This window comes from Platalea leucorodia, assembly GCF_965183815.1.
Source record: "Platalea leucorodia genome assembly, chromosome: W".
NCBI lineage: Eukaryota > Metazoa > Chordata > Aves > Pelecaniformes > Threskiornithidae > Platalea > Platalea leucorodia.
The window spans coordinates 15515243-15659421 of NC_138859.1; the positions used below are offsets into that span (position 1 = coordinate 15515243).

At 43.9% G+C, this 144179-nt stretch overlaps 1 protein-coding gene across 1 annotated transcript; it reads left to right on the top strand.

Moving 5' to 3' along the window:
- Positions 1-30533: 30533 nt before the first annotated feature.
- LOC309601778 (uncharacterized protein) lies at positions 30534-118117 on the top strand (the record flags this gene model as incomplete). The annotated part of the gene is made up of 6 exons (XM_082334907.1): positions 30534-30824; positions 35874-35985; positions 39011-39165; positions 112271-112274; positions 115913-116157; positions 117935-118117. 6 exons carry the CDS (start codon positions 30534-30536, stop codon positions 118115-118117), a joined length of 990 nt encoding a protein of 329 aa, XP_082191033.1.
- Between the last annotated feature and the right edge of the window lie 26062 nt (positions 118118-144179).

Below are 144179 nucleotides of genomic sequence, written 5' to 3' on the forward strand. Positions count from 1 at the left end.
TCCAGCATGTGATAGTGAACACAGAAGTTAGTGCCTGGAATCATGATGTCATTGTATGAATTACAGAAAAACATTGGAGTCAAGGGAGACTTTCATGTCCCTTTCCTGGTTTGGAGAATATTTATTTTGCAAACTGTCTGTGGAAATATTTAAGTACAAGTTATGGTCAAACCTTTACATTTCAATGGGAGCTTTGTATTACTCAGGAATAAAGGGTCTAAAAGTTAGACTGACACTTCTGCAGATCTGCTCTACATGTATATTTGACTTGACTATTTGAGTCACTAAATGAGATACTTGGCAACAACAGTGGCTTTTAGAACAATTCTGTTCTTCTTGTGCTCTGTTTTTTGAAGGAATATTATGCTGTCAAGGTTAATTCAAAGTCATGCAGAATTTCCCACCCCCCAGGTGGCTTACATAGAACACGGCCAGTGAGTTCATGTGACTTTGAACTCACATTGCTCTCCTCCCTCAGCTTTAGTTCTTTAATGATGTCTTTTTGTTGATTCATTGCTTGTGAGTGCAGAGATGATGATAACCTCTCCTTTTCCTTGTAGCTCACATCATCCGTGAGTCTGTAAGATTCAGCTCTCTGATTATCAGAGCTCCCTGAGTTTGGAAATGAAGCTTTCCATGTCCACTGAGTTCCAGATAATCAGTGAGGAAAGCAGTTCACAACTTACAAATTACAGCCCTGGTGCATGAAAGAGAAACAAAATTGGTGCTGGTTTACCTTAACATGCTGGGTTATAGTTTATGGAAGTTCAGAAGTGTATAAGGAGACATTTAGCCATGCCTGCAGCTGGGATGGGAACCTCCAAAAGAGGATGGGATAGATAGAGGGGGGCAGGTGGTCAGGTCAGCTCTCCCAGACTTGTCATAAGCCCATTAGTGAGTCAGAGCCCTCACCCCAGCTTTAGTGTGTCTCTGGCAATCAGACACAATGCAAATGTGGGTGTCAACCGCTAGTCTTGCAAACCGCACTTCCTTGAACAGGTGTAGTGAGGGGGACCACATGCACTGATTTTTATGAAGCAACATAAAAAGCTTTCCTTCAGGACCCATATATCAGTTGGGTTTATGTATGTAATTGCCTAATGCTTTGCAATGTGATATTTTATTAGAAAAAATACAATTTTAAACAAACTACAGTCATTTTTGATAGCAAAACTCTGTGTAATACTCCTCTGGGAGTGGGTTCTTTGGAAGGTGAAGGGAATGTTATTGCTGTCTACAATTATCTAATGGGAGGGTATGACTGAGCTGGGCAACTCACCTCGAAGGAGTACAGTGGTAGGACAAGAGGCAAAAGACACAAGCTAGAGCATTTGATAAAAGAAAAAAGTTTCTCATTGTGTGGGTGAACAAATCTTGAAACAGGGGCCAGAGATGTAGGGAAACTCCATACCTGGAGACCTTCAACACTCGTACAGAAAAGTGGCTGAGCAACCTGATCTCACCTGCTTTGAGCAGGGTGTTGGACTGGGCAACCTCCACTTTGGTATCCCTCACAAAATTAATTTTTTTATGATTCTATGAATGTAACTGACCTGGTTTCAGCTGGGATAGAGTTAATTTTCTTCCTAGTAGCTGGTATAGTGCTGTGTTTTGGATTTAGGATGAGAATAATGTTGATAACACACTGATGTTTTGGTTCTTGCTGAGCAGAGTTTACACTAGTCAAGGACTTTTCAGCTTCCCATGCTCTGCCAGGTGCACAAGAAGCTGGGAGGGGGCACAGCCAGGGGGAGTGCTGACCCAGGCTGGCCAAAGGGTTATTCCATACCATATGACATCATGCTCAGTATATAAGCTGGGGGAAGAAGAAAGAAGGGGGGATGTTCAGAGTGATGGTGTTTGTCTTCCCAAGTAACTGTTATGCGTGATGGAGCCCTGCTTTCCTGGGGATGGCTGAACAGCTGCCTGCCCATGGGAAGTAGTGAATGAATTCCTTGCTTTGCTTTGTTTGCGTGCGTGGCTTTTGCTTTACCTGTTAAACTGTCTTTATCTCAACCCACGAGCTTTCTCCTTTTTACCCTTCTGATTCTCTCCCCCATCCCACCGGGGGGGAGTGAACAAGTGGATGTGTGGTGTTTAGTTGCCAACTGGGGTTAAACCATGACAGTAACCAACTGAAAACCACATGTATTCCTCAAAGAAAAGCAGATTCCTAAGGAAAAAGTCTCCAAAGGTGAAGTTGCAAGTAACATCTAACAAGCCAAGCCCCTACACGTATAAAAGAAACCCCTAGAGAGCACTAGCAACCAGGTAGGGCAAACAGGGCATGGTGCATCATCAAGGCCATGCAGTTTGCATGGAAGGATGTGCAGGAAGGGCACTGTAGCTCTGCCAGCTCGACCAGGGAGCAATGGTATCTACCCAGCAGAAAGCCACGTCCTCTCTAAACTTTGTACCCACCATGACTGACGCAGCTTCACAGACAGAGCTGTGATGGGAACATGCTGACACCCAGGTGTCAGGCTGCAGGGTGTGCCCTACTCTTATGCCAGTACCGGATGGCAGTAGTGAGCACACCTGTGAGAGGTGCACCCAGGTAAAAGAACTCCTCAGCTTAGTGGCAGAGCTCCGGGAGGAGGTGAGTAGGTTGATGAGTATCAGGGAGTCTGAGAAGGAGATTGACTACTGGAACTGCACCCTACCATCCCTGGGACAGACCTGTCAGGCAGACAGGACACGTGATACGGAAGATTCCCTATCCTCTCTCCACCTGGCAGAATGTGGTAACTTAAGGGATAGGGGGCAATGGCGACAAGTTCCTGTCTGGTGCAGCAGGCACATCTCCTCTGTGACTACCTTGCCTTCCCAGGTGCCCTTGCATAATAGGTACAAGACTCTGCAAGTGGAACCAAACAATGATGAGGACGATGGTTCATCTAGCTTGGAGGTGTCGCCAAGGTTAAGTTGACCTATGCCCCGCATCAAAACCACTTCCATAAAGAAAAAAAGATGGGTCATTGTCATAGGAGACTCTCTTCTGCAGGGAACAGAAGGCCCAGTATGCTGACCGGACCCACTTCTTAGGGAAGTCTGCTGCCTCCCATGGGGCCTGGGTTAAAGATGTGAAGAGAAAACTTCCTACCCTGGTACAGCCCTCAGATATTATCCATTACTGATTTTTTTCAGGTAGGCAGCGATGAAGTTGCAATAAGAAGTCCAAGGGCAATCAAGAGAGACTTCAGGGCCTTGGGACGACTGGTTAAGGGATCAGGAGAACAAGTAGTGTTTTCCTCTATCCTTCCAGTTGCATGGAATGATGTTGGAAGAAACAGGAAGACCCAGCTGATCAATACCTGGCTCCGTGACTGGCGTCACCAACAGAATTTTGGGTTTTTTGATCACGGGTTGGTCTACACGACGCCAGGGCTGCTGGCGACAGATGGGGTGCACCTTTTTCAAAGGGGAAAAAGGATCTTGGCGCAGGAGTTAGTTAGCAGGGCTCATCATTGAAAGAGCTTTAAACTAGATTTGAAGGGGGGAAGGGATAAAACCAGGCTCGCTAGAGATAAGCCTAGGGGCAGCATGCCAATGTTTGAGGGACAGTGTGCTAGTGAGGTCCTTCAGTCTGCTCCACGATGTGCTGAGTTCACTGGAGCACATCGGAAATGTCTTTATACTAACGCCTGCAGCATGAGGAATAAGCAAGAGGAGCTAGAAGCTTTGGCCCAGTGCCAGAGCTATGACATCATTGGCATAAGCAAAACCTGGTGGGATGAGTGCTGTGACTGGAGTGCTGTGATGGATGGTTATAGGCTCTTCAGGAGGGATAGGCAGGACAGGCAAGGTGGGGGGGTGGTGCTGTATGTAAGGGAGGGGTTGGATTGTATGGCGCTTGCAGTTAGTGATGACGCAGTTGAGAGCCCCTGGGTAAGGATGAAGGGGAAAGCAAATAAAGCGGATGTTGTTGTGGGAGTCTACTATTGATCACCCAGGCAGGACGACAACACCGATGAGTTATTCTACAAGCAATTAGATATCTCTAGATCAGCTGCCCTTGTCCTTATGGGTGATTTTAACTTCCCAGACATTAACTGGGAATATCATACAGCGGACACAAGCAGGTCCAGGAAATTCCTGAAGCACACTGAAGATAACTTCTTGGTGCAGGTACTAAGGGAGCCAACTAAGAAAGGTGCCCTGCTAGATTTGTTGTTTGTAAACAGAGAGGGACTCGTGTGGGCAAAGTGGTGATTGGTGGCTGTCTTGGTCACAGTGACCACGAAGTAGTTGAGTTTCAAATTGTTGGAGATAGATAGGAGAAAAACTGCCAGCAAAACTTTGACCCTGGATATGGGGAGAGCAGACTTCAGGCTGCTGAAGGAGCTAGTTAGTAAGGTCCCCTGGGAATGTGCTTTTGAAGGTATTGGGGTCCATGAATGCTGGTCACTTTTTAAGAGCCATCTCTTAAGAGCATGGGAGCAGGCAATTCCAAAGTGTTGGAAGTCAAGCAAGCGGGGCAGAAGGCCGGCTTGGCTGAGCAGGGATCATCATCTAGAACTTAGGCGGAAAAGGAAAGTGTATGGACATTGGAAGCAAGGACAGGCGACACGGGAGGACTAAAGAGATGCTGTTTGCCACTGTAGGGAGAACATTCGTGCGGCCAAAGCTCGATGACGGTTCAAGCTGGCCAGCACTGTGAAGGACAACAAAAAGGGCTTTTTTAAATATGTCAACAGCAAAAGGAGGATCAGAGGAAGACCCTGGTAATTACAGGCTTGTCAGTCTTGCTTCAGTGCCTGGTAAAATTATGGAGAAGGTTATTCTGGGAGTTACTGAAAAACGCTTGAGAGACAACACAGTCATTGGTCATAGCCAGCACGGGTTCACAAGGGAAAAGTCCTGCTTAACCAACTTGATTTCCTTTTATGACAACGTCACCCATCTAGTTGACCAAGGGAAGCCAGTAGATGTGGTTTCTTTTTAGATTTTAGCAAAGCTTTTGATACTGTCTCTCACAGTATCCTTCTGGACAAAACGTCCAGCACACAGCTAGACAAGTCCATGATACGATGAGTATAAATGATCTGGACGCAGGAGTCGAATGTACATTAAGTTTGCCGATGATACTAAACTAGGAGGAGCTGTGGATGAGGGTAGAGAGGCATTACAGAGAGACCTGGATGGACTAGAGAGCTATTGAACCATATGAAATTTAACAAGAGCAAGTGCCAGATTCTCCACCTGGGACGGGGTAGTCCTGGTTATATGTACAAATTGGGGGATGAGAGGCTGCAGAGCAGCCCTGCGGAAAGAGATCTGGGGGTTTGGGTGGATGGCAAGTTGAACATGAGCCAACAGTGTGCCCTGGCAGCCAGAAGGGCCAACCGGGTCCTGGGGTGCATCAAGCACAGCATAGGGAGCACAGGTCGAGGGAGGTGATTGTCCCACTCTACACTGCACTGGTGCGGCCCCACCTCGAGTACTGTGTGCAGTTTTGGGTGCCTCAATATAAGAAGGACATCAAGCTATTAGAGTGTGTCCAGAGGAGGGCGACCAAGATGGTGAAAGGTCTCGAGGGCAAGACTTATGAGGAGTGGCTGAGGTCACTTGGCTTGTTCAGCTTGGAGAAGAGAAGGCTGAGGGGTGACCTCATCGCAGTCTACAACTTCCTCAAGGGGGGGCAGCAGAGGGGGAGGTGCTGATCTCCTCTCTCTGGTGACCAGCGATAGGACATGAGGAAATGGTACGAAGCTGCGTCAGGGGAAGTTCAGGTTGGACATTAGGAAAAGGTTCTTCACTGAGGGGGTGGTCAGTCACTGGAACAGTCTCCCCGGGGAAGTGGTCACGGCACCAAGCCTGTCAGAGTTCGACGAGCATCTGGACGATGCTCTTTTAGTCATATGGTTTAGTGTTAGGTAGTCCTGCGAGGAACAGGGAGTTGGACTCGATGATCCTTATGGGTCCCTTCCAACTTGAGATATTCTAAATAAATCAGGGCAATGTAGCTTTTTTTTTTTTCTCTCTAAACTTCTCCTGTAGTTCACTGTGTCCAAGGCCTTGTTGATGCAAGCTTTCTCCTAGCTGTCTAGAAATGTTTTTGAAAACACTGTTTAACAAACTGCCGTATCCCCACATCGACAGTCCTACATGGGTTTGTATTGATTGTTTAACATCCACAGAGGCTGGTACTGCTTAAGCTGAATCCTTTAAAAATGATGTTAAACATTTGCAAATTCTGAATATCAAGGGGAAGTGTAAGAGTAGAGAGTTGATGCAAAGCTGCGAAAAAACGGGCAACAAGCGAACGCAGTGACCGCGTTCCAGGTGGAGACTTGGGAGGAGGCAGGAAAAGTGTTATGGGAAGCGGCCACCAGGGGGGACAGTAATGCCACAAGTGTTTTGACGACATGGCGTTTACTGAAAGACTCTTTAGAACAATTAGAGTCAGACCGAAAGGCTGCAGCCTCTGCTACCACTCCGGAGCTAACCCTGCAGGGCACGCCAGAAACACCGACATCGGGTTCGTCCTCCGACATGCCCTTGCTCGCGGGTGCTCAGGCTGCACAACCCTCCACCCCCCCCCCCGCGCCGCCGCTACCCTCTGCGCCGCTTTCTCATTCACCTGCTCCTATGGCTTCAACACCTCTGCTAGACCTTTCGATCCCTGCAATCAGTACCCCTCCACTTCCCCGCCTGCCCCCAGCCCCTGCTGCGTCGGCACTCTTACTGCCTTTCTCTACTGCTTCTAATGCCGATACTCCACAAACCCATAATCAATTCTAATTACAAAAGCATACATCATACGGTGATGCAACTTCACATTTATTGGACAATTACCCCTAATCAACTCACAGGAAATATTAGGAACACTAAATACCAGTGTGCTCACGATACATGCACTAGAATATGTTTTACTCACTTTTCAGAGATCTATACCAGAGGAGCTTTGCAAGGATCTCGGCCATCCTAGACTTAGGATTGCTATCTAGCGGGCTCTGCTTTTCATGCAAACTCAAGCGAGATCAGTGCCTCCTGGAGAAGCTTGCTGGAAATGGCTGCCCTGTGTCCTTTCCTGCCTTTGCTGGATGGTAGATCCTGTCCCATCTCCTGTGTCCCACAGGCATTCGCAGCTGGAGCTGTTGCTGCCATCCCGCTGCCCAGCCCCATGGCCAGTAACTGGCTGAGTCCCATGGTACGGCAGGGCCTGTTCAGAGGAGCCCAGGAGGCCGCATGCTTACCCCTTTGTTGTGGTTTAACCCCAGCCAGCAACTAAGCATCACACAGCCGCTTGCTTGCTCCCCCACAGTGGGATGGGGGAGAGAATCGGAAGAGTAAAAGTGAGAAAACTCATGGGTTGAGATAAAGAAAATTTAATAGGGAAAGCAAAAGCTGCACGCGCAAGCAAAGCAAAACAAGGAATTCATTCACTACTTCCCAGCAGCAGGCAGGTGTTCAGCCATCCCCAGGAAAGCAGGGCTCCATCACACGTAACGGTTACTTGGGAAGACAAACGCCATCACTCCGAACGTCCCCCCCTTCCTTCTTCTTCCCCCAGCTTATATACTGAGCATGACATCATATGGTATGGAATAGCCCTTTGGCCAGTCTGGGTCAGCTGTCCTGGCTGTGCCCCCTCCCAGCTTCTTGTGCACCTGGCAGAGCATGGGAAGCTGAAAAGTCCTTGACTAGTGTAATCCCTACTTACCAACAACTAAAACATCAGGGTGTTATCAACATTATTCTCATCCTAAATCCAAAACACAGTACTATACCAGCTACTAGGAAGAAAATTAACTCTATCCCAGCTGAAACCAGGACACCCTTGTGCCAGGATGCGTGACCAAGGTGTCTTCTCATGGCATGACCCAAGACACCGTATTTATCCCCTGCCACATGACACTATCCAGAGAGAGTGGGTTTGGGAGGTCTCTTGCTCAGGGAAGGTAATCCAGGGTGTTTTCTGAGCAGCGCACAAAGCAGGGCCAATGCCTACAGCAAGGAGTGTAGGAATAAATGAGATAGATTGTGTTTTACTTTGACGAGATGCAGCTGTGCCCTTGAGGCTTTTTACAGGTTCACAGGAATGCAGCTGTGCCCTTGAGGTTTGTTACAAACAGGTTTGTGAAACTCAGAGGCAGAAAAATAAGGATGAGATTGGATACATCCCTGAAAGAGGAATTCGCGTGCACCAACTTGAAGAACCAATAAGTAACGCTGAAGAGACGTGTGGACGAAAGACAGTAGCCAATGAAATGGGTTTTGCTTGCTCGTGAACACTAAATCATATTATAAAAGGGATAGATTGTAAAAATAAAGGGTCTTCGCTTGTCTTCGCCTGAACTCATATGCGGAGTCCGTGTCTCATTCCCTTCAAAGGAGACCAGTTACACTCCCTTGGGGCATGAGACCATTTTGCAAGCTCCTGCTTTCTCGCTTTACAAACTGCCTGCATGGATGGTCATCTCTGGAGATACATGACCATGCTTGTCTGGCAGCAGGAGGACAGTGTGAGCACTAACATGGCCTCTGCTAGATCGGGCTGCCTGACAGACTGGAGCTCATCCATACGATGGCTTCCCACAGTAGTGAATGATGTATTTAGCCTGAACCAGAGCTCTGTCCTGCAGACAGAGACAGGAGCCACTGCTCAGGTATGAACTTGGGCCTCCCACCATGTGCTGGGGGAGGGAAAAGCCTGTCTGGGCATGGACACAGGGACTGGATTCATGTGTATGCTGGTTTTGGCTGGGATAGAGTTAATTTTCTTCATAGTAGCTTGTATGGGGCTATGTTTTGAATTTGTGCTGGAAACAGTGTTGATAATACAGGGATGTTTTAGTTATTTCTGAGCAGTGCTTACACAGCATCAAGGCCTTTTCTGCTTCTCACACCACCCCACCAGCTGTAGGTGCACAAGAAGTTGGGAGGGGACACAGCTGGGACAGCTGACCCAGACTGGCCAAAGGGATGTTCCATACTATATGATATCATTGCTCAGCTGGGGGAAGAAGAAGGAAGGGGGGGACGTTCAGAGTGATGGTCTTTGTCTTCCCAAGTAACCATTACGTGTTATGGAGCCCTGCTTTCCTGGAGATGGCTGAACACCTGCCTGCTGCTGGGAAGTAGTGAATGAATTCCTTGTTTTGCTTTGCTTGCGCGTGCAGCTTTTGCTTTCCCTATTAAATTTTCTTTATCTCAACCCATGAGTTTTCTCCCTTTTACCCTTCTGATTCTCTCCCCTATCCTGCTGGGGGGAAGTCAGCAAGTGGCTGTGTGGTGTTTAGTTGCCAGCTGGGGTTAAACCATGACAATGTGTCACCACATATCCCCTTGTGTGGCACATCTGTGGCATGGCCTGAGGATGAAACTCAGTCTGACCTGTACAATTAATTGGGCCTGCTTGTCCTTCCCGTGGCCTCAACAGCTGAGGTCTTCCCTTCAGGGGAGGACACAGGTAAGATGCTGCTAAGGGAAGCTCTGGAGACGAGTGAGGTCCCCAGAGGGGTGAACAGCCCTCCCAGGGCTCAGCTGTAAGGCATGAGCCGAACTCAAACACCAGCCATGGTCCAACCTGAGCTGTGCCATCCGCCTCCCCGCTCCCAGGCATCACTAGAGGAAGAGACTACTGTCTTGTGGCATTGCCCAGAAGTAGCTCCTTAAGCTCTGTTTTTCCATGCCTTTTCTTTCTGTTTAAGATTATTGCTGGAACTACAGCATTGTGGAGTAGGCCCTTGGCCTCTTCTGCCGGGACCCCGCGGAGCTGCCCCTGCCAACACCAGGGGCACGGAGCCCTGTGATGGCAGCTGGCATCAACATGAACACACCCTGTCTTTAAAACAGCTGAGAGGCAGCACCAATATTAGGGTCTATACTGAATGTGTAAGAGGACATGAGAAAGAAGAGTCAGCTGTGGAGGGCTTGGGCCACTGCAAAGGAAAAGCAGCAAGAGGTTCCTGCTGGTCCCACCGAGCAGGAGCATAAGTGACAATGGGGGGGACACAAGGAGCTGGGAATGGCTGAATTGCAGAAAAAAGGCGGGGTTTGAAGAAAGAAATCGGTTCTTACTGAGCAATGTTTATATAAATACAGCCAGGAACTCTTCCCATACACAACAGATAGCCCAGGCCTTGGGTTAAAGCAGTGGATGACTGGGAGCTGAGTGAAGCCAGAGGAAGAATGGCAGGTGGTGACAGCCACTAATGCCTGTTCACATCAGATCAAAAGGGACCATCAGGCAGAGCTGGGACTCACCTTGCAGAACTTTGTCTGAAATTTAAATGTCTAGATGGAGTTGTCTCACCTCCCAGTCCAAAGAACAGAGAAAGACACACCCAAAAGGCAATTCATCTCCTCCCAGGACTGATGTTTGAGATAAATGGTGTGAGTCATTCCCTTGATTTACTTTCTCTATTGGCTAGAGAAGAAGCCTACACACATCACCTAGAAGAGCTGCCTTGCTGCTGGCTTGTGCTGGACCGACTGAGCATAATTTTTAATTGGATCTGCTGTGCATCTTTGCCCATTCCATGCCATCCTCTTTCTCCTCCATCGAGCATAAACAAACATATCTTCTAGCAGGATGCCTGCCAAGCATATCAAGGACTGGGCAATGGACTACTTGCACAGCTTTTCTAATTTCCAATTTGAATTCGCCTGGTTTTAGGTTCTAGTCACAAGTTCTTGCAATGTGTTTCTCTTTTGGTAAGTATTTTCTCCCCATAAACTTATTTAGACACTATATTCAAATGCCCTCTCAATTTTCATTTTGTAAAGAGATGAAGGAAGAGGTTCTTGAAAGGCATTTTGAATAATTTCATTACTCTCTTCTTCTCTTCTCCAAATTTTTTGAAATCTTTAAAAAACACTGCCAGCGGAACAGTTTGCCTGGTTCCAGAGCTGGGGTCATCAAGGCTATACACAGGATCAAAATTACCTCCCTGATCATGTGCGTTTGTCCTTCAGGTACAAATTCAGTTTCGTCACATCACACTGGGAGATTTTGCTGATCTTTTGAACCACTATGACTGTTGCATTGTTTCACTGCCAGAGGCTCCCGGGAGCTCTATAGCATATGCCTGATATTTTTGTCTATAGCTTTGTAAATTTGCTTTGGTTGTGTTAGAAATACATTTTTACAGGATGCTTCCAAGACCACACTCTTAATTTACTCTGTTTCTGCCTTTTTAAATTTCCACTCTTCCCCTCTTTTTTTAATATCTTCCCACTTTTTCAGTGGGATGACAAGAGAAACCATTCCATAAAAGCAAAAAGCAAACCCCTTTTTTCTTCACATTTTAAAACTTGAAGTGAAAACTGGGACTTGATGTGCAACAAATGTTAGTTTTAGTTTGATATTTTATGTAAAGAAACCACACACCTGAGTGTGGGGAAAGAGGAGGGGAGGGGGAAAAAGTCACATTTTCCATTAGGTACCCTTAAGATATCTCAACCATAATGCCGATGTCCAATTTTCCAAACGCAACATTGAAGTAAAGGAGAACAGCAGCTGCCAGTCTCCTCTGACTCTTTCAGCACCCTCCTTCAATCGCTCAGAACAGAGTAATTTGTTTTCCTCACCTAATTTTCAAAATTCATACAAAGGAAATTATTGGCTCTAGGCCTGTGCAAGGGAATAGGCAAGGGCTGCAGCAGGGGAGTTGCAGCTCTCAGTAGCTCTCCTGTGATCTGCAACGGGGACCTGGAGGCTCTGCGGTCGTTTGTACCACTAAACACTAGAGCTGGGCACTGGGGAGCACAGGACTGATGCAGCACTTTTGCCCTGAGCTGAAGGGAATGAGACACGGACTCCGCATATGAGTTCAGGCGAAGACAAGCGAACACCCTTATTTTTACAATCTATCCCTTTTATAATATGATTTAGTGTTCACGAGCAAGCAAAACCCATTTCATTGGCTACTGTCTTTTGTCCACGTGTCTCTTCAGCGTTACTTATTGGTTCTTCAAGTTGGTGCACACGAATTCCTCCTTCAGGGATGTATCCAATCTCATCCTTATTTTTCTGCCTCTGAGTTTCACAGACTTGTTTGTTTCCTGCAAACCTGTAACAAGCCTCAAGGGCACAGCTGCATCTCGTCAAAGTAAAACACAATCATCTCACTTATTCCTACAAATCCCCCTTTTTGTTTTTCTATCACAAAAGCTTGTTTAATCATATTCTATAGCATTTTCTATACCCAAGACACTAGACAAGAAACTATCATTATTATAGTGCAAAATATTAGTAACAAGAAAAAACCCATTTTGATTAGAGACATTATCCACCTGCCAATTCCCCAACTAGTTAGTAAGTGATTCAGCCAATCAAATCCATCACTGACTTGTAATTTGCTAACTTCAAATCTTTGATTGCTTTACTGATTAATTTGGAGTTATCTAATAAGTCATTCCCCATCAGTCTTCTCGGAGTTCAGTGTCTTCTGCTGTTCGTTCTTGTTATCCGATGCAAGAGCCGGTCTTATGCACCTTGCAGGTACCCACTTAGGTCCTACATCTGTTGAGACACAAGCATACCCTCGACCCCAAGTTAGTAGCCGATATGGCCCTTCCCAACACCCAGTATTTCAATTTTTCATCATTACCATCGCCTTCTCCTGTGATATATGTGCCATTCCCGACTCCATAGCTTTAAAATGTTTGACTATGGGTGTGACATCTTCATGTTGAAAAGGCAGCGATAAATGGTTTAGTACATATATAGCTTTTCCTAATCTGTTTTGGGGAGATTCCTGAGCTTCCCCCTCTTTTTGTTTTTGCAATAGAGTTTTTAAGGTTCTGTTTGCACGTTCTATAATAGCTTGCCCTGTGGGGGAATGGGGTATCCCTGTCTTATGAGTGATACCCCATGTGTGGAAAAATTTTTGTGTCGCATGGCTGACATATGCAGGGCCGTTATCTGTTTTTATTTCTTTTGGAATACCAAGCGCTGCAAAGGCAGCTCGGAAGTGGCTTTGTACATGCCGGCTAGTTTCACCTGTCATTGCAGTGGCCCAGATTGCATGGGAGTAGGTATCTATGGAAACGTGAACATATCTCTGCCGACCAAAGTCGGGTACATGAGTCACGTCAGTTTGCCAGAGCTGAAGGGAGGAGAGTCCCCTAGGGTTTGTCGCAAACAATGGGCGGGATGGTTGTTGTTGACAGTCTGGACATGTTTGCACAACGAGTTTTGCATCCCCCATAGAGATTGCAAATTGTTTCACAAGAGCTTTGGCAGATTGGTGGAAAAATTGATGTGATAATTGAGCTTGAGAAAGTGTGTTGGGTACTGGGGTATGTAATGTAATGTTCATTAGGTAATCGGCTCGTGCATTTCCTTCTGTAAAGAACCCGGGTAAGTTTGTATGGCTTCTAATGTGGATTACACAATAGGGATGTTTTCGTTGTTCTATTAAGAATAATAGCTCCTTAAACTTCAAAAACAAGGCTTCTTTCAGTATATGTTTTAGTTGTGCCCTTTCAATGCGTTGCACAATTCCTACAGCATATAGTGAGTCTGATACAATATTTAGTGGAGTTAGAGGCCATTCTCTAAAAGCCATGGTAATGGCGTGCAACTCGACTAATTGAGGTGAACCCTCAATTTGTTCTATTTTGTGTTGCCATTGACCTTCTTTTTGCCATGTGATGACTGCTTTTCCTGTTTTCCCTGAGCCATCGGTGAACACCGTTTGACCCTTAACCGGTTGCCACTGGTATAGTGGCGCCTCTTCAATTTTCACATTGTTGTAAAAGGTGAACATTTTATGGGGGGGGTGATGAGTATCAATTCTTCCACTAAACCCTGCTAAGGCCATTTGAAGTTCTAGACTATTTTGTAAGCACCAATCTAAGTAGTCCTTTACGACAGGAAGGACAATGAGATGAGGCTCTTCTCCAGCCATTTCTACAATTCGTTCTCTGCCCTTTTTTATCAAGGCGGCGAACATTTCGATATGAGTAGCCAGGGTTTTCGCAGGTTGATGTGGCAAAAACACCCATTCCAACATTATGAGAGGTTCTATTCCTTTGTTCTCCCATTGTCTGATGATTGCTAGAGGCTGTTGGTTTTGGTTGCAGATATATAATGGTATGGGTAAATTTTCAAGTCGTCGGTGACATTGTTGCAGTGAGAGTTTTTCATTTATGATTCTCAGTGTGTTTTTTGCTTCGGTCGTCCATTGGCGTGGTGCGTTAATATCGGTATCTCCTTTAAGTAGCTCAAATAAGGGTGTTAATGTGTAGTTATCAATACCACACTGCACTCTAATCCAATTTATGTTTCCCAAAAGTTTTTGTACATCGTTCAAGGTTTTTATGTCTGCTGAAATGATCACATTTTGAGGTTGGATACTTTGTTGTAAGATTTTCCACCCAAGATATTTCCATGGTGCTTCCATTTGAATTTTTTCTGGTGCGATTTGCAGTCCTTTGCTTTGCAATGCATATTTTAAAACAGGTAGTGCTTCACGCACCATGGTGTTCGTGGGGCCTGCTAGTAAAATGTCATCCATATAGTGATAGATATACATTTCCGGGAATTTTAGTCGTACAGGACGTATGGCTTTAGCCACATATGTTTGACAGATTGTTGGAGAATTCTTCATTCCTTGAGGCAGGACAGTCCAGAGGTATCTATCCATTGGCTCGCCTCGGTTAATTTTTGGTACCGAAAATGCAAAACGCGGTGCATCCGTAGGATGTAGTGGGATAGTAAAGAAGTAAAGAAGCAGTCTTTTAAGTCTACTATGATTATGTCCCAATTTCGGGGTATCATTGTTGGCGAGGGCAAGCCGGGTTGGAGCGCTCCCATTTCTTCCATAGCTTCGTTTATTTGTCTCAAGTCATGTAGCAGTCGCCATTTTCCACTCTTCTTTTTTATAACAAATACAGGAGAATTCCAGGGGCTGGTTGTAGGAGTGATATGTCCTTGTTGAAGTTGTTCTTTGACCAGTTCTTGAAGGGCAGCGACCTTTTCTTTGGGGAGCGGCCATTGATCTATCCAAATGGGTGTTTCTTTTTTCCAAATAAGTTTCATTGTTGGTCGCTCATCAATGGCCGCTACTGAAAATTTTCAGGGCAATTTAAGGTGAAGCCGCATTGGGACATTATATCTCGCCCCAACAGGCTCATGGGCAAATTTGTCATGTATGGCCGTACAGTAAATGTAGACCCTTCTTGGGTATTGATATTGAGCAGGTGGGTACTTTGAAAGGTTTGAGAAAGGCTGCCGACTCCAATCAAACCCTTTGTGGGGGTGGCTATTAAATCTTTTGATTGAAGAGACAGAAAATGAGAGATAATAACAGGAATATTATTTTCAGACATATTCAGGTAGTTTAACACATACACGGCTTTACTTAGTCTGTCTGCTGGAGTGGCTCCTGGCATTCCCCCTTTTTGTTTTTGCAGGTTCAATTGTTTGTTGCAAGATTTTCCAGCCCAGATATTTCCAAGGCTCAGTTTTTTGCACTTTTTCAGGGGCTATTTCAAGTCCATATCTGTTTAGAGCTCGCCGTATCTCTTTTTCTTAGTTGTGGGCAATCTCTTTTAAAATGTCCAGTTTTACCACAGGAGAAACATGATTTCTGTACTTTCATTGCGGTGGCAAAAGCTGTAGCTAATGTTTCCATATTATGGGACATTGACCCCACCTTTTGGGTAGCTTCTATCATATCCATTAAGGAGGGATTTTTTAGAGGCAAAAGCACTTTTTTACAGTCCGTATTCGCATTTTCAAAGGCTAACTTTAAGAGTAGGACCTCTCTTGCTTCTGCATTTTCGACTTGTTTTTCCAAAGGCTCTTTAAGATGATCTAAGAATGAGATATATCCCTCTCCTGCCCCTTGCTTTATTAATATGTAAATGATTTTGTCACTCTTCCGGCATCCGGCACTCTTAGTAATGCCTGTAAAGCAAGGTCTCTGCCTTGTGCTAATATCTCTGGTCGTAATCGTGCCTGTAACGTTGGATGATTTAACGGCGGATCCCCCATAAGTTGTGGGAGTCCTGCCCCTTGTAAAGGGTCGCCTTGTTGTCGCTGCATATTGATAATTGTAGTGTTTTGGCAGGCGGTACGCCAGGTGCTTTCAAAGATCACCTTTTGCGTTGGGGTCAATATAAGATTAGTAAGCATGCATATATCAAATGGTACTATTTCATTTGTAAATATTCCCCATAGCAGGGACTGTGTAAAAGGAGAACCCAGTCCATGCGTGGCAACTGTTTGTCGTAGATCTTTTAAAACATTATAGCCAAAAGGTTCATGCTCATCGGGGACATTTGCATTGCTGCGTATGACGGGACACGCTATCGCTGAACAAAAAGCTGCATCTCCCGCTTGCAATGCTTGGTGTCTAATCTTTTGCCACCTTGCAGCAGGGGCTGACGCCCCCCATTCCTCGGGCGGCAATTGATTATGGGTTTGTGGAGTATCGGTATCAGGAGCGATAGAGAAAGGCGGTAAGAATGCCGACGCAGCAGGGGCCGGGGGCGGGCGGGCGGCCGGGGAAGTGGAGGGGTACTGATTGCAGGGATCGAAAGGTCTAGCAGAGGTGTTGAAGCCATAGGAGCAGGTGAAGGAGAAAACGGCGCGGAGGGTAGCGGCGGCACAGGGTGGGGGGTTGGCTGCTATTATCTTGTACCCACACCGGAAACGCGAACCCCGCGGTTTCTCCATCTTTCACCGCTTCCCTACGGAGCTGCTCCCACCGATCCCGGGGGTCGAAGGCTCGCTCAGGCTGTGGCACAGCCTGCGGCGCGGGCGGCTGCATCGGACACGGGGGACAGGACGGAGTGGATTTCATTGGAATGGAACTTGGGGGAGGCGGTCTGAGTCCTGTTCCCTTGTTTGTTTCACCCAAGTTCTCATTCTTTTCATTTTCCCCCAAGTCTATAAGAGCTTCCTTATCTTGGGGCTTGCTTTCACTCAGTTCATCATTCCTTATCTGCGCCACTTGAGCGACTGCGTTTTGTACCTTTTTTTTTTCTTTTTTTCTTTTTTTCTTTTTTTTTCTTTCTTTTTTCTTTCTTTTTTTTTCTTTTCTTTTTTTTTTTTTTTTCCAGCTTGTCATGAGCGCAAGGTCTCAGTCACTAATCACCAAGTGGTCATGACTTCGGTGGTGGTGGTGTCCCCTCTGGACGCCGCCTCCCAAATCATCTGCCCTGCCTGTTCCCAAGTTTTCACATCAAATACTGCAGAGACTGTAGGAGTCCCTTGCTTTTGTAAGAAAGAACTTCAGTAATAATTTTATTTTATATGCGTCATACTTCACTCCTCGTTTCATAATAGCTGCATTAAAAGTTTAACTATAGCTTCTTCTTCAGCTGATATGTTAGCTCCCATGATTACTGCCCAGCTGCTCACCTGTTTCTTAAGGTGATGTCCTGGGATTAAAGCCACGGTCCTGCCGTCAGCTTGAGTCGTTCAGCTGGGGTTCCCTCCGGACGCTACTTGCAGCGCTGCCTCCTCCGGATCACGTCGGGGTCACCATTTGAAGGGAATGAGACACGGACTCCGCATATGAGTTCAGGTGAAGACAAGCGAAGACCCTTTATTTTTACAATCTATCCCTTTTATAATGTGATCTAGTGTTCACGAGCAAGCAAAACCCATTTCATTGGCTACTGTCTTTCGTCCACGCGTCTCTTCAGCATTACTTATTGGTTCTTCAAGCTGGAGCACGCGAATTCCTCCTTCAGGGATGTATCCAATCCCATCCTTATTTTTCTGCCTCTGAGTTTCACAAACCTGTTTGTAACAAGCCTCAAGGGCACAGCTGCATCTCGTCAAAGTAAAACACAATCTCACTTATTCCTACACTGTCTGATGAACTGTAGTCTGTATTTCATTTATGCTGTGACAGAACATTTTATTCATCTTGTCAATGTGCATGGTTGTGCTCATGGAAATCTACTCACATGGTGCATCTTCCCTCCAGGGCAGCGCACCACAGGCCAGACACACTGCTTCACTGTGCCTGACCTGGTCACTCTAGCAGGAGAAGTGACTTCTCCAGGGTTGAAGGACACCCTTCACATCACCTGGCTAACACTGAAATGATCATAGCTTTCAGAAGCACCCTCAGCTCTGTACAGCACCTATTCCTACCAACACTGTCTCCTGAGGAGACTATACTGATAGATTTGGCAGGTTACAGCATCACTCCCTTGATATGTAGCCATAAATAGGTTGCTCAGATCTTTAATTTTGACCCCCCCTCAGTAATTTGGATCCCCAATTACAAATGCCTGGACAATATACAGTGGTGTCTGCATTCGCAGGGAGCCTGAGATGAGGCAGATGACATATAAACTGCCTCTCTTCTGTCAAGAGCATTTAAAGAAGTCTGTGGCTACTCAAGTCTCAGACATGGAGGCAGAGTGCAGCAAGGAGCCCATGAGCTGGCAGACTGCTATTTTGCCTTTGATACAGTGAAGACTTCAGTTAACACGGACACCTGAAACAGCAGGAGGAGAAGTAAGTATGCCTATGGCACTGCTAGAGACCTGAGGCGTCCAGCCAAAACATTTAGGTATAGCTTGCTTTTATTTCCACTGCACTCACTTGAATCGGCCCAAGGGCTGTCACAAGACTCACCTCATTTAACACGTGGCTCAGAGGCTGGTGCCAGCAGTAGAATTTTGGGTTTTTCAATCATGGGGCAGTTTACATGGCACCAGGCCTGCTGGAGACAGATGGGGTTCACCTGTCCCAAAGGGGGAAAAGGATTCTAGCTCAAGAGTTAGCAGGCCTCATTGAGAGAGCTTTAAACTAGGTTTGAAGGGGGAAGGGGATAAAACCAGGCTTGCTAGGGATGAGCCTAGGGGTGGCATGCCTGTGTTGGAGACGAGATCAATAGCCCAACTGAAGTGCATTTACACCAATGCATGCAGCATGGGCAACAAACAGGAGGAGCTGGAAGCCATTGCACGGCAGGAAAACTATGACATAGTTGCCATCACGGAAACGTGGTGGGATAACTCTCATGACTGCAGTGCCACAATGGATGGCTACAAGCTCTTCAGAAGGGATAGGCTAGGAAGGAGAGGTGGTGGGGTAGCCTTGTACATTAGAGAGTGTTTTGATTGTCTAGAGCTCAATGATGGTAATGATAAGGTTGAGTGTTTATGGGTAAAGATCCAGGGGGAAGGCCAACAAGGCAGACATCCTGGTGGGAGTCTGTTATAGACCACCCAATAAAGATGAAGAGGCAGACGAAGTATTCTATAAGCAGCTGGGAGAAGTCTCACGATCGCTAGCCCTTGTTCTCGTGGGAGACTTCAGCTTACCAGATGCCTGCTGGAAGTACAACACAGCAGAGAGAAAACAGTCTAGGAGGCTCCTGGAGTGTGTGGGAGATAACTTCCTGACACAGCTGGTAAGTGAGCCAACCAGGGGAGGTGCCCCGCTGGACCTGCTGTTTATGAACAGAGAAGGCCTGGTGGGTGATGTGGTGGTCGGAGGCTGTCTTGGGCATAGTGACCATGAAATGATAGAGTTTTCGATTCTTGGAGAAGTAAGGAGGGGGGTCAGCAAAACCACTACCCTGGACTTTAGAAAGGCAGACTTTGTCCTGTTCAGGAGCCTGGTTGACAGAGTGCCTTGGGAGGCAGTCCTGAAGGGCAAAGGAGTCCAGGAAGGCTGGACATTCTTCAAGACGGAAGTCTTAAAGGCACAGGAGCAGGCCGTCCCTATGTGCCGAAAGACGAGCAGAAGACCTGCCTGGCTGAACAGAGAGCTCTTGCTGGGACACAGGAAAAAAAAAGTTTACCATCTTTGGAAGAAGGGGCAGGCAACTCAGGAAGACTACAAGGATATTGTTAGGTTATGCAGGGAGAAGATTAGAAGGGCAAAGGCCCAACTAGAACTTAAATTGGCCACTGCAGTGAAGGATAACAAAAAATGTTTTTACAAATATATCAGCAACAAAAGGAGGGCCAAGGAGAATCTCCATCCTTTATTGGATGCGGAGGGAAACATTGCCACAAAGGATGAGGAGAAGGCTGAGGTACTTAATGCCTTCTTTGCCTCAGTCTTTAATAGTCAGGCTAGTTATCCTCAGGGTATTCAGGCCCCTGAGCTGGGAGATGGAGATGGGAAGCAGAATAAAGCCCCAATAATCCAAGAGGTAACAGTCAGCGATCTGCTACTCCACCTGGATGTTCACAAGTCTATGGGGCCAGATGGGATCCACCCAAGGATACTGAGGGAGCTGGCAGAGGAGCTTGCCAAGCCACTTTCCATCATTTATCAGCAGTCCTGGTTAACCGGGGAGGTCCCAGATGACTGGAAGTTAGCTAATGTGACACCCATCTACAAGAAGGGTAGGAAGGAGGATCCAGGGAACTACAGGCCTGTCAGCCTGACCTCAGTGCCAAGGAAGGTTATGGAGCAGATCATCTTGAGTGCCATCACGTGGCATGTACGGAACAACCAGGGGATCAGGCCCAGCCAGCATGGGTTTATGAAAGGGAGGTCCTGCTTGACCAACCTGGTCTCCTTCAATGACAAGGTGACCCGCTTAGTGGATGAGGGGAAGGCTGTGGATGTTGTCTACTTGGACGTTAGTAAGGCCTTTGACACTGTCTCCCACAGCATTCTCCTGGAGAAGCTGGCTGCTCATGGCTTGGATAAGTGTACTCTGCACTGGGTAGAAAACTGGCTGAATGGCCGAGCCCAGAGAGGGGTGGTGAATGGAGTCAAATCCAGTTGGCGGCCGGTCATGAGTGGTGTTCCCCAGGGCTCAGTGTTGGGGCTGGTCCTGTTCACTGTCTTCATTGATGATCTGGATGAGGGGATTGAGTGCACCCTCAGTAAGTTTGCAGATGACACCAAGCTGGGTGGAAGTGTCGATCTGCTGGAGGGTAGGAAGGCCCTACAGAGGGACCTGGACAGGCTGGATCGTTGGGCCGGGGCCAACTGTATGAGATTCAACAAGGCTAAGTGCCGGGTCCTGCACTTGGGTCACAACAACCCCATGCAACGCTACAGGCTGGGGGAGGAGTGGCTGGAGAGCTGCCTGGCAGAAAAGGACCTGGGGGTGCTGGTCGACAGCCGCCTGAACATGAGCCAGCAGTGTGCCCAGGTGGCCAAGAGGGCCAATGGCATCCTGGCTTGTATCAGGAATAATGTGGCCAGCAGGACCAGGGAGGTGATAGTGCCCCTGTACTCAGCACTGGTGAGGCCGCACCTCGAGTACTGTGTTCAGTTTTGGGCCCCTCACTTCAGGAAGGACATCGAGGTACTAGAGCGCGTCCAAAGAAGGGCAAGGAAGTTAGTGAAGGGTCTAGAGCACAAGTCTTATGAGGAGTGGCTGAGGGAGCTGGGGTTGTTTAGTCTGGAGAAGAGGAGGCTGAGGGGAGACCTTATTGCTCTCTACAACTACCTGAAAGAGGTTGTAGCGAGGTGGGGGTTGGTCTCTTTTCCCGGGTAGCAAGCAACAGGACGAGAGGAAATGGCCTCAAGTTGTGCCAGGGGAGATTTAGATTGGATATTAGGAAAAATTTCTTCACAGAGGGAGTGCTTAGGCATTGGAACAGACTGCCCAGGGAAGTGGTGCAATCACAGTCCCTGGAAGTGTTTAAAAAAATGTGTGGATGTGGTACTTAGGGACACGGTTTAGAGGTGGACCTGGCAGTTAGGTTAAGGGTTGGACTCAATGATCTCAGAGGTCTTTTCCAACCTTAATGATTCTGTGAATCTGTAAGGTGCTGAACATTTGGTAACAGATGTGGCTGCCAAAAACTGGACAACCTCCTGGAAGTCTTGCAAGAGCCCTACCCTCAACCAGAGGGAGTCATTACTGACAGTCTTGAGACCAAAGGCCTGTATGTGGTTGGTAACAGATCTAGAAATGGTTTGTAAAGGTGTGGAACATTGTAGGAACATCCATCCTTTCCTATGGATGAATAAGGAATTCAAGTGTATAAAGCCATAATCTTTTGCAAATGCCATAAAAAAACCCACCATGATAATATAATTTCCTTTTTAAACTATCTTTTTTTTTCCTCCCTGTGAAAGTGAATATTTAGAAACCAAATTAGGAAAACAAACACAGCTTTTGCCTTGCAGGAAGCTCATTCTTTTCTGTGGCGCTAGTTGGCTGGGCTGCCAGCTCTATAAGAGAGGTTACTCTTCTCTCCAGTCAATGTGGCTCTTTCCCAATTATTATCACAGCATATATTTTTAAAAATATTTTTAGCTCAAACAGGCAGGCAATGAATGAAAGTGAATGTGCCAGATGTCCCTCTCAGTTCTGTCCAGTCCCATTTTCTGCCTCTTCTGGGGTAAACAGATGCCTATGGATTGGGTATTTATCAGAAACCTTTTACAAGGGGAAGAAATGAAGCAAAAAGCTAGGCCTGCAGCACACCACAGCTGCTCGCTTTATATGCTAGGCTGGCATCTGGCCTGGGTTGTTCTGATAAGCCCAACCTTTTTCCCTCTTTCTAGGGCTGGCTTTTTAGTTTCTTGCAAGCTGGCCCGTTCAGGGTATGTATTGTTGGTAGGCTATACAGGTAGTTTAGCAAAATCAGATGGCGATGGACACCCCTCCTCTTACCACAATATGATTTATTTTATCTGTTTCATGACCTTTGGATCCGAAGCATGATGACACAGGTTTTCTCATTTTGGCTGGAGCCTGGACACAGTGCGTTCACAAGCATGTGCTTGGACCTTTCTTCTAATGATCTCTGCAGAGCTCACCAGAAGGTTGTAATCCAACACTATAGCACTGCTTTCCTGACATTTTCCTAATAGCCCCGCTCTTGATCTATGGCATCCCAATACATGCATTAAGCAAAGATTTTAATAATCTGATATGAACAGTCAAGAACTAGCCCAGTAACCAGATCTTACCGGGTTAATAGATTATGGATCAGTCACAGTTCATTTTCATCCAGTGCCCAAGTAGGGTGGGGAGAACTCCTGGAAGAGTTTGACCATTTATATAAGTCCTGTTTTTCACTTGGCACACTTTCCCAAAGACATCCTCTCCTGGATACTGGGGCACACTGAGAGCGTTTTGTCTTCATGCCTTTCATTGTGCAGGGCAGAAGAATAGTCTTGGGTTAATGGTGGGCCTGAAACTGTGCCTCGGCTTCCCATCCAAAACCAGCACACCTTATCTGAACTACCCACATCTCCTGCACATGCAAAACCTGAGCTGGGGATACAGTCAGAACAGGATTTCTCACAAGATGTTCTTTATTTCTTGTTGGATGGTTAAAATAATGAGCAGTTGTTTCTGTGGTATTTTAGCCGTTACACTTTTGGTCCTGGCCAGAACAGAGAATTGCAGAGAAGAGCATATTTCAAGTAATAAATTTAAACATTTTGAAACTTGAGAAAAAAGTTGAATTAAGATGAAGCCAAAGATTCAGGTTAGATCTTGTTTAATCCAAACCAGGATATCCATCCCTGACAAAAATGTTGACCATGGCTATTTTTTTGGCACCACGTTTGTTCTCTCCCCACCCTGCTTTCTTGGAAGTCACTGTGCTCTGGCTCTTCGATTAGAGACAGATAATTGATGCATTGCAGACTGGAAAAAGCTTATCACACTGCATTATTTGTTCCACCACCGGAGCTCTACCACCACTGTGAAATCTATTTCTGCAAGTTTGAAAGAGACTTGGATAAACCACCTGGCAATCCTGTCTAGGACTGTTGACAGTCTGATCCGGACAGTTTGTCACAGACCCTTGAAAATGGCATTGACGGAATGAAGGGATCTGTTTCTCCAGTGCATATTTTGGAGTGAGGGTTTGTGCAGACAAGCTAGTGGAGACTGTGATGTGGTTTGGAGGATCACCCAGACTGTAGCTCTGCTGATAGCCAGGAGCTCAGGCCTGAATTTCTGCCCATTGCTGATCCCTTAGTTTATATGGACAAAGGTGTGTGGAGGGGGGAAAGATGCTTTTTAGGATGTAAAAAGCAGAGGGATGAGGTAGCAATGGCAGTCCAGGGCTGCTGGAGAACATCACCCCAGGGTACCTCCCTGGGCAAACCATGGGGGCCCAAGGGGTGGTGGAGGGCAGCGGAGAGCCAGGACCTCAGCCCCAAATACCACCACAAGCTCTCATATTATATTGGAAAGAAAATGCCAGTGTCAAGCAAGGCAAGAGGGTTTCCTGATTGACAGAAAAGTCAAAGTTAGGGAGTGTCGTGGTTTAACCCCAGCCAGCAACTAAGCACCACGCAGCCGCTTGCTCACTCCCCACCAGTGGGATGGGGGAGAGAATCGGAAGGGTAAAAGGGAGAAAACTCGTGGGTTGAGATAAGAACAGTTTAATAATTGAAGTAAAATAAATTAGAACAGTTAAATAGGCAAAGCAAAAACCGTGCACGCAAACAAAACAAAACAAGGAATTCATTCACTACTTCCCATCATCAGGCAGGTGTTCAGCCATCTCCAGGAAAGCAGGGCTCCATCACGCGTAACGGTTACTTGGGAAGACAAATGCCATCACGCCTAATGTCCCCCCCTTCCTTCTTCTTCCCCCAGCTTATATACTGAGCATGACATCATATGGTATGGAATAGCCCTTTGGCCGGTCTGGGTCAGCACCCCCCTGGCTGTGCCCCCTCCCAGCTTCTTGTGCCCCCGGCAGAGCATGGGAAGCTGAAAGAGTCCTTGACCAGTGTGAGCGCCACTTAGCACCTATTTAGAGACAGCTTAGCACTACTTAGCAAGAACCAAAGCATCAGTGTATCATCGACATTGTTCTCATCCTAAACCCAAAACACAGCCCCATACCGGCTACCAAGATGAAAATTAACTGTATCCCAGCTGAAACCAGGACAGGGAGGATCCAGACCCCTCTGGAGACTTGTCTGCTTTGGGTGAGGGCAGAAGCCATGTAATGGAGCTAGATCTGCCCCACTCTCCTCCTCTGACAGCTAGCAATAGCTTCCTCTAACCAGCGAGGAAAATACCTACAAAACACACCTTGCTGCTAGGTACCTCTGGGAACTGGTGTAACTGCAAACTACACACAGCTTGGGTGTCACAAAACAAACTGCCCAAAGCACTCACTGCACCATTGCCATCCACAGAGCTCAGTGGCAATGAGTTGCAGGAGAAGAAAACGTTTAACCATGGAGAAGATGTTGCACAGACTGTGACTGTAAGCCCTTTTTGGGTGCACAACACTTGGAAAGCCCCATGAATCTGCATTCCCCTTGGTAGCCCATCTCTGTGGAGGCTTCCTTGGGGAGGAGGGTGGTGGGTTTTGCCTGAATTCTTGTTACTGACCAAAACTCTCGCAGAAGCAAAGAGCAGATCACAGAAGCCTTCAGTGAAAATACCTCACTTGCTCCTGTGGGTTCACAGTGGTCAGCACAGAGGTGAGAAAAGGCTTCAAAGCCATTTTTTCCCTGCAGCCACGCTGAGGTCTGTGGGCTCTGTCGGTGGCTGTTGCAGCAGTGAGTAAAAGGGCAGCACAGTGCTGGGCATTTTGCATCAGTGCTGGAGAGAGGAGGCTTTGTCCCTATGTTGCTGCAGGAGCAGTAGAAGTGCCAGACAGATTGAGGGAGCGGGTGGCCTGACAAGAGTAGGGATGGGAGCACGCCCGAGAAGGAACAAGCCCAGAGAGTTATGGTGGGCCAGAAATTTGGCGATGGTCGGTGCATTGTGGTGGCATGGTGCTGGGTGGCCTTCATCCCTTCAGCTGTGGCCTGGCTCTCTCAGTATGGCTCAGTGGAGATCACTTGTGAAATAGCAGGTGCAGATTATCTCTGTGTCCGGTATGGAGGAGTTATCACTGCAAACAGGATTATGTCTAAGTGAAGGAACTGTAAATGTTTAATTATGGATACAACCCTGCCTGGGCCACAGTAGGCTTTTTTTTTTTTTAATTTTAATCATTTTGTTTTGTTGCCTCTTGAAACGGTGGCCTGTAGTTTTACATAATAACCTCACTAATAACCCACTTTCCCATTGTCAATATGAATAACATGAGTCACCTTTCTAACAGAGCAGATATTTTGCTTGCAGAGAAGGTGTGAAGCAGCTTTCACCTAGCAGTTATTGTATTTTAGCTGATATCTCATTATCTGACATAAACAGATTCATGTGCTTCACTTCATCTTAAACTGTTGATTACCAGATAGAGGCATATCCTGCTGCCAGAGAACCAACAGGGGAAAGGTAATTATAGCTGTGCTTGAGCTCAGCTAGAAAAGGCTAGAAGGGTGATGCTGGGTGTACAAACACACAGCTGAGAGGTAGGTAGAGGATTAGATTTTATTTTCTCTGTCGGCACTCTTGCAATGCACACTGGCCCCAGAACTAAAAGCAAAATCGAACCTTTTAGGTCAGTCCTTTTCTCATCTCCAGATCAGTAGGACATGTTCTCAGCATGAAGCATTTTCATTGTTTTATTCCAGTACAAAGTGAATTCAAAGCACTGCTATTTTGATGTCCTATTATTTTAGATTTGGTTCACGCATTCGGATAAGTGTATTTGATCATTTGGAGATCAAGAATGGAGAATCAGTTCCTCCATTGCTTTTTACTTCTGAGTCCAAAATTTCTGCCTGTAGATGGTGATTTTGTAGGCCAGCTATTCCTTGCTGAAGGCACAGAGGAGAATGATGGGCAGCAAAGATTTCTGCAGATGGGATTCTGTTCAAAGGATTGGAAATAAAAGAGCAAAGTCTAAACTCTATTATTAATTTGGACCAAAAAATGTGTAGCATCAAACTACCAGAACAGTGATGGGTAGGAACCAGGTGGACTCTATTAGAAAGCAAAGAAGGGAACATTTCTTCTTTCTAAAAGCTGCCAAGCAACATGCTTGTTTCAGCTTTTGCATGAAATGATAGATGGGGGCTTTGAAGCCCAAATCTCTTTGGTTTTATTCCTCCTCCCTTTGGGACATGGGTGCTGTGGATGTTCATTACTCATGTTGGAAACATTTGCCACAGGAAGCTCCTGGAATGGAGTTTGGAAAGCCATGAAAGCCCTAACAGCAGCTGAAAACATCACTTGCTGAATCAAATTATTAAGTGCCAAGATTAATTAATGTTTGTCTCTGAGTTATTCCCAATTTTACAGATTCCAGGGTTTTCAAACTCCTTTCCTACCAAGAAAATCCTCTCTCCTTGAAAAAGAAACCCCATTTTGGTAGCAGCAGCTTCCAAAATCTGGAACTGTGTTTACAGAAGTCTTGTTTCAATCTCCACTGAATTCCTTTCCATCTCTCCTTGCCCATTGAAATAACTGGAATATTTGCTTTTTTTTTTTTTTCAAATCAGGATTTTCAGTAGTCATAAAGCATAGGCTGATGAGCCTCTTCTGCAAGGCTATTTAGTTGATTAATATTTATACACTGAAGCAAGGCTCAAGAGCTAATCTATGATGTGCATTCAATGATCCTGAATATCTGGCTTGAGAATCCAAGATTTCACTGAAATTGAGTTAAGATTCCTGCCATTAGAGCTTCAAAATAAGGGAGATGATAGATAAATACAACAAAAGCATAAAGCAAGGAGACACAGCTCTGTCTGGCAAGCCTGCGGACTGAGCCAACCATGAGCTGCCCCCTGTTCCTGGGGCTGTCACTGAGACAACTGGGGTATTGCAGGCAGCAGGTCAAGTTTATCCTCAGGGGGAAACACTGAGCCCACAGCAGCTGAGGTCTCTGCTCCTATGCTACGGTTGGCTAATAGAGAAGGAGAAAATGGGAATAAGCTGCCCTTGGTGGCCTTCACTCCCAGCAGCCCTGAGCACTGCCCCTGTGCTGGCTCAGCCCAGACCCTGCATGTCCGTGGGTGCTGGCACTGCCTTTCCAGGGGATCGGCACAGCCCCACACTCCTCTCTATGGGCTGTTAAATAGGAAATAACAGAGGAAAGTGGCAGAGTACAAGCCAATGCTGACACCTTTCCCAGCACTTGTGCTGCCAGCAGACATACCCCAACTGAACATTGCTCACCCCTCTCCATCGCATCTCCAGCCAGTGCCTCCTCCCATGATTTGACTTGCCCTGCTGTCTCCCACAGAAAAAATCTGAATATAAAACAGAAAGCACTTTCTCATCATCATTCAGCAACTATCAATTGCACATCCCTTCCAGCATCTGCAAGGGTCTGAACAGCCTTTGCATCACAGATCTCCCTTCTGGGCTCATCTTCCATTTAGACAGGAGAAGCACAGCCCTTGTCAAAATCCTTGCTGCTTGAGCCTTATTCTCCTCACTTGGTGTCAAAAAGAGGGTTTCCTATGATTCCACAAGGATTCAAACTCTCCATACCTCACCCCCATCTCAGTAATATGCCAGGGAGTGAAGACACATGATGGCTGCCCCTTGCAGCTGCAATCAATGAAGTTGGGGAATTTTAGAAGATGTAACTCATTTCCCTTGTTTAGCAGAGCCTGTGGTGTTATGCTTTTTTGCCATAGCATGCTGGTATGCTTAAGGCTTTTTACATTATCAAATAACTTTTAGCACCTCATTTCACCAGTGGGTCTTGGCCTTCTGGTTAGTCAAATCCTGATTTGTTCCCAGGATCTCTTTTGGAGTGCACAATTTCCCCCCTCAAAATTAAGCCTGGGTGATATTTGTGAATTCAGAGACTATCTTCTGGATGGATGAGACCTTTACCACCATCCCAACAGGCCTCTGGTGCTCCCAGTTCCCTCACATCCCTTCTTGAGACATGCAACCTTAGCCTCATGTTCTGAAAACAACCACTGTAGCACTCTGCACCACAACCCTCACATTTCTTCAGGCAACTGAACAGGAAGAAAAAAAAAATAAAAAAAGGGGGATCATTTAGGGCCATAGAGCACCCCAGAGGTCACAGAGGAGCCCCAGCCAAACACTAAGCAGGGTGGTCAGCCTTGAACAACTTGAATATGTCAGTCCATTGCATTACGGGGCCAGGGATCATTCCCTGGGACTGATGCCTTCAGTAATGTTGTTATAGCCATGTACTGGTGAAGTGTTTCTCACAGGCCAGGGAGCTACTTGCTCTTAGGAAGGCTGAGTGTGTGTGTATGGATCTGTATGCATTTGCAGAACTGCATTCTGGCTTTCTAGAGGATACTAGTGGGTGGTTCAAAAAAATATAATAAGGATATTATTATACATATATAATTTGATTCTTTTAGTCTGAAATAAGCCCATGGTAAATTTATATTTACTTGGCAGTGAAGATATAAAATTTGGTTTGGCAGTTGCATTTAGCAAAACACTGGGAACTCAAGGGAAAAAATATTGCCTGGCTGAGTAGGTTGAACTAATGATGAGAAATGAGGCTCTGTGAAACTGAATTCAACCCAGTTTTTCAGAGCTACTTACTCAGTCTCCTTCCACTGTTGGCCAACTGACAGAAATTAAATATTTTTCTTTTAATGAATGAAAAGCATAGTCAGAAACAGCCATTGGGTCAGAATCATATGCAAAAGCTCCTCTTGTGCTCTTGTTTCCTAATTGCTCTTGGAAGGATTTTTTCGGACTGAGCTGATGCAGTTGTTTCGTGGTTTAACCCCAGCTAGCAACTAAGCACCACGCAGCTGCTCGCTCACTCCCCCACTGGTGGGATGGGGGAGAGAATCGGAAGGGCAAAAGGGGAAAACTTGTGGGTTGAGATAAGAACAGTTTAATAACTAAAGTAAAATAAAAACAGAACAGTAGTAATAGTAATAATAACAATAATAATAAAAACAAGTAATAATAGTACAATAGTAATACAAAGCAAGCAATATACTGTGCAATTGCTCACCACCCGCCGATCAATGCCCAGCGTGACTCCCAAGCAGCGATCGTTGCCCCTCCCCCGGCCAACTCCCCCTGCTCATATACTGAGCATGACGTCATGTGGTATGGAATAGCCCTTTGGCCAGTCTGGGTCATCTGTCCTGGCTAGGCCCCCTCCCAGCTTCTTGTGCACCCGGCAGAGCATGGGAAGCTGAAAAGTCCTTGACCAGTGTCAGCACCACTTAGCACTACTTAGCAAGAACCAAAACATCAGTGTATCATTGACATTGTTCTCATCCTAAACCCAAAACACAGCCCCATACCGGCTACCAAGAAGAAAATTAATTCTATCCCAGCTGAAACCAGGACAAGTTGTGTGTGTGAATTTCCTGGCAAATTAGAAAGGTGACTGTGTCCAAAAGACATTTTAGAGTGTCAATTCACAGATTTTCCATGTCTAATCAAGGAACGTAAACCATTAGCCACATGTTCTCCATTTCCATCACATTTTTTCACACTTAAACAAAAACATGCCAAAGAAAAGGTGCTACATTTTTTAATGTCCCCAAATAGGAACCACAGGAGTCTGTTAAATGCTGTGGCCATTTCCAGCATACAAATCAATTTTCCTTGTGGTGGTGAAGTGGTGAATAATGCCTGGTTTGTTTAAAGGAGCATGACTGATTTTGGATTAAGGATCCTGACACTTTGGCATTTTTAGTTTTATTTATTGCACACAACCATATAAAATCTGGTACTGGTCTCAGTGCCAGGAAAGCTGAAAGAACCACATAACTCCTGGTGCGGCAAAGAGGTTCTCCTTCTGCAAGGCATTTGCTGGACTCCTGAGAAATTATTTTGAATAACATGGCAGAGAAGGATTTCATCAGTTGGCATCTACTGGCTTTATTTTTTCTTCCATTTTGCTTGTGTCCAAATGAATACATGGAGGTGAGCAGAAGATCTTATAAACCAGTGGCCAAAATATTGCAAAGTCACCACCAGACTGGTCAAGTGCAAGGTTCAAGAAGCAGGGAAATATTGAAACAGCAGAGCCAACTTATAGAGTGGACTGTTGCTAATGGCACTTCTACAGATCAAAAAGTCCTGAGACCAGAGGTAGATAATGTAGAACTGCCTATCTCAGACAGAGTCCAGGTACTCTGAATTAATCTTCTAAAGATAACTTTAAAGCTAATGAGATCTTTTTTTTTCCCCTAAGTTTATTAGTGATATATTTATGAAATTATTTTTATTAAAGCTGTATATTGGTCTGTATCCTGCTGGGTTTCTTTATAGGATCTTTTAATGAGCTAGTAGAGCCAGCAGTGGTTGGGGACACTAGTATCAACACAGACAGCAGCCCTTTGTTTTGCTGAAACTATGATCCTCTGCAATCATATATTGTGATATACAGTCTCTTAATTATTTCAAGGTATCACTTATTTAATATATTAAAGTTTTAGATTCTGTTAACTCATTTGGATGTGAAGGAAAATTACAGACTTTATAGAGAAATTTGGAAAGATTCAATTAGCAGAGAATAAGTTTACTTGAAAATTATGTATATAAAGTATATTCTTTTGAGCTTGAGACAAACAATGAAATTCTGAGTGCTCAAAAATTTTAAGGAATAGCTTGAAAAAACAGGTACTAATGTATCTGAGATCTGAGTAGATTTAATAATAATATATATCAACTTGACAGTTTCAGTGTAAAAAAGATTTGGAATGAAACTAAATCATCTGTAGTATCTGCTTTTTAAACTGGGGATTTTTTATGCCTTTTACATGGCATTTTAGATATTATAGTCATTAGCTCACAGCAAAGGGAAAGTGGCATAATTTGATTATACATAAAATATTGCAATCCAAATTTAAAAGGAAAAATCTGAAGGGCAGAAGATTAAGCATTTTCTAGCATTAGGCAAAACAAAATTCCATTCAAATGAAGATGTTGTTGACTGATATTTTTTAGAAACAACAAGAACATGAGTGTTTTGTTTCTATTACTGATACAAATGTTTGAGTCCTGTATAGTTCACCTTTTATCATTTGTGTTTTAAAACTCTTTCAGATCAAACTATGATATTTTGAATTCCAAAAATCATGGACATGCAGACAAGTGTTGAATAATAACCTACTTCATGATAAGCAGAGAGGAGATTTGATTTTAATCCTGTCCTAGGCTTAAAGAACTGAAACACATCCATGTATGGGAATAGGTTTAATACACCACTATATTCCTTGTATTTAAATTTTATAGTGCTTTACATTTCATATATATGTTCATCAAGTTCATATATGTTCATCAAGTGCACTCAGCAAAATAGATATTTAACTGTAGGTACGTTGAATTGCACTTGCAGTATATAAACAGCATAAACAATCAGGTATATAGTCCAATGAGCCAGCTAGTGTGTGTGTTTCTCTTTACTGCAGAGAGAATTGTGCAGCTGCATACTATAGACCATATATTATTGGTCCTTAAAGAAGATTCCCCTTTAACTCAACATAATTTCAGATAATGCAGGATTTAATACAAAATTATGACTTTTTTAAGGGTCAAACTCTCCCTCACAGAAAGTGTCACTGTCTTTGGGGTGCATGTGTCTCTCATCAGAGAATTTACTGCAACATGCTTGGAGTTGCCTGCTGGGGGAAGAGGCTGTGACATTAAAACTGAGCCCAGCAAGTCTGAGTATAGCTGATGGCAGTCATTTACCTGCCAGTCTCCTCTCTAGGAAGCAATCTTTGCTGGGGAAATGATGCAATTTTTGTCTTACTGAAATGAAATGGAGCACTAGCAGATGCATGACAGGGATAGTCCATTATAGAGTGGCCGACGCAATAGGTATTTTCCATCTCCAGACTCCAGGGATTTCCACACAGAGGAGGAACAAAGGTGGCATGGACATGTTTTAATTTATGTCGAACCTCTCCCTTCCCCTTGAGCTATCTGAAAGCTGTTTAGCAACTACAACAGCTGAAAACAACCAATCTGTGAATGGAAAGGTTTCACCCCTAAGTCCCTACTTTCTTGGTTATCTTAGCTCTGGCTGGAGAATTTCACCTCTTGCTAAAGTGTTTTAACGATCCCATTCCCTGTTGTAGAATAAAGACAATAGCATTTGTCTTTGCTGAATCAGGTAAAAAGCCAGTTTCCACGCTGCTGGTAACTTATGAAAAATATAATATGCATTTCCCAAGCACAAGAACTCTTAGTGACTGGAGAGAGCCATGCCAGACACATTCTTCCTTTTTAGGTTGCTCCTTGAAAACCTTCAGGTACCCCTCAACCTACTGGTGATTTGCCCTGAATTTTGGTGGTTTGTTTAATTCTTTGCTAGAGAAGGGGCATGGAGGGCCTTGGTGCCCACAGAGACGTGCTATTTCGCATTCAAAACAGGAGCCAAGAATGGTGGATGTACATTACTCATTTTCTGCGTTGTCTTAGACAATATAACAGAAAAAATTAATCAGGAAGTGAAAAAGGACTGGGTCTCCAATTATGATTAGTTCACAACTTTAAGTTAAGGGAATTTTATACACCATTTGCTGCCTAGAACTTCCTCCTACATACTAAATTATAGGAAATTCAGCAAATAGCCTTAGAAACATTCCCAGTTTTCTATCTGTATTAGGATATCAATGCGGCAGATGCATTTCGCAAGCTCCTAAATCATATTCATGTTCTGAGAGCAATGCCAAAGATTCATTGTGCAATAAAATTTATGTGCAAATGGCTGCATAGGACACCTTTGTCAAGTAGGCTGTAATTAATCTCTTTGTCCCATTTGAGTGTAATTTTACATTAGGCACAGGTTTTTTTCTTTAAATATACTCTTCATAAAGTTCTCTGGTTTTAGAGATTAAAAAAGTATCCTGAATATTCATTGTTCTTGGCAGCTGTGAACATTTTTTCCTCCTAGTCAAAGGATCAGTAAAGATAATAAGTTAATACTACTTTATGACTTGCATAAGTAGTTATTTTGAAGTCAGTGGAACTGTTCTCATAAAACTAGGCTGGCAGGACTTGCCCCATTTCATATCCTGCTGAGCTTCTGGAGAGATAATGCCAAATAGCATTTGGTTATGACCAGCACTAGTATCTATTTTATGATATCATTGCTGGTTAGCTAATAATGTCATTCAGGATTTCAGTGCATTGGGTAAAATCCCAAGTCTTACCTGCACAGAGAGAGTCTCACATGCAATCCAGTTTGCTGGACTCATGGTTTCCCTTACCTATAATCCACAGTTCTAAGTCTTTGGATATTTCTAAGCTGATATTACTTATTTGCTCTTGGCAGGTGTATATATAGTTTGCCTTCTCATTTAACATGAATATGAAGCACTATTGAATAAAGAGCTGGAGATTTTAATCTCAATGCAACATTAGCATTTCAGGTGGTGCAAAATGTTCACGCAATTCCAGTCCTCTTGTACTTGGCTCTCCTTCAAGGACTGAAAATGAGCTGAAAGCAGGGCTACTTCTTCTCTCATATTAGGAAAGCTTTAAACAGTGTGTCTGGTGATTGTCAGTTATGTTCTTCTTAACAACTGGGAGAGATAAGACAGCAAGAAAGATACAAACAGGTTCTCCAGGAACAGACAGTCCAACAGACAGAATGATTTTTTCTCATAAAATATAGACCTTATCCAGAATTAAGGCAAAAAGCATAGTATTGACCAAAACCCCATAAATCTGAAGCCCTTCTGCCCATTAGCAAGTCTTAACATTTCCATAACTCTTTGAATATGAAGCATATTTGTTGAGCTGTCAGGTCAGCCATTATTCCCACGGTAGCTCCGTCAGTGATTCCAGCTGGATAGGGCACGTGTCTGTCCCATTGGAGGAGTAGCAATATTTTGGTGGCATGAAAGGTGTTTTCCGTATCCATAAACATAAATTCCCAAGCCTCTTGAAATTAATGAATTCTGGGGGTATACTTGGTATTGTTCAAAACACAGGTAGAAAGATTTAGTGTTTCAGATCAACCCAGCTGATGACCTTGAGGGCAGGAATACAGGTCATCTATATGTTCATTTGGCAGCTCCCATCCCACCAGAGGCTCATTTGCTGCTGTTAAGCAATAGGTTTGCATTAGGCAAGTAATTTGAGGATGATAAAGATGAGTGGAAAGAAAGGGAAGGAAGACAAATAGTAGAATAATTAAAGTAGTAGTTGGAATGGTGTAACTATCCCCCTCCAGAATTTAAGAACTGCAGATTTGCACCTCAGGATAATAGCAAAGTATCGTAGGGAAAAAGCAACAAAGAAGGAAAAATGCGAAGGAGGTAGAGAAATAAAATCAAACCCAGGACCTCTACCTCAGCTGACCCATCGTAAGCTTTGTGACCACTAAATCACCACAAGAGCCTAGTTATAAAATTCAACCAGGATTGACTGAGACCCCATTACAATAATTTGGGAAAGAAAAGCATTGAAATAAAGCTATCATCAAGCTATTATTACAGTAGCTGAGCTGTGTATAATAAACTCATTAGTTTATTTATGTTGCTATATTAATTTCAGCATATAAACAGGTTTTCATAGTTACACACCCACAACTACAAATAATCAAACATCCATAACACCAGGTGTTTTGGTCGGTTCAAATTTTTGCCATGTACTTTTTTAGGTTCTCCCAACTTTAATAGCCTGTAAATATGCAAGTCTGGGGCCATGAACAGGAATATGCTGCACAGACATTTTTTAACATCTCCTTCCAGCAGTCCAACCCAGTTTTCTTTATGTTTAGTGGAGGATAGTTCATTGCTGAAGGTCAAATGAAGTGCCTTGTTTCCTACCACTAATTGCACATATGCTTGTTTGTCAACAAAGGTCAGCTGAAATGTGGGATCAGTGAAAAGCAGGATAGGAACCTAACTGAAATATTCATCTAACTTTCATTACTCGGTATTATTTTATTTTCAAAACCCCCATTATTTGACAGGACAAGGTTTTTTTTTTTAATATTCATATAGCTCTTAGAACATTTGTAGAGCTTTCCCCTTAAATGTTCCAAAAATAACATCTTTAGGGACAATCCAAATATGGGAGATTTCGGCCCAGATAAGAAGTGTTTTGAAAACTTAGCAAATATATAAACAGAGAATATATAACGAAGACCCTGTAACCAACATGCATATGATTGATGCCCTCCATGAATTAACTATTTAAAGCTTATTTTTGTGCACTTAGCCCCCACAAATCGGACCGCAGAATCCAGACTGTAGTTTGTGCTGCTGTGGTGACTTTGGAGTTCAACTCTACCAAGGGCCCCCAGGACCTCCTGGGCCCCCTGGGATGCCAGGTAAAGATGAAGTTTAATTGATTTTTTTATCAGTCTAATTACAAGCTATTCTATGAAATATCAGAGAATGGTCCAAACACTGGTATTTGGGGACAGATTCAGAAACAAGTTTTTCTATAATTTCTGGGGAGACAGATTTTCAGTTAGACTCTCAAGTCTTTTCCAGTGATAACCCATTTGTTAATAAAATTCAGCTTTCACAAATTCATACTGAAAGTAATCTTTTTACAGTTCTAGGGCAAATTGTTCTCTCTTCTTAAAGCAGCATGAAGCTTCCATTAAAGTTGGAAGAACTTGTTCCCTGGAGTTGATTATTGCAATCACCTTTGAATATCCAGTTATGCCATTGTGTACTGTATTCAGGAGCTTTTTTTCATCTAGCATACTGCTAGCCAATATTTTACAGAGACACACATGCTCCTATTCTCTCACAGAAATGTCTTCTTTTCCTTCTTTCTTCTTGTCTTCCATAATAAAAAAAATACTTTTTTTTCATTAAAAATGCACACAGAAGAACAGGATACACAAGGGTATACTTTGACCTAATAATTGGCATGGAAAAAGAAGAGCCTACAGAAGGGAAAAAGAAGAGCCTACAGAAGGGAAAAAGATAGTTGTATGTTGGTGTAAGTTTATTACAGCAGCTACCTTCAGGGATTTGGAAATCACCATTCCTAAAGCAGACGTATAACGTAAATTAACATGTCACTGACTGGCAGATTTGTCTCATCTTCCAAAGCTTTTCTCTTCTGTTATTACAATAAAAATGCAATTTCATAATCCTTCTGTCTCACAAATATACTGACAGTAACAGACATAACAGATAACCATACACAAAAAAACATTTATGATGTGGTGACTTCTGGTAGAAACAGTTTACAGTAACAGTTAAATCTGACTGTTATGAAGTTAAATCTGAGTGAATGAAGTGTTTCAAGAATTAGCTTCAGTTGGCAAAATATTGAAATAAATTGTTACTTTGACATATTTTGGGTATTAGGCATAATTAGGTCATAGGCATACTTGGCATTAGCCTGCTGTGAGCTATTCATCCATCAACCCTTTATAAAAATAGTATTGATCATTACAGATATAAGAGAAATCTAATGGTAAGGCCTCTTGTGCAGAAATATTGCATTACATCTTAATAAATCATTGAGTTCTTAGAAATGAGACAAGATTTTGTATTATGCTCACACTTTCAAGGCTACCAGTTGATACAGGGAGACACAGCCCAGTCCCAGCTTTGCCCTTTCCTTATGCGAGGATGTATCTCAATTACACTCTCATGCCACAACAGGATGCCACAAACACATGGCTCACAGCAACCTTCTGCAGCCTGGAATTTCTCTGTCGTCTCCTTCATCTGCTGCATTTCATATCATTGTGCACATAAGGGGAATGACAACAGCTGCTTTTCCCTTGATTGAATCAAATGTCACTTGCACGTTTCTGTTCTGAACTGGTAGAGAAGTAGTTCTGGCTTTACAAGATGGATCATTCTTGTTATTTTTAAGAGTTATTGATTTCTCCATTCAAATAAAAATTTGCTTAATTTCTTCCACCATTTGGCTTCCTTGTTTGAAGTCAATTTTTTTCTCAATACAAAAACTCTGAAGAATCACTTAATCATTAGATTTGATCTCAGACAACACCATTCTTCTTGTAAATTCATAACCAGAGTGACTAATCAGAGAGCAAGCAGAGTGGCAAAGAATCTAATTTCAGTTCAGGTAGAATTAGAACAATGATGACTCTAATTAATCCCATGAGTAATTAATTGAAAGATCAGGCTTTTGCTTCAGGTAGGCATAATAATTGCTCAGTTATTCTAGCCAACTTTAAAATTTTGTCAGTCACATAGATGTTTGCTTGGTAATTTCCTCAGTAAACATCAGAAAGTAAGTAATACTGCAGATGCAGGAATTTGTTTTTATAATGATCCTTTTTATAAGAAGCCATCTCAGAAAGCTTTATTATAAGACTTCTGTCTTTCTTTAAATCTACGAACAAGCAATCAACCCCTTCAAGCTAACCAGCACCCTGAGAATGCAGATCCTCCCATTTCTGGCACAAATAGGTCATTTAGCTAGTTTAAGGCTACAGCCATTCTCCATTTGTGTAGACATGTTTTAAAGATAGAAAAATGTTCTTCAAATTATCTTATCCTATCCTAATCAAATCAAAAATTAAATTGTCAGGAAATAAGTTTTTACACGAAAGGAAAAGCAAGAGTGCTTATGTAGGCTACCTGGTATGTGTCAGCAGGCAGTGGCCTTTGCTTTCCATGAGCCTCACGTCTGCTGGGGTCTCATCCTTGTACATCTCCCCAACAACGCAATGACCTGAGACATCTGCAGTTTATACAGCAATATGAAGATAGCATGAGGGTTAACTCTTAAACACCGATGTACATCCTTCTGGAAACTTGTTCATCAAAACCTTCACCTTCAGCTTAACCCCACAACTGTTTCGTATTCATCACAGCTCAATATGGGTGTTATGGTACTGAAAAGTGCATGTGTTGCAAACTGGTGGAAAAGGATGCTGTCGCAGATCATAGAATCATAGAATCCTTAAGGTTGGAAAAGACCCTTAAGATCATCGAGTCCAACCGTTAACCTAGCACTGCCAAGTCCACCACTAAACCATGTCCTCGAGCACCACGTCTACCCTTCTTTTAAATACCTCCAGGGATGGAGACTCAACCACTTCCCTGGGCAGCCTGTTCCAATGCTTGACTACCCTTTCAGTGAAGAAGTTTTTCCTAATATCCAACCTAAACTTCCCCGGCGCAGCTTGAGGCCATTTCCTCTTGTCCTATCGCTTGTTACTAGGGAGAAGAGACCGACCCCCACCTCGCTACAACCTCCTTTCAGGTAGTTGTAGAGAGCAATAAGGTCTCCCCTCAGCCTCCTCTTCTCCAGACTAAACAACTCCAGTTCCCTCAGCCGCTCCTCATAAGACTTGTTCTCTAGACCCTTAAAATTATTTAAGTTAAACAGAAAGCTCTGTTTTCTTTAAGGAAATCATGGAAATAATGGAACTAATGGAGCAATTGGCCAGGAAGGAGACAAAGGTGAGAAAGGAGACAAAGGAGAAATGGGACCGAGGGGAGAGCGTGGCCATCACGGACCCAAAGGCGAGAAGGGTTACCTTGGGATTCCCCCCGAGCTACAGGTACAAAGTCTCTGGCTTGTGTTGGCTGCAGCAGTTCTCAGGTTATGGAGTTTTCTTCTCTGAAAGGCAGCACCTAACTACTGTAGGATACTTAAGAAGCAAATCCACCTGTAAATTAATAGAGTGAGAGACATATATAGTACTTGTCTTGATTGACAAATGTGCTCTGCCAGATCTTCCTGGAAAAAAAGACAACAGGGCTTAATCTTTCTTTAGAGTAAGAATCCAGATGAGAAATGGGCAGGAAGAAACATATATGGTTTCCTTTTAGTGCAGAAAGCTAGTATCTGGGTCATTAAAGGAGAATAGTGGGGGCTATAATTTTTATATTAAGCTGTATCACATACTTAACTCTGCACTTCATAGGGCATGTGAACAGAATAAAGGAGTCACTCAGACCCACGCTTCCCAGCTCAATCATGCTTTATGAGATTCTCAGAAGCATATGTATCCAACTCCTCAAAGTATTGGATCAAAACCTCTGAGTGCAGACATGAGTCCTCTGGTTTTGAAAAATACTCCTCAGTATCTATCTGTCTTTTTAAATGTCTCAATACCTTAAATATGTTGAGAAGCATGTAGATTCTGTCTATGAATGAGCTACCCAAAAGCCAGGTAAGCATTAAAACATGGTGTTGTGGTTTAACCCCAGCCAGCAACTAAGCACCACACAGCCGCTCGCTCACCTCCCCCCCCCCCCCCCCCCCCCGGTGGGATGGGGAGAGAATCGGAAGAGTAAAAGTGAGAAAACTCATGGGTTGAGATAAAGACAGTTTAACAGGGAAAGCAAAAGCTGTGCATGCAAGCAAAGCAAAGCAAGGAATTCATTCACTACTTCCCATGGGCAGGCAGGTGTTCAGCCAATAACTTCCTAAAATGAAAGCTAGCAAACAGTTTATGTTTTGGAATTATGAGAAGTATTGGAAAAAAATTCTCCCAGTTTGTTCATTACATTGTTTTAGTTGATCTCAATCTGCAGTTTTGTTGAAGGGGGGGGGTGATGGGAATTGGCAGAAAAAATCCTCAGCTTTATATTTCTGAATGCCAGGTAGTTTAACAACAAATCCCAAACAATTGTTCCCATCCCAAAAATGTTGTTTAATTAGTCCCTGATTAGATGCCTGTTACTTTGGGAATGGGCATGGGGGCAGCTGAACTAGCAGAATTTTCTTTTTGTCTGTATTTCCATCAGTGTTGAATGACAGATGTTATATTGTAGTGCACCCATGCAAATATTTCTAGTGTCTTTGATGTTTTGTATGTTGCATAATTATTGTTTATGATTTGCACAGTGGTGGCAATCAATTAATTGCAAATAATTTTTGCATTCTACAATGGATCAAATTTGTATTTGCAAGATTGGCAGATGAATATTGTGATCTGTGAATGTTTATAGTCAGAAACATCATCTTAAATTGAGAAAAAAACAAGCCTGGCACATAATTTCCTAAATTTATGCTATTTTTTTTTTTCCCTCGGGTCCTTCAAATGAAAGAAAACTGTCTGCAGTTCTCTCTAGAACTGTTACTCTCTGGTAATAATGTATTTTAATAAACCAGAAATCATTGATCTTTCTAGGTCACGAATACCATGGTTTGCCACAGACAAACCATGGTATATCGGTTTTAAAAGGCAGCATTTTCATTGCGCTGTCAGTACTGCCAGGGATTTGGAGGGGCTGTGTCTTGAGATTGTAAATAATAATCGTGTATGGGGGAGTTACAGACTTGAGTGCATTTAGGTTAAAATTCAGTTTGGTGCTGTTGACTCCAAATAATCTCAAGTATGATGAGTGCTCTGACTCCTCACAACTCTGCCCACTTGCAGGTGGTTAAATGAAGAAAGAACTTGAATAAGAGTAAGAGTACTTGGTGAATATAAACTGGGGCTGTTCTTCACTGCTTCTTTGTGTGTAGTTTCATGGCATGGAGCCCTTCCTGCTCAGGGCATAAGTGCCTTACTGGGCTGTAGGTTTTGGAATAATAATGGGGGCTGGAAAGAGCAGGTAAGTAACTTGTATGAAGGCCAGCGGGTTGAGCAAGCGTCTGCAGACATCGCAGGCCTGGTTCTTGCAGCGCACTGATGTATGAGAGGGCTGCATGAAGTGTCTGGATCTGCTTGGGTAGCCGTGTGGAGCAGCAAGGAACCATAATGCGCCCTCGCCCTCACACCAGTGCTTGGCACTGTTGCCGCTTCCAAGGCGTGGGGAGAGTCAGACAGGAGGCAAGTGAGGTTAGGCAGTACGAAGGGGCTTCTATGACTGGCCCTGCGTGCCAGGAAACACAGCATGTTCAGAATGTGCTTCAGCAAGGAGAAGCAAGGAGGCCAAAACATGGGTCGTTCCTTCAGTCTCCATCTGGAGGTAATGTAACATGTGCCCCTTACTCTGGACTGCATTGGAGAGCAACAGTCCAGGTGTTATCATATATACCAGTATGACCATAAAAAGAATATTATTTAGTATGAATAGGTCTGTCTTGCATCTCATGTGGGTGAGAGTCTTTTATTCATAAGGTGTTTTTTTTTTATATATATATACCTTTTCTTTGGCAGAGTTGCCTTAAAAAGACGCTTCTAACAGAGTGCAGTATGCTGGCAGGTGGCTGACAAACTAGCTGGGGTGTGGTATAATAGAGGGCATGGGAGGCAAAAAGCATTTGGAGATCTCTCTGGGGTGAGTGCGTAGTTTTCCAATCTACTATTCCTTCAGGAAAGGGAAAATTAAATGTCATGGAAGAAAGGACTTCCAAACTTGATTCATGAATAATCATAATGAATCCTGCCCACGGATGCCTGGAGTGGATGTCTTGTATGTAGTCCCTGTTTTACCTTGGCAATTAAAGTTGGTGTAGTAGCTTCATTTCTTAGTCAACGGCTGTGTACTCAAGCATCTTACATGGAGCAGGGAAACATGAATGGAATAAAACTGCTCCTTGCAGCATCACTGAGGTGGTGTTGGGTTTTTTTTCCCCCCCTTGCCTGCTATGCAGCATGGCATATAATATACCAGCTGCCAAAGTATAACTACCCTTGTGATTGCTGTATTTCATTTGCACTTTCCTCTAGCTAAGTTTATGGTAATTATAGCTGAGTTGGCTAAAGAACTGTCAGTAAGTACTACTTTCATCTGTGGTCCTATTCTGACAATGAAGATTATTTATATCATTAAATGTTTGTACAAACAGGTATTAAATATGTAGCATTTGCCCTCCCCAGTCTTTCTGCTGTGTTAAGTGTGCAAAACAAATAAGAAAAGGAAACTGCATGTCTTAATGATGCATTGTATTTCATTATTAAAAAAAAAAAAACCACCCAATGTTATGTTTCTCAGTCTTTATCAGCTTATTATCACTTCTTTTTCACACTGGGACTGTCAAGGGTCCTTCTGCGAGGGTGAAAAACATCTTTCAGTTGTGTTAGCACTGTGCTGAATATAATAAGGGACTGGATCTAAGACTAGGACTCTAAAATCTGTTATAATTACAAGCAATAATTTGTAACTATGAACTTGTGCTGGAGCTTGCAGCTGTTTTCTAATTCTGTAGATGTAGTGCGAGTCTGTGTCGTGGTTTAACCCCAGCCGGCAACTAAGCACCACACAGCTGCTTGCTCGCTTCTCCCCGGTGGGATGGGGGAGAGAATCAGAAGGGTAAAAAGGAGAAAGCTCGTGGGTTGAGACAAGAACAGTTTAATAAGTAAAGCAAAAGCTGCACGCACAAGCAAAGCAAAGCAAGGAATTCATTCACTACTTCCCATGGGCAGGCAGGTGTTCAGCCATCTCCAGGAAAGCAGGGCTCCATCACGCGTAACGGTTACTTGGGAAGACAAACGCCATCACTCCAAACGTCCCCCCCTTCCTTCTTCTTCCCCCAGCTTATATACTGAGCATGATGTCATATGGTATGGAATAGCCCTTTGGCCAGTCTGGGTCAGCTGTCCTGGCTGTGCCCCCTCCCAGCTTCTTGTGTACCTGGCAGAGCATGGGAAGCTGAAGAGTCCTTGACTAGTGTAAGCACTGCTCAGCAACAACTAAAACATCAGGGTGTTATTAACATTATTCTCATCCTAAATCCAAAACACAGCACTATACCAGCTACTAGGAAGAAAATTAACTCTATCCCAGCTGAAACCAGCACAGTATCCACCCCTTATTCCATACCATATACGTCATGCTCAGGTCCCACATTATCCAATACATCCTCATTAACCACCCCCCCCTTCCCATCCTTTGATACAATATACAGGTAGCATTCCCTTAGTCTATGGACCACCCCTGTGAAATGTCTTTAAAATGTCCATAAACATCCACAAATATCCACAAAATGTCCATTGAGTTCATTTAGTCCATGACTTTGGGCTCCATCTGTGATGGTGGTCACTCAGGACAGGAGAGGTGGTGTGTTGTGTGGAGTTATTGGGCACCAAAGCCAGCTCAGGTCGGGTCACTGCTGCACTTGCACTGCTTCTTGTAAGGCTTCTCCGTTGGTTCAGGTGGTTCCTGCTATGGCAATTCCCATAACATGCAACTCAAATCCTGGGTTACAACAATTTAAAGGTATTTCCATTGCAGTCTCCGCCCCTGGCCCCTTTGGACCAGACCATTGGGTTTAACACTGCAATGGACTCCTCCCCTTACCCCTGCTCTGGCTTGGACCTAGCCACAGCCTGCAGTCCCTTAGGGGTTTATCTGCTTCAAGTGGAGCCTTATCTATGAGCCACAGTCTCTCCAAGGGTATACCTGCTGCGATATAGACTTATCCACAGCCACAGTCACTTAGAGGTGCACCTGTTCCAGCATGGCCTTCTCCATGGGCCACAATGCCTTCAGAGATATACCTGCTCCAGCATGGCCTTGCCCACAGCCACAGTCTCTTCAAAAGTAAACCTGCCAAGTAAAACATGGCCTTACCCATGGCTGCAGTCCCTCCAGGGGCGTACCTGCTCTGCTGTGGGCTTATCCATGGCCACATGCTTTGAGGTGGTCCAGCATGACCTCATGCACAGCCACTGATGCTTCAAGGTGTACCTTCTCCAGTGTGGACTTATCCTTGGGCCACAATTCCTTCAGAGGTATACCTGCTGCGGTACAGACATAACCATGGCCACAGACACTTCGAGACATACCTGCTCTGGCATGGGCTTATCCATGTCCACAGACGCTTCGGGGTGTCCTGCTCCCACGTGGACTCATCCACAGGTCACAATACCTTCAACTCAAGTTCACACTGGAGTTCCAGCCTGTCCAGTACAGCAGCACAGAAACAGCAGCTATGCCCTGGCCATCTGCCAGCCCAGGCACATGGCCATTGCTGTTATCAAAATGTTCCCAGGCACAGCAGAGTAAGATCATAGAATCGTTAAGGTTGGAAAAGACCCTTAAGATCATCGAGTCCAACCATTAACCCAGCACTGCCAAGTCCACCACTAAACCATGTCCTCGAGCACCACGTCTACCCTTCTTTTAAATACCTCCAGGGATGGGGACTCAACCACTTCCCTGGGCAGCCTGTTCCAGTGCCTGACTACCCTTTCAGTGAAGAAGTTTTTCCTAATATCCAACCTAAACTTCCCCTGGCGCAGCTTGAGGCCATTTCCTCTCGTCCTATCACTTGTTACTAGGGAGAAGAGACCGACCCCCACCTTGCTACAACCTCCTTTGAGGTAGTTGTAGAGAGCAATGAGGTCTCCCCTCAGCCTCCTCTTCTCCAGGCTAAACAACCCCAGCTCCCTCAGCCGCTCCTCATAAGACTTGTGCTCTAGACCCTTCACCAACTTCGTTGCCCTTCTCTGGACACGCTCCAGCACCTTGATGTCCTTCTTGTAGTGAGGGGTCAAAACTGAACACAGTATTCAAGGTGCAGCTGCACCAGTGCTGAGTACAGGTGGCTAGCAGTACAGTAAGCAGCAAAAGCAAAAAGCAGCCACTAACGAGCTCTAGACTCTAACATACAGTAAGGCAAGCAAGCCCCATGGCAAGCACAGGAGCCTGCCAACTAATAGCTAAACAGCACTAACAGCTATAAAGTCAATCTATCTAGCACATTACAGTCAAATCTATCATTATCTCAAACCCTTCAAGCCCCACATTGGGTGCCAAAAAGGATTGTCATGGTTTAACCCCAGCCAACAACTAAGCACCACACAGCCCCAGTGGGATGGGGGAAGAGAATCGGAAGAGTAAAAGGGAAAAAACTCATGGGTTGAGATAAAGACAGCTTAATAGGTAAAGCAAAAGCTGTGCATGCAAGCAAAGCAAGGAATTCATTCACTACTTCCCATTGGCAGGCAGGTGTTCAGCCATCCCCAGGAAAGCAGGGCTCCATCACAAATAACAATTATTTGGGAAGACAAACACCATCACTCCAAACATGTCTCCTTCTCCTTTTCCTTCCCCCAGCTTTATATACTGAGCATGAGGTCATATGGTATGGAATAGCCCTTTGGCCAGTCTGGGTCAGCTGTCCTGGCTGTGCCCCCTCCCAGCTTCTTGTGCACCTGGCAGAGCATGGGAAGCTGAAAAGTCCTTGACTAGTATAAACACTACTTAGCAACAACTAAGACATCAGTGTGTTATCAACATTATTCTCATCCTAAATCCAAAACACAGCACTATACCAGCTACTGAGAAGAAAATTAACTCTATCCCAGCCAAAACCAGGACAGTCTGCTACAGGTGTGTTTAACTTCTAAAAGGGAAACTGCTTAAAAATTATGAAGGCTTAAAAAGAAGCAGCTGGTGGGCTGATATACTTAAGTTGTATGGAACTTGTTTAATGATATCTTCTTGGAAGCTCAAGAGAAGTGATAATTTATAATTATTGTCTTTATTTTTTTTTTTTAAAAAGCACAAAAAAGCTTGTGGGAATAAATAGAGTAAGAAGTAAAAGCCAGTAAAAGGAAAAACAAAATTTTGTTCTTGCAAATGTATTAATTATATTCCGGTAGGGGAGAAATGAAAATTAACATAGAAGCTGATAAGTTTACTGAAAAAACTTGGTTCATAAGCAAAAAATGTCTTGAAGAAAAGCTTCTTAAAGGTGCACAAATTGGGACCTTTTTCAAACACTTCGGAATTAGGTAGCCTTCCTGAGATTCTGTTAACAAGTGTGTGATTGAGAATAAAAGAAGTGGTTGAAGGAGACAAGGCCATAGCAAAGCAGCTATGTTATTTAATGAAAAATATCAAATCACTAAGAGGAGGTGCTATTCAGACAGTGTTTCAAAAGGGATTAATATAAAACCGCTGAATTACTAACTGTGAGACATAATCTATCACTTAAATTGTCCTTAGAAGATGGGTAAACATGAGGGCAATGAGTTATCTTGGATGGCAGAACAGTAAATGGATCAAATGAGCAACTGATGGAGGAAAACTCCAGCGAAGTGATGAGAATGCACCCTTTGACTCGAAGTCCCTAACCAGAAGATTGCCAGAACATCTGGAGGTCAGGGATTGTGTCCTGTCATCCTTGTACTGCTCTTACAGCCTTTATGTAAGAGCTTGTTCTTGTCTGCTGCCAGATGAAGGCTACTGGGCTGAAGGGATCTTTATTTTAATCCAGTCTGGTCATTCTTGTGTTATGGCATAGGGTATGTAACAGGTTTTCACCAACCCAGAGTATCTTTGCAATATCTGGTTATTAATATAGATGCTCTTCTCTTGAAAGTTGTGTTGTGTATGGTATGGAAGATGAATTGGCTGCTATTGCTGCCATGAGATTTGAGGGTTTCTTTTAAAAATAATTTCTTTCTGGCTTTGTTTTCCATATGAAATCTGGATGTCCTTTTTGTTCTTTGTCCTCAAAAGGGCCTCATTAGATCTTAGTCTGCATTAAACAGTCTTGACCATGTCTATAGATGACACCAAAGCATTTGAACTGCATTGCCTACACATTTTACAACAGCTATTGTCTTTTTCCTAATAACTCATAACCAAAGAGAGAAACTGTTTTTCTTCCCCCAACAGATTTTTACATCATGTCATTTCAGAGTGGCTCAGTACTTGCTGACAGCTTTTGATTTATCTTTATATAATCTAGTTAAATTACAGCCTGGTAGCAGATGCTTGTCAAAAAATGGTAGATGCATTTAACCTTTTTTTGCATCAAAATGCACAGAGGAAGCTGCTGCTATTTCTTCAAAGTAGGACCCCAGTCCCAACAGCCAGAAAAAAGGGATAAATTAGAATAGTACAGGTTTTTCCTTACACAAATGCATGTTTCTTATTTTATTGCTAGCTAAGCTACAGGGACAACATGCCACTTGTTTATCCAATTAAGTGTTCTCTTTCAAATGAGGAAATGGATTTCACTTAGCTTTGTAGAAGAGCTCAAGAGTCTGAGAGTAGTAGCAATTCAGGGGAGAGGCCAAGGAGAATTCTAAAGCTAAATGACCATTACCACTCTCATGGGAGGCAATCCAGATCTAAGGACGGAATGAAACTGGAGAGTGTAAATTAGCTACAGCTAGCTGCAAAGCCCCTGCTTGCAGTAATAATCACTGTCTTCCAGGAAAGGGGGTAAGAATGTATTGAGAAAGACTACATATGTAATGCCAGATTATCAGCTACACTGATTTACTCGGGTGAGGTTTTAGGCCATCTAATTTGTTTTGTAGCAGTGCTCTGAATTGCTTTTCTGGTCATTAGAAAGGAATATGATCTCCAAGCCAGTTATGTTATCTTTTTGGCCATTTTTTTGTAATTAGGACATGTCTTCTTCCGTCAAGATAGCAGAGAGCTTTTGGCATAGTCTCTTCATGTTATGGCTGTGAATGTTGCTTTATATGGTACTTTTTCTAGTTAAGTTGATTATCATAATACTTCTTAAGAAATGTGTTCTGTAAAGAGCTTGAATGACAATTGGGTATTTTAAAATATAAACCGGCCAAGTTTGTTTATGTTGTGCTTATTTATGGTGACTGAAGCTAGCCAAACTGAGTTGTGTTTTTCATCCTTTGACAAGTGTTCTATGTTTCCCCATTGCTAAGAATTTCTGTTCTTTCTTTGAACTATGAATTCCCATCTAACGCTTGCATGGGAAGTCATTCTTTATCCAGATACTACAGTGTGAAGACCCAAGATGCAGAACACAGAGACGCAGTGACATACAAAGCCTGTAAATGGATGTCTTGAGGGAGTTAAAAGTCCAAATCAGAAAAACACAAGGCATAATAGCTCAGACTCTCAAAGTGGATAGATTTCTGTGAAGTGTAGGAATTTGTGAATTGTCAGCCTGTCATTGGCATTCCTGACTCAGCCCTCATACAGGCTATTTTTGTGACTGAGCGAGTCACTTGGGTCCCATTTCTGTCCAAGTCAGGAGATCAGACTGATCTGATTTAAAAACAAAACAAAAAATCAAAACAGAAAACCTCCCCAAAACAAACAAAAAAATAACCAACTCCAAACCAGTGTGCTCAGAGCCTCTCTCTCATTTTTTTTAACCTGATTACAAGACAAGGTCTCTTCAGGTGTTTAACCTGACCACAGCAGTAGATTGAGCTGTTTGTTTATCATCTATGTTAATTTGTAGCAGTGTCACAGAGAATTGAGTAGTATTCCTCACCATCGTTTGTCCACTGTAGAATTAAATCAGGGCTCTAATTTATATACTTGTGTGGTACATCTACCATTGGTAAAGCACCACCGTGTTACTGACTGAGAGGACTTGTGTTAGGTGTTTGGGAACTGCCTTTCATCCTTTCTACCCACCCAGCTGCATCCAGCTAAGCAGGCTAATGATATATATGTGGCAAGATGAGTATGTATGTATCTGTGTGTATCATTTACTCTCCAGTATTTGGCACAGGTCAAGCTGAATGATAGCTCTGCATTTCAGAGCACTGTGTTACTTGGGGTTACAGGATATAAGTGCAGGTCAGTGGTACCTGGCTTTCTCCTGTCTGGTGTCAAGATATGAGCTGCACTCAGTTCTGCTTTAGACACTGCAATGCTTCATATCCATTGACTAGAAAGGGAGCTGAGCTTGGCTGACTCAACTCATCAGAGTTGCTCATTGATCTACTGGATGTAATATCTGACTGACTGCAGAATAGTTGGCCAATTTGTCTAATTTGGCAGCAGTAAAGAGGAACCTGAATGCAACCCCTAGGGACAAGGGGATAGTCACTGGTGATTGCAGGGGTTTTCTGTGTGGAAGGGTGTGTAACAGACCCCAGCATAGAACAGATAGCAGAAACCTCTTGGTGTGCTTGAAACTTATTTGCAGGGCTAGTGGCAGTGTGGTGAGACAAATGTACCATAGGTCCTGGACAAGACAAAAACTTCCATTCTGGAGTACTGGAGAAAGAAGCCAATAAAACTGTAAATACCACGGCAAAGATTTTAAGTAGAAGTCTACTGAATTGCATGGCTTCATAAATCTAGAGAATATAAAGTGAGGGGAAATTATTGGGAGAAGCAAGACTGTTCACATAGTCCCTTAAGTCTCTGTTCTGGGGCTCCTTTGATTTAGATTTTTCATTGATACTCATGGGACAAGAATAAGGAATGTGTGATGAACTTTGCTCAAGATGCAAAGCTGGAAAGTATCATCAGTACAGAGAAGGACCGGGATGTTGTATCACTAAAATGATGCGGTGGGTTGACCCTGGCTGGATGCCAGGTGCCCACCAAAGCTACTCTATCACTCCCCCTCTTCAGCTGGACAGGGGAGAAAAAATATAACAAAAGGCTCATGGGTCAAGATAAGGACAGGGAGAGAGCATTCACCAATTACCATCACGGGCAAAACAGACTCAACTTGGGGAAATTAGTTTAATTTATTACCAATCAAATCAGAGTAAGGTAATGAGAAAATAAAAACTAAATCTCAAAACACCTTCCCCCCACCCCTCCCTTCTTCCCAGGCTTAACTTTACTCCCAAATTATCTACCTCCTCCCCCTGAGTGGCACAGGGGGACGGGGAATGGGGGTTGCGGTTAGTTCATTACACGTTGTTTCTGCCGCTCCTTCCTCCTCAGGGGGAAGACTCCTCACATTCTTCCCCTGCTCCAGCGTGGGGTCCCTCCCACAGGAGACAGTCCTCCGCAAACTTCTCCAACATGAGTCCTTCCCATGGGCTGCAGTTCTTCATGAACTGCTCCAGCGTGGGCCCCTTCCACGGGGTGCAGTCCTTCAGGAACAGACTGCTTCAGCATGGGTCCCCCATGGGGTCACAAGTCCTGCCAGCTAACCTGCTCCAGCATGGGCTCCTCTGTCTCCACATGTCCACAGGTCCTGCCAGAAGCCTGCACCAGCATGGGCTTCCCACGGGTTCACAGCCTCCTTCAGGCATCCACCTGCTCCAGCGTGGGGTCCTCTCTAGGCTGCAGGTGGTTATCTGCTCCACCATTAACCTCCATGGGCTGCAGGGGGACAGCCTGCCTCACCATGGTCTTCACCACAGGCTGCAGGGGAATCTGCTCCAGCTCCTGAAGCACCTCCTTCTTCACTGACCTTGGTGTCTGCAGAGTTGTTTCTCTCACATATTCTCACTCCTCTCTTCCGGCTGCTGTTGCAGCAACTTTTTCCCCCTTCTCAAATATGTTATCACAGGGGCACTACCACCGTTGCTGATTGGCTCGGCCTTGGCCAGCGGCGGGTCCGCCTTGGAGCCGGCTGGCATTGGCTCTATTGGACATAGGGGAAGCTTCTAGCATCTTCTCACAGAAGCCACCCCTGTAGCCCCCCATTACCAAAACCTTGCCATGCAAATCCAATACAAATAGATAACGTTAGAGTTAAATTTGCGGGGGGGGGGGGGGGGAATTCAAGTGTCATAGTCCAGAGTGTGAAGTCATAAACTTAGCAAATAATAGGAATTTCTGCTTTTAAAAGCTCATCTGTTGGAAGTATAAGACTTGAATATACTTGTTTTTATAGTTTAGGTTTGGGTTTTTTATAGTTTATTACTAGCAGGATGTTAACTTGGAGGAAAAAAAAAAAGAAAAAAGATCCTAGGACTGAGTAGAGATTAGAAAAATATGGGAAAATATAGCTAAAGGTTCACTTTATAATAGAGAGGGCATTTCTCATCACTCAGTTTGAAAAAGGCAGAGAAAGAACTAGTGGGAAGTATCATATTCTGTTTTGCTATTCTCCAGGTGTCTGCATTTGGCAGTTCTGGGAAATAGGATGAGGGGTGAGAGATGTTGGTCTGAGCCAGTCCTGCTATTCTTACATGAGATTTAGTTTATGCAAAGGAGAACTGGCAACTGGATTTGTTGATTCAGGGTTTCCCTTCAAGTCCTATTTTTAGCTCACTGAGTACTGTTTTGGATGCTCAGACCAGAGTAGCTTGTGAGGATTCACAGACTCTTCTTGGAACAAGCAGGTTAACATTCCTGGGAAGACCTGGAAAACTAAGAAAAAGTAAATAAGCTTTGAAATTGGAGCACAAGAGATTAGGCAACTGTGGGAGATGATTTAGGCATACTTGGACCTATCTGAGGGTAGGATTTCAAGTAGTCAAGATATTCCCTTTTAGCACTACTCTGAAATCTGATTGATAAACATCTTATCTCCTTCACAAGTGGCCTTTGTTCACTTCAACTTTATCTTTCTTTTAAGGATATAAAGGCTAAAGTGAAGGTAATTCTCCAGGGTACAGTGCGCCTTTATTTGTTATGAGTCCAGATAATGGAACTGATATAAATAATTAAAACCAGCACCTTTCCCAAATATAACCCCCAGAATACCCAAAAGACTCCTGAACCAAGTGAGACACCTAACATGAGCTAAATTGACACACTTGTCGATAATACAGGGAGATAGAGGAGAGAAGAGGTAAAGGAGAGACAGAACTTTAAGGGGGGGGGGGGGGAAGTAGAGGATATTGTTCATGTAACTGATTGCAGAGAAAAGATATTGGCAGCCATAAAGTTCAGTTGTCTGGGATCTGTTATATACAGAAGCTGAGGCAGTGCAGTGTGTATATGTCTAAAGGGCAGCAAGGACAGCAATATTCCTGTAGGGTTTGTGTCAGGGAGTGCTTTGCAGCAGTATCCATCAGGAGCATCCACTTGCCAGTGGCTTTATTTGGGAACACAGGTATTTAGGGAGACTGCAGCAGAACTTTAGAAGCTGTTTAAGAGCTTTTGGAAAAACAGTAAAATGTGCCCTGCTTTCAGGGATGTTGTAGCATAATTCTCTGGTCCTTTCAGTCATGGGCAGCAGGGTGTGGATGCCATAGCACTGCAGTTGTGGAGTCTGGCATAGCATTAACCTCTCTCCTTCTGGTTGTGGCAGAAAACATTGTTCTGGGCCAAAAGCATACTTGCAAATGGGTTCTTTCAGGCTGTCCCATCTGCCTTCCCATCTGGTGAATTTTTGTTCCCTAGTATTAAGTGTTTCTCTACTGATGTTGAATGTTTCCAGGGAGGGGGCATCTACCACCTCTCTGGGCAACCTGTTGTGGTATTCTGTATCCATTAGCCATACCTTAGAGTATATGATGTCTAAAGCAAATTAACATCTCTGTCTTCACATAACTTTGTCATGCCCTTTTGTCCCTTCATGGATGACACACTGATGCTGTGCTGCTTTGTGAGTGCAATTCTGCAGTGCAATACCAGCTTTTAGGTGTGGCTGTCATCTGACATACACTGCTCTGTGTGGTGCAGTTCAGCTCTCTTCATTGCTTGCTCTGGCTTTTGCTACTTGCAGCTGGGGCCATCTGCTTGCATGGCCTCTCCAGTCCAAGAGCAAGGAGGGTGATGGGTTTGGAGGCAGGCTGGGCATCCCCTTATCTCCTCGCAGTCGGTGGCATCCTTTTTCTCTCCAGCAAAATGCTGTGGTGCCTTTCTGCAGTATCAGAAATGTTTGGTTGTAGAAGGCTGACTGAGAGCAGAGGTCTCGTACATTGAGGGAGTGACGGGATGAAGGGAGGGGATGAGTTACTCTAAATACAGCCTCCGACTTTTGTAATTAGATAGGCTCCAATTACTGCCTACCATCTTTTGTTCGTGTCTCCCAGGGCCATATCCTTGCTTGTCAGCAAGAGCAGAGTAACCTGGGAGTGACCATAGGTGCCCGGAGTCCCCTGAAGCTCACTAATCCTTTGTCCAAAAGACTCGACAGCACTACAGTTTCTAGTACTATCATGTGTCTTTTTGGTGTTGGTTTCACGAAGGGTTCAAATTCACTGCTTTCTGTTGCTGAAGTAAGATAATGTCTCTTACATTGGTTCATTACCTGATCGCAGTGCACTGGAGTTGCAGATAAGAGAAGCCTGGGCATCCTGTACTTGCATGCTAAATTCTGCAACATAAGAGCCAGATTAACTCTTCAGAGAATTATTTTCTGAAGTTTGCCAGGGCTTGAAAGGCTCTTGGGGTCACCTTTCTCTTTAAGAAGTTACTGGGCAAGTATGTCAGGCAGCAAACTATTTACTTTCTGGCTTGGATTCTTTTCTGTATAGACTTGCATTGGTTTTAGTCAGACAGCAGATGCAATGCTTACTCTGTAGTCTCTGCTTTTTTTATCTTTGAAAGGCTAATTTGTGCTCCAAGGACTGCAGTAAGAAGAAAGGGGTGAACTTGATGCTGATGACAAGAAATTCTAATTCTTTGGCTCTGTGTGAGTGTTGGACAACATCACAGAAAATACTGTTGTAGTGCTTCCAGATCTGTCTCGTACAGAGGCTGAGACAAAGACCATTTCTGGTTTTCTGTATTATTATAACATCAAAGAAGGAAACGTGCTCTCTCTGTCTTCTGCAGCAGCATAAACTTAATGGCTGACTCATAACACAGTTCATGACATTGTATTACGTGTTATTAGAGCAAAGATTTACCCAGACACCTGACTGTGATGTTGAATGTTTTCATGTGCTCAGAACAACTTTAGATCTTTGGCCATATGTTGATACATATTTCCTTGTGTATAATGAAGCAAGAATGTAGTGCTTCTAAACAATTTTTCCATTTTTGTAGGATTATTAGACAACACAGCTGTCACACAAGGGCAGGGTCTACAGCCAGACTAAGTGTTTTACTCAAGAGTATAACTTCAACATTTTCAATGTAGCTCAGGTTACTTGTGTGGTCTTGTCAAGAACTGTATACAGAAGTAGTGTTGGTATCTAGTTGGCCCTATTAAATATAGTTCAGTACCATTTGAAACTGAAGTTGATGCTTAGTAGAAAAATTGAAGTGAACTACTTGTCTGTGTAACTACTAATGATAGAAGTAGGGGTACTGGAAAGTTTTCAAACCTATAAGAGAAATCAGGAAGCGTGTCTGATAAGCTCTGTAAGGAACTAGAAAAGACAGGCAGGAGAAGCCAGGGATGGGATGGAGCAGAAAGTGGGACATTTGGGAGTAGTATCCTGACACTATGAGCAGTAGTGGGGGAGTGCAGGCTACCAGCGAAGGTGGTACCTGTGGGTGCTGGAAGTCTGCTTGCTGCAGTTCAGACTGTTTTGTACTGATGTGGTTCATGAGGCACATGCAGCTGTGGAAACTGGATGTCTGACATGAGGATGCAGGACCAGTACACTCCCCACTTCTGTAATCAGAGCAGTCATTTTGCTGTTTTAATTGCTGCATCCTACCCAGAACAAGGAGTTCACATCCAGAAGGGTTTGGGGGTTTTGTTTTTTTAATCTAATATATATCGTTCAGTTTAAGGTGGAAAACAATATCTCTTTGCATACAGAAGACTATATAGCAGGCCACAGCTGATATTTATTGAAATAACAAGCCTCTAAAAAAAAGGAGCAGGCAGTTGGAAAGAATGCCCTGGGAATCTAATAAAAGTTAATTTTCAAGCAATTTGTTTTATGTGTAGACTGTTCCTGCAAGCATGGTAATGCTTTTAAGCTCACGGGGAAAAATAGCAAGTTCATGTCCTTAGGACTGGGCTGACTTGAGCCTGATCTGAAACTCATAGGATGTTCCCCTGAGCTGCCACACGTGACTTCCTCTTACTCTGCTCACTATACTCTGCCCTAAAAATACTCTGTGCATGTCACTTCAGAAACACATGCCAATGAATAGTAATTGATGGGCTGATACTGGGGACAGGTTTAAACAGTTTGGATCATTGATTTTCAGGAGCTGGTGTGTGCCTCTGCAAAGAAAGATAAATGCTGCATTGGATTTGCCAAAATACAAAGACTGAAGAGAAGGGTAAAGCAATGGCGGTTGCTGCACCACAGAGAAAGAAAATGTATTTTTCCTTGTTTCTGAGGAAACATAAGCTAACCTGCTGATGTGAGCAAATCAGCACTGGCAGATGGAAGAATAACGAGGTGTCCTGGTTTTGGCCAGGATAGAGTTAATTTTCTTCCTAGTAGCTGGTATAGTACTGTGTTTTGGATTTAGGATGAGAATAATGTTGATAGCACACTGATGTTTTGGTTCTTGCTGAGCAGAGTTTACACTAATCAAGGACTTTTCAGCTTCCCATGCTCTGCCAGGTGCACAAGAAGCTGGGAGGGAGCACAGCCAGGACAGCTGACCCAGACTGGCCAAAGGGCTATTCCATACCATATGACATCATGCTCAGTATATAAACTGGGGGGAGTTGGCTGGGGGGCAGCGATCACTGCTCAGGGAATGGCTGGGCATCAGTCAGCAGGTGGTAAGCAGTTGCATCACTTGTTTTTCCAGGGTTTTGTTTCTCTCTCTCTCTCTCTTGTTTTCCTTTTCATTACAATTTTATTCCTACTATTTTTATTATTATATTTCAATTATTAAACTATTCTTATCTCAACCCACGAGTTTTCTGACTTTCACCCTTCCAATTCTTTCCCCCATCCCACTGGGATGGGGGGAGTGAGCGAGCAGCTGCGTGGTGCTTAGTTGCTGGCTGGGGTTAAACCACGACAGTCCTTTTTGGCGCCCAACGTGGGGCACGAAGGGTTTGAGATAATAACAGATTAACCAAAGCTTATTAAGGAATTTATATCTGTTAGCAGTTGCTGGTCATAATATTGATTCATCTGCTCTTGGTATTAGTCTACCTGATCTGCACCATGCTCTTGTTTTTGCAGTACGTGTTAAAGATTGGTGCTGGGTGTTGCAGTTTGCTGTGCTCTGCCGTGATTAGTGGTGTTTTGCCTGGGAGATTTGTTATTAAAACACTGACCTTGAGCGCAATCTGGTATTTGGGTTCTGTAGTGAAGCCATTACTGTACTTTGGGTACCACCTCATGGAGACAATTAGCAATTATACCTCTTCCTCTGAGAGGTTTTTTATGGAGGAAATACAGAATGGCACCTTCACTGCCTTCTTCTATGATGTTTCCTCCTTCATTACAACAACTTTTCAGTATCTTGAACATCCTTGGGTAGTTAAGATATATCTATTGGTAGTTCTTGGGAATATTATTCTGGTTTTGCCTAAGGTTAATAAGCAGTTTAAGAATATGATCCAGAGATCTGCCCCAAGGCTGGATAGTTATGAGTGGCAGGGTGTGTGGGAGAGCATGGGCAAATGCCTAGGACGGTGGGCCCCTCCAGTGTTTTGGAATTTCACCCCTGAACAAGTGCAGAATCCTGAAAAATTAGTAGAATATTTGGAAAAAGTATGATGTCACCCTGTCAATTCTAGGGAGACCGAAAATCAGTACAATGTGCTGGGGCCTGGCCCATGCCTACTGACCCCTATTAAACGCTATTCAGAACCCTCAAGGGGAAGAGAAGGTCTCTGGATGTGACGACAAAATGACAGGCACTGCAGCTACTCCAACCCCCGCGACACACACTGCGGCTACTTTAACCCCAGTGACAGTTACTGCAGCTGAACCAGGGAACCAACCTGTGCCAGTATCTGTCACCCCTACACAGAAGAAGAAATCTTGGAAGCGAAAGTCAGCTTGCTTAGAAAGGGATGGTGAAAAAGCAGTACAATCACAAGGAGAGGAGGAGGAAGAGGAAGAACTCATAAATGAGATGGAAACCACTCAGTCCCTATCCTTGAGTGAGCTGCGAGATATGCGAAAAGATTTCAGCCATCGTCCAGGCGAGCACATCGTCACCTGGCTGCTCCAATGCTGGGATAATGGGGCCAGTAGCCTGGAATTAGAGGGTAAGGAAGCCAAGCAGCTGGGATCCATTTCTAGGGAAGAGGGCATTGACAAAGCGATTGGAAAAGGGGCACAAGCCTGTCAGGCATGAAGGAAAGGTATCCCTTCAAGGAAGATGTTCTATGTCACCCAGGCAAGTGGACCACCATGGAGAGAGGTATCCAGTACCTGAGGGAATTAGCCATGCAGGAGGTGATTTATAATGACCTGGACAACACGCAGTTATCCAAAGATCCAGATGAAGTCCAGTGCACACGTGGAGGAAGGTGGTACGGAGCACACCATCATCGTATGCCAACTCATCGGCAGTAATGACCTGGAAAGATGGAGAGGCACCAACGGTGGATGAAACGGCTGGTCAACTCCGACAATATGAAGAAAGTCTCTCTTCCTCCCTTGTCTCAGCTGTGGAGAAACTGTCCCAGGAGGTCCAGCAACTCAAAGAGGATATATCCTACTCTCCACCTGTACAGACCAGTATCTCAGCTATTAGGAGTCAGTGTTCTTCACACACCATGGGGCACCCTGTGGTTTTTCCTGCATGACCACGGAGAGGACATGAGGAAGTGGGATGGAAAACCTGCCTCGACCCTAGAGGCACGAGTACGTGAGTTGCAAGGAAAAACAGTCACACAAGGGGGTTCTTCCAGGAAAACTGCTGCTCCAATTTCCAGTGAGCAGTTCCCCAGACAGAGTAGAAGGGCTGATCTTACTCCTGACTGTAATGAAGGAACTACTCACTCGTATTTACAAGGAGTAACGGATATTATGACCAGAACTAGAGGGGCCCTGCCTCCAGCCAGGTGGAGGAAAGGGACAACCGGGTGTACTGGACTGTGTGGATTCGATGGCCTGGCACATCAGCCCCACAAGAGTAGAAGGCTCTAGTGGACACCAGCGCACAGTGTACCCTCATGCCATCAAGCTATGAAGGGGCAGAACCCATCTGTATTTCTGGAGTGACAGGGGGATTCCAACAGCTAACTGTATTGGAGGCCGAAGTCAGCCTAACTGGGAATGAGTGGCAGAAGCACCCCATTGTGACTGACCCAGAGGCCCCGTGCATCCTTGGCATAGACTACCTCAGGAGAGGGTATTTCAAGGACCCAAAAGGGTACCGGTGGGCTTTTGGTATAGCTGCCTTGGAGACAGAGGAAATTAAACAGCTGTCTACCCTGCCTGGTCTCTCAAAGGACCCTTCTGTTGTGGGGTTGCTGAGGGTCGAAGGACAACAGGTACCAATCGCCACCACAAAGGTGCACAGGCGGTGATATCTCACCAGCCGAGACTCCCTGGTTCCCACCCATAAGCTGATTCATCAACTGGAGAGCCAAGGAGTGATCAGCAAGACTCGCTCACCTTTTAACAGTCCCATATGGCCAGTGCGAAAGTCTAATGGAGAGTGGAGACTAACAGTAGACTATCGGGGCCTGAATGAAGTCACGCCACTGCCGAGTGCTGCTGTGCCAGACGTGCTAGAACTTCAATATGAATTGGAGTCAAAGGCAGCCAAGTGGTATGCCACAATTGACATCGCGAATGCATTTTTCTCAATCCCTTTGGCAGCAGAGTGCAGGCCACAGTTTGCTTTCACTTGGAGGGGGGTCCAGTACACCTGGAATCGACTGCCCCAGGGGTGGAAACACAGCCCCACCATTTGCCATGGACTGATCCAGACTGCATTGGAACAGGGTGGGGCTCCAGAACACCTGCAATACATTGATGACATCATCATGTGGGGCAACACAGCAGCAGAAGTTTTTGAGAAAGGGAAGAAAATAGTCCAAATCCTTCTGGAGGCTGGCTTTGCCATAAAACCAAGTAAGGTCAAGGGACCTGCACAGGAGATCCAGTTTTTAGGAATAAAATGGCAAGATGGACGTCATCAGATCCCAATGGATGTGATCAACAAAATAACAGCCATGTCTCCACCAACCAGCAAAAAGGAAACACAAGGTTTCTTGGGCGTTGTGGGTTTTTGGAGAATGCGTATTCCAAATTACAGTCTGATGCTAAGCCCTCTCTATCAAGTGACCCGGAAGAAGAATGATTTGAAATGGGGCCCTGAGCAACGACAAGCCTTTGAACAAATTAAACAGGAGATAGTTCATGCAGTAGCCCTTGGGCCAGTCCGGGCAGGACAAGATGTAAAAAATGTGCTCTACACCGCAGCACCTCTTTTTTGGGGGAAGGCACCCACTCTCGCTATGCCTCCCTCTTCATTTCCATAGCCATTTAAACAAACAAACAAACAAAAACCACAACAAAAAGACCCCAACCAAAAGTAGCTGTTGCTGTGCCTGCTGAGGAAAAGCAGTGTGAGACAGTACATTAATAAAACCGAGATGGATGATGTGCAGCTTCTTGTGTTTTTTTATTGACTTAATGCATTAAGCACCTAGTGTGCTAGACCTGAGAAAGATTTTTGACATGCGTGAATGGTAGCAAGAGATCGAAATCCCATTTGAAAACAAACACCTTACAATCCTAACTGATGTTTCTGTCACTGAAAATCTGTCCAGGCTGTTCTGGGGACTTCATGTCATTTAATGCCATGCTGGTGAGCCTGTTATAGATTAGACTTACATATTTGCCTTTTTCTGGTATAGAAAAAAAAGTGCTTTTGTACTATCCAGTTTTGAGTCAATGAAGACTTTGAGTCAAAGTCTTAGTGTTGTATCACTTTGGTAAAGATAACATTGCTGGTGTTGGTATCATACTCGGTAATTTGTGTGTACGATTGAAACAAATCTTATTTGTGAGTATTTTTTCCCCTATCTGAAGCTTTTTAGCAAACCAGCATAGATGCTAGCTTCAGATTTCATTTAAAATTCAGCTGCGTTATGTTTGAATTACGGATTATATTATTAGGCAAGTTACATCTGAGCAGTGCTCCTAAACAAATCCTAAAGTTCAAGTGTGTTAAGCAGATGGACTTGACTATTCTTCTGAGTTCTTTTGTTAATTTGAGTAAATTCTTCCTCTGTTTACAGGAAAATATATCTTGTTAAATACATGGCTATATACTTTATTGGATTTGTGAGCATGCATGTATACAGCTTGCATAGTCATGAAAACAGGATAGTCCCTAGTGTGCCTCTGGCGAGGCAGACAGCTTGGGTACGAAAAATGAAATTGACGAGCTCAAACTGAGTTTAGGCCCTAAACAGATGAATGCAACCTACTACTTCAGGTTTAGCAATTTCACAATTATTATTTTCAAACCCATGCATGCAACATGCTGTGAAATTATTTATTGAAATGATAGTGAAACTGCAGTGGTGGAGAGATTTTTTTTTTTTTTTTTGGCTCAAAGTGATACCAATTAATTTGTGTGGCCTAAAACGATAATACAATGTAGCACCTCTTATCTATTTGAATTGAGACATCAAACTCTCATCTTAAATTTCACCGTTAGCCTTGTTTTGAAAGTGTTTAACATTAGGGGAGAGGAGGGGAGACTAAGGGCACTTTAAATGCCTGAAGTCCCATTAGTGGCGGGAAATTGTTTGGTATATCCAGAGGATTCTGGTAAGTAAGTTGTGCCACATTGCAGAAGGTGGTGCTGGTTCCTTTCTGGTAGTCCCTGACAGTTTGATGTGAGGAAGATCTATCCTTATCACACAGTTGGGGATTAGTTTAATCTTCATGGTTTTAGTCAGACATCTAAAGAAGATGTTTACTGGCACAGATTATATTCACATTCTTTCATTCTTTCTTCAGAGCTGTGTTATTTCTAAATAGATATTCAGATTGCAATCCCAAATATGTGCACACTGAACATTATAAACAGACCTTGGATGCTCTTGACCATAGAACAGGATAGACCAAAGTTTGGGGCTTACAGTTTATAAGATGTGTCATTTCCCTGCTACATCTGGCAAAGCTGGGGTTTCTGAGTGTGTGATAGCTGGGTATAATGATCTGTTGGATGACTATGTTGTTGACTGAAACTTATTCTTTAATTCCCATGGTTAGGTTTGAGAAGGAATCTCCGCTGATGCAAAATGTAACCATTTCTTCTTTAGAAAGACCATTAAAAAATGAATAATGTGTCTTAATGGGCTTTGCAACTTTCTCGTTGCTGTAGGTGCAAGGTGATAGTTCTGTGCAGATATTCCTGCTGCTTCTGCAGCATTTAAATGAGTGACCCAGATGGGTTTTATCCTTCTGAGTTTATATTTTTCTTCGCCAAAGGTAAATTTTGATTGAAGGCTTTTTCCACAATTATGGATCTCTGTCGCTTTTTCCACAACTATGTGCAACTAAAAATTTGATTAGGCAGTTGTTGAAGGATATTAACAGAAACCTTTTTTCCAGTCCTTTAGCCAGGATTCATTTGCATCTCACTCATCATCCCCAATGTCAGCAGACAGTCAGGTGAAGCTGGTTTGAGTTTAGAATTGCATCTGAAATCTGAAGATGCTCAGTCTGTTTCTTTCACTAAGGTCACTTTATCCAGCTCTGCCATTTATTCCTCTTAACTTCCATTTGGTGTGAGACTGAGAAGTGCTATCTGTCTTACAGGTAGTAAATTTGTACAGAAGTGGCTTGCCTGAGCCTCACAGCCAGTCATTAGCATTACTGGGAGAGGATAAAGCTGTCTTGGACCAAGACTTACATGCTGTGCATGCAAGTGCATGATGGTACAGTACATAGTCTGAACACTGGAAAGGTGCACGCAAAGAAAAAGTGTGGGTAATGACAAGATCTGGAAGAATACAACAGTTGATAAATCTGTTTCTTTTAGATCAGCTTTCCTTTGTTTGAAACTCTTATTTATGACTTTCCTGGTTCTGATTGTTTCAGAGTAGTCTAAATTCTAGAACTGTAGGTGAATCTGATAAGAGAACTATTTCATTTTTCTTCTTCAGGAGAGGTTTTATTGAAAGCTATTGATTGCCCTAGGAAAACCTAAGAAAAAAACCTCTCCTCAGGCTCCAGGAATAGATTGCTGATTACATGCAAAATTAATTAAGGGAAGGACAGATACAAAATAGGAACAAAAATATTTTTTCTCACAAAGGATTATTGTAATCTGGAAGTTTGTTGGATACCATGCATGCTTACTTATGTCTGGATGTTCATTCAAAGTAAGGCTCAATCTCTACAAAATAGACTGTGTCTCCTGCATCCTTTTTAGCTTTTAAAAATAAGATTTTGCTGATTTCATGTGTGTGGAAATAGCAGATACTTGGAAGTCATATGGACAGCCTCACTTCCCTACAATCCCATAATTCTATTACTGAGAATTAAAAACACTTGCATTAAAGCACTGTTGTTGGTGGATTGTGTGTGTAGCTTCTTTTCTTTCTTTCTCTCTCTCTTTTTTTTTTAAAAAGTCATCATTCCATGCCATCTGATACAATATATGCTGCTGTATGCTCTTTATTATTGATGGCCATGCTGTGAGGAGATACTTTGGAGCAGTAAACATAGTGCACTTGTCAAATATATCACTCCTGCAAAAGGTGGCCATGTGTGGGAAGAACACACAGCAAATTGAGTTGTTATATGTTTTTTTTTTATTAGAGAGATCTACTATAGCAGTATTAAGGTTGAGAAATGCCTGCTGCAGTGTTACTGTTACAACCTCAAGTATGGAATCAAGGGTGCATGTGGTATGAGATCTTTAAAAGACTCAATCATAAATGCTTTTTGTATTTATTCCTTTCAAGTGTTTCTAATGACACTTAATTGTTGCTATTTCGACTGTTTCTCATTGCTTGCTGTGTGGACCCATGTTTTGTTTAATGAGAACATGCTTTTGGTTTTGAGAACAAACTTATGTAGTTCTTTATGAGTTTTCTGTGCTCATCAGTGTGACTTTAACAAACATTCATGTATTTTTCACAAAACTAAAGCGACTAAGGTGATAGTATTACCCTATTTTACATAAAATAACTCTGAGTATAGAGAGATTAAAATCAGACCCATTCACTGTTTTGAGATATTTGATATAAAGTATCAGAAAGTTCATTTATATTTTCCCTGGGAACGTAAAATCACAAGCTTTTGTATGTTCAATATAAAAAAAAAATGTTATCAGGGGTTGCTTATGAGGTTTTGTGTTAGTGATGTGCCCAACATCAAATAAGAATGTTACAACAGAAGCAGTGGTAGAATTAAATTATCAAAGATTGCTTTAACAGTCTCCAGCAGTGTTCCTCAGGGCTCAATTTTAGGGCCAGTCCTGTTCAATATATTCATCAACGATCTGGATGCAGGAGTCGAATGCACCATTAGCAAGTTTGCTGATGATACCAAACTGGGAGGTTCTGTTGACTCTCTTGAGGGACAAGAGGCCTTGCAGAGGGATCTAGATAGATTGGAGCATTGGGCAATCTTCAGTGGGATGAAATTTAACAAGTCCAAGTGCCGGATTCTGCACCTGGGATGGAGTAACACCAGGCACAAGTCTAAATTGGGAGAGGAGTGGCTGGAGAGCAGCCCTACAGAAAGGGACCTGGGGGTGCTGGTCGACAGCAGGCTCAATATGAGTCAGCAGTGTGCCCTGGCAGCCAAGAGGGCAAACCACATCCTGGGGTGCATCACAGTATAACCAGCTGGTCAAGAGAGGTGGTTATCCCACTGTATTCAGCGTTGGTGCGGCCTCACCTCGAGTACTGTGTGCAGTTCTGGGCCCCACAATTTAAGAAGGACGTGAAGGTCCTTGAATGCATCCAGAGGAGGGCAACAAAGCTGGTGAGAGGGCTGGAAGGCATGTCCTATGAGGAGCAGCTAAGGACTCTGGGTTTGTCTAGTTTGGAGAAAAGGAGGCTGAGGGGCGACCTCATTGCTCTCTACAGCTTCCTGAGGAGGGGAAGTGGAGAGGGAGGCGCTGATCTCTTCTCCCTGGTATCCAGTGACAGGATGCGTGGGAATGGCTCAAAGCTGTGCCAGGGGAGGTTTAGACTGGACATTAGGAAGCATTTCTTTACCGAGAGGGTGGTCAAACACTGGAACAGTCTTCCTAGAGAGGTGGTCGATGCCCCATGCCTGTCAGTGTTTAAGAGGCATTTGGACAATGCCCTTAATAACATGCTTTAACTTTTGGTCAGACCTGAAGTGGTCAGGCAGTTGGACTAGATGATCGTTGTAGGTCCCTTCCAACTGAAATAGTCTAGTCTAGTCTAGTCTACAATAGGTCCTTTATTCTCTTCCAGCATATGCTCGCAGATATAAACAAATGGTGGCCTAATCACGCAACCTTTTTATTTCCCTCCTTCTAAAACATGGTGAGTTGCTATAAAAGGGTAGAGCAGCAGAAGCGGACAGGAGAATCTGGCTTTGCACATTGTCCTATAGCTGCACTGCTAGATATAAGCAGAAGAATCAGACAGCAGTTACCTGTTGTTTGTATTGAGGAGAGTCCTCTTTGGGAGAGCCAAGTCAAAAATTCAGCTTTTGCCAAGAGCTTAACAGCTAGATCATTTGTTACTTATGAGTTGTATATTGATATTTTAAAGATGTTAGTAAAATACTTGCACAGGGCTTGATAAAACATTGATTTTATTGGGGAAAAACAGAGTTATTGCATAAACTGAAGTGGAATGTGCAACTGCTCTTTCTGTTGGTTTTATAACTTGACTGATGAGACAGATTTTATTCAGAAATAGCCCATAGCATAGTGCCATAGTCCAAAATCTGGAACTTAATGCCATATTAGGTATAGCTGCAATCAGTTGCAATTTTGTTGGAGTGATTACACATGAGGACTGGAATTTGGAATATGAACATGGTTATTAGCACATAAATGCCATTCTAATGGTTAGCTAGCATTTAATTGTTTGGGCAAACTACACTCCATTTTAACAGTTTCTAACACTCTGCTAGTATCTTGCAGCATCAGCTTGTGAAGTTGTCGCACTGACTGAGCAAAGCTGATGTAATTTGGATTAAAACTAATGTTATTCTCAGATGAAGGCTCACTGTTTTGACTAATAGTGCTAGTGGAATTAAGGGGAAGAATGTAGGTAGTATCATAAAAAGTCTATTGCATGTAACTGGTAGTGAAGACATCACTATGTCTGTGTACAGTTTTACCCATATCGCTGTTTTAAAAGCAGTCCTGAAATCACATCTTAAGGGTTCCTAAATAGCCAGCAAAGGTCCCATTTGTCTAATTAGCACCTCTGCTCCAGGAGCAGCCAGAAATTCAAGGCAAATACACCAGTATGCAAGGCACTAGGGTAATCCCAGTTTAGCCTCTGCTTGCTAACTCTAGTTTGCAATTACTGGAAACAAGATACGGAGCTGTAGCAAGAGGTGAGGGAGAGGGCTCCAAAAGGATAAATAAACAAGCAGTTCTGGCTGCTGCTGCGGCTGTCTAGGAAGGGATTCTGCAGGACAATAAGGACCTGCAAGCAAGGCTTCGGGGAAATGGTGCTGGGCTCCAAAATATCTTTTTATAGCACTGCAGGAGTGACTACATCAGAGGAGAATGATTTTTATCTGCCACACAGTATATAACAGCATTATTGGCATTATACTTTGGGGGAAGACTGCCCTTGTCTTTTCCACCCACATGAAATTAAGGATTGGCCCCTTTTTTAATGCAACTGTCCTGGTCCCAATTGACAAAAACTTTACTCCTTACACCCTGTTCTGAACGCAGGCTACACTTGCTTTGGAAAACACTGGCAGAGTTCTTTGTGACCGAATTCCTCTTCGTCTATGTGTGCTTTGAGGAAGAACAGGCTTCATGAGGCTATTGTATTCTTCTTGATATCTGAGATAACGCTATTTGAAAACAAAATAGGACGTATCGCAGAGCTCTTGTTTCAGGCTTCCTGCAAACTCAAGCAAATATAAAGGTTCATACATAGACTCTGGTTGCATTTTCACAAGTCTTTCACATCTGTAATGGCAAGAATCTAGCTTTAAAGAACTGAATGGTCTGAAGTGGTAGTGTTTGCTGACTTTATATGCTTTATGGGGTCCTGCCCCTTATTCTTTGGGAACTGGTATAGTATATGTAGCACTCTGTGCTCTAAACTAGCTTTCCCATCGCTGTGCAATATAGAGATCTAAGAGGGATTGTATAATAAGCTTCATCTATATGAGTTAGTAAAAATAATACTGATTAAATGACGCTGGGGTAACATCTTTTAGTGTTTATGGAGTGTCATTTTTACAAAAACTGCTTTGTTTTTGTTTTTTTTTTATTCCATTATTGCTACAATTTGCTAATGATAATGAGCACTGTAATTCAGCTGGATTGGAATGGGATGGAAGAATTGAATCTCTTGCAGGTCTGCTTCATGAGGGTAGGAATAAAGACAGTGGAGGGGTAGTATTTTCTGAGTAATGGCACTCATAGCAGCAAAAAAATTTGCACGGGAGCATAAGAACTGCCCAGTGGATCAACTGACTGGTCTAGTATTTTATTTACTGATATTGCCACTGTAACTTCAATATTTTGAAATGATCATCAAAAAGAAGAATAAAATCATAAAAGCCTAGATTAAAAAAAGAAAATAAGAAAGCTGGAGAAAAAAAATTTCCACAGTTGGAGAGAGTTTCAGTTATTTGTAAATTAATGAGAATATTTAGGCATGTGCTTTTCAATGAAACTCTTGTTATATTTTGCTTCCAGTGCTTTATTCTTTTAAATGCTTTGTTAGTTGGACAGGTGAGGACTTACTGCAAATGATGATAATTCAGAAATTAAAAATATTCCAGAATCTCTATCCTTTCTTTATGCCCTGATTAGAAATACCTCCATGCAATGGAGAATATCCTCAGTGCTGCTTGTTGGGCTGTAGTGTTATTTACACATGCTGAATTTTACATGAGTTAGATGAAGATGTTATGCCCCAGGTGTCTGAACTTCACACAGCAGTACAGACTTAGCAGCAGTCAGTTTTTTACAGTGTGGCAGGGAGAAAACAGTTAAGTGGAACATAGAATAGTCTCATGGTATCCCAGGTCACCGTAAATGAGATAGATGTATCTGACCAAACATGAATGTCTCATGTATAGGTGTCCACTTCTCAGCTTGTACAGACCTTCTTCAGGGCCAATGAAGAGGACACTTCTAGGACACTTTCTCAGGTGCAGTTTAACTCATCCCAGGACTGATGGTTCAGATCAGATGAACTTGCCTATTCTTCACTGATTATGAAAGAGACCCTGAGGGCAGAAGCTTAGAAGTATATATTTACATTTGGTCAGATGAATGCCACATCTGAAGTCTGATTTTTGTCCTTGAAAAATACTAAATTATGGGTGGAGCTCATTGGGTCCAATCTGCCCATCACTGGGAGGGTAACTTTGTTTGTTTGTTTGTTTCAGCTTGTAAGAATAAGTAAGTTTAACATCTAGGATTCATTTTTACCAGCTCTGCCAGTCACACAATGCCAGAGACAAGACATTGGGGGGGAGGGAATCTAAAGGGATAAAAGCAACAATAAAAAGTCTCCCTAAAAAATAAGTCAGTATGTGGCCTGTCCACCAATGTAGGACTAAAGTAAACATTGGTTTACATGATTAAAGTAACAGTTCCATTGGTAGCAGTTCTGTTCTGTAAGCAATTAAAATGTAGCCACAAAATCCATAGATGCTCATTGACTCTGCTGAGTAGGATCTTCTGAGTTACTTCAGAGATGCTTCTGAAGACTCTGTAGTCATCTTGCTGCAATAATGTGAGCTGATGGAAAGCATGAGTTCCTTTCCTTTCACAACCAGCAATCTGGTTTCTCTCTTGCTTTTTAATCTTGTGTGTTGTGTTTCAGCTTGGGATCACTGACCCTCTGAGTCTTGTCAGGAGTCTTCTCAGTCACTGTTCCATTCACCACAGTCAAGTTCCCACTGATGTGAAATTTGCACTCGACTAGATTTACATTAATCTCCCAGGAGGCATAATTTAGACAAGAATCAGAGCGTATAAACAAGATCATTATTGTGCAGTAACTGCATAAGTGTGGTCAGGATTTGAACTGGTAGCCAGCTGGAACTGGGAAATATATTTGCTTCTGCTGTAGTGCTACACGTAGTGACTCTTCATGCTGTTCTTGCTTTTTTGAATTCCCTTCTGTTCCAGGTCACTGCTAGAAGTTTAGTAATGCAGCATATGAGCAATCAATTTTAACTCTGAACTGTTATTCATTACTGCATGTGTTGCAGCAAAATGCAAGTCAGCCCAACTTGTGCAAGTCAGAATAAAGAAAGGCACTTCCAATATTGCATTCTGTATGTTGCCAATTAAAAGAGAAAAGTATTTTTCCCTCAGACAGAGAACAGATGCTTCTGATCATGATGGTAACAAATGATTTATCAGTGAAGAACAGGGATGGGGAAACATGGCTAGTCAATGCCAGGAGATTACAGATCTTTAATTAAACCACCCACAGGCAGATTGGCCTAGCTGTCATTGTCTGGGGAGGAAAGCTGCTCCTTTGTAGTTCAAGCAGACAAAGACAGTCCTTGAACCTTCATGATTTAGTACTCCACATAGGTGCAAGTGACTGGGTACTGGTGCATCGAGCTACCATGAAAGGGTTTGAAACTATTTTTCCTCCTGACTATTGGCTGAAGCCAGTATTTCAAAGAAAAAAAAAAATCATTTTCAGAGAACTTTTTCTAGCAAGCTAAATTGTATTTCTGTCTTGAGTCATCATTGGATCTCAATATGTCAAGTGTCTCTTAAATCATGCTCCCAAACTCAGAAGGCTTGAGAAAGTTACGCTTGTGAGGCTCAATAGTTTCTCAAAAGATCAGAGAAAAACCTTTGGTCTTTACTGTCAAATCCTGCCTGCTTAAATCCCCTGCTTATGTTACCAGTTGTGCCCCTCCATATTCACAGGGGACTGCAGGACAGTAGTGCTACATGGGACTTGGTTATTCTATCCCATTGGCCTTGCTGAAAGAGCTCAGCTCAGGTTAGTTACAAATATAGAATAAATTAAGTAATGCTAACAGTTCAGTGTCAGTTTTGATTTCTGCTGCCTACCTTTGCTAATTCCTGTTCCTTTTACCACCCAATGTTACCCTGAATACCTTGCTCTAGGGTCTTCCCACCTACTTAACCGAGATTTTTAAATTAGACACCTCCTTAATCTGTGGTCCTTCTGTAGCCCATGGTTTTAGTCATCCTCTGGAGATGCCTGTCTCTTTCCATAGACAAAGTTGTAAAAGACAGCACAACTCAAGAGTTGTTTGTGTGATGATTTAAACATGAGATCAAAGACTGATGATGTTGTCAAAGTGGTAGTGTTAATTCCAGTCAATAGTCACTGCTGTGCTGTGACATTAAGCCGGGAGATTGTAGCCTGTGGCAAGCAAAAGACCTTCCCATCAAAACATCCTGCTGCTCTCCAGTGCTACACATTGATATGCAAACCATGGGCTTGTCTGTTCACCACAGATTGCAATACTCTCACTGGGTTTGCTTCTGGGAACAAGCAGCAGAACTTCACATGAGCTTGAGGTCTCTGTGTAGCCCTTTCTGCTCCCCAGCCCTCTGTGTGGGCTTGACCATTCCCATCCCCATTTTTTTCCCTCGAATGAGATTTAGCCCAGCAGATGTTTTAAAGTTGATTCTTGGGTGGCAAACTCAGAGATAAAATTGTGGTACCTTCAAAGCTAGTTGAGCACAATCACAAACTTAATTACTTAATTCCTGCCTATACCCTGTGGAAACACAACATGTGATAGCAATAGCATTGACTTTGCCTGCACCTTTTCACTTGTTTAGTCATGTCCAAATGGACAACTAACTGAGACAGTCAGTGCAGGTGGAAGGGCTGCCAGGAGGGTAACTGAACCACGAGGAATCCAATTTTTATCAAGAAGCAGTGAAAGCAGGACTCATCTGAACAGAGGAATGAAAATTGTGGGCTTTTTTTGCAGCAAGATCTTTGAACATCGTAAGAAGTTTTCCATGGGCTCCTCCAAACATTGTAAAACATATGATATTATTCTTTGATTGCACATTATATTATGTGCCATTCACAAAATGAATGTAATTTTCCGAATTGCAGATGTTGGCAGGAGCATGCCGTGGTCTAAATGGACAGGTCTGAATTTGGATAGAGATCTGATGGAAATTATTCCAAATGCACTTCTCATGTGCATTTCACACTTGTGCTTGGAGATTTCTGTTTCCATTTGGGCTTTCCTATTAGAAATCAGTCCATGGCAGCAGGGGACTTCAATGAAATCCTTGTTCTTCACTCTTTGCAGAGATGCCTGATGTTAATTACCCAGGAAAACATCATATTCAACTTGCAACATAGGGATTATGAAGCTTTTCTGGGAATGTGAAAATACAGTGTTTGAAAAGTAGTAAATGTTGCAAAATAAAGCAATATAAATGAAGAAGTTTACCTTCCAGGCCTTGTTACAGTTCAAAAGAAGACAGACTAATACACTGCTAATCTTGGAGGACCAGAGGTGGCCTGGGTCAGTGTGTCTGTAGAAGTATAGTTACACAGACAAACTTCAGACAATTGTCTCCGTTATATATTGGCTTTCTGATATGCTTCTGATTCCTCTGTATATAGTGTATGTTTAACAGATTCTGGAGTCTGCCAGGCATTAAAAAAAAAAAAAAAATCACTTAACTGGTAGCTAGTCATAGAGATTCATAGGAAGCATGCCTTTATGATGAACAGTGTCTTGGCTACTACCACAGAAAAGATTTGCTGGGTACTTCAAGAGAGAAAGCAGGACCCATGACATCTTGCAGCTTTGGCTGTAACACGGATGTTTTGTGTAGCTGAGACTCAGAGGGAGGTTTGTAAACACACACATGCACCCCATTGCGGCAAATGGGTGTACATGGTATTGTTTGTCAGATGTTTTTTCAAGCCATATCTCTATAGGGAGCCCAAGCAGTAAAATAAATTTTACTCCTGTTGGGTATTACTCATTTTTATTGTTATTGATATCAATTAATAGACACTGTATTGTCCAAAAATCCTTGTGGATCCCTTGTGTCTGAAGGATCCATGGCAGGTGATAAATAAAAATGGGCTTATAAGCTCTGAACTTCTCTCTCTGTCTCTCTTTCTCATATACAGGCACACATGGTTACAGCAAGCCAGAGTATGATATTTCTAAAGGATTTATGGCTGTAGGGAAAAATATTTATCTACAGTTCAAAAAAGGCTGACATCAGATATATGTATTTTTTTTAACAAATGTCCTATCTGGAGGACTGCAAATTTAGTTAAATTCACTTATTTTTGTTTATGCATTGCCAATAGAATGAGACATAGGTCAGCTGGTTTGTTGCAAGTCAAGGATTAATTAAAAATTCCTGCGCTAAGAGTTCTCTACTCAGTTCTAGTCTAGCTGTAGTGCATAATTACTCAACCCTTCTCTCTAATTGCAGGGATCTTTGTTATAGTTTCTATGTTTCATGTGTGCTTGATTTTACTCTGTGTGTGCGTGTAACTGCATCCTTCGCTTATCCTTCATTTGCTTGCTTTCTGTACTTTACACTGCTGTGGCTGAGAGCTGGACATGATTTCAAATGCTGGAGCTAGAGCTGATCTCTCATTTCTGCAGCTGTGTTACAATCTTCCTGAATTAGCAGAATTATTGTTTAAATTATTGTTTAAGGACAGAAGACAAGAAAATCCCAACAGCTTCCCTGGAGCCTCACAAAATAATTGCTGAGACTTGAACTATGGAAAAAAACGTTCTGAAAACTAAGACGACTGAGGATAAAAACAGCTTGTTCGGTAACTGGGCACAGCTCTTATCTTTAAATATTCTCAAATGCTTCTCAGTGAAAGGTAGTCAAAGGCAGTGCCAAATTAATCAAATCAGATTATATAGGGAAACTAAATATGGAGCTTCGGACAGTTTAGGCAGTAACTTCATGGGGAAATCTAGAGCCTAATGAGGAGGATAACTGGACACTGGATGGGCAGTCGCAGTGGAAGGGCAGCTGTTGTCCTGATGCCATCTCAGCAGCATTGGGCAGACCTGTTGAAGCTGTAAAAAGGCACGTGCAAGTCTTGACATCTTGAAGAAAATCATGCAGAATCCAGAGATGTGCTGCCAAATAACCACCATTTTTGGGAGGATGAGCCAGGCTGTGGAAGGGGAGGAGAACCTGTATCCTGGGCTAGGAGTAGGTGGTGTGGCTCTTGGAAAACAGCCAGCAGCGATGGGGAAAGAAGCCTGCTGAAAATGATTTTTAATAGCCAGTTCCTCTAAACCACCTCTGTGTTTCCAGCTCAGCTCTGGCAGAACCTACCTTGAAAGTCTCCTCACACAAAATGCCTTTTGGGGATCTGTAAGTGCTGCCATGAGTTAAGGACTGAGCATAGAGTAAGGTCAAGCATATTTTAAAGTAGCAAAAGAAGGGAGGGGAACAATGCATGTGTTTTGCATCTGAGCCTAGAGGGGATTATTCATTGCCTTTGGAATCCACACAGTTTGTAGCGATGTTGTCCTGGTTTCACCTGGGATAGAGTTAATTTTCTTCTTGGTAGCCGGTATGGGGCTGTGTTTTGGGTTTAGAATGAGAACAATGTCGATGATACACTGATGTTTTGGTTCTTGCTAAGTAGTGCTAAGCAGTTGCTAAGTGGCGCTCACATTGGTCAAGGACTTTTCAGCTTCCCATGCTCTGCCAGGTGCACAAGAAGCTGGGAGGGGGCACAGCCAGGACAGCTGACCCAGACTGGCCAAGGGGCTATTCCATACCACATGATGTCATGCTCAGTATATGAGCGGGGGGGAGTTGACCGGGAGAGGGGCAACGATCGCTGCTTGGGAGTCATGCTGGGCATTGGTCCGGTGGGTGGTGAGCAATTTGTACAGTGTATTGAAAGGGTTAAAGCCACGATAGACAAAGCCACTGCATCAAAATGCCTCCTGAAAGAATTAAAGCCTAGGGGCAAGGAGGACATTTTAAATATCTTAGTCACTTAACTAAACAAAAGAAAGGCCTTTGTGATTTAGGGAGTAGTTAGAATGGTTGTAAGATAAGGGGGCTCCGGGATAATCCCATCTCAGACAACTGGGCCTTGGGAAAACAAATGCATGGAAGATAGGAGGTCACAAAAGAATGACAACAACAGCCTTGAAGGACACCGTTTAGGTGATCCTAGGACTGAGTTTGCGCAGAAGCAAAGGTCAATCAGCGAACACAGTGAAGAAGATCACGAGCCTTCATCCGAAGACCCCCAAAGACCACCTGAAGACCACCACGGGAGACGACTGTGCTTGTGGATCGGACATTTGCATATGTTAATAAGTTCCAGGAAACCTCATGTTTATGTAAATGATTTCTCGGAAATCCTGTGAATATGTAGGATTTTATAGTATACAATCTCTGAAAGTCCACCAAATCGGTGGAGCACTTATGGTGGAGAATCCCCAGTGCTGCCCAGTGCTGCAATAAAGGATACCTGCTTAATAGTAACTTCGTTGCTATTGAGTTTCATTTCAGGGACTCTCTGAATACTCCGTTTCTCCCTTGGGGAGATTCAGACTGTGAGGAGAAGCATCTGTGAATTATTGTATCAGTATCGCTTGCTTTGTATTACTATTGTACTATTATTACTTGTTTTTATTATTATTGTTATTATTACTATTACTACTATTCTATTTTATTTTACTTTAGTTATTAAACTGTTCTTATGTCAACCCACGAGTTTTCCCCTTTTGCCCTTCCAATTCTCTCCCCCATCCCACCGGTGGGGGAGTGAGCGAGCAACTGCGTGGTGCTTAGTTGCTAGCTGGGGTTAAACCACGACAGTCCCTTTTGGCGCCCAATGTGGGGCACGAAGGGTTTGAGATTATAACAGATTAACCAGAGTGTATTAAGGAATTTGTATCTGTTAACAGTTATCGATCGTAATATTGATTCATCCATTCTCGTTACTAGTCTACCTGATCTGCACCATGCTCTTGTTTTTGCTGTGCATGTTGAAGATTGCTGTGGGTTTTTTCAGTTTGCTGTGCTTTGCCATAATGAGTGATGTTTTGCCTGGAAGACTGGTTATTAAAACACTGACCTTTAGTGCTGTCTGGTATTTGGGTTCTGTAGTGAAGCCTTTTTTGTACTTCGGGTACCACCTCATGGAGACAATTAGCAATTATACCTCTTCTTCTGAGAGTATTTTTATGGAGGAAATACAGAATGGCACCTTTGTTGCTTTCTTCTGTGATGTTTCCTCCTTCATTACAACAACTTTTTTGTATCTTGAGCACCCTTGGGTAGTTAAGATATATCCATTGGTAGTTCTTGGGAATTTTGTTTCAGTTTTATCTAAGGTTAATAAGCAGCTTAAGAATATCATCCAGAGATCTCCTCCGAGGCTGGATAGTTATGAGTGGCAGGGTGTGTGGGAGAGTATGGGCAAGTACCTAGGACAATGGGCACCTCCAATGTTTTGGAATTTCACCCCCGAACAAGTGCAGAAACCTGAAAAACTAGTAAAGTATTTGGAAAAAGTATGTTGTCACCCTGGCAACTCCAGAGAGACACAAATCACTGCAATGTGCTGGGGCCTGGCCCATGCCTACCGAGCCCTATTCAACACTATTCAGTACCCACAAGGGAAAGAGAAGGTCTCTGGATCGGATGACAAAATGACGGCCCCCGTGGCTGCGCCGGCCCCCGTTGCTGCACCAGCCCCCGTGATAGGTGCTGCGGCTGAACCAGAGAACCAACCCGTGCCAGTATCACTTGCCCCTATACAGAAGAAAAAATACATGAGAAAATCATGTTCAGTAAGGGCTGATGATGAGCCAGGGCCATCAAGGGAACAGGAGGAAGAGGCAGAACCCATAAATGAGATGGTAACCACCCGATCCCCGTCCCTGAGTGAGCTGAGAGATATGTGAAAAGATTTCGGTGGTTGTCCACGTGAGCACATCATCACCTGGCTGCTCCGATGCTGGGATAATGGGGCCAGTAGCCTAGAATTAGAGGGTAAGGAAGCCAAGCAGCTGGGATCCATTTCTAGGGAAGGAGGCATTGACAAAGTGATTGGAAAAGGGGCAAGAGCCCTCAGCCTCTGGAGGCAACTCTGTCAGGTATGAAGGAAAGGTATCCCTTCAAGGAAGATGTTCTATGTCACCCAGGCAAGTGGACCACCATGGAGAGAGGTATCCAGTACCTGAGGGAATTAGCTGTGCTGGAGGTGATTCATAATGACCTGGACAACGAGCAGTTACCCAAAGATCCAGATGAAGAGGGACCAATGGTGGATGAAATGGCTAGCCAGCTCCGATAATACAAAGAAAGTCTCTCTTCCTCCCTTGTCTCAGCTGTGGAGAAACTGTCCCGTGAGGTCCAGCAACTCAAAGAGGATATGTCCTACTCCTCACCTGTACGGACCAGTATCTCAGCCATTAGGAGAAAGTGTCCCTCTGCTCAAGAGAGAAGATATAGTGGATACACGCCACGGGCCACCTTGTGGTTTTTCCTGCGTGACCACGGAGAGGACATGAGGAAGTGGGATGGAAAACCTGCCTCGACCCTAGAGGCACGAGTACATGAGTTGCAAGGAAAAACAACTACAAAAGGTGGTTCTCCCAGGAGAGTTGTGGCTCCAGTTTCCAGTGAGCAGTTCCCCAGACAGAGTAGAAAGGCTGATTTTGTTTCCAATCTTAATAAAGGGATTTTTGATTCGCATTTACAAGAAGTGAGTAACGAATGCTATGACCAGGACTAGAGGGGCCCTGCCTCCAGCCAGGTGGAGGAAAGGGACAACCGGGTGTACTGGACTGTGGATTTGATGGCCTGGCACATCAGACCCACAGGAGTAGAAGGCTTTAGTAGACACCGGTGCACAATGTACCATAATGCCATCAAGCTACGAAGGGGCAGAACCCATCTGTATTTCTGGAGTGACAGGGGGATCCCAAGAGCTGACTGTATTGGAGGCTGAAGTGAGCTTAACCGGGAAGGAGTGGCAGAAGCACCCCATTGTGACTGGCCCAGAGGCCCCGTGCATCCTTGGCATAGACTACCTCAGGAGAGGGTATTTCAAGGACCCAAAAGGGTACCGGTGGGCTTTTGGTATAGCTGCCTTGGAGACAGAGGAAATTAAACAGCTGTCTACCCTGCCTGGTCTCTCAAAGGACCCTTCTGTTGTGGGGTTGCTGAGGGTCAAAGAACAACAGGTGCCAATCGCTACCACAACAGTGCACCGGCGGCAATATCGCACCAACAGAGACTCCCTGAGTCCCATCCATAAGTTGATTCATTGACTGGAGAGCCAAGGAGTGATCAGCAAGACTCGCTCACCTTTTAACAGTCCCATATAGCCAGTGCGAAAGTCTAATGGAGAGTGGAGACTAACAGTAGACTATCGGGGCCTGAATGAAGTCACGCTGCTGATGAGCGCTGCTGTGCCGGACATGCTAGAACTTCAATATGAACTGGAGCCAAAGGCAGCCAAGTGGTATGCCACAATTGACATCGCGAATGCGTTTTTCTCAGTCCCTTTGTCAGCAGAGTGCAGGCCACAGTTTGCTTTCACTTGGAGGGGGGTCCAGTACACCTGGAATCGACTGCCCCAGGGGTGGAAACACAGCCCCACCATTTGCCATGGACTGATCCAGACTGCACTGGAACAGGGTGGGGCTCCAGAACACCTGCAATACATTGATGACATCATTGTGTGGGGCAATACAGCAGAAGAGGTTTTTGAGAAAGGGAAGAAAATAGTCCAAATCCTTCTGGAGGAAGGATATGCCAGACAGACTATACTGTTCAGAGTTCCTTTCCTTGCCAGTGCAGCTACCCACAAAACACAGGCCTTCCAGTAAAAGCAAAACAAGATAATACCAATTAATTTTCTGACATATGTCTAGCTGTAAAATTGGTTAATCAGGAGATGTTGAATGTAAAGGCCTACTAGGTTCAAACATATTCTGTCTCTACAGAATAAACCAATACTGCAAAATCACACTTTAATTTTCTATCTCTACCAACAGACAAATTACAGTAGCTGAGGAAACTGGAACAGCAGGTAATAAAGCAATCTTTCGATACCTGCTTCAGATTCAGCAGTTGCAGTTCAACATTGGTGTTCTGGTTTTGGCTGGGATAGAGTTAGTTTTCTTCATAGTAGCTAGTATGGGGCTATGTTTTGGATTTGAGCTGAAAACAGTGTTGATAATTCAGGGATGTTTTCGTTATTGCTGAGCAGTGCTTACACAGAGTCATGGTCTTTTCTGCTTCTCACACCACCCCACCAGCAAGTAGGCTGGGGGTGCACAAGAAGTTGGGAGGGGACACAGCTGGGACAGCTGACCCCAGCTGACCAAAGGGATATTCCACACCATATGATGTCATGCTCAGCATATAAAGCTGGGGGAAGAAGAAGGAAAGGGGGGACATTTGGAGTAATGGTGTTTGTCTTCCCAAGTAACCATTACATGTTATGGAGCCCTGCTTTCCTGGAGATGGCTGAACACCTGCCTGCCAATGGGAAGTAGTGAATGAATTCCTTGTTTTGCTTTGCTTGCGTGCGTGGCTTTTGCTTTACCTATTAAGCTGTCTTTATCTCAACCCATGAGTTTTCTCACTTTTACTCTTCTGATTCTCCCCCCCCATCCCACCAGGGGGGAGTGAGCAAGTGGCTGTGTGGTGCTTAGTTGCCAGCTGGGGTTAAACCACGACAATTGGTAATGGTGTTATCTATTAAGGCTGAGAAGATTAATCAGAAATAATGTCCCTAATAGAAGGGTAAATGAGGATACACATAATTATCCAAATGGAATAAACAGTCAACATCGGCAGTCCCCAATCCACAGCTGTGCACAATACCTTGCCTAAAAAACACTCCAGTGCTGCTGATGGCTATAATGCCACTTCTGCTACAGCCCTGTTTAACAGGGGGAGCAAGCTGGATGCTGTCTGCAGTGTTTGCTGCACATTGCTGTCCAAAACTCAGCAAAAATTAGTGATTGCTTAGCTAGACTAGCACTTGAAACCACTGTTTCTGAACTGTTCTATGTAGAAAATGCTGCACAGAGCCAAATAGCTGTGAACAACCTAGGTACAGTTACAATAGCATAGCACTGCACCTTAGCTAATATAACCTGTTACTCTGCAGTGGTTCCTAGCTCTTGTAGAGAGTTGTGCTGCTGTGACTATACTGCTCCCATGCATCTCTGTGACGAGTGGTGTCCCTCAGGGGTCCGTTCTGGGGCCAGTGCTGTTCAATACCTTCATCAATGACATAGTGGGATCGAGTGCACCCTCAGCAAGTTTGCAGATGACACCAAGCTGAGCGGTGCAGTCGACACGCCTGAGGGACGGGATGCCATCCAGAGGGATCTGGACAGGCTGGAGAAATGGGCCTGTGTGAACTTCATGAGGTTCAACAAGAACAAGTGCAAGGTCCTGCACTTGGGTCGGGGTAATCCCTGGTATCAATACAGGCTGGGGAAGGGATTGTGTGCAGCCCTGCTGAGAAGGACTTGGGGGTACTGATAGACGAAAAGCTGGACATGAGCCAGCAATGTGCTGTCGCAGCCCAGAAAGCCAACCGTATCCTGGGCTGCATCAAAAGAAGCATGGCCAGCAGGTCGAGGGAGGTGATTCTGCCCCTCTACTCTGCTCTGGTGAGACCCCACCTGGAGTACTGCGTCCAGCTCTGGGGTCCTCAGCACAGGAAGGACATGGACCTGTTGGAGAGGGTCCAGAGGAGAGCCACAAAAATGATCAGAGGGCTGGAACACCTCTGCTATGAGGAAAGGCTGAGAGAGCTGGGGCTGTTCAGCCTGGAGAAGACAAGGCTGCGGGGAGACCTTATTGCAGGCTTTCAATACTTAAAGGGGGCCTACAAGAAAGATGGGGACAGACTTTTTAGCAGGGCCAGTAGCGATAAGACAAGGGGTAATGGTTTTAAACTAAAAGAGGATAGATTCAGACTGGATATAAGGAAGAAATTTTTTACAATGAGGGTAGTGAAGCACTGGAACAGGTTGCCCAGAGAGGTGGTAGATGCCCCATCCTTGGAAACATTCAAGGACAGGCTGGATGGGGCTCTGAGCAACCTGATCTAGTTGAAGATGTCCCTGCTAATTGCAGGGGGGATGGACTAGATGACCTTTAAAGGTCCCTTCCAACCCAAAGCATTCTATGATCTCTACACAACGCTTTTGCTGTGCTGCCAGACAAACCCCAGGGTACTTTGTAAATTACCCATTTCCACCTAAAAATCTCATGTTTGACAGGAAAATAAAGATTCTTCACAGTACATGGTCTGAAATTTCCTTTAATTAGTTAGATCATCAAGAATGTGAAAAATCAGGACATATGGGAAAAGAGCACAACCCCAATTTTTTCAGAAAACTCTTCCTGGAAGTGAAAATTTGTTCCCAGAGTGATTTGGTCAGTTGAAAGCTATAAGCTTGAAGCATATTTATTTTTAAAATGGGAATTAAGCTCCATTGATAATTTACCTAATATCAGTATTATAAGTTTTAAACCAAAATGACTCCACCACTGAAGGACAAGCATTTAACAGTAGATATGGGGCCAGATCCAGTAAATGTCTTGGAATATACAAGGCAAACAGTGCAACAACTCACTTCCAGAATCTGAAGAGCAAAATTAAAACAGTGTTAGGCAATGCCTGCACCGCACATCTAGCCTACGAGACTCTGAACATTGCATTTGTAGTTAGGAACTGAGGTTCACTGACTCCACTTCCACACTATTCAAGAAGCTTAAGTTCTCATTAGGAGAATGAAGAAAAACACTTATACCGACATCTTCACAGAAAGTAGCATTGGAACCGTACTGAAGCTGGCACTGGTGATGCACATCATAAATCACTCCAGGAGCGATGATTGGGGACTTTAAAACTCCTTTTTGGGGGATATCATCTAGACAGAATCCCCATCCTCAGCTAAAAGATAAAAATTGCATGTTTACACCCACACCCACACACACTTTTTTTTGACACTTCTGTACAGACTTTCAGTATCTAATTGTTTAATGGTATTTTTCTATATGGCCTTTGGAAACAATACTTCCAGATTCTAGCTAAGATATGCTGAAATGCTGCTAACAAACAACACTCATTTCTGGTAGTTTATGGAACCTTAGAGGAGAGAAAAAAAACTGAAAATACAGAAGAAACTGCCTGCTCAAGAGCAGCCCCAGTATCAATAACAATTCAGCCCTTATCCCAGTTTCACACTTTGGAGAAGGATCACTGAAGTCTGCAAAAGCAAAGGACTATATGTGGTTCTTATGCTGATTTTCTTGAGGCAGGGCAGCTCTCAGCTATCATCACCTCCTCCTATACCTGACAGAGGAAATCCCTCTAACAGCTCTCCATCTATCAAGGGGGGCGGTTTACAAAGGCGAAATATAGCTTGTCAAAGTGGAAATATCATGAGGTCATTATGGTTTGCAGAGTGGCTTCAGAACACACCACAGCCTCTAGTTAAAGTTATACCATATTGTTGCTCTTAAAAGGAACATGATGAATTTGAACAAGTCATTGAAGTCACACACATGTCATTGTGGCCAAAGGCAAGGTCTATGATGTTCCATCAGAGTCCTTGATGGAAAAGCTTCTTTCTTCCTGATAACTGCAAAAAGCTGCAGATTGTACCAAACCTGAGCCAATATGACAAGACTCGAGTTCACTCCCAGAAAACAAGAATATAATGGAGGCTTTTCCCAAATACTAAGTGAGCAATAAGCTTGGGGTATGCTCTCCATGGGAATTAACTCAAGCACACTAAAAAACCCTATATCTAGTAATGTAATAATACAGGATTTACTTTAAACTCCACATAAACATCTCATACACAGTTGTACTCATTTCAGGGAAATTCTACAACCTGATCACTCACTCTAGGAAATGTGTGATGTATTCATTGCTGCACTGCAACCAGGTGAGTGGAGTAGGATCATACTGCAACTGCTGGGACATAATATATGGGCACTTTCCAACAGGCTCACAGTCATTTTCTTTTCCATCATGTTGGATACCAAAACTGGAGATAAAAACCAACACCTAATAATTCCAGCTGATTGGTTGTATCACAACACCTACCTATGGGTTTCACACTGTGCTTAAAAAGACAGAGTTTGCTGCTTCTACTGGTGAGCTGTAGATGATACCTCTTTGCTAAAAAAAACCCACCATATAGAAGATCTGACCCAAAGCCTACAAAAAAATCTACACTCCAACAGGCTTTCAAAACATGTCTGTTATGTACATCAATATTATCTGGCACAAAATAAAGAACAGACTGTCAGAAACTATATTCAGGGGTATTTTTAAAGGAGTCATAACACTATTGCACAGTTGGGCCAGGAGTCACAGTTTAAACCTCAAAGTTATGTTAAAGCTGCTAAAACTAAGAGCGCTTCCTAGCTCTTGGACCCTGGTTATTTCAGACTTGTACCACTTTAACTAAGATCAGGCTTTGCTACACTCTGTCTTACACTGTCGTATAATCACGTCTCTATTGCTTGTTTCTTTTTAAATCTCTTTTGATAGATTGAGACAGAGACACTCTTTTCCACATTACTGAACATTCAGTGAATTAGCCTCCAACCTCCACGCCTTCTTCCTATTTAGCTTTCTCAAACTGTGCCTTACAAACAGACTTCCATAGCAGGTCTTCCCAACATGGTTCTCTCCAGCTTCTCTGACTTATTAAAATGTAATTGTACCATGACTCAAATGTTCCAAAAGCAGGGCACAATTTCAGTCAGAATCAACTCCAGTAATCAGTCTGAGGTATAAAAGCAAGTGTGTCCCCTTGCTGACAGGCTCTTTTCCATGAACAGGGCCTGTTGACACAGAAGGCTGTGAACGTCTAGAGGGACAGTATGGGGATGAGTTGACTTTTGGAATCCATCTAAAGAATGGGTGCATGGCTTTCTTCTCATATTTTGTTCACCTGTTCTTACAGACTTTTATTGTCCATATTTGAACTTTTTAACATACGTACTCTAACCTGGCTTGAGGATGGTTTCATGTTAACGACAAAGCCTACAGTATTCCATTTTCTTTGTGGGGACAATTCAAATTTCTCTTGAAAGCAAGTTTTCCTCTTGCTATAAAGAAGATAAAGATTAATTAGTGTGGGACTTCATGCTCACGTTTGCCACTCAATGTTATGTGAACAATCATCTATCATCTCATGCGTAGGGAACAAATATGCTTCTAAGGGTGTATTATTTCTTTCATGATATTTTTCAATTCCAAAGAGAGACATAGATGTTTCTTCCTCATCTTATGATTATATAGTATACACACAAGTTACTGCAATTTCTTCTGAAATACAAAATATGCAAAATAAATTCATTCAAAAGCATATTTTCTCATTTCTGGTCTTGGGGCATCCACTGTATCTTGCCTCAGTTTACTCTATTTAAGTAAAGTGAACTTTTTACAAAGCATCTAAACAACATTGTTACCAGATAGATAGTCATTTTGATGTAACTTAAAACCAAATTCTGAAAGATGCCCACCATCGTTGCTTCCAACATTGCAATGCTTAACTGAATAGGAATCCATGGTTTGTTTTCAAAACAGCCATAGAAATTTAGCAAGTAAACTTAATTGGAGGTCACCATGGACTTCAGGTCCTAATTGTCCTGTTAAGATGCAAACTACAGTTTTTGGCCTGCATATTCTTACACTGAGGACTATTAGGATAGACTCTATCCTAATAATTATTTCAGAAGACATAGCCTGGCCCCATGGCTTGGTTCACTGCCTTCAATAGCATTGGGACCATCTAGCTTGTGGTCATAAACCATAAGCCACTGAGAAAATCCCCTTAATGTGTTCCTGCAGTCAGAGCAGGCTATGTCATGCAGAGTGTTTTAAAAATAACTATAAAATGATGACAATCAGCATGTATTTAAGCATGTAGCAACATATTTGTGAATGAGAAACATTGGAGACTAACAATATATAGCTAGTTCACAGCAATTAGCATCTACTTAGTCCTCATTTTTGAGTTTTGAGAGAGACCTAAAAAGAAAAATGTGTGTTGGAGCTGCACAATAATACATTTACTTCTTCAGAGACCTGCAAATACTCTAGCATTACACTTTATAATACACTTCAGGTAATGCTAGATAATTAGATTCTGAGTGATGACGCATACATTAATTTCTGTTTCTCATCTAGTCTTCCTTGACATCCCATGTTCTTTTGACACTGGGGAGATTCCATTTCCCCATTCCGAATTTGCCTATTTTAATTACATTTTCCGTGGCGATTTTATGCAGAAATACCTGAAGTCACAAGATAAATACTTTGCTATCCAGGGCAGCATTTATTCTAAAACCAGGCATACCAAAGTCAACAGATTAAGAGAAGAGTAAAATAAACACATTATTTTAAGCAAATAAACCCTCCTCTCCATAATTATGCCTCAATGCATTGAACTCCCAAGTTTCATAAGTGACATTTTGAGGAAAATAAAAACCTTACCTCCTCTTCCTCACAGGTTTTCAAGCTGTGCAGATTGCAGCCAGCCACTACAGGGACTCAAGAAGGCAGCTGAAAAGGGCCTCCACTTCCTGGGCTTTAATAAGCCTGTGTACTCAGCAGTGGGCTGGGTGCTGTACTACAGGGACTGGGGAGAGCCATTCCTCTTGGGCAAAAGCCATTAAGGCAGCTTATGTACCCACATTTACATATTTAAATTCACAATACTAACTAAATCTAAAACTGGTGAACATTAGCAGTCTTTTCTTCAAGAAAGAATCGCTGAACATAATCACAGTTGATTCAAGGATTATAAGTAAACTGGTGCATTTCCCTGTGCAAACATTTTATTTCAGAAATGTTGTGCAACTCCTCTTTTATCAGACACTGAATTCTGCATGGTACAGGTATCTATCAAATTCCTAAAGTGAAGAAACATTCTGTTCCCCAACAGAACCACGAGCTGAAGTACAGCAAAGGAGGCAGATGATAGGTCAGCATAACGCTCTTCTCCAGTCCCTAACATGTGCTTCCTTCCACACTGGTCCATCCTCCAGCCAAGGTATAAGAAGTTTCCTGTGGTTTGACCAGGGATAAACAGCTGCAGAACAGAAGGGGAGGGTTTGGGATTCCCCTTGAGGGAAAACAGGAGGTCTCTCTTCCCACTTGCAGTCTTGCTCAGCTCTCTGCAAACACCTTGAGATTTCCCTGCCCTTCCCCGGAGAGGACTGACTGCTTCTCTTTACACCCAGGATGCTCATATTAGTTTTTTTCAGACTTCTAACAACTGAGGAAGGACTCCTTCCACACAGATACTCTTCACAAAATCCTCCATGTACTGTCACCATCACCACAAAACCAATGTGCCCAACACTATTTTGTCTGTTTATGCTCCCCCATGCAGAAGAACCAGAAATGTCAAGTGAGTTTGAGAGCCTAGGTCTCCGAGAGCCTAGGTCTCCAAGAGCCTACCTGTGTGCCACAGGAACTCCTCTCTGGCTCATCATCATTTCCCTTCAGCAAATAAAGCAAAAGCAGCCACTTGCGTCTCTCTATGCTTGCAAATAATCGGTACAGAACCAGCTGGGACCAGCTGCTCCTGCCTCCTCTCATGGAGGAGGTGAGAGGCAAACACACACAGGCAGCGCAGAGCAGCTGTGAGATGCCACCACTCCTGTGTTTACCCAGCCTGTTGGGTGGCCCCAAAACAGGATGCAGCCCCTTTGCAGGCTGCAACCCTGCTCATAGTTTCACCCTCACAAAGAAACTTCCAAGTTAACAAGAAATGAATCTCAGCAGTTTGGTTTGCAACTGTCTGTGAAAAGTATGGTTGCTGAACTGTCGTGGTTTAACCCCAGCCAGCAACTAAGCACCACACAGCCACTCACTCACTCCCCCCTGGTGGGATGGGGGAGAGAATCGGAAGAGTAAAAGCGAGAAAACTCATGGGTTGAGATAAAGACAGTTTAATAGGGAAAGCAAAAGCTGCGCGCACAAGCAAAGCAAAGCAAGGAATTCATTCACTACTTCCCATGGGCAGGCAGGTGTTCAGCCATCTCCAGGAAAGCAGGGCTCCATCACGCATAATGGTTACTTGGGAAGACAAACACCATCGTGCCGAACGTCCCCCCCTTCCTTCTTCTTCCCCCAGCTTATATACTGAGCATGACGTCATATGGTATGGAATAGCCCTTTGGCCAGCTTGGATCAGCTGTCCTGTCCTCCCAGCTTCTTGTGCACCTGGCAGAGCATGGGAAGCTGACTGGTGTGAGCCCTACTTAGCAAGAACTAAAACATCAGTGCGTTATCAACATTATTCTCATCCTAAATCCAAAACACAGCACTATACCAGCTACTAGGAAGAAAATTAACTCTATCCCAGCTGAAACCAGCACAGTATCCACCCCTTATTCCATACCATTTACGTCATGCTCAGGTCCCACATTATCCAATACATCCTCATTAACCACCCCCCCCTTCCCATCCTTTGATACAATATACAGGTAGCATTCCCTTAGTCTATGGACCACCCCTGTGAAATGTCTTTAAAATGTCCATAAACATCCACAAATGTCCACATAATGTCCATTGAGTTCATTTAGTCCATGACTTTGGGCTCCATTGTGATGGTGGTCACTCAGGACAGGAGAGGTGGTGTGTTGCGTGGAGTTATTGGGCACCAAAGCCAGCTCAGGTCGGGTCACTGCTGCACTTGCACTGCTTCTTGTAAGGCTTCTCCTCCATTGGTTCAGGTGGTTCCTGCTATGGCAATTCCCATAACATGCAACTCAAATCCTGGGTTACAACAATTTAAAGGTATTTCCATTGCAGTCTCCACCCCTGGCCCCTTTGGACCAGACCATTGGGTTTAACACTGCAATGGACTCCTCCCCTTGCCCCTGCTCTGGCTTGGGGTCCCTCCCACGGGAGACAGTCCTCCACGACTTTCTCCAACGTGAGTCCTTCACAAACTGCTCCAGCGTGGGTCCCCCACAGGGTCACAAGTCCTGCCAGCAAACCTGCTCCAGCATGGGCTCCTCTCTCCACAGGTCCTGCCAGGAGCCTGCTCCAGTGCGGGCTTCACACGGGGTCACAGCCTCCTTCGGGCATCCACCTGCTCCGGCATGGGGTCCTCCACGGGCTGCAGGTGGATATCTGCTCCACCCTTAACTTCCATGGGCTGCTCTGGCATGGGATTATCCACATCCACAGACGCTTTGGGGTGTCCTGCTCCCACATGGACTCATCCACAGGTCACAGTCCCTTCGACTCCAGTTCACACTGGAGTTCCAGCCTGTCCAGTACAGCAGCACAGAAACAGCAGCGATGCCCTGGCCCTCTGCCAGCCCAGGCACATGGCCATTACTGTTATCAAAATGTTCCCAGGCACAGCAGAGTAAGATAAGCAGTTCAGCAGTACAGCAAGCAGCAAAAGCAAAAAGCAGCCACTAACGAGCACTAGACTCTAAAATACAGTAAGGCAAGCAAGCCCCATGGCAAGCACAGAAGCCTGCCGATTAATAGCTAAACAGCACTAACAGCTATAAATTCGATCTAGCACATTCCAATTAAATCTGTCGTTATCTCAAACCCTTCAAGCCCCACGTTGGGCACCAAAAGGACTGTTGTGGTTTAACCCCAGCTAGCAACTAAGCACTACACAGCCACTCACTCACTCCCCCCCGGTGGGATGGAGGAGAGAATTGGAAGGGTAAAAGGGGAAAACTCATGGGTTGAGATAAAGACAGTTTAATAGGGAAAGCAAAAGCCGCATGCACAAGCAAAGCAAAGCAAGGAATTCATTCACTACTTCCCATCAGCAGGCAGGTGTTCAGCCATCCCCAGGAAAGCAGGGCTCCATCACGCATAACGGTTACTTGGGAAGACAAATGCTGTAACTCTGAATGTCCCCCCCTTCCTTCTTCTTCTCCCAGCTTTATATGCTGACCATGATGTCATATGGCATCTGTCGTGGTTTAACCCCAGCCAGCAACTATGCACCACACAGCCGCTCGCTCACTCCCCCCCCAGTGGGGTGGGGGAGAGAATTGGAAGGGTGAAAGTCAGAAAACTTGTGGGGTGAGATAAGAACAGTTTAATAACTGAAGTAAAATGGAATAGAATGGTAGTAGTAGTAGTAATAATAATAATAATAGTATAATACAATAATAATATACAAAGCAAGTGATATACAACACAATTGCTCACCACCCACTGACTGATGCCCAGCCCGTTCCTGAGCAGTGATCGCTTCCCCCTGGCCAACTCCCCCAGTTTATATACTGAGCATGACGTCATATGGTATGGAATAGCCCTTTGGCCAGTCTGGGTCAGCTGCCCTGGCTGTGCCCCCTCCCAGCTTCTTGTGCGCCGGACAGAGCAGGGGAAGCTGAAAAGTCCTTGACTGGTGTAAGCGCTACTTAGCAACAATTAAAACATCAGGGTGTTATCAACATTATTCTCATCCTAAATCCAAAACACAGCACTATACCAGCTACTAAGAAGAAAATTAACTCTATCCCAGCTGAAACCAGGACAGCATCACATGACCCTTTGGTCAGTTGGGGTCAGCTGTCCCAGCTGTGTCCCCTCCCAACTTCTTGTGCACCCCCAGCCTACTTGCTGGTGGGGTGGTGTGAGAAGCAGAAAAAGCCTTGACTCTGTGTAAGCACTGCTCAGCAGTAATGAAAACATCCCTGAATTATCAACGCTGTTTTCAGCACAAATCCAAAACATAGTCCCATACTAGCTACTATGAAGAAAATTAACTCTATCCCAGCCAAAACCAGCACATCCTGCAACTAAAAAAAAGGCTGAGAAACGCTATTCTGTAACAGCAGTTAGTAATGACTAGCATTGTTGACTTGCTATGAGTTAGCATAGAGAGTATTCATCAAAATACTATTACAGCATTCATTTCTGACATTACTACACTGTTTAACTGGTTGTCTCTATGGTTGTAGATTCAAGTGACTGAGAAAGTGCTATTCTGACATATGAATACCATCCAGAGCTGCAGGAAAACTTTCAGTCTGCTACTTTTGTCACCAAAAATGTAGATTCAGGTCAACTGAAACTATTCACAAATTAATGTTGGTACCTTAAAATTAATTCAGTCAAAGAAACACCATAAAAGTCAAATTCTTCACTTCAATATTTTCAAAATGAGACTTTTTTTTTAAATTATGAAAATATTTTCAGCCTGAATACAGTTCTGTTTACTTAAAACAGTCTGAAGAACATGAAAGCTAAAAATGTTTCATTTCACCCTAGAAATTAAAAATGCTTTATTTGTGCCTGAGCAAAATGCTTTTAAACCTGAAATAACTTTCCAATTTTCTTTTTGTTTTTCATCACATCAAAATCACGTTTCAGAGCACACCCTAACATATGTTTCATTTCCCTCTTACACTCAAATCCCTCTTATTTTCCAGCTTGACCAATGAACTAAAACTTTTTGTACAAAAACCAACGCCCTGGTCAGACCTCAGCAGCTGCAAGCAGAAATCACTCCTGAAAACTTGCTTCCATATTTCCATATGGAGAAGCAATCCTCATACACTCCTGTTTGACTTTTATACTTTGGAGTGACAAGGAACTCCACTACTCTAACTGGCTTATTCCTACTTGACCCTCAGCTATGAAACAGTGACACCTTTGGCTTTCTGTGAATGGCATCCTTACATTTCTAAGCCATCCTTGCCAGCAGAGCTCAGCAGCCTCATTGTCCTAAGAGAGATGCTCTGCCAGGGCATAGAGCACCCACCACTAACTTGGTTCCTCTCCAGGTGACATGCTCTTTGTGTACCACGGATACATAATGCCACTCCTGAAGCTTCATGGCCCAAAATGGCACTCCATCCTCTTAAGTCCTCTCCTTCTCACCAAAAGAATTAAACAAGAACTTGCCCCATCAGGCTGTAAACTGTAAGGCTTTGTCTACCCAAATAAGTTAAATATGGTCAGGGAACAAACACACTCAGGCACTCGAACTTGTTTGCCTGCTCTATTAAAGTGGATGGTTCCCAGCATGGCTACAGTAAGTCACTGCTTTTAAAATATAACAATCCCATTAGCATGCTCAAAGAAAAAACACATGCTAGCACTTGAAGGCCCTCCTTGCTCTTGGCTGAGGCCAAATATCTTGTATTTCAGATGATGTTACTAGAGCAATACAACCTTCAAAGCCTCAGCCCCAACCCTGCTGTGCTTCTGCAGCAAACATGAGCAGTGCAAGAGCAGCTCTCACAGGTGAGGACTCCCTTCTGAGCCCAGGTCTGAGAAGGGGTTGGTCATTCTGGGAGTTACTGAAATGAATTATGCTAATACAACATTTGAAAATCTCAGACACATACTGCTTTTAATGTTTTTCTATTCTTAGAAGCAGGTTCTGATAACATTTTTCAACTTACTTAATGACATTTTGAAAGATGACCATGGAGGTTCTCCTGCTCCAACTCAGCACACAAGATTTCATTTTGCCTGATTAAGCCCCTGAAGTAGAGGCACCCATGCACAGACAACAGCTGTTGAAACAACAGAGCAGGGACAGCCGATCACCCAACTACTCCATCTTGCAACTGGGGAAAGCTGACAGGCATTTGTAAACTGCTAGAAGGAGCAAGGGGAGAAACAGCGTGAATGAAATTGAGATGTGTCAGGGGAGGCAGCTGGCAGTGTCTGCACATCAGAGGTTAAGGACTCTTGCCACTGGGTACCCCGCATGAGTAGTCCTGTTAGGATAATACCATCTTGGGGTGACCGGTGCCATTCTCAACTCTTCATGAGTACTACTGCATGAGCTAAAGGATGTTTCTGGTTTTAGCCAGAGTTTTGAGAGTGACTTTTTCCTTTGATTCTGGTTTCCTATCAGAGACTGGTTGTCAGGGGCATTATAGAATCGTTAAGGTTGGAAAGGACCTCTGAGATCATCGAGTCCAACCTGTTAACCTAACTGCCTGGTCCACCTCTAAACCATGTCCCTAAGCACTACATAACCTGTTCAATGTCACAATCCTGTTAATTCGCCTCCATTTTTGTCATGCATAGGGTGGAGGTTCACCAGTAACACTAGCTATAATTAACTGGACTCCCTGTGATTTGCTGCCTACAGAAAACTATGCCAGAATCCTTCACAGACAGGAGCTTTCCACAGTAAAATGCCAAGAAGTTTGAAAGTGTTTGCTTAGAACTGGGTTTGAGTTTTGAAATTTGTACTCCAGTGGAAAGAGAATCAAGCAAAGACTCAGCCTCTGTTATTTTCTAAATGACAATCTCAGTTTTCATTTGCAGAAAGTCCCTGGCTCCTCTCCCAGTAGCCTTGAAATTATAAAGGTATGTAAACACATGGGACCAGAAAGAGAGAAAAATGCAGGTGGGGTTGCCTGAAAGAAACATCCAGTTCAAACACATCATAAAATAGTATGATTACAGCTTAAGGAGAGAAAAATATCCCAAAAATGGAAAATGATGGATAAAACCAGGCTGCATTCACCAGCTGAGGAAGGGGCTGTTCAGTAATCCATTCCCCAATGTTAAGGCTATCTCTGCTTGAACAACTTTCAGCTGCCTGCCAATGTTACCAGTCCAGGCTTTGCAGGAAACTCCTTTTACTGCCCTTCTTCCCCATTACCTCCCCTGCAGATGAAATTTCATTCCTCTTATCTCCTTCCATCTTCTCTGAGGAAGACATGACTGACAGAAGTACCTCACGATGGGCAATGGATGCAACTGGGACACTGAAAAGAAAATACCATAAAGCAGAGAGCAGTTTGGTGAATATTTTACCTGGAGAATGTCAGGCAAATAATACAGGATGTCAGGAATGATCCTTTGTTAAAACTGCAGTACCTGAAAGAAGACTTTGATCCAAATCCAAATCTCTACAGACCTGAGGGGAATCCAGACTTGGGGCTCAACTGACAACAGTGCAGATCGGAGGGGAAAGAACTTGATTCAGCTTGTTTTAGAGCTCAGGCAGGCAAGAAACTTTCTCCCTTACCTCCTGCACAATACAAGTACTTATGGAAAGCACCTTGTTTCAGTTGGTAGGAGCTACCAAAATACTGAAGGTTAAATTCCAGTGGAAAAGAGAAGATGATGAGAAAACAATCAGGGACTGGGAAAGCAGGTGCCAGCACTCTGCCAGCATTGAGCTTTCTCTGGCCCCTGTTCAGCGCAGACTTTGGATCCACTTGGAGAAAGTTCTGGTTTTGACTCTGCACTCATTTAACTGGAGAGGAATAACTGCATAAAATACAGTATTTTATTCCTTTCTCCTTTTTATTGCCTGTAACTTCAGCCTAAGCAGCTCCCAAGGACAATTCGTCCCAAATGTCAAAGAAGACATCTTACAATAGGTTGAATCAGCCTTTGACAATGACTGTTCTTCTCCATTAACTATAAAAGGAGCTAGCTTTTAACACTAGCTTAACCTCAAGTATTCAACTGCTAGGCTACTCAAGTTAAGAGAAAACAACCTTATCCTGTGTCCTTAAAAACTGAAGTTCAAGTAATATTTTAAACATATCCATTGAACATGAATATGCTAATGAAACCTAGAATCCTTTTTATTGCTTAGTGTCCTGGTTTCAGCTGGGATAGAGTTAATTTTCTTCTTGGTAGCCGGTATGGGGCTGTGTTTTGGGTTTAGAATGAGAACAATGTCGATGATGATACACTGATGTTTTGGTTCTTGCTAAGTAGTGCTAAGCAGTTGCTAAGTGGCGCTCACATTGGTCAAGGACTTTTCAGCTTCCCATGCTCTGCCAGGTGCACAAGAAGCTGGGAGGGGGCACAGCCAGGACAGCTGACCCAGACTGGCCAAGGGGCTATTCCATACCACATGATGTCATGCTCAGTATATGAGCGGGGGAAGTTGGCCGGGGGAGGGGCAACGATCGCTGCTTGGGAGTCATGCTGGGCATTGGTCGGTGGGTGGTGAGCAATTGCACAGTGTATCGCTTGCTTTGTATTACTATTGTACTCTTATTACTTGTTTTTATTATTATTGTTATTATTACTATTACTACTGTTCTATTTTTATTTTACTTCAATTATTAAACTGTTCTTATCTCAACCCATGATTTTTCCCCTTTTGCCCTTCTGATTCTCTCCCCCATCCCACCAGTGGGGGAGTGAGCGAGCGGCTGCATGGTGCTTAGTTGCTAGCTGGGGTTAAACCACGACAGATGTAGGCAGTCAGATCCATTCCTGCTGCAAATAAATCAGTGAGGTTGAGCCACAGATGGATTTGGTTCAGTGTTTGTTTTCTGGTTTTCATTGTTGTAGGGAAGAAGGAAAGAAAACATAGCGCTGACAAAGAAACAGATCAACTTGAGGAAATCTTGCCTGAATTGTTTTGGGGAGGAACAAAAATAACTTTTGCTTGGCTAGTGCAAAACATCATTGTTTTTCAGTGATAACATTTCCATTGCTGATGCTTCAGTGCCTCTGTCATGGTATGGCATCATCCTGTACAAAAATCCTGGTTTTGAAAATATCTCTCTCAAAAAGCCACAGTCTCATCTCTCAATTGTAAAGATTTCTGCAGGAAAATTCTGGTATTTAGCTATGCAACTCTGGTTAATAGTGAGAGTGAAAAGGGGCTTTAGAGTGTAACTACGCTTATCTAACTATTGTACAAGGTGATTAAAGCGAGGATCCTGGTAGTCTCACAACAAAGGACAGCTCCTGATAAGAACAGAAACTTGTCTCAAGAACCAGCTGAAACCGACCCTGCGATTTGGACAAGAGCCAAGGAGCAACTGAGTCTGCGCAAGAACAAGGGGTTACTAGCGGTGACGAAGAGGAGTCATCAGCCTTCATCCCCATGATCCCCGCGACCACCACCAGGAAGCACTGCGCAAGCGCAGTTGGGAGGAGTTTATGGAAACGACCTCTTGGGGCTAATTTTAATACAAAGCGGGGACAGGTCATGCGTATGTATAGGCGTATTGGGAAATCTTATGTGTATGTAACACTTTGTCGTATAAATCCAGGACGAGCTACCACGTGGGCGTGCACGACTTTGGCGGGATGACCCCTCGTGCTGCCCAGCGCTGAATAAACATACCTACTTTACAACCTTACGGGTTGTGGAGTCTGTTTCCACACGTCAAGAGCAGAATGAATTGCTTATTGTACATACTATTTTTGTAAGTAAGTTCACCTTTGTGAGGGGTGAATTGTGAATTATCAATGATTCAGTCCTGACTTCCTTCCTAAATTTGTTTCTAAACAGTCTTCTGACCACACAAATAGCTTCTTAGAGGTTTATGGGTCAAATATACCTCTCCTAAAGAACTCTGAAGTCCATTGGAGTTCTGTCAGGACTGCATATGATCTAGTCTTTATGCTACAAGCATGTCTTCAGAAAGGCGTTTCATCTGCAGGCACCATCTGTCTGATCTGTACAAAAGTATTTGCTTATTCTTTTGCATATTTTCCTACATATCATTGTATCAGTATCAGTTTCTCATAAAAAGTATGCATCCTAAAGAAAAAAACTGCTGAATTCTTAGAAATGCTGAACATCTGTGCCTTTTTTTAAGTTCAAAGGGATTTTCATTATTTCTGAACTCCTGAAAGATACATTATGAGGATTTCAAAACATGTCAGTTTTGAAGACAAAACTTTAGCATACCTTGAGCAAAACAAGAGGAGACAGCAGAGCTTTAACAGAAAGAAAGAAAATTATTCCTTTTACTATAGCAAAATACTTTTCCTCACTTGCCTGGTTCCAAAGAAGGTTTTACTTCAAATTTTTTTTTCCAGATAAAAATAGCCCAATTCTTCTCTATATTGTCTTTTTTTGTACTATGGATACCACATGTCGCGGATGAGTGGTTAGGTCACTTAAAGAATTACCATCAAAGATATTTGCAAAAAATTATTTTAATAGAAATTTATAAAAGTGTGATTTAACAGAGTTCAATGGCAAGGTTCACTCTATTACTTATTAAATGAATGGAATATATATAAAGAAAAAATTGAGGTAGAAGCAAATTAGAACAATTTATACAGAGACTGAAAATACAAGGGGGTAAAGGAGACCCTCCTGTTGAGTCACAAGGTTCAGAATGGAGCCCCTTGCTTTCTAAACTCCTTCTCAGAGAGGAGCCTAGGTGCAGCTGCATCCAGACTTCACCTTAGACTTTATCAACGGTTTATGTCTAAGGATTATATATGCCTAGCAGCAGTTTAAGGTTTATTCACAGTTAAAGAGAGAATCACAGGAATTTAGCAGCAATTAATCATTGGTTAATTTAGCATTTATGAAGTGATTAAATAGGATTTACTACAATATTTGAATCAATTCACACACACACACACACACACAATATGCATATAAAGGTACCTGTTAAAAATTCCCCTTGGGTTTAGTGGTAATTACTGGAGTTCTCAAATTTTAGGGTTTTAGGGTAATTACTGGAGTTCTCAAAATTTAGGGTTTTAGGGTAATTACTGGAGTTCTCAAAAATTCCAGTAATGCTGGTACCGATCCTCCTGTACTGATGCGCCCGAGTTATGATCCACAATTATATGTTCCAAGGCTGTCAAGGGATGACTGATTATTCCCACTCTCATTCCCCACCTTGGCCAGGCAACTGGAGTTCCTGGTATGGTCAGTGGTGCTCCCCACCTTAGCCATGCAAGAGTTCCTGGGTACGGTCAAGGGACGCTTAAATGCCAAACTCATTGCACAAAGGCCAAGTCTTGATGGGAATTCCTGAGATCGTAAAGCGGTCGGGGCGGGGGGGGGGGGGAGGAAATGCACCACCACACCACATTCAAACCTAAAAAGCTCACTGCTGTTTTTAAGCAAGGCAAAATGAAACACTTCTTCTATTCCAAACACCTCTGCTTGCTTTTGGGCTGGACAGAATGAAGAAAGGAGAAGAGTTTCAGCAGATGGGTCAGTGTAGTCCAGTCTGATGTTGCTTTTCCCCACAGGCTTCTGTTTCTTCTTCTGTGGAGTGGAAGAATTTGGGCTGTGACCTTCCCTTGCTCTGTTCTTGAGGAGAATAAAGCTCCTGCTAGGCTTTCATCCACTGGAAAATGGGATAACTGTGCTTTCTTCCATCTATCTGCACATGTTGTGGCAGCTGTCATCATTTGTATCTCTGCTTTTCTGGCTGTTGACTAGGGTTACTGTGGGTCACAGTAATACAAACAATACTTGTCAGTAGAAATAATGCCACTTGTCATTTGATCAAATATTTGCATTTAGTTATTCTCTAATAAAGTTTGAGCTCTGCAGTATTAACAATGTCATGCTCACTAGCATGAAATTAGTATTAGAATACAAGTGAGCAGGAAGCCAAAACAGCCATGGTGCTTTCTGTCTCTAGGATGAGAGATCATGTTTGCTCTGTGGATCCCCTTGCTTGTGTTTGCATTGTTATTAGAAAGCACAGTTTAGGCAAAGAACCCCTTACCAATCCAGTGTTTAAATCTTTACTCTTCAGTGTTACATAAGCTTTAAATCTTCAAACTTGATCTGCTTTGAAAACTGTAAAAGTTTACCGTCTTCCAAATCAAAGCTTTAGATCTTCTCATCCTGCTATTGAAAGTCTCAAAGGGGTTTTTAAATGCTGGGTAGTACAAACCATTTTTATAATGTTCATTTTCATGAGAGGTTTTTCTGATATTAATGATATGAAAAAAAACCTTTTTGTACAATATAAGCCCTCTGGATACTGTGCTTTCTGAACAAGTTTAATTAGAAAGATATGAATTAGATGTTCCAAGAGTATTTTTCAGGAATAAAACAAGCTGTTGCTCTTTCCTACTCTTCCAAATTGAAGGTTGTTTTTGGAGGAATTGGGCAAACTTTTTGTTTTGTCTCAGAACAGTGGCACTTGCCAAGCTGTCTTTGGATCCCAAATGAAGTCAAAACTTGCAAGAGTCTCACCCTCTTAAAGGCTCAGAAAAATATTGTGCTATTGTTCACCAAAGTGTGTCCTTCAAGCTGGATAATAAAACATATTGATTTTTAATTTAGATTTAACTTGCTATTAGATTCACCCTGAGGTAGAGCTTGAGGCTATGCTGACTACTTTTTCATACCCCTTGACTGATGGAGTGCCCCGTGTGACCTAGCTGATTTTTGCAGGAGGAAAAACTTCTGAGTGCACTTTATCCTCAGGAGTGATGTAACTTGCTGTGTGGAGGAGCCTGGAGCACAGACTAGGCACCATCCAGTCAGCCTCTCTTGGTGGGGTTGTCACCTCACCGGCTTTGGGCAGACTAGGCAGCCCAAAGGACTGCAACATTGTCTTCTCCAAAGACACGACAGACTTGTCAGCAATTGAGTGACAAAGGAAATGTTGATAAAAGGTGCCCCAGATCTCTGGAGTGCTCTGGGCTTCAGAGAGCCCTTGGTAGTCCATGTCTCAGCTGCAATGTGGAAATCACACTGGTAAATAGACTAAGGGTTCAAACTGTGTTTGAGTTAATGAATTAAGAGTCATCTGTGTCACACAGTCTCCCTGCTGGATGCTCAGCCTGTGGCAAACACAGGCTTGCTTCAACTTAATATAACCAGCATTGGAAGTTGTGTAAGATTTATTAAATACAATCTTTGCTGTATTTTAAGGCCATAAAAATGGCTAGTTACTAAATCTCCTCTAATGGACAATACATTTTTACCCTGTTGGAATTTAATGGTGTGTCCGAGCTTTAGATGCAGCAAAGGAGGACAGTTCTGGCTTAAGCAGATCAAACGGGATATATTTCAAAAAGTAGAAAATGAGAATGTGGAAGGAAGCTGAAAGGCTCTCTGGGAGTTGGACAACATGAAGTGACTGATGCTGGGGCACTGTGATGCAGTTAGAGATGCAGAAGCTGTGGGAACACAGCTTCATGTTCCTCATGAACCGCTGGAGATCTCAAAGCAGAAGCTTGTGCAGAGACTAACAAGGCTTTAAGCAGCTTCACGGCCACGCAGTTATCATCTTTCATTTGTTGATCTTCTATCATAAGAAAAGAAGATGGGATATTTCTACGATGCAAATATAGCCATGGCCAACAGGGCACCCACAAGTGAATGTATGAATAAGATACCTGGACTGTTTCTTCTAAGGATAGTCAGCAAATAGTTGGAAGAAGTAATAAATGTTTTTAGGATGGACAAAAAAAATTGATAGTGGAGGATGCCATGACCTGAAATATGAACAAAGATGTCTTTTAAAATTATGTGTTCCAAGTTGTATTTTTTTCATGCAAGCATGCTCACATCCCCACAGAAGAATAATTTCACAGAGAATTTCCTCTAGTATAAATGAACGTAGCCAGTGTACTTCAGATTCTGTAAGAGATGCAAAGCTCGCAGTGAGTTAGAGGTCCATGGAAATTATTCCTGGCTATGAGTATTACTTAGCAAACTGTTTCTGGGACACTGCAGAAGCACAGATGAACACAGGATTTGGACTGTTTGCTTCTCTTTTACCCATTTTTATAAAGGGTGGATTTTTAATGTGGAGCTGCCTTAGCTTCTTAAAACGTATCCTAGATAATCTTCATCCAAGTCCCCATCTCTGCTAAACTGTGGTAAGAGGAATGAATGTGTCCTGCTCAAGTGCAGTGAAAAGAAGAAATGAAGTTGAGTGTGGTCACCAGCAAGCTGATGCCATAACCTGGCGCAATGATTCTCTGCCAAGTCTCTCAGCTGAGTGATCATGTATTGTTAGTGGTTGTGTGGTAGCTGATCGACACAACCATAGAAACTTGACTTTTCTCCTTTGCTCAGATTATGTCCCCAGCCAGGAAGACCATTCTCTCTGAAGTATCCAGGACTGAAGTCTGACCATTAAGAACCTAAGAACTGGAGGATATCAGACACTTCTTCCTCCTCTAATGCTGTATTTTCTGCCGCAAAAGTCCACCTTGCTGTAAATTTGGGTTTTCATTGATATTTTTCCCCTCCTTTGTGTCTAATTGAACTTTCTGAGCCCGCAGTGTGCAGGGCCTAACTCTGCACATTTTTGACACCTCTGAACAGTTTTCTGGCAGCTTCTAAAATATGCAAGGTAGCAAGCGTGACAAAGGAGTATAAAATCTTGTGATATGATAGTATCCTGTTCTTTCACTCACCTTGTCATCTTAAAAATAAGCTATTTTAATTTTGGACCAAAGCTATGTTAAACTATAAGGCTGTGTTCCAGTGTTGTACCACCTTTTTCACCAAATCATGCTGAAAGCATTGTTTTTTTTCTGTAGAACTCTATAAGAGCTGGTGTTGTCCTTTTCTGTGGGCGATGTTCATAAAAGTCTCTTGTCAAGCTTCTTAGGACCTAAAAGACAATAAACCTCCTGCTTTCTGCCTGAGTAATGGCATGGCAGGTCCTTTTTTTTGTAGGTCTAGCTGAGGACATAGGTGAAAATGTCACCTGGACCCTCATGTCACTGGGTTTGTGTTTTAGCTGAGATAAGAAAAGATGACAACTCAAAGAGAAAGATCCTTGGGGAAAAAAAAATGACATACAGGAAGCAATTAATTCATAAGCTGAAAAAGGAAAATAAACTCAGCATATGTAATGTTTACAGATAATTGACTTCAGTTAGGGTAGTGAAACACTGGAACAGGTTGCCCAGAGAGGTGGTAGATGCCCTATCCTTGGAAATATTCAAGGACAGGCTGGATGGGGCTCTGAGCAACCTGATCTAGTTGTAGATGTCCCTGCCAATTGCAGGGGGGGTGGACTAGATGACCTTTAAAGGTCCCTTCCATCCCAAAGCATTCTATGATTCTATGATTTTATGATCAGCTCAGTTTTGATTATTTGTGGCTGAAGTTCTCTGGTGTGTGTTTCCTATGGCACAATTTTTTCTTTAATTAGAAAATTCTTTTATTCAAACTTAATTTCTTACCATGCATTACAGTTGTAATAAGCAGCTGGAGCGAAGTACTTAAGGGTATGTATTGGGTTTGCATGAAAAGGTTTTGGTAGTGGGGGGGCTACAGGGGTGGCTTCTGTGAGAAGATGCCAGAAGCCTCCCGCATGTCCAATAGAGCCAGTGCCAGCCAGCTCCAAGACAAACCCGCCACTGGCCAAGGCTGAGCCAATCAATCAGAGATGGTGGTAGTGCCTCTGTGATAACATATTTGAGAAGGGGGAAAAAGTTGCTGCAACAGCAGTCGGAAGAGAAGAATGAGAATATGCGAGAGAAACAACTCTGCAGACACCAAGGTCAGTGAAGAAGGAGGGGGAGGAGGTGCTCCAGGCGCCGGAGCAGAGATTCCCCTGCAGCACATGGTGAAGACCATGGTGAGGCAGGCTGTCTCCCTGCAGCCCATGGAGGTTAACAGTGGAGCAGATATCCACCCTGTAGCTTGTGGAAGACCCCACGCTGGAGCAGGTGGATGTGCCTGAAGAAGGCTGTGACCCCATGGAGAGCCTGCGCTGGAGCAGGTCTTCTAGCAGGACCTGTGAACCCGTGGAGAGGAGCCATGCTGGCAGGACTTGTGACCCCATGGGGGACCCATGCTGGAGCAGTTCGTGAAGAACTGCAGCCCCTGGGAAGGACCCACATTGGAGAAGGTCGTGGGGGACTGTCTCCCGTGGGAGAGACCCCATGCTGGAGCAGGGGAAGAGTGTGAGAAGGAAGGAGCAGCAGAGACAATGTGTGATGAACTGACTGCAACCCCCATTCCCCATCCCCCTGCACCACTGGAGGGGAGGAGGTAGAGAAGCTGGGAGTGAAGTTGAGCCTGGGAAGAAGGGAGGGGAAGAGGGGTAGGGGGAAGGTGTTTTAAGATTTGTTTTTATTTCTCGTTATCCTACTCTGATTTGATTGGCAATAAATTAAATTAATTTCCCTGAGTCGAGTCTGGTTTGCCCATGATGGTAATTGCTGAGTGATCTCCCTGTCCTTATCTTGACCCACGAGCCTTTCGTTATATTTTCTCTCCTCTGTCTAGTTGAGGAAGGGAGTGATATAGCAGCTTGGTGGGCACCTGGCAGCCAGCCAAGGTCAAGTCCACCACAGGGTTAAACCAGCATCTTGTCTTCTTAATTTTGTTTCACTTCGCTTCTAAAAACTCGCCATGTTTTCAGAGTCCATTGCTGCCCTATTGTCAGAAATATTGCTGTTTGCTTTCAGAGAGTTACACACTGTTCTCACTACAGATGTTATTTTTTTAACGTTATTTTCAATGTATTCAGTAATATAGCTTTGGACTGTAAGTTGTTAGTTTTTTCCCTCCCTTTTTTTCCTGACATGCACCCACTAATTCCAGCTCCTCCTGTCTGGAGTAATGTTGCAATTGCAAAACCTAGCCAAGGCTAAAGCTGCTCTTTTCCCTTCGCAGAGGACTCTGCTTCAGCTTCCCACATGGAATTGACTGAAAAAGTTCTGCCAGAAAATATATTTTGACAAAAACCCCAAACTTTTGGCTGAAAGAAATATGTGAAATATGCAGATTTCTACTGAAAATCAAAAAAGTTGGTTGAAAAACTTTGTCAGAAGTGTCCCAGGATCACCACGTCCTCCTGCTGAGTGACACGCAGTGTGCAAGATACAACATATCCAGGGAGCCATGTGTGTCAAAATAATGAGGCACTTGAACTAAAAATCCCATTAAGTAATTGTCCTGGTTTCAGCTGGGATAGAGTTAATTTTCTTCTTGATAGCCGGTATGGTGCTGTGTTTTGGGTTTAGGATGAGAACAATGTTGATAACACACTGATGCTTTCCTTCTTGCTAAGTAGTTGCTAAGTAGTGCTCACACTGGCCAAGGACTTTTCAGCTTCCCATGCTCTGCCAGGTGCACAAGAACCTGGGAGGGGACCCAGCCAGGACAGCTGACCCAGACTGGCCAAAGGGCTATTCCATACTGTATGACGTCATGCTCCGTATATAAGCTGGGGGAGTTGGCTGGGGGGCAGTGATCACTGCTCGGGGACGAGCTGGGCATCGGTCGGCGGGTATTGTATCGTGTATCACTTGCTTTGTATTACTATTGTATTATTATTATTTTTTATTATTATTGTTATTATTACTATTACTACTGTTCTATTTTTATTTTACTTTAGTTATTAAACTGTTCTTATCTCAACCCAAGAGTTTTCCCCTTTTACCCTTCCGATTCTCTCCCCCATCCCACCAGTGGGGGAATGAGCGAGCGGCTGTGTGGTGCTTAGTTGCTGGCTGGGGTTAAACCACGACAGTAATGTAGCAGCACTTCTAAATACAGTCTGGGAAACATTTTTGGCCAAAATATGTCAGAATTTGGGGGGAAAGGGGAAGATTTGAAGGAGGGGAGAACAACAATTTAAAAAAAAAAAGAAAAATTCTGTGGTAGATCTTTAGTTTTTCCCCTGTAGGCATTGAGAGAGCCCCCCCCCCCCTTTTCTGGCCATTTCTTTTACCATTTTATACGGTAGCTTTTCAAAAAGAAGTTTATATGAGCAAAAGTTGGCTGCACTTTTTTTTTTTGTGGTAAAAAATAAACTTTGTAATCTGTATTTTGTGCATAATAAGCATGAATAAGGCTGGCTTTTTTCTGATGAGGCTTTCATAACGATGCTCCTTTGTGTATCCTGAGGCGGTGTGAATGCACTCAGGAACTGCAGTTTGTGGCATCATCAAATGTGGATGATGCTACTAACTGCTAAAAAAAAGCATATATTGTATGTATACACAGCTTGAAATCTGATGGACTTTAAAGGAAAAATGCTTGCTATTATATTTGTAAGTCAGAAAAGAACAGATATAAAGAGCAAAGCTAAAGAAGTACTTAATCAGCGAAGGGAATTTTGCCAGTTCTGAGTGCGAAGATTGGTTGTGTTTCTTCCAGTTGGTCTCATCATTTCATTTCTCGGTGTATAGCCTGTGCAAGATGAAAGTGCAAGTGCAAAGTGTGAATTCAGTACTAGAAGTCTCTGGAAGCTGTTTGAAAGCACATCTGCATGCCGGACATGGACTTTTACAATTGCTTCATCCCAAGCAGCGCTGGCGGGCACAGTGTGTTTCCCACTCTGATTTCCTTATTTGGCTTTACCGATAAATTTACACAGGTATCTCTGTAACACATTTCTTTATAAGACAGAGCAGAAAGTTGAATTCATAAAAAATATTATTTCCCTGAGTAGATTCGCATTTGAAATATGAAATATTAGTCTTTTTTTAAAATAATGGACAATTTCTGAGAGAACCACTTTTCTCAGGGTTAAAACCATGATAGTTTTATTCACTAGTGCTAATGTATAGGGTCTTTATACTTCCAACTGATAGATTGCGTAATTGATGGATTTTCTTAATGTATGGCTTAGAGTATAACTTATGTGTGTTCTTCTATATGATTCTGGACAGGAATGAAAATCACAGTTTCTACCTGACAGCCAATCAGTCAAAAATAAAATAGTTTCAGGATTAACAAAGCAAGGATAAATGATCTTGCTTTAGAAGATATACAAATGCCTCTTTGGGTTAGGGAAAGCATTTCTTGCTACAGAAAGCCTTTATGGAAGAAAAACAATTTAAGAAGCATTCTGATGGAACTGCACTGCAATTGTTCATAAAAGTGAACTTGTGACTTTGAGACAGGAGAAATCTCGAAGAACTTGTAAATTACAAACCAGTGCCATTTTGTGAGTGCCAGCTGAGTTACTATGGAGTAAAGTTCACTTCTTAATTGCAAAAAGCAAACTTGGCCTCTTCACTGTTAGGCAAGAAATGGCATACAAGTGACTTCTCTTCCATACTTATCTTCCAGTTACTTCTGGGAATAACTGTGAGAAGAACATTTCTCCTGGATGGAATCAGTTCCTGTTCTTGTTGTAGTGCAAAAGTGGAACTGGCAGATGTTTTTAGACATTCAAAAATTACATGGTACTAGAATTAGGGGAAAGTTTTGAGGCAGGTTCCAGAACTGATCTTTTACATGAGCTAAACATTGTGTCTTCTCATCTCTGGTAAGCTTAGGCACACAGTGCAGCCATTTGCAGATAATAAAAGTGGAGCATGTCATAATGTTTTACAGATTTTTAGAAGATATGGAGTAATGCACGTTTTTGGTATCACTCTTCAGTTACTTTTGCAGTCATGAGCATAATACCAATGAATACATCTGTGCAGAAAGGTCTACAATTCCTGAGAATGCTTTCAGTCTTGAAATATGCTAAATTTTACCTACAGAATACTTCTTATTGTCCATGTTTCTACATCACTGGCAGTTTTAAGCCAACAACAATTTTATATTTAGCTGACATGCACTGTTACAGCCAGCCCAGGCAATCAGTGTTGTGCAATAAAAATGAAACAATTTTCTATAGCTTTCCTAAGTCACTTTAAGCAATTGTACATTAAGACATTTTAAGTAAATGGATATAAAATGCAGCCTTCCTTCCTATCAGATGTTAATTACTTGTCATGAACCTTTAGAGATTGCTGGCAGTGCACAGACCCCAGAGAGCATGTTGAGTCTCCAGTAGCTCTCAGGATGTGTGTGGGGTCAGCATGCTCCAAACTTTTTTGGTTACTCTTGCCAGGGTGATGTGCCTGGCTAATGAAAATGAAAGAGAAGCTGGTTCATCCTTTGAGAGTTTATGGTCTGTTTGCAGAGAGGTTTTAGTAAGAGCGACCTTAGTCGCTGAGAGTCGCTGAAGTCCTGCTGAGAGCATGAGTCCTAGCTGCTTTATTGTGTCCATGCTGAATTAACGGGCATGCCAAAACTTGGCATTGGACACAAGTTGTGAGATGATAGGTGTGTAGGGTGCAAGGCATGGTCACCTTTACATGGTTTCAGGTCCTTTTCTGGGGAATGAAAGTTAAATGATTTTTGTAGAATTACCTGTGGGTAGAATCTGCAACCATGATGAGGCTTTTGTTGTGGGGTTTTTTTTGACACAATATTGAGCTGTCAGTAGGAAAACAAAGGCTTTTAGGGATTTAGTTTGGTCATAGCCATATAGTGTCCTCAGGTTCAGTCCCAAATGGCTAGTCCATTTTCCCACCATCCTACTGAACTGATGTTAAAAGCAAGGACATACAGTTATGATGGCAACAAAATATATGTATTATATGTGGAAGGCAGCATGGTATATTCCAACGCACTCCGCTATTGAATTGCAGTTCCTGTTCTGACAGTTTGTGAGTGCTTTGGCAGTGACACAGAGTTGGTGTAGAGAGAAGTATTTGAAAATATATTTGAGGTGTATTTAGCATCAGTGAATGTTTGTTGAAAAGGGAGGGAGCCTCCCTAAGTTTGCTTTGGCTTATGGTACTTCAGGTAACACAGGAAAGAAAACATTTCTGTATCACATTTACAGAGCTGTATTTAAGACACTGGTCCCAAGAACCCTTATGTCCTCTTGGACTGGTGGCTGGGGGTAGTATACAGACCAGAGAATTTAGTTCAGATCATTTTCCTTTCTCTGTTTTCATCTTCTCTTCCAGCTTACTTTCCCCATATGCTGTAGCACTGTGTGAACTGCAGTTGCAAGAGAAATTAAGGCAATGCATGCACAGATTTCAGGCTAGCAACATGGATAGGAAATATCCATATGTTGAAACTGTTGGGGAAGAGGGAGTACTCAGGGATGTTTGGTAACACACTGACTGACACCTTTAGAGAGAGATGATCTGGCCTGGTTACAATATCCTGTCTCTGTCCTGTAACAGGGAACTTGATGACCTGGAAAGATGAAGAGACCAGACAACTCCTAGTTTCACCTCTGATCTAGAGGAACACTGGCAGGATTTCTACTTCAGGTGGATGGGACAGTATAGTCGTACTGCTGAATTTAACAAACGATGTCCACAATGCCAGCTGGTTGGGGCTGTTGTGGCTGTATTGGAACAGAGATGACTTGGGATAGAGTTGTTATAGCAAAAAGCTCTATGGCTGAGAAAACAGGTGTTCCATACAGAAAACCAATAATGTTAAAAAAAAAATAATAAAAAAAAAATCAGTGGGAATGTCTGAAGCTAGGTTCTGTAGCAGTCAGTATTTGCTGGCTCATTGAACAATCTTTACTGTCATCTGTGTGTGTGTGTGTGCAATATGAAATATGATAAATTTTTGTTTATTCTCCTGCTCCATAAAGCTTGGATGGAGAGCTGAATTTTAACACGCAGGCATTGCTGGGGGAGCTTGGGAAATGAGGCCACTACTAATATACACTATTTTTTATATGATTGCCTGGCCTTTCTTCATGCAGATGCGACTTTGACATAATAGCCCAGTGACTAATCAGCCTGCCCTATAAAATCAGGGTCTGCAGTGAAGATCGCTAGTTCTTCCTGGTTCCAACTGGGTTAAAAAAACACAACAGGAAAAGAAGGTCAAATAACCCAGACTTTCAGAATATTCAGGGAAGATCAAATCCTGTGGAATGAAAAAGAATGGTCAAAGATTTGTGTCGGTGCTTTGATTCCTTGAGCAGCAAGAGGAAAAACCACATCTACTGATTTCCTACTCTAGCCTCCATATAGGCATTCCTGCTCTATAGATTCATGCTTGCCTGACATCTTCATCCATTCTGAACATGGAATTTATTGCTTTTGTAGTGCGACTCAGACTCCTGTGTCTAAAGTAACCTTGATTTATAATTTAAAAAGAAACCTGAGCATTTGGAAGCCCTTAGGGAGCACGAGTGACCAGGAGCACCGCAAACAGGGTGGGCAGTAAGGGCGTGGCATGTCAGCAAGAGCGTGGTGTGGCAGTTTGCGCGGAAGGGCGTGCAGGAAGGGCGCTGAAGATCGACCAGGGAGCAATGGTCTCCACCTGGCAAAAAGCCATGGCCTCACTAAGCTCTGCACCCACCATGACTAACTCAGCTTCCCAGACAGAGCTCTGGTGGGAACACGCTGCCACCCAGATGTCAGGCTGCAGGGTATGCCCTACTCTTATGACAGTATCATATGGCAGCTGTGAGCACACCTGTGGGAGGTGTGCCAGGTAGAGGAGCTCCTCCGCTTAGTGACAGAGCTCCGAGAGGAGGTGAGTAGGCTGAGGAGTATCAGGGAGTGCAAGAGAAAGATAAACTACTGGAATTGCACCCTACCTTCCCTCAGATGGGCCCAGCAGGTAGACAATGCAATGGGGCAATGGTGACAAGTCCCTGCCCGGTGCAGTAGGCACATCATCTCCTCTGTGACTGCCCCACCTTCCCAGGTGCCCTTGCATAACAGGTATGAGGCTCTGCAAGTGGAACCAAACAATGACAGGGACGATGGCACATCCAGCTCGGAGGTGTCGCCAAGGTTAAGTCGGCCTATGGCCTGCATCAAAACAGCTTCCACAAAGAAAAAAAGACAGGTCATTGTCATAGGAGACTCTCTTCTGAGGGGAACAGAAGGCCCAATATGCAGACTGGACCCACTTCTTAGGGAAGTCTGCTGCCTCCCTGGGGCGCAGGTTAAAGACGTGAAGAGAAAGCTTACTAACCTGGTATGGCCCTCAGATTACTACCCATTATTGGTTTTTCAGGTAGGCAGTGAGGAAGTTGCAACTAGAAGTCCAAGGGCAATCAAGAGAGACTTCAGGGTCTTGGGATGACTGGTTAAGGGATCAGGAGCACAAGTAGTGTTCTTTTCTGTCCTTCCAGTTGCAGGGAATGATGAGGAAATACGCAGGAAGAGGCAGCAGATCAATACCTGGCTTCGAACCTGGTGTCTCCGGCAAGATTTCGAGTTTTTTGATCGTGGGTCAGTTTACACGACACCAAGCCTGCTGTCAACAGACGAGGTACATCTGTCTCAAAGGGGGAAAAGGATCCTTGGACAGGACTTAGCAGGGCTCATTGAAAGAGCTTTAAACTAGATTTGAAGGGGGAAAGGGATAAAACCAGGCTCACTAGAGATAAGCCTGGGGGCGGCACACCAATATTTGAGGGACAGTGTGCTAGCGAGGTCCTTCAGTCTACCATCTCAGTGGAGGTAGAGGATGGAGAGCCATGCAGCAGCAAAGATGCAAGGGCTATGGATGTGTTGGAAACCATGGAAGCGCCTGAGAATGGTCACGTAGGAACTAGGGCTTCTCCCCAAAAAAAGGTGACAGGAGCAATAGCCCAACTGAAGTGCATCTACGCCAATGCACGCAGCATGGGCAACAAACAGGAGGAGCTGGAAGCCATTGTGCATCAGGAAAACTATGGCATAGTTGCCATCATGGAAACACGGTGGGATAACTCTCATGACTGGAGTGCCACAATGGATGGCTATAAACTTTTCAGAAGGGATAGGCAAGGAAGGAGAGGTGGTGGGGTAGCCCTGTATGTTAGGAAATGTTTTGACTGTCTAGAGCTTAATGATGGTGATTAAAGGGTCTGGTGTTTATGGGTAAGAATCAGGGGGAAGGCCAACAAGGCAGATATCATGGTGGGAGTCTGTTATAGACCATCTAACCAGGATGAAGAGGCAGACGAAGTATTCTATAAGCAGCTGGGAGAAGTCTCATGATCGCTAGCCCTTGTTCTCGTGGGAGACTTCAACTTATCAGATGCCTGCTGGAACTATAATACAGTGGAGAGTCTAGGAGGTTCCTGGAGTGTGTGGAAGATAACTTCCTGACACAGCTGGTGAGGGAGCCAGCTAGGGAAGGCGCCCCGCTGGACCTGTTGTTTGTGAACAGAGAAGGCCTTGTGGGTGATGTGATGGTCGGAGGCCATCTTGGGCATAGTGATCATGAAATGCTAGAGTTTTCGATTCTTGGAGAAGTAAGGAGGGGGGTCAGCAGAACTGCTACCTTGGCCGTCCCCATGTGCTGAAAGACGAGCCGGCAGGGGAGAAGACCTGCCTGGCTGAACAGGGAGATTTGGCTGGAACTCAGGAAGAAAAAGGAGAGTTTACGACCTTTGGAAGAAGGGGCAGGCAACTCAGGAGGACTACAAGGATGTTGTGAGGCTATGCAGGGAGAAAATTAGAAGGGCCAAAGTCCAACTAGAACTTAATCTGGCTATGGCTGTAAAAGACAGAAAAAAATGTTTCTACAAATACATTAGCAAGAAAAGGAGGGCTAAGGAGAATCTCCATCCTTTATTGGATGCAGTGACAAAGGACGAGGAAAAGGCTGAGGTACTTAATGCCTTCTTTGCCTCAGTCTTTAATAGTCAGACCAGTTGTTCTTGGGGTACCCAGCCCCCTGAGCTGGAAGACAGGGACAGGGAGCAGAATGAAGCCCCAATAATCCAAGAGGTAACAGTTAGTGACCTGCTACTCCACCTGGATGCCCACAAGTCTATGGGGCCAGATGGGATCCACCCAAGGGTACTGAGGGAGCTGGCAGAGGAGCTTGCCAAGCCACTCTCCATCATTTATCAGCAGTCCTGGCTAACCAGGGAGGTTCCAGTTGACTGGAGGTTAGCAAATGTGACGCCCCTCTACAAGAAGGGTCGGAAGGAGGATCTGGGGAACTACAGGCCTGTCAGCCTGACCTCGGTGCCAGGGAAGGTCATGGAGCAGATCATCCTGAGTGCCATCACGTGGCAGGTACGGGACAACCAGGGGATCAGGCCCAGTCAGCATGGGTTTATGAAAGGCAGGTCCTGCTTCACTAACCTGATCTCCTTCTATGACAAGGTGACCCACTTAGTGGATGAGGGAAAGGCTGTGGATGTTGTCTACCTGGACTTTAGTAAGGCCTTTGACACTGTTTCCCACAGCATTCTCCTGGAGAAACTGGCTGCTCATGGCTTGGACGAGTATACTCTTTGCTGGGTAGAAAACTGGCTGGATGGCCGGGCCCAGAGAGTTCTGGTGAATGGAGTCAAATCCAGTTGGCGGCCGGTCACAAGTGGTGTTCCCCAGGGCTCAGTATTGGGGCCAGTTCTGTTTAATATCTTTATCAATGATCTGGATGAGGGGATTGAGTGCACCCTCAGTAAGTTTGCAGATGACACCAAGCTGGGTGGAAGTGTCGATCTGCTGGAGGGTAGGAAGGCCCTACAGAGGGACCTGGACAGGCTGGATCGTTGGGCCGGGGCCACCTGTATGAGATTCAACAAGGCTAAGCACCGGGTCCTGCACTTGGGTCACAACAACCCCATGCAACGCTACAGGCTGGGGGAGGAGTGGCTGGAGAGCTGCCTGGCAGAAAAGGACCTGGGGGTGCTGGTTGACAGCCGGCTGAATATGAGCCAGCAGTGTGCCCAGGTGGCCAAGAGGGCCAATGGCATCCTGGCCTGTATCAGGAATAGTGTGGCCAGCAGGACCAGGGAAGTGATCATCCCTTTGTACTTGGCACTGGTGAGGTCACACCTTGAATACTGTGTTCAGCTTTGACCCCTCACTACAAGAAGGATATTGAGGTGCTGGAGCGTGTCCAGAGAAGGGCAAAGGAAGCTGGTGAAGGGTCTAGAGCACAAGTCTTATGAGGAGCGGCTGAGGGAGCTGGGGTTGTTTAGTCTGGAGAAGAGGAGGCTGAGGGGAGACCTTATTGCTCTCTACAACTACCTGAAAGGAGGTTGTAGCGAGGTGGGGGTCGGTCTCTTCTCCCTAGTAACAAGGGATAGGACGAGAGGAAATGGCCTCAAGCTGCGCCAGGGGAAGTTTAGGTTGGATATTAGGAAAAACTTCTTCACCGAAAGGGTAGTCGGGCACTGAAACAGGCTGCCCAGGGAAGTGGTTGAGTCTCCATCCCTGGAGGTATTTAAAAGATGGGTAGATGTGGTGCTTAGGGACATGGTTTGGTGGTGGACTTGGCAGCTCTAGGTTAATGGTTGGACTCGATGATCTTAAAGGTCTTTTCCAATCTAAATGATTCTGTGATTCTATGATTCTATGATTTTTATTTTCGTGTTTAAGAATCACAAGATGATTTCTTTTTTCTTAAAAAAAGAAACAAAAACATACAAGCAGTAACTGTAATCCCAGATGAGCACACATATGTGACTTTGAGTCCTAAACCTGTGAAACTTCATGGGTGTAACCAAGGCTTCAAACCAAGGCCAACCTCTGATCTTTAAACTTTGACTTGCACTGGAAAACTGTAAGGAAAGAGTTTCTGCTCTTAAGAACTGTTGGACAGACTCTGTGAAATGACTGTTGTTTATTTGTACAGGTTTGTTATGGGACGTATTGGGCCTGTGGCAATCAGAGTGGAGGCAGAAGACATCTGGTAGAGGGGACTTTGAAGCAGATTGTGTGGAGATCTCACTGAGCTGCCTTCGGGCTCCTAGTACATATAGCCCATGGTTGCTTATTTTTTAAGAGTTGCTTTTCCTCCATTCATATGATTTCCCTCTTGTCCTTACCCTCATACTGGCTTTCCCAACTGTCCAGGGAAACTGTAAGACCTTAGAATCATAGAATAATAGAATATAACTAAAGAAAGAGAGGTTTAGGGTATTAAAATAGATCTCTCGGAATACTTCATTGGAGCTTTAGGCATATAGAAGTTGTCATATGCTTTGCCCTCATTTTGGCATTGAAAAGAGTTGATAGATGAGTTCCACACAGATCAGAAGTTAGGATTAGTTTCAGTTGTACATAAACCTCCAACTCCTTGGCTGCAGAGGAGTTATAAATCTTATAAACTGAAACTTTTCCATAAGATTGAAGGTATTTGTTCGTTGGAGCTGTGATGGGATAAAGCTGGGGTGGGAGGGAGGAGGAGACAGAGGCCAGGTGCTATGTGAAATGAGTGGAGGGGTGGGGGGAGATGAGGGAGCAGAGCAACACCATCTGTGCAAAACCATTTTTTAAGTCTTTTGAATGATGGTTTGGTGGAGTAGTTCATTTAACAGGTGACTAGAATGCCATTAAGCTGTTTCAGACAATAGTTACCTCTTCTTCCTAAGGGTTATGTCTGAGTGTAGGATTTTATTGAATCATGGTCTTGCTTTTTGATGATTAACTTGCTACTGCCAGAGGATTCTCTTCAATTTTTAGGTCTGCAAAAGTACAGCATAAACTGTTAGTCTTGGCTGTTGACAGTGAAGTCCTTTGTTTAACCACTTGGAAGAGGGGGAAAAAATCCCAGGACACTGTTTTATTCTCAATTTTTTGAGAATTATTTTTTTGGAAGAACACTGTGTCACAGATGAGTGGTTAGGCCACTCAAAGAATCACCGCCAAAGATATTTGCAAATAGTGATTTTAATAGAAATCTATAAAAGTGTGATTTAACAAAGCTCGATGGCAAGGTTCGCTCTATTACTTATTAAATGAATGGAATATATATATAAAGGAGAAAAGAAAAAAAGAAAATAGCTAGTAGCAGTTTAAGGTTTGTTTGCAGCAAGGAGAAAATCACAAGAATTTAGCAATAACTAATCATTGGTTAATTTGGCATCTACAAAGCTATTAAATGAGGTTTATTACAATATTTGAATCGATTCACACACACCCCCCTAAATACTCATTATATGCGCAGATGAAGGTACCTATTGAAATATGCACAGTTAAAGGCACCAATAAAAAATTCCCCCTGGGTTTAGTGAAATACTCACTTTAAATGACTGTCTCAATGGGCGAAAGTCAAACCTCGAGGAGCAAAGAACACCGGAGATCAGCTCAGGTTTTGTTGCCGGGCCTCCGTATGCAAACTTAAGAGTTCGCAGCTCTGAGAGGCGTCCCACTCAGAGGGAGATTCTGGTGCAGCCCGCTGCGGTCCAGGAGAGCTCAAAGGGTCTCACTTGGTACCGCTGTTTATAGGGTCACGAGATGATTGACTTTAGGCATCAGTAAATTTCCATTCTACTTTCACAGCCCGCGTTGGAAATTACTAAAGTTCTCAAAAATTCCAGTGATGCTGGTACAGATCCTCCCGAGTTGTTACAATCCAGATAAGATAGGCCCCAAGGCTATCAGGAGGCGATTGATACAGACGAAAAATATGTTCCAAGGTTGTCAGGGCTGCCTCCCTGGGACAGACAGTGCTGCTCCCACCGCAGTCATGTAAGAGTTTCCGATACAGTCAAGGGACGCTTAACCGCCAAACTCGTTACACAAAGGCCAAGTTTTGATGGGAGTTACTGAGATTGTAAAGCAGCTTCGCTCCCCATGCTCTGCCAGGTGCACAAGAAGAAAGGCGGGCGGTGGAATGCACCACCACAGCAGCCTTGCTTGCTGGCAGAATCCCCGATACGTGCTGTGTAGCTTCCATATCTTTTAAAGAATGATGCTGACGTTTTTCGAGTATTTGTTTATCCTGTATTTAACCACATCAATTACTGTTCAGCTTAATTTGCTTAATTTCTCCAAAACACAAGGACTATTTTTCTTAGGATGGTAAGTTCACAAATTGAATTATCATAGAATAGAATAGTTTGGGTTGGAAGGGACCTTTAAAGGTCATCTAGTCCAACCTCCCCTGCAATGAGCAGGGACATCTTCAACTAGATCAGGTTGCTCAGAGCCCTGCCCAACCTGACCTTGAATGTTTCCAGGAATGGGGCATCTACAGCCTCTCTGGGCAACCTGGTCCAGTGTTTCACCACCCTCATTGTAAAAAATGTCTTCCTTATATCTAGTCTAAATCTACACTCTTTTAGTTTAAAACCATTTCCCCTTGTCCTATTGCAACAGGCCTTGCTAAAAAGACTATCCCCATCTTTCTTGTAGGCCCCCTTTAAGTATTGAAAGGCTGCAATAAGGTCTCCCCGCAGCCTTCTCTTCTCCAGGCTGTACAACCCCAGCTCTCTCAGCCTTTCCTCATAGGAGAGGTGTTCCAGCCCTCTGATCATTTTTGTGGCCCTCCTCTGGACCCGCTCCAACAGGTCCATGTCCTTCCTGTGCTGAGGACTCTAGAGCTGGACGCAGTACTCCAGGTGGGGTCTCACCAGACCAGAGTAGAGGGGCAGAAACACCTCCCTTGACCTGCTGGTCACACTTCTTTTGATGCAGCCTGGGATACGGTTGGCTTTCTGGGCTGTGAGAGCACATTGCTGGCTCATGTCCAGCTTTTCATCCAGCAGTACCCCTAAGTCCTTCTCCTCGGGGCTGCTCTCAGTCCCTTCATCCCCCAGTCTGTATTGATACCGGGGATTGCCCTGACCCAGGTGCAGGACCTTGCACTTTGCCTTGTTGAATGTCATGAGGTTCACATGGCCCCAATTCTTGAGCTGGTCCAGGTCCCTCTGGATGGCATCCCATCCCTCAGGCATGTCAACTGTAGCAACTGATATGAGTTCAATATAGAGAGAAGAGCATCTTTCTCCCTGCATCCCTCTGCTTTCTCTGAACAGGCTCTACTAACCTGTTTAAAAGATGCTTGCCATGAAAAAAGAGCGAACAGATACATTCAGTCAGAATGACCTCTGTTTTAAAGCAGGGACAACAAAACAAACAGCCTCCAGTACATGGAGTACCTCTCATCTCTGGAGCAGTTTGCATTGAATCGAAAACAGTGAGTGCCTGCTTGTGCAGACAGCGGGAGATTTAGCATTTCAGGGGTGGGGTACCTGGGAAACAAAGACATAGAATAGAATAGTTCAGTTGGAAGGGACCTGCAGTGATCATCTAGTCCAACTGCCTGACCACTTCAGGGCTGACCAAAAGTTAAAGCATATTATTAAGGGCATTGTCCAAATGCCTCTTAAACACTGACAGGCATGGGGCATCGACCACCTCTCTAGGAAGACTGTTCCAGTGTTTGACCACCCTCTCGGTAAAGAAATGCTTCCTAATGTCCAGTCTAAACCTCCCCTGGCACAGCTTTGAGCCATTCCCACGCATCCTGTCACTGGATACCAGGGAGAAGAGATCAGCGCCTCCCTCTCCACTTCCCCTCCTCAGGAAGCTGTAGAGAGCAATGAGGTCGCCCCTCAGCCTCCTTTTCTCCAAACTAGACAAACCCAGAGTCCTTAGCTGCTCCTCATAGGACATGCCTTCCAGCCCTCTCACCAGCTTTGTTGCCCTCCTCTGGATGCATTCAAGGACCTTCACGTCCTTCTTAAATTGTGGGGCCCAGAACTGCACACAGTACTCGAGGTGAGGCCGCACCAACGCTGAATACAGTGGGATAACCACCTCTCTTGACCAGCTGGTTATACTGTGATGCACCCCAGGATGTGGTTTGCCCTCTTGGCTGCCAGGGCACACTGCTGACTCATATTGAGCCTGACATGATAGCTGGTTTGTTCTAGGAGTGGATGAAAGAATTGCTTCTAACTGTTATCAACAGATTTTCCCCCCCTAAGCAAGCTTATTAAATAAAGGCAGAAGATTCTAACTTTCTTTTAGGTTTCAGGAAGACTTTTTTTTTTTTTAGATGCTCTTTGGAGTTTATTAGAAGCTTATCAATCAGAGATAATTTTTTTTTCATTGTCTCGTGCTTTCATTCTCCAGAAAAATGGACAATGAAAATTCTTCTTTTTCTAAAACCTCTGGATTCTGTGCCAGGTAGATAAGAATCCTTCAACTTTGAGTTTTTAACATCTGACATCATAGGAATTTTAAGACTTCTGCGTTCATTTCACTTTGCTGTCAAAAATTCAGTTAATAAAAGTTCACCTTCTAACAAATGAGCAGGTGCAAATGTGTAGCCTTCTTGCTAAGTGTCATGGTTTAACCCCAGCTAGCAACTGAGCACCACGCAGCCGCTCGCTCACTCCCCCACCGGTGGGATGGGGGAGAGAATCAGAAGGGCAAAAGGGGAAAACTCTTGGGTTGAGATAAGAACAGTTTAATAACTAAAGTAAAATAAAAACAGAACAGTAGTAATAGTAATAATAACAATAATAATAAAAACAAGTAATAAGAGTACAATAGTAATACAAAGCAAGCGATACATTGTGCAATTGCTCACCACCCACCGACCAATGCCCAGCACGTCCCCCAAGCAGCGATCGTTGCCCCTCCCCCGGCCAACTCCCCCCGCTCATATACTGAGCATGACGTCTTGTGGTATGGAATAGCCCCTTGGTCAGTCTGGGTCATCTGTCCTGGCTGTGCCCCCTCCCAGCTTCTTGTGCACCTTGGGAAGCTGAAAAGTCCTTGACCAGTGTCAGCACCACTTAGCAACTGCTTAGCACTACTTAGCAAGAACCAAAACATCAGTGTATCATCATCATCGACATTGTTCTCATTCTAAACCCAAAACACAGCCCCATACCGGCTATCAAGAAGAAAATTAACTCTGTCCCAGCTGAAACCAGGACACTATCCACCCCTTATTCCATACCATCTACGTCATGCCCAGGTCCCACATTATCCAACACATCCTCATTAACCACCACCCCCTTCCTTTCCTTTGATACAATACACGGGTATCATTCCCTTAGTCTATATGCTATCCCTCTAGAATGTTTGTTGAGTTCATTTAGTTTATGACTTTGGGATTCATCTGTCATAACGGTCTTTCTGGGCAGGAGAGGTAGTGTGTGGTGTTGGATTGTAGCATGCCGAAGCCAGTTCTGGTTCCATCACCTCTGCACTTTGCTTGGTTTCCTCAGAGTTCATTCTTCATTCATCTGGGTGATTCTTACTGTATACTGTTCATATGGCATATAGCCACCATAAAAGTGATGATGTACAGTATTATATAACAACAAACATTATATAATTCAGTTCATTGGCTATTTTCACCCAAAATCAAATCCCCTTGAGGTACACATCGGACTTTCCCATCTTCCCGCATCACCCACCAACTGCACCCAGGTCCTTGAGTAAAAGCAATCCCACGAATGCGTTTACCTCTGCCTGAGGCAGGAGTAACCCAGACTGTCTTCCCCATCATATTTTTTATGTGCACTACAGGGACTTTATCCCCTTCTACAGTCACACTATTAACTAACTGTAGTACAAGCTATGTGATAGCACATTTGTATATATTTTCAAGCAAAGCTGATATTTTAAAAATCTTACGTATAAGTAAAATGCAATGACATTTTTGTTGTTCACCTCCATGAACCTTTCTTGTCTCTTAGGATGCGTTGATATTGGGCTAATTCCGAAAGGTGCGAGAGGTATCAAAGTCATGGAAGTTGCAGAAGCAGGAAATTTCCTTGCTGTGCAAAGTAAAGACCCAGAAAATTATTACGTGAATGGAGGCTTTATTATCCAGTGGAATGGTGAATACAAAGTGGCAGGAACGATATTTCAGTATGACAGAACAGGGGATCTAGAAAATCTCACTGCACCAGGACCCACCAATGAATCAATATGGATTCAGGTAAATAGGAGATCACTAGCAGAACCTGCTGGGTTTGGATGGCAGCAGAATGTACTGGGGCTCTGAAACTGAGGCTGGAAAAATACTTATATTTGTATATAAACCATTCTATTAGCATGCAGTCAAAAATCAGTTGAGCTATTTTGGAGAGAAATAAACACCTCGCTTGAGAGGGCAGTTCATCCTACCTGAAAATAGCTGTCCAGTGTCATAGTCTGATGACCATTAAAGACTAGTATAATCCAGTACTGCCACTAGGATAGGGCCTGTAGTTGGTCAGTCCTTTGCCCAAACTTTCGTGTCTCTTGTGCCAGTTTAGACCAACACATGTGGCTTTGATGTGAACTGGACCCAGATGAAAAATAACTATTTATCACAGAAAAGGAGCCGATGTCAGGCTGCTGTCGTGGTTTAACCCCAGCCAGCAACTAAGCACCACACAGCTGCTCGCTCACTCCCCCCACCCCAGGAGAGTGAATGGGGGAGAGAATTGGAAGGGTGAAAGTCAGAAAACTCGTGGGGTGAGATAAGAACAGTTTAATAATTGAAGTAAAATGAAATGGAATAGTAGTAACAGTAATAATAATATAATAATACAATAATAATATACAAAGCAAGTGATACACTATGCAATTGCTCACCACCCGCCGACCAATGCCCAGCACGTCCCCGAGCAGCAATCGTTGCCCCCCAGCCAACTCCCCCCAGTTTATATACTGAGCATGACATCATATGGTATGGAATAGCCCTTTGGTCAGTCTGGGTCAGCTGTCCTGGCTGTGCTCTTCTTGTGCACTGGGCAGAGCATGGGAAGCTGAAAAGTCCTTGACTAGTATAAACACTACTTAGCAAGAACCAGAAGATCAGTGTGTTATCAGCATTATTCTCATCCTAAATCCAAAACACAGCACTATACCAACTACTAGGAAGAAAAATTAACTCTATCCCAGCTGAAACCAGGGCAGCTGCGAACAAACAGTGAGAGCTAGGGAAGGCTGACAGCAGTGACAGCTTACACTGAACAAGAAAGTGCAGAATTACATAGATGATAGATTAATAGTTTATGGTAAGTAAAAAAAAGAAGTATTAGAGGTGTGATGGGAGCCACTTATGCATTTTGAATGTCTGGAGAGAAGGCACATCTAATGGGTGTTCAACCTTCACTGTCAGAAACAAGGTCAAGGAAATAATTAGGAGGAAGAGTGGAAGTTCATTGCTGAAGTCTTTTATCCCTTGATGATGTTTTTATTTTCTCCCTCTCATCAGCCAGACGGTAAATTTCTTGAGTGGCTCTTCTCAATTGGAATTTTCCTTCTTAATCCAGAAACACTGAAAAATAACATTAAAGCAGTATCTGAATAAATTCTGTAATTTTCTGACCTACTGGTTGTTTTGTAACAGCTATTTCATATGGGTAGGGAAATTATCATTTATAATGGTGATTGATAGGCAATAGCTCTTAATAAGCGGCACATTTGGCAGTGCCTTGGATGGACTTTGCATTATCAGTAGGATACCAATCATGCTGACCCACTTACTCCCACCTGTGATTGCAAAAGTGCATGGCAAACAACCATGTCTTAGAAAGATACACATGTGGGCCACTGTCGGCACACAAACGGAAGTTTTGCTGGTCTGCTTTTCTGAACTGGTAGCAGGCTCCAAAATGGGCTGCTTTAAATGTTGCTGATTCTTCTGTTTTCACACTTTGAAAGCTTTGGGCCAGTAGATTATTAAAATCATAAATAATTAAATAAACCACACTCTTTTTTTCCAGCTACTTTTTCAAGAGACTAACCCTGGAATCAAGTATGAATATACTGTACGTAAAGAAGAAAGTCATGAGAATGAGATTGGAGAGCCAGAGTATTTTTGGCAATATGGAGACTACAGTGTTACCTGTGGAAGAGGTAGTTCCTCCCTGAAATTCTCAACCTCTGTGAACCAAAATGAAAAATGACAGTTTTCTTTTCCTCATAATTTGTTGTCAGTATTGTTTGCAATAACCCTGCTTCCCAGCAAAACTAATTTATAACCCACTCTTGTTTCCCTACTGTGTCTTTCCAACACGTTAACTACAAAAAATATTGTGGGTTGACCTTGGCTAGATGCCAGGTGCCATCAAGCCACTCTGTCACTCCCCTCCTCAGCAGGCCGGGGGGGGGGGGAGAAGAAAATGAGATGGAAAAAAAAACCCTCGTGGGTCAAGATAAAGGCAGTTTAGATTTTGTTCCCTACTTCCCATCAGCAGGCGATGTCCAGCCGCTTCCCAGGAAGCAGGGCTTCAGTATGCGTAGCTGTTGCCCCGGAAGACAAATGTTGTAAATAACGAGTGCCCCCACTTCCTCCTCCTTTCTCTTAGCTTTTATTGCTGAGCATGGCGTCATATGGTATGGAATATCCCTTTGGTCAGTTTGGGTCAGCTGTCCTGGCTATGTCCCCTCCCAAGCTCTTGCCCACCCCCAGCCTACTGGTGAGGGGGGAATGTTGGAGAGACAGCCTTGATGCTGTGGGAGCACTGCCCAGCAATAGCCAAAATGCTGGTGTGTTATCAACACCTTTCTAGCTACCAATACAAAGCACAGCACTATGAGGGCTGCTATGGGGAAAGTTAACTCCATCCCAGCCAGACCCAATACAACCTCCACCCCTTATTCCATGCCATTTGTGTCATGCTCAGGTCCCACATAATTTAATACATAAATATATGTATCTTCTAACCATTCCATTGTATTTAATTCTCATTACTGAAATCCCTTCTTACCAACACTTACAACTTATACTACATACTTAAACCATCTTCATACCCAACATACAGATTTATACATTCTCATTAACTACTGTCCCCTGTCCTTTAACAGATAGATATTACTCTCCCATTCCATGGGCTTCTTCCACTCCTCCAGATGTTCATAAGAACAGGCTATGACTTGGGCCCCATCTGTCAAGATGGGTGCTCAGGACAGGCGAAGCAGTATATTTGATTGTTGGGCACCAACACCGGCTTGGTTTGGGTCATCATTGCACTTGTCTGGTTCCTTGCGAAACTCACGCTTCGTCGGTTCAGGTTGTTCCTGCTACGTTACTTCCTACAACATACAACTCGCATCTTAGATGTTTTTTCCCCCAAGGCTAAATCTCCTTGAGGCACACACCGGGTCTCCCCATCCTTCCGCATTACCCACCAAGTACACCCAGGTCCTTGAGCGAAGACAATCCCACAAATGGGTTTGCCTTTTCCCATGGGAGGAGCAATCCACACTGTCTTCCCCAGCCACTTCCCTATGTGCGCTATGGGGACCTTATCTCCTCCCACAGTATGTAGGGGTTTTGTTTGGGCAGGACTAGGACAGTTAGCAGATCCTCTGGTGTCAACCAGCTAAGTGGCTTCTGGTAAATTTGTATCCCAGCGTTTCCATGCCCCATTGCTCAACGCTCTCAACATAGTCTTTAACAGTCCATTATCTCTCTCAATCTTTCCAGAGGCTTGTGGGTGATACACCCACTCAATGCCGTGTTTCTTAGCCCAGGAGTTTATGAGGTTGTTTCGGAAATGAGTCCCATTGTCTGATTCAATTCTTTCTGGGGTACCACGTTGCCACAAGATTTGCCTTTCCAGGCCTAAGATGGTGTTTCGGGCAGTGGCATGGTTTACAGGGTATGTTTCTAGCCAACCAGTAGTTGCTTTCACCATGGTGAGTATGTAACACTTGCCTTGGCGTGTTCGTGGCAGTGGTCCAATTTGCCAGGCCTCGCCATATCGAAAACTCAGCCACCACCTTCTATTCCAGGGAGATTTTACTCGTGTGGCTTGCTTGATTGCAGCACGTTTCACATTCATAGAATCATAGAATCATAGAGTCGTTAAGGTTGGAAAAGACCCTTAAGATCATCGAGTCCAACCGTTAACCTAGCACTGCCAAGTCCACCACTAAACCATGTCCTCGAGCACCACGTCTACCCGTCTTTTAAATACCTCCAGGGATGGAGACTCAACCACTTCCCTGGGCAGCCTGTTCCAGTGCCTGACTACTCTTTCGGTGAAGAAGATTTTCCTAATATCCAACTTAAACTTCCCCTGGCGCAGCTTGAGGCCGTTTCCTCTCGTCCTATTGCTTGTTACTAGGGAGAAGAGACCAACCCCCACCTCGCTACAACCTCCTTTCAGGTAGTTGTAGAGAGCAATAAGGTCTCCCCTCAGCCTCCTCTTCTCCAGACTAAACAACCCCAGCTCCCTCAGCCACTCCTCATAAGACTTGTGCTCTAGACCCTTCACCAACTTCGTTGCCCTTCTCTGGACACGCTCCAGCACCTTGATGTCCTTCTTGTAGTGAGGGGCCCAAAACTGAACACAGTACTCGAGGTGCGGCCTCACCAGTGCCGAGTACAGGGGTCCTGCTGGCCACACTATTCCTGATACAGGCCAGGATGCCATTGGCCCTCTTGGCCACCTGAGCACACTGCTGGCTCATGTTCAGGCGGCTGTCAACCAACACCCCCAGGTCCTTTTCTGCCAGGCAGCTCTCCAGCCACTCCTCCCCCAGCCTGTAGCGTTGCATGGGGTTGTTGTGACCCAAGTGCAGGACCCGGCACTTAGCCTTGTTGAATCGCATACAGTTGGCCCCAGCCCAACGATCCAGCCTGTCCAGGTCCCTCTGTAGGGCCTTCCTACCCTCCAGCAGATCGACACTTCCACCCAGCTTGGTGTCATCTGCAAACTTACTGAGGGTGCACTCAATCCCCTCATCCAGATCATCGATGAAGATATTGAACAGGACCGGCCCCAACACTGAGCCCTGGGGAAATGAGTGACCTGTCTGATGGCCTCCATGGTCAGGTCCACCCCTCGATTACGAGCCCATCTGTATGTTGCATCTCTCCCTAGATGTCCTGATGTTTCGTGAGCGCATCGAGCTACAAATAGCTCACCCTTATGCTCCCAGTCCAGGTCCACCTGAGTTATTTCAATTTTGGCGGCCTTGTCTACCTGTTCATTGTTTCAATGTTCTTCAGTGGCACGGCTTTTGGGCATGTGAGCATTTACATGATGTACCTCTAGAGCCATGTTTTCTACACGAGCAGCAATGTCCTGCAACAATGCAGCATCCCAGATGGGTTTACCCCTGTGCTGCCAATTGATCTTCTTCCACTGCTGTAGCCAACCCCATAGGGCATTAGCCACCATCCAGGAGTCAGTACAGAGATAGAGCACTGGCCACTTTTCTTGTTCAGCAGTCTCTAGGACTAGTTGGATGGCTTTCACTTCTGCAAACTGACTTGACTCACCTTCTCCTTCAGTGGCCTCAACGACTTCTCGTATGGGACTCCACACAGCAGCTTTCCACTTTCGATGGTTTCCTACCACACGACAGGATCCATCAGTAAACAAAACATAATGCCTTTCATCTTCTGATAACTCATTATATGGTGGTACCTCTTGGGCACGAGCCACCTCCTCAGGCAATGCTCCAAAATCTCTGCCTTCTGGCCAGTCCATGATCTCTTCCAGGATTCCTGGGCGGTTGGGTTTCCCCAGTCGAGCTCGTTGCATGATCAACGCTACCCACTTACTCCATGTAGTGCTGGTTGCGTGATGTGCAGAGGGAATGTTTCCTTTGAACATTCAGTGTAGCACGGGGAATCGCAGTGCCAAGAGGAGATATGCTTCTGTACCAACAACTTCTGAAGTGGCTTGAACCCCCTCATATGCCGCTAGTATCTCTTTTTCAGTTGGGGTGTAGGGGGCTTCTGATCCTCGATACCCCCGGCTCCAAAACCGTAATGGTCGACCTCGGGTTTCTCCTGATGTTTTCTGTCAGAGGCTCCAGGTGAGACCATGCTCCCTGGCTGCAGTGTAGAGTACATTTTGCACAGCTGGTCCTGTCTGGACAGGCCCAAGTGCTACCGCATGAGCTATCTCCTGTTTGATATGCTCAAAGGCTTGTTGTTGCTCAAGGCCCCACTCAAAATAGTTCTTCTTTCAGGTTACTTGATAGAGAAGGCTCACAAGCTGACTATAACCTGGAATATGCATTCTCCAGAACCCCACAAGGCCTAGGAAGGCTTGTGTTTTCTTCTTGTTAGCTGGTGGAGACACAGTTGCTGTCTTGTTGACCGCATCCATAGGCACATGACGACGTCCATCCTGCCATTTTATTCCCAAGAACTGAATCTCCTGTGCAGGTCCCTTGACCTTGCTTTTCTTTATGGCAAAACCAGCTTTCAGAAGAATCTGAATCACTCTTTTTCCCTTCTCAAACATTTCTTCTGCCTTGTTTCCCCACACGATGATGTCATCGATGTATTGTAAATGTTCAGGAGCATCACCCTGTTCCAGTGCAGTTTGGATTAGTCCATGACAAATGGTAGGACTGTGCTTCCACCCCTGGGGCGGTCGATTCCAGGTGTATTGGACACCCCTCCACGTGAAAGCAAACTGTGGCCTGCACTCCACTGCCAAAGGAATTGAGAAAAACGCATTGGCAATATGTCAGTTATAGCATACCACTTGGCTGCCTTCGACTCCAGTTCATACTGGAGCTCTGCGGTGGTGCATCCACCCCCTCCTCTGGACCACCTTACGATCACAGGGACTCCTGTCAAGGCTTGGCCTTTGATCAATGAGTCTGGCAGTTAAGCGCCCCTTGGTCATACCAGGCACTCTTGCATGGCTGAGCTGGGGAACAAGAATGCCTTGATCTCACCTGGCATAATCAGTCATCCCCTGACAGCACGGGAACATATCATTGTGGATCGTAACTCAGGTGGATCGTAACTCAGGTGGATCGGTACGGGAGGATCGTACCTGCCTTGCTGAGATATTGATGAGAACTCAGCAATTACTGACTGGAGCTGTGGCCAGAATGGAAATTTACTGATGCCTAAAGTCAATCATCTCACGACCCTATAAACAGTGGCACCAAGGGAGACCCTTTGAGCTCTTCTGGACCGTAGAGGGCTGCGCCAGTATCTCCCTCTGAGTGGGAGTCCTCTCAGAGTTGCGAACTCTTAAGTTTTGTCGTGGCTTAACCTCAGCCGGCAACTAAGCACCACACAGCCGCTCGCTCACTCCCTCCCGGTGGGATGGGGGAGAGAATCAGAAGAGTAATCAGAAGAGGCATATGGAGGCCTGGCAACAGGACCTGGGCTGATCTCCGGTGCCCTTCGCTCCTTGAGGCTCGACTTTCGCCCATTGAGACAATCATTTGAAGTGAATATTTCACTGAACTCAATCAGAATTTTTACCAGGTACCTTTATCTGCGCATACTGTATTTTTACTAAACCCTAGGGAATTTTAATAGGTACCTTTATTAGGCCTATTGTGTGTGTGCGTGTATCGATACAAATATTGTAGTAAACCTCGTTTAATCACTTTGTAGATGCTAGAGTAACCAATGATTAGTTACTGTTAAATTCTTGTGATTCTCTCCTTGGTGTGAACAAACCATAAACTGCTGCTAAACATATATAATCCTTAGCCATAAACCATTGACCAAGTCTGAGACTAGGATTGGATGCAGCTGCACCTAGGCTCCTCTCTGAGGAGGAGTTTAGAAAGCAAGGGGGTCCATTCTGAACCTCGTGACTCAACAGGAGGGCCTCCTTTACCCCCCTTGTATTTCCTTCTATCTCAATCTTCCCTTCTCTCTCTCTCTCTTTCTCTCTCTATACATATATTCCATTCATTTAATAAGTAATAGAGTGAACCTTGCCATCAAACTTTGTTAAATCACCCCTTTATAAATTTCTATTAAAATCACTATTTGCAAATATCTTTGGCGGTGATTATTTAAGCGACCTAACTGCTCATTTGCGACAAGCTCTAACACGTCTGGTACAGCAACACTCAGTCATTGCATCACTTCATTCAGGCCACGATAGTCTACTGTTAGCCTCCACCCTCCGTCAGACTTTCGCACTGGCCATATGGGACTGTTAAAATGTGAGTCTTGCTGATCACTCCTTGGCTCTCCTGTTGATGAATCAGCTCATGGATGGGAGCCAGGGAGTCTCAGTTGGTGCGATATTGCCGCTGGTGCACCGTCCTGGTAGCAATTGGCACCTGCTGTTCTTTAACTCGCAGCAATCCCACAATGAAGGGATCTTCCGAGAGGCCAGGCAGGGTAGATGATAACTGTTTGGTCTTCTCTGTGTTCACAGTGGCTACGCCAAAAGCCCATCAGTACCCCTTTGGGTCCTTGAAGTACCCTCTCCTGAGGTAGTCTATGCCAAGGATACAAGGGGCCTCTGGGCCAGTCACAATGGGGTGCTTTTCCCACTTGTCCCCTGTTAAGCTCACCTCAGCCTCCAATACAGACAATTCTTGGCATCCCCCTGTCACTCCAGAGATCCAGATGGGTTCTATGCCCCTATACCCTGATGGCACCAGCATACACTGTGCACCAGTGTCTACCAAAGCCTTATACTTCTGTGGGTCTAATGTGCCAGGCCATTGAATCCACACGGTCCAGTATACCCAGTCATCCCTTTCCTCCTCCTGGCCAAAGGCAGGGACCCTCTATTCCTGTTCCTGGTCGGAGTATTCACTGTCTGACCCTTGCAGTGCCAGACCAGAAGTCCCCTCACCAGGATCAAGGGAGGTGATCTCATTCCTTCTATGTCTGGGAGATCGCTGATTGCTGCCTTGTGTCTCTACAGCAACTAAGCTGACTGCCTTCTTGGGTGGCCCCTTCTTAACAGCTGTCTTCCCTCTCAGTTCGCGTACACGGGCTTCCAGCTTAAAGGTGGGCTCACCATCCCACTTCCTCATGTCCTCCTCCTGGTCACGCAGGAAGAACCAGAGTGTGCCACGCGGCATGCGCCTGGGGCTCCCTTTCCCTCTGACCAGGGTAGGAGGGGACTGACTCCTTGGGGCGCCCCTGACAGCCAAGGTGCTGGCCCGTAGGGATGAGGAGGGACAGAGATTTTCTTCAAAGTTCTGGAGCCAGGAAGACGATCTCTCCACAGTTGGTGTATCCATATCCAGGCAATACACTGTTGCCAAGCTGTTAGAATATGACGCTGGGGCACTTTGAATCACCTTCCTCCACATGGCCCGTGTGCACAGGACGTCCTCTGGATCTTTGGAGACCTCGTCATTGTCTAGATCACTGTAGATGACTTCCAGCACCACTAATTCTCTCAGGTACTGGATGCCTTCATCTGCGGTAGTCCACTTTCCTGGGGCGTTCACAATATCTTCCTTGAATGGATATCTTGCCCTCACACTTGAGAGGAGCTGTCTCCAGAGACTACAAATTGCTGCCTTTTTTCCAATTCCTCTCTCAGTTCCCCAGTTTCTAGCAAGGGGTCCCAGCTGTTGGGCTTCATTACCTTCCAATTGCTGACTGTCGACCCCATTATCCCAACATTGGAGCAGCCAGGCAGCAATCTGCTTACATGGCTGGCGGCTGTAATCTTTCTGCATGTCTCGAAGTTCTGATGAGGTCAGGGACTGGGTAGTTTATGCTTCCTGTTTGAATTCTCTCACTTCTTCCTCTGATTTCTGTGTCGAAAGACCGGCTTCTTGATCAAACCTTTCCTCTTCTTCCTCCTCCCTTACTAATCAATGATATGGACCCGTTGTTTTCCTCGTCCACTGTTTCTTTTTCACTACTGGGGCAATTACTGTAGTTGTTGTTGTTTGGGTCCCTATCTCAACCATGGTGTCCTCAGATGCAGTTTGGGTCCCTGCCTTAACCACAGTCCTCTGAGAGTACTGAACTGTGGCTCGATAGGCACAGGCTAAGCCCCAGTACAGTGCTAGAAGCTGCTGGTTTTCATTGGGGTAGGCAAGGCACCCTTCTATCAGGTGGCACGTCAGTTTGCCAGGGTCGCTTGCCTGTTCAGGTGTAAAGTCCCAGGTTATGGGAGGTTATAACTGCCCTAAGCACCTGCCCAAATCCTTCCACACACCCTGCCACTCAGGGACCGGCCACCTCAGGGCACATTTCAGTATCGCCTCACCCAAAAGTTGTCTTCTCTTACACCAGGATGACACCAGCTTCCACAAAACCCATAATATGCCAACAGTATTAATTAGTAGTATTAAACAGCTCACGTAAGGGTGAACAAGGACCTCGGGAGCCTGCGTAATAAAACCACCCACATAAATCCCAGTTAGGGAGAGGGAGATGTATGCCCTCATCTTCTCCACAAGTTAGCTCTCCCAGCACAGCAACGCCATCAATGCCAGGGCAAAGCACATATAGCCATTGTTTGTATTAACATGTTCCCAAGCTCAGCAAAATAAAGAGATAAGCAGTGCAGCCAACAAACTCCGTGACCCATACAGGAGCTTGCAACTAAATAACTACTATAGCTATAGCACGCTTAATACAAAACTGCCATTGTCTCGTGCCCCACGTTGGGCGCCAAAAAGGACTGTGGTGGGTTGACCTTGGCTAGATGCCAGGTGCCACCAAGCTGCTCTATCATTCCCCTCCTCAGCAGGAGGGGGGGGGGGGGAGAAAATGAGATGGGGGAAAAAAAAAACTCGTGGGTCAAGATAAAGGCAGTTTAATAAAAGCAAAAGCAAAGGCCACACACGGAAGCAAAAGGAAAACAAAGATTTTGTTCTCTACTTCCCATCAGCAGGCGATGTCCAGCCACTTCCCAGGAAGCAGTGCTTCAGTACGCGTAGCTGTTGCCCCGGAAGACAAATGTTGTAAATAACGAGTGCCCCCACTTCCTCCTCCTTTCTCTTAGCTTTTATTGCTGAGCATGGCGTCATATGGTATGGAATATCCCTTTGGTCAGTTTGGGTCAGCTGTCCTGGCTATGTCCCCTCCCAAGCTCTTGCCCACCCCCAGCCTACTGGTGAGGGGGGAATGTTGGAGAGACAGCCTTGATGCTGTGGGAGCACTGCCCAGCAATAGCCAAAATGCTGGTGTGTTATCAACACCTTTCTAGCTACCAATACAAAGCACAGCACTATGAGGGCTGCTATGGGGAAAGTTAACTCCATCCCAGCCAGACCCAATACATTTCTGTCCTGCCTTAATAAGTAACAATGCTTTTTGTGCATTTCTCAATAAATACTTTATTTAAATAAGTCCTGAGAACTCATATATCTTTGCCACTGTCAGTACAATGGCTTGGGAACAGCCACAGTTATATTGTAGTTCTGTGCAGCATGTTAAACCAGACAAGCAGAATGACAACCATGAAGTAGGATCTAACAACAGGTCTAGATGTTTGCCTTTGGTAACACACAGAAAATGCTAGCAGGAAAACTTTCTTTAAAGTAGTTAACAGATCAATGAGATTAAGTTAATGCTAGCAGTAAACCAACGATAATGATAAAAGGACTGAAGGTTTCTTTACAAAAGTAAAGGTTTTTAATACATCCTTTGTGGGAATAATTTTTAAAAGATGGGGAAAATGTCGTGTGTGAAAGGAAGTCTGCACTTGGGGGAAAGAGATTGCAGCTTTTTGTCAGAATTAGTTCCCGAGTTTGACTGGACAGAAGAAAAGTCCTGTAGATATGATGGGAACCTTGTTCTTTGACCATCTGTGTGAAAACTGTACAGAACAGTACAAGATTGATGTTACAGCCACTGGACAAACAACATGAAATAAGCCTTTTCTCTTTCTAATGCTAGGGTTTTGTTGGTGGTTTTTGATAATTATTGCTTTCTTTAACTACTTTCCAGAAGGAAAGAAAAAGACAAACAAATGTTGTAACAAATCCAGTTGGGAGTCTAGAATATTAAAGCAGTGATGATTACATGAGTAACAATTTTTAAATCTTTCCTGTCAGGAAAGACACTAAAATGTATTTTCGGTGGTTTGAACAAAGGATATTGTATGGCCTTAATTTTAGAAGATTAAAAGAAGAATTTTAGAAGAATAGTGTAAATTACCCCACCCCAATAACATTCCTATATTTAAAAAAAAAAATGATATATATATAATGCACATATACAGAGATGTTTGTACATCCATCCATATATATATGTTTGTGCAAACATCTATGATGTGGTTCATTCTGTTGGGTTTGGTTGGTTTTTTTTTTTGAGAAGAGTCTCTTGGCACAAAACACCATGTGCTTTCTGATTAGCAGAAAAAAACCACATTTTCTTTAAATAGGTACCCAAAACAAGTGTTTTGCTTAATTGCATGCTGTATGTTCTAGCTCTGTTAGTTGTGAATAATGTTTAATATAACAATTGGCATGATCACAAAAAGAGGGGGGGAGAAGTGTTATTAGACTGCTTATTATGTTGTGGTTTTTTTGCAATCAATCAGCTGCACTTTTCCCAGAACTGTTTCTCACTAAGTAAATTATAACCCTGTGTACTACCTTCTGGCTAAAGAACTGTGTGATTTGGCTTTGATTTCTAACTGCCACACGGATTACTTAAATAGAAGACTGCGGGATATGGGGGTTTTTTCAGTTTTTATTTAATAAGTGGCTTCCCCTGTTTACTGTCTTTGGGATCTTAAATATTTATTGAGCTCATTGGCTTGTTCTTTGCATAAGTAGAAATTATATGTTTCAGGCAAGATTGTGGACTTCTAGACATGACTGTGCAGGGGAACCAAGAGATGCATCACAGTTCAAAAAGGGCATAGAAACCTTCCCAGTTCTCTGTATTCCTTCATGGACAGGAGAAAAGGAATGAATAGACCCTTTGCTCTCTTTCCTCTTAGATATGTACATTTAGAAAAGTAGCTGAACAGGTCTAAAGGAGGATGCAATCTGCTAATATATGATGCAGTCAGGGTATTGTTGTTTACTCACTGTCCAGAAAAAAGGAAAGCCCTGGCATAGAGCTTCAATGCATCACTTGAACCAGGGGAGCTCTGATATTACAGTCCTGCAATGTTCTGCGGGTACCCCATGCTTAATCTGGCTGTGCTCTGGGCTGTCTGAATGTGTACCAGATGCACTGTTTTCATATTAGCTTGGCACTGAATCTGAGCTAGTTGGCCCTCCTAAGCAACACACTGGTACAGTAATATAGCAGGTTTATGCCCAGATGAGCAGAGCACAAACACATCAGCAAAAATACCTGGAGCTCTGCTGCATAAAAAACAGGGCATAGCAACAGGGAAGGTGTATTTGGAAAATGTTAGCTCTCCATCATTATGGAAATTTGGAAACTCTGAAGTCTTGCTACATTTAGCAGGGAACGGGCATGGTAGTAATTGTTGACCTAGAACCAGAAAGTCTCACACGGTTATGCATTATTGTGGTTTGATCCCCCTGAGTTCAGTTCAGGACCAGGAGGCAGAATAAAGGCAGAACTGAATGTTCCCAGTGTTGCTGGATTAAGCAACACCCTTCTCTGACTTCCACAGAACTTCCTTCTGGCTTTAAATGATGAGATTGATTTTATCTGAATGTATGCTCTGTTTAGATTCAGATTTTATTGCCATTGGCAGTAACAGACCTATTGTGCCAAATCTCAGGCATTTGAAGAGTTTTGAAAGGTTTCTAAGATAAAGTGCATTGAAGTAGGCAAGAAGATCATCTTCTGCTATCAGTATGCTGCATGACAAGCCTTACTGAAGACAAGCCTACAACAGGGGTCAAGGAGATAAGAAAAGTTGCAGTCAGGGCTTTAAACTAGATTTGAAGGGGGAGGGGGTTGATATCAGGTTTGCCTGTGATAAGGGGTGGGATGGCATGCCACGGTTAGAGGGATGGGGTACTAGCGGGGGATGGGATGCTAGCAGGGGCCCTCAGCCTGTTGATCTGAGGCGTGCTGGAGACACCGCAGCACAGTTGAAGTCTTACGGGGATGAGCAGGGCGTTCTTGAGGTGATAGGAGCCAACAGGGAAATATCGGAGAAATTCCTCAAGGGAACCAAGGGGTGTTCCTCCAAGAATGTGACACAGACGACAGCCCAGCTGAAGTGCCTCTACGCCAATGCACACAGCATGGGCAACAAACAGGAGGAGCTGGAAGCTACCGTGCTGCTAGAAAGTTATGACCCAGTTGCCATCACTGAAACTTGGTGGGATGAATCCCATGACTGGAGTTCAGCTATCGAAGGCTACAGGCTGTTCAGAAGGGACAGGCGAGGAAGGAGGGGCAGAGGGGTTGCCCTCTATGTCAAGAAATGGATAGAATGTGAAGAAGTGTCCCTGAAGAATAGCCATGAGCAGGTTGAAAGTTTATGGGTAAGAATTAGAGACCAAGGCAACAAAGGGAACCTTGTAGTTGGTGTCTACTACAGGCCGCCTGATCAAGGGGAGCCTATTGATGAAGCCTTTTTTCTCCAACTACAGGAAGCTTCGTGCTCACAGGCTCTTGTCCTGCTGGGGGATTTCAACCACCCCGACATCTGCTGGGAAAGTAACACGGCAGGCAGTAGGCAATCTAGGAGACTCCTGGAGTGCGTGGAGGACAACTTCTTAAGCCAGGTAATAGATAGCCCTACCAGAGGGGATGCAGTACTGGACCTGGTGGTCACCAATGTAAGTGAGCTCATTGGTGACATCAAGGTTGGAGGCAGCCTGGGCTGCAGTGATCACGCACTGGTTGAGTTCACAGTCCGGAGAGATAAGGGTCAGGTGAAGAGTATAGTCAGGACCCTGAATTTTAGGAAAGCAAACTTCCAGCTCTTCAAGGAGTTAATCAACAGGACCCCCTGGGAAATGGCCCTCAGGGACAAGGGAGCAGAACAGAGCTGGCAGGTCTTTAAGGACGCTTTCCATAGGGCACAAGAGCTCTCGATCCCCAGGTGCAGGAAATCAGGCAAGGAAGGGAAGAGGCCAGCATGGCTGAGCCATGACCTGCAGGTCAAACTAAAGGGCAAGAAGAGATTGCACAGACAGTGGAAGCAGGGACTGGTATTTTGGGAAGAATACAGGGACACTGCCCAGTTGTGTAAGGATGGGATCAGGAAGGCCAAGGCTCGGCTGGAGCTGAACCTGGCGAGGGACGCAAAGAATAATAAGAAGGGCTTCTATAGGTACATTAACCAGAAAAGGAAGGTTAAAGAAAGCGTACCCCCTCTGACGAGCAGAAGTGGTGAGCTGGTAACAACGGACGAGGAGAAGGCTGAGGTACTCAACAACTTTTTTGCCTCAGTCTTCACTGGCAACCTCTCTCCTCACACCTCCCAAGTCAATGGACCATTTGACGGGGATCAGGGGAGCAGATGTCCTCCCACTGTAAGAGAAGATCAGGTTTGTGACCACCTGAGGAACCTGAACATACATAAGTCTATGGGTCCCGATGAGATGCATCCCCAATTCCTGAGGGAATTGGCTGATGTAGTTGCCAAGCCACTCTCCATGATATTTGAAAAGTCATGGCAGTCAGGTGAAGTCCCTGGGGACTGGCAAAAGAAAAACATTGCACCCATTTTTAAAAAGGGTAAAAAGGAGGACCCTGGGAACTACCGACCTGTCAGCCTCGGCTCTGTGCCTGGGAAGATCATGGAACAGATCCTCCTAGAAGCTATGTTGAGGCACATGGAGGACAGGGAGGTGATTCGAGACAGCCAGCACAGCTTCACCAAGGGCAAGTCCTGCCTGACCAACCTAGTGGCCTTCTATGATGGAGTGACTGCATCAGTGGACGAGGGAAGAGCTATGGATGTCATCTATCTGGACTTCTGTAAGGCCTTTGACAAGGTCCCCCACAATATCCTTTTCTCTAAATTGGAAGGATATGGATTTGATGGGCGGACTGTTCAGTGGATAAGGAATTGGCTGGATGGTCGCATCCAGAGGGTAGTGGTCAATGGTTCGATGTCCAGATGGAGATCAGTGACAAGTGGTGTCCCTCAGGGGTCCGTTCTGGGGCCAGTGCTGTTCAATACCTTCATCAATGACATAGACAGCGGGATCGAGTGCACCCTCAGCAAGTTTGCAGATGACACTAAGCTGAGTGGTGCAGTTGACATGCCTCAGGGACAGGATGCCATCCAGAGGGACCTGGAGAAGCTTGAGAAATGGGCCCATGTGAACCTCATGAGGTTCAACAAGGACAAGTGCACGGTCCTGCACCTGGGTCGGGGCCATCCCCGGTATCAATACAGACTGGGGGATGAAGGGACTGAGAGCAGCCCCGAGGAGAAGGACTTGGGGGTACTGATAGATGAAAAGCTGGACATGAGCTGGCAATGTGCTCTCGCAGCCCAGAAAGCCAACCGTATCCCAGGCTGCATCAAAAGAAGCGTGGCCAGCAGGTCGAGGGAGGTGATTCTGCCCCCTACTCTGCTCTGGTGAGACCCCACCTGGAGTACTGCGTCCAGCTCTAGAGTCCTCAGCACAGGAAGGACATGGACCTGTTGGAGCGGGTCCAGAGGAGGGCCACAAAAATGATCAGAGGGCTGGAACACCTCTCCTATGAGGAAAGGCTGAAAGAGCTGGGGTTGTACAGCCTGGAGAAGAGAAGGCTGCGGGGAGACCTTATTGCAGCCTTTCAATACTTAAAGGGGGCCTACAAGAAAGATGGGGATAGTCTTTTTAGCAAGGCCTGCTGCGACAGGACAAGGGGTAATGGTTTTAAACTAAAGGAGGGTAGGATTTAGACGAAACGCAAGAAAAAAATTTTTCACAATGAGGGTGGTGAAACACTGGAACAGGTTGCCCAGAGAGGTGGTAGATGCCCCATCCTTGGAAACATTCAAGGACAGGCTGGATGGGGCTCTGAGCACCCTGATCTAGTTGTAGATGTCCCTGCCAATTGCAGGGGGGGTGGACTAGATGACCTTTAAAGGTCCCTTCCATCCCAAAGCATTCTATGATTCTATGATTTATTTAGACTAAATGTGGTAGTAAAATGACCTTCAAGGACTTTTGCAGTCATCATTTGGTAAATAACAGACCGATAGTTTTTCGGGATAAAAAGGAGGGCCAGGAAAGGTGAACTGTCAAACTAACTTTGATGGCCATAGCCAGTGGGAGAAATTGATCCTTAACTAGAATTTTGTTCTCTTGGCAAACCTGGACTTGCCTAAAGATTCGGCATAGGGCCTTTCATCACGACTGGTCAATATGGTAGAAGCAAATCCAAGGGCACTTTGGCCTTTTGTAGCCACAGAGATCAGGACAATGCAAACAAATGCTTTCTGGAGCCAAGAGAGTGAAACTGAGTTAGGGGCTACAGGCACAGGAATGGGCTGATCCAGGAAAGCCTCATCTGTCCTAAGAGAAAAAAAAATATGGTTTTAGCCCCATGATACAGCTCCTTATCCAAGCAAAATATACCTGGAAAAATTCCCAATGATGAATAATGTCTTTGTAGAGTGAAGCTGTCCCTTCTCAGAATTAACCCAGGGCAGCTCCTTAAAGACATTTTCCAAAAGATTCTTGGCCTCAGTACTGATTTCTAATCTCTGTTTCAAAAACCTTCCACACCCAAATGATTTTAAACTGGCACCTTTTTTTGCAAACTAAGTGAGAAATCAAGAGCTAAGTGGGTCAACCTCCCATCTAAAAAGACCTGCATTAGGGTTGAAGTGGCACAGAGAGGTAGAAGCAATCTCTGAGCAGATTTAGTGAAATTAAGACCTTTCTTTCATCTGACTGTTGTCATTCTTGGGGTTTGTTTGGGGTTTTTTTTCAGAAATATTTGTAGTTTTGTTTTCACAGAGCTGAGATGGTACACTTCTGTGTAAAGAAATGTGGGTGTGGGAAGGGCTGCTTCAGCTAACTTCCTATATTTTACTTGAAAGTGAGAGTCTGTGATGGTAATGACACCTACGGTGCAATGAGTGCTGAGGTGAGCAGAAAGGAATGGGATGTTCCCGCTCCAGAGGAAAAAGCAAGATCTTTGCAGTGGGATTATGACCACAGAGACAATGTCCTGATGAAGACAACCAGCATCTTTGCGCATGCAAAACAGTTGTCAGCATGGACTAGTTAGCACTGAGGTCAGAGAGAAGTAAAAGAGGTGAAGGGAGGAAAACAGCTACCCTTTCAGAGCCCTATAGAAGTAGTGTTTAGGTTTCCAATTTTACTGAGTTTTTAAGTATATTTAGAATTTTTAATCTGTGACTTAAATAGGATATTACACACTTAAGTTATGTAACTGTGTAAATGTTTGGTAGGGCAGGGTCAGTGTGAAGTGACTAGTTTTCCACTTTTGCAATGTTTTCTAGTTCAGCTTGCTGTCCTGGTTTCAGCTGGGATAGAGTTAATTCTCTTCTTAGTAGCTGGTATAGTGCTGTGTTTTGGATTTAGGATGAGAATAATGTTGATAACACACTGATGTTTTGGTTCTTGCTGAGCAGAGTTTACACTAGTCAAGGACTTTTCAGCTTCCCATGCTCTGCCAGGTGCACAAGAAGCTGGGAGGGGGCACAGCCGGGGGGAGGGCTGACCCAGACTGGCCCAAGGGCTATTCCATACCATATGACATCATGCTCAGCATATAAACTGGGGGAAGAAGGAGGAAGGGGGGGACGTTCAGAGTGATGGCGTTTGTCTTCCCAAGTAACCATTACGTGTGATGGAGCCCTGCTTTCCTGGAGATGGCTGAACACCTGCCTGCCGATGGGAAGGAGTGAATGAATTCCTTGCTTTGCTTTGCTTGCGCGCGCGGCTTTTGCTTTCCCTATTAAACTGTCTTTATCTCAACCCATGAGTTTTCTCACTTTTACTCTTCTGATTCTCTCCCCCATCCCACTGGTGGGGAGTGAGCGAGCGGCTGTGTGGTGCTTAGTTGCTGGCTGGGGTTAAACCACGACACTTGCTCAAGCTGAAAAACCCAACTGTATTTCATTATGTCATAATATGTATACCTACATATATATGTGCATCTATATATGCATATATAGGATTCCTTCCAACTTTGCAACTGAACTGTACATGGTGATGATGAAAAAAACATGCATTTATGGCTGCTTTAAACATATACATCCATCCCAGAACTTCACAGATTTTGAAACTACAGTGGGAGTTCACATAACTTCCATAATAAAAATTGTTTGTGTGAATAATTTAGTTTATTGATGCCAGCAATCAGCAAATGTTTTATGAGAATGTACAGCCTCAAAACAAAAGTTTTGCAAAGTTTTGGTGGTTTTATAGTGATTTTAAAGTGAATTTACAGAAGCTGAAATGGCACTAAAAATTTATCAAAGCAAAAGAATTCCTCTCTTATTTGCATTTATAACAAACAGCAACATATCATGATTTTGAAAGGGACAGAAACATATTTCTGTGAACTGCTTTGTTTACAACTAGCAGGAAGGTTGCTAACTATTCCAGTTCCATTTTTCATAGTGTAAAACAGAGCACTGCTCCCTGGGAGTCCTGCACTGAACCAAAAAGCTTTCTGCTGCTTGAGGTCCCCTAGGGACATGAAAGAGCCATGTCCAGCCATGCTGCAGTCATGCAGCTACTTCCACATCATGTACCCTGGAGCTTGAATGCCTCAGCAAAGAGTATTAATGGGAGCACAGGGCTGCAGTCCCCTTAATCCTCCCTAAGTGAAACTAATCCTTGTTGTAGAAAATCAACCTTCATGTATGCTAATTTACATAGCAAGCGAGGCTAATTTAAATACAGTAATCCAATCGTGTATGAAATGTTAATCACTAACCAATAAGTGTAAATTTGGGTGAGTTTATACTAATCATGTAACCTGATAAATGTGCTGTAGTTTTGTATGAAGGGGTGCTTGATTTGTGGAATTACCACCGAGCACCCTGCGCAGAATAAAGCAATGTCGGCTCTCTAAACTAGACTTTTAGTCTTTTGTTTGGAGGGTTTTCTCAATTACGTGCAACAGTTTTGGTGACCCAGATGGGGCTCTGAATTCGGTCTGGATCTCGACTAGGACATTGCCGCCGCCAGAGGGAATCACAGATCGGACTCCAGCCAGCACCAGAGGACTTTCCTCGGGGACTCCCGTCTTGCGATCCCCCGGTGGGTGGTGAGTACCTAGGAGACATCCAAAACTAAGACATTCCTAATTTATTTTGGGTTCATTCCCCGAGTAACTCATATCCGCTCGAGATATGGATCAGTGGAGTGTTTACGTAAAGGTATTGTGAATTCGAATATCCCGGGTTATCCCCATGAGATATTATGGTGACGACCAGAGCACGAGGATTTGTTTGCGGAGTACTCCTAGGTGTTTTTGTGATCGTAAAAGATATCTTGTTGTGTGGGTATTATAAAATGGGTAACTTGTCATCTACCAAAGGGGGAATCACTAAGAATTCACCGTTAGGATGTATTCTAAGTCATTGGAAGAGATATGGTGGTGACCCCCTAACTAAAAAAAAAGTAATTATGTATTGTAATCAATGGTGGCCTTTATATGTTTTGGAAGATCAGGAGAAATGGCCTAAAAATGGACCTCTGAATTATAATACCATTTTGCAACTTATGTTGTTCTGCAGATGGGAAGGTAAATGGGATGAAGTACCATATGTTGACATGCTTTTCGGGTTGAGGAATGATTATGACAGTAGAAAAGACTGTGGATTTTGATTGCTAAAGATGCTAATGTGTTGGCATTGGAGAAAGAAAGAGATGGAAAGGTACCAAAATGATGTTGTTTGGCTTGTAGTATCAGAAAAAGATGTAAGAAGTTGAGAGAACCTCCTCCTCTGGAGGAGGATGTAGAATTGTTAATAACTCCTAGGAGAAGGGCAGCGCAAGTAGAGAGAGAGGAACAAAGGGCTGAAGCCTCCGATTTTCCCCCTCCACCGCCACTGGTGGAGGAGAAAAGTGAAGACGGAGAGGAAGATTTGTCCAGCCCGGTAGCTAGTCGAACAAGGTGAGGGGGAGTGGTGTTGCAGGCACCTTTGAGACAAGCGGTAGAGCCAGATGGAAATCCAGTATATGTGAAGGTCCCATTTTCAACGGCAGATTTGAGAGCATGGAAGGAAATGGCAGAGACTTACAGGGAGGATCCAGATAAAATGGTCAAGGTTTTGGAAACTATAATGGAGAATCATGATCTGGATTGGCAGGAAATACAGGTAGTTTGGGGAAATTTGATGTCTTATGAAGAACGTAGGCTTGTATTAGTGAAGGCAAAAGAAGAGGCAGAGAGGGTTCATGTTCAGGATGCCCAAGCCGGGAGGGTAGAAGATCATTTCCCTTCGACCAACCCGGAACGGAATCTGAATAATCCGATACAGAGGTTGTTAATTACTGAATATCAGAGGCTTGTGTTGTTTGGAGCTAAAAATGCTATACCTAAACAGAAGAATCTCTCTAAATTGTATCAGATAGTTCAGGGAAAAGATGAAAATCCTTCATCGTTCTATGAACGATTGTGTGAGACAGCCAGGAAATTCACTAACCTGGACCCAGAAAAAGAAACTGATAATTTAACTTTTGTAACCTTGTTTGTAGGGCAGTCTAATCCAGATATCAGAAGAAAGTTGCAGAAAATAGAAGGGGTGGATGCAAGGTCACTAAATAAGTTGCTGGAAGCGGCTTGGAAGGTGTATAATAACCGAGAGGAGGTAGAAAAGAAAAGGCAGGGAAAAGAACAGGTTCAGAAGGAAGCTTGGAAGGCCCGGCTGTTAGCGGCAGCAATAGCTGAGGGGAATCGGAATAGAGGAAGAAGGGTTCAAGCCCCGGGAAGAAGTACATTCAATTCAAATTGAGGGCTTGGGCCTCCTTTGGGGAAAGACCAATGTGCATATTGTAAACAAAAGAGACCTTGGAAAAGGGAATGCCTGCAAATTCCCAACCGAGAATTACCCCCCCCCCCCGAAGTAGGGAGGATCCACAGGTAGCAAGTGTATTAACTATAGATCAAGATTCAGACTGAAGGGGACCGGGGGTGAATTTGAAAGATTCCCCAACAGAACCCCTGGTTACCCTGAAGCTGGGGAATGAAAAGGTAAAGTTTTTAATAGATACAGGAGCAGCTTATTCAGTATTAAATACTTGCAAAGGGAAATTAAGTAAACAAGTTATGCCTGTTGTCAGGGCCACAGGGAAACGGGAAGTACGGCCTTTCTTTCAACCTCTTAAATGTGGAATTGGTAAAAGGAGTTTTACGCACATATTTTTATATGTTCCCGATTGCCTGATGCCCTTGTTGGGGAGAGATTTATTGAGTAAATTAAACGCACAACTCAGCTTTGAGCAAGGAACTATTTGTGTACAAATACCAGAAGAAAAAGCCTTGGAGGCGCAAGTCTTTCTTTGTTTTACAGGAAATAGAAGAGAATGAAAAAGAGAATAAGGACGAAATTCCTGAAGAAGTACTGGATGCAGTAAACCCGCTGGTTTGGGCAGCTGAGATCCCAGGGAGGTCAAGAAAAGCGGAACCGGTAATCGTGTCGTTAAAACATGGAGCAAGACCAGTAAGACGGAAACAATATCCTATTAAATTAGAAGCCAGGAAAGGTTTGGAACTTTTAATTACAAAATTTTTAACTTATGGACTGTTAAGAGAATGCCAATCAGAATATAATACCCCTATCTTGCCGGTAAAGAAACCGCATTCGAATGAATATCGATTGGTGCAGGATTTAAGAATTATAAATCAGATTACACAGGATGTACACCCTGTGGTTTCTAACCCGTATACCCTTTTGACTACCATAAAGGACACAGATCGGTGGTTCACAGTATTAGATCTAAAAGACGCCTTCTTTTGTATTCTGCTGGACACTAAGAGTCAAGAACTGTTTGCCTTTGAGTGGGAAAATCCACAGACTGGTCGAAAGGCACAATTGTGTTGGACCGTTTTACCACAAGGATTTAAAATAGCCCAACTGTCTTTGGAAATCAGCTTGCTAAAGAATTAGAAGGATGGCAACAGGAAAATCCGGAAGCAGAGACTCGAGAGAAATCTGTGTTATTGACAATCAATCTATCTTTTGAACTTTCTAGGTGCCGCCGGATACCGAGTGTCTAATAAGAAAGCACAGATTGCTTTACAGGTTGTAACCTACCTGGGATTCACTATTGCCCAGGGGCAGAGGAGCCTTGGCGCCGAAAGGAAGGAGGCTATTTGCCAAATTCCTGAACCAACGTCTAAACACGAGCTTCGCACATTTCTTGGAATGGCCGGGTGGTGTCGCCTGTGGATTGTAAATTTTGGACATAGCCAAACCGTTATATGAAGCCATCAAAGGCCCAGGAAACCTATTAGAATGGACACCAGAATGTCGGGATGCTTTCATCCACCTGAAACAGGATCTGATGTCTGCACCCGCCTTGGGGTTGCCAAACTTAGAAAAACCTTTTGAACCGTATGTTCATGAAAGGCTTCATGTTGCCTTAGGAGTTTTGACCCAAAAGGTGGGGTCATGGAAGCGGCCAGTAGGATATTTCTCCAAACAATTGGATAAAGTTAGCCAAGGATGGCCGTCGTGTTTAAGAGCAGTTGCGGCCACTGTTCTTCTTATTCAGGAGGCACGAAAACTGACTCCGGGTCAAAAGATGATAGTGTTCGTGCCCCATGCAGTTACCACAGTTTTGGAACAAAAGGGGGGTCATTGGCTGTCTCCTAGCCGTATGATGAAATATCAAGCTGTGCTATTAGAACAAGATGATGTGGAACTAAAAGCAACTACCACATTAAATCCAGCAACCCTATTACCAGTCCCAGGAGACAAGGAGCTAGTCCACGATTGTCTCCAGACGATTGAACAGGTGTACTCCAGCAGAATAGATCTGAGTGATACACCTATTCCAAAGCCAGATATGAATATTGTTGTGGATGGTAGTGTCATGGATGAGTCGCACACACACAATAGGCCTAAATACTCATTATATGCGCAGATGAAGGAACCTATTGAAATATGCACAGTTAAAGGCACCAATAAAAAATTCCCCCTGGGTTTAGTGAAATGCTCACTTTAAATGACTGTCTCAATGGGCGAAAGTCAAACCTCAAGGAGCAAAGAACACCGGAGATCAGCTCAGGTTTTGTTGCCGGGCCTCCGTATGCAAACTTAAGAGTTCGCAGCTCTGAGAGGCGTCCCACTCAGAGGGAGATTCTGGTGCAGCCCGCTGCGGTCCAGGAGAGCTCAAAGGGTCTCACTTGGTACCGCTGTTTATAGGGTCACGAGATGATTGACTTTAGGCATCAGTAAATTTCCATTCTACTTTCACAGCCCGCGTTGGAAATTACTAAAGTTCTCAAAAATTCCAGTGATGCTGGTACAGATCCTCCCGAGTTGTTACAATCCAGATAAGATAGGCCCCAAGGCTATCAGGAGGCGATTGATACAGACGAAAAATATGTTCCAAGGTTGTCAGGGCTGCCTCCCTGGGACAGACAGTGCTGCTCCCACCGCAGTCATGTAAGAGTTTCCGATACAGTCAAGGGACGCTTAACCGCCAAACTCGTTACACAAAGGCCAAGTTTTGACGGGAGTTACTGAGACTGTAAAGCAGCTTCGCTCCCCATGCTCTGCCAGGTGCACAAGAAGAAAGGCGGGGGCGGAATGCACCACCACAGGTAGTAGCTTTGTAGAAAATGGGACTTGAAAAGCCAGATATGCAGTGGTGACTCAGGACTTAGAGACAGAAGCTAAATCACTCCCGTCAAGTTCTTTGGCACAAAAAGCTGAGTTGGTAGCTCTAATTATGGCCTTGGAGCTATCAGAAGGAAAAAGAGTGAATATTTGGACAGATTCTAAATTTGTGTTTGGGATAGTACATGCTCATGGTGCTATTTGGATAGAGCGAGGACTCAACATCACAAGGTTCTCCCATTAAGTATGGAGAACTCATTCAGAAACTACTTAAGGTAGTTTTGCTACCAAAACAAGTGTCCATAATGCACTGTGAAGTGCATCAACAAAGACATACCCCGGAGATTTTGGGGAATCGACAAGCCGACCAGGCCACGAGGCAGGCTGCAGAAGGACAAATTTTACTAATGCTACCCAACAAATATTGAGAATTAAAGGGAATTCCTGAATATAGCAAGGAAGAAAAACACTTGGCGGAACTGTTAAAAGCTACAAAGAATGATTCAGGGTGGTGGATCACAGAAGACAATAGGGTAATAGTCCCAAACCCTGTACTAAGAGAAACAATGGAACGGGAACATAGGAGTACCCATTGGGGACCGGAAACTCTTGTAGATAATATGAAATTACAAATGCTGGGTGTCGGGATGAGAGGAGTGGCTAAAAGCATTGTGAAGAAATGTGAAATATGTCAGAAGAATAGTCCAGAAATCCAACCACGACCACCCCCAGGACAAATAAAAAAAGGGAACGCTCCCGGAGATTACTGGTAAATAGATTTTTCGGAGCTCCTCCGACAAAATGGGTATCAGTATTTATTGGTGTCCGTAGACACTTTTTCACGATGGCCGGAAGCTTTTCCCTGTCGAACCAACAAGGCTAGAGAAGTTAGCAGAGCATTACTAAAGGAAATCATACCTAGATTCGGTATTCCGATAGGTTTGTCATCAGATAGGGGACCACATTTTGTTGCTAAGGTGATTCAGGAATTAGCTAGAGTTTTAGTTATTGGGTGGGATTTACATACTCCCTGGAGACCTCAGTCGAGTGGACAGGTAGAAAGGATGAATCAATCTCCAAAGAGACAGCTGAGCAAGATTTGTCAGGAGACTCAATTGAAATGGACGGAAGGATTGCCATTAGCTCTCCTGAGAATTAGAATAACTCCAAAATCTAGGGAAAAGCTTAGTCCTTTTGAAGTACTGTATGGTAGACCATATCAAGTGACTAATCAAAAACCAGGATCTGTAATAAACTTAGGAGAAGGATACTTGAAAAACTATATGATTTCTCTAGGGAAAGTATCATTTTCTGTCAACAGGTATTTGCAGCTAAGAACTCCTCTTAGTTTGGACACGCCCGTGCACACCTTCAAACCAGGGGACTGGGTCTATCTTCAAACCTGGAGCGACGAACCGTTGAAAGAACGGTGGAAAGGACCGCTCCAGGTACTACTGACAACATATACTGCAGTGAAACTACAAGGAGTTGGACCTTGGATTCATTATTCCAGGTTGAAGAAAGCAGAGGAACCAGATAAATGGGAGGTTACCCCTGTTACAGGCAAACCATTAGGACTTAAGATTAAAAAGATAAGTTCATGAATTGCACTTGGAAACAAGGTTTAGCATATACTGAATTAGAGTGTCCACAAGGACTGACAGTTTTTGTAGTAACTATCATATTATTCTTTCTTTTGACTGTAATATGGAAACCAAAATTTCCTTAATTTGTATGATCTTGCTTATAATTTGGGAGGGAAATGAAGGAGTAGAGGATAATTAATACAATTTTAAGATTGATACAAGGGTTTGGTAGACTTCAGAATGTAACCAGTATTACTGCCTGTTTGCCACTGCCAAAATCAGCAAGAGAACCAATTGAATGGGGAGTAATAACTAACTCAAGTACCACTCATCTAGCCATGTTGAGAAATTGGACCAGAGAACAAGCTATGAAAGGTCTTCCCCTTACAAAGTGGAAAAGACCATTAGGAGATAAATGGAAATACATAAATGATAATACTTGGCGTTTTGAATGGAAAGGAGAAATAGGGTTGCCAGATGCAAGCAACTACCAAGGAATAATTACTCACCTTAAACCAGGAAATTTTACCTCTAAATGGAATTGCTCTTGGGTATATAATTGTACTCATTTAGGTGTGCTACAGAATGTATCAGGAGTATATGATGCAGTTGCTATTGGCTGCGCATGTAGAAATTTAAGTTGCGATGTGGGATTCACAGGAAAAGTCCCACGCCACACAGTTACTTTACCCGCACCAGGATACACTGTATGGGTCTTAAGTGATGGAACGTGGACTAACCGATTACCAGTGAATATACAAGATCACCAAATCACTTTAGGGGCACCTACCTTATGTCCTTTATGGAGGAATAGTCCTTTAAGTGCCAGTTGGTGGGGAAAGACAAAGAGGGAAATAGATGAGCCATGGCAGCCGAGAACTGCAACCAGAGTAGGATGGGGTTTCCAGGTGTTCTTTGCCCCGGGTACAATGGCCTACGGGAATCGTATGATGTTAACCAATCTAACATGGCAAGTTGAAACCTTAGCGAATGCTATGGAGCAAGGGTTATTGACAGTGAATAAGCAAGTACAAGCCAACTCGGAAACAGCGATGCAAAATAGATTAGCTTTAGATTTACTGTTAGCTCGAGAACATGGACTATGTGGATATCTTAAACTGGATTTGGAACATTGTTGCGTACATATCCCTAATGTAACTGAAGATTACAGACTCAAATTGACAAAATGAGGAATGTGGCAAAGAGTAGTAGGGAATTATGGGAATCTGCAGAAACCAACTGGATAAATAAAATTTTACATCATCTGGGAGGATGGTCTTTAATGGGATGGTTGGCAAGTCTGGTACAAAGCTTTATAATTATAATCGTGATCATAGTTATAATTTTGATGATAATTGGATGCTTAAAACAGGCAATAATACAAACTTTGTTTGCAAGAAGAATAATGACACTCCGGGAATATGGAAGTATCAAATAATGATATTTGAAACTTCCAAAGGAGGGGAATGATGTCCTGCAGAAAGAGGAATTTTCCAATTAGCAAAACTATGAACCACCTGTGCCTTGGGAAAGGAATTTGGGAGGGAGCTAAAAGATATGAAAGTATTTGTTTAAATAACGAGCCGTGGAAAACTAACAGCTCTAACCTTGAAGAAGAGCTAACAAGCCGATAAAAGGGAATACCTTGGCGCCAAAGACTGGACGGTGCCAGAGAAGCATGAAGTCTGATAAAACTGCAGTAACTGGGTGAAAGGTAAATGCGGCAAGGGGAGATCGCAACCACAGACTGAAAGGAGCGACCTGAAAGGAGCATGTGTGCTAATTTACATAGCAAGCGAGGCTAATTTAAATACAGTAAACCAATCGTGTATGAAATGTTAATCACTAACCAATAAGTGTAAATTTGGGTGAGTTTATACTAATCATGTAACCTGATAAATGTGCTGTAGTTTTGTATGAAGGGGTGCTTGATTTGTGGAATTACCACCGAGCACCCTGCGCAGAATAAAGCAATGATGTCGGCTCTCTAAACTAGACTTTTAGTCTTTGGTTTGGAGGGTTTTCTCAATTACGTGCAACAGTTGGGCAGATTGTAGTATTATGTT